Source organism: Lissotriton vulgaris, chromosome 7 (assembly GCF_964263255.1).
Source record: "Lissotriton vulgaris chromosome 7, aLisVul1.2, whole genome shotgun sequence".
Lineage (NCBI taxonomy): Eukaryota > Metazoa > Chordata > Amphibia > Caudata > Salamandridae > Lissotriton > Lissotriton vulgaris.
The window spans coordinates 24,363,239-24,507,417 of record NC_141695.1 but is presented as its reverse complement, the minus strand read 5'-3'; the positions used below and the strand labels follow the sequence as shown (position 1 = coordinate 24,507,417).

Below are 144,179 nucleotides of genomic sequence, written 5' to 3'. Positions count from 1 at the left end.
TGATTTAATATGCCTCATTAATTACTTTGCACTTATATAACCAGGTCAATCCTTCAAATGTCAATCTACTGAATGCTTCATAATTACCTGGTTATTATATGATATGACTGGAGTCTTTCTTTTCGCCTTCCCCTTCGCATAATACGGCGTCACTTCTGATTTTCTACCAAATGGTCAACATATTACCTTTTTCAAGGTCTGTGACTTTATAATTTGTTGGCATTTATGCACCAATGTGCTTCTTCTCTTCTTAAGTCACTGCTGGTCAAACCATTTCTTCTGGAGAATGTTATTACCATGGTTCTCTCGAGACCTGTGCATCGCTTATTCTACTCACTGGTAGATGGCTCTTTATGGGAAAATTGTGCAAACCGACATTTGTTTTTGTTCCATCACATCAAAGACTATTGATAACTCCTCCACCTGTATCAACACCAGACTCTTCTTCTACTACATTGCAGATGGCTGGAGTAACTCCTAATCGTAGCACCTCATCATCACAGGCCGCCTCAAGCAAATCATCTCCTCCTACCTCCACATCTAAACTTGAAAACACGACCCCTCATCTCCTGACAGATCGTTATCCTCCATATATATGGCGCTACTTTTGGAGGAGATACGTGCTTTGCATCCATTTGTGGAGGAAACCAACAATAAGATGCAACATGAAAAATGGGCTGCAATGGAAAACAGAGTGATTTCATTGGAATCCCAACTACCACAGATACAGGATAATTCCCAACGAATCTCTTCCTTAGAGAAAACAGTCCACATCCTTCAACAACACACTGAAGATTTAGAAAATAGAAATAGGAGGAAAAATCTTTGTATTCATGGTTTGCCTGAGTCTCTGAAAGGTGACGACAGTGTATCTTTCTTCTCTACCTTTCTGCCGAAGCTCCTAGATAGGCCTTCTACTACTTCACTTAGCATTCAAAGAGCTCATAGGCTTGGCCCTCGTCGACCTCTCTCAACAGCTCCAGTTAAACCACGTGGTGTCATTATCCTCTTTTTGAAGTTCACTGATCTGCTCTCAGTTCTCTCTGCAGCTAGATCTAAAAAACAAATTTCTTGGCTTGGTCAGAAGGTGTTTTTGTCTCAAGATGTTTCCAACGCCACAGCTTCCAGAAGGAAAGAATTCCTGAATCTACGTCCTCCTCTATGAGCTGTTGGCGCTAGGTGCGGTTTGTTTCATCCCTGTATCTTCAAAGTGACATTCCAAAACCAAACGTGGGCTTTTCAAGATCCTGAAGAACGTAAGAATTTGATTCATATTCACACCACCAAGTTATGGATACTACTAATTCTTCAAATGGTTCTTCAAATGGTTGAATACTTAATTTATTTTCTTGCAGAGTTTCTGTGTATGTCTGTTCATTGGCTCTGTTTCTTCTTGATGGCTCTTCATTGGCTCTGTTAGTTAAGTAGTTGCTTTGTTCTCTGATGTTTTTCTCTTCTATTTTTTTCATGTTTACCATATTTCCGGTTATACGCTAACTAGTTATATATCTATCTCTATACATTATATCACTGTTAATTGTTTTTTTGTTTTATACGTACAGATTTGTTTATGTCTCTTTATTCCGTATGGTCCTCTCCTATTACCCTCAAGTCCTGATGCAGCTGGACTCCCCAGGTTGGGTGGTTCATTTTGTAGTGCATTGTCCCTGCCGCACTGTCTGTTCTTTTCTCCCTTCAGGTATGCTATTTTCAGTCATCCTTTTTGGATATGTACTGTCTCTTTTATCTTTTCTCTCTTTACTTTTCCCTTTTTTCTTCCCTTTTATTTCACCTCTAATTGTTCTATTCTCCTACCTTCTCCTCATGCTTGATTCCCCTTATTCTATGTATGAATCCATCACCTGTTTCTTTGCATATTCCTTCTCTCTTCTTCCTTTTTTCCTCTTCCTTCATTAACCTTCTTCTCGTATATCCATTGTCATTCTCTATGATGTTCCTAGTACTGTAAATGTTGTTCTTGCCAGATTTTTTGCATGTTTTTGCATTCAGAGTTATCTCCTGGAATGTAAATGGTTTTATCAATCCTATTAAAAGACAGAGACTCCTTTCCCACCTCGCTTCTTATAATCCTGATATAGTTCTCTTGCAGGAGACCCATCTTACAGAAACTAAATAACTTAAGTTAAGAAGAAGCTGGGTTGGTCCGGTCTTATTCTCTCTATCTACTAATGAAAAAAGGGGGTTGTCATTCTATGTCACATGAAATTAAAAAGTAAAGTTTTATCGCAAGGAAATGATATTGAAGGTAGATGGATTTTAGCTAATTGTCAATAATTATGTTCCTTTAACTTTTTTTAATATTTATGGTTCTATACATCCTGATTGTTCTTTTTGGCCTTTGATTACTCAAAAATGTATTCAATTTCAAGATGATTTGTTTATTCTGGGTGGAGACTACAACCAAATAGTCGACCCTTTTTCTGATTGTAAATCTACAGTTCGTTTTATTCCAAACAAGACTCACAAACACTTCCTTGACACTATTTCTCAATCACATCTCATTGATTCTTGGCATCTTTCTCATCCTGACACTTTTGACTACTCCATTTTCTCTCCCCCTCATTCATTCCTTTCTCGTCTAGACTACATCTTTCTTCCTCAATCTTTGTCTCAAAACTTACTGTCTTCATCTATTGAACCTATAGTTATCTCGGACCATGCTCCAATTGTAACAGACCTTGGCTTATCCCATCCACATCCAAAATCTTCCCTATGGCGTTATAATAATTCCCTTCCAACTGATCCTCTATTTTCCTCCTCTTTTTGCTCCTTCGCTAATGAATTCTTTCTCCTAAATTGTGTTGCTAGTACTTCCCCCCATATTATCTGGGATTCTTGTAAAGCTACTGCATGAGGTTTCATTATAGACTTTGTTTCTAAGAAAAAGAAATGCTTTCTTCAGAAACGGAAAACTGTATTAGCTTATATTAAACTTTTGGAACATGAATTTTATACATCTTCAAAAACTTCCATCTCACCAGAATTGATACGAGCTAAGCTGGAGCTTAACAAAACTTCTCCTGACAATGCTTTTTCAATACTCCTTCGCAGTAGTGCTCGCTTTTATGGTGGTCGAAATAAAACAGGGACACTTCTAGCAAATTACCTTAAAACACGCACAGCACTTACTTTTCTTGATTCGTTTTATTCCTCTGATAATTCCCTTCTGCATAAAGATCAAGAAATACTTGATGAATTTAAACTTTTTTATTATCAAAACCTCTACACACCAGAATCTCCCCCACCCCTTCTCTCATTCAGACTTATATTGACAAACTCCTTTGTCCTTCTTCATCCCATCTTAATCTTCTTGATCTTGAAAATGACCTTTCCCTTAATGAACTTTCCAAAGCTTTAAATACCCTCACTAAAGGTAAATTACCTGTCCAGACAGTTTCTCAGTTCAATTTTTTTTGCACTTTTCTGATTTGATACTCCCTAAAAGTTTGCCACTTTTAAATTCATTTTAAATTCATTTTACTCAACTAGTAAGACAGAAGGCACTTTTCAAGAGACAACCATCTACCTCATTCCCAAAGAGGGTTGAGATCCTAAATTTTGAAATAAATGATTGCCCGATTTCTTTAGTTAATGTTGATTATGAATTATTTGCTAAACTGCTTGCTTTACGTTTAGATCCTATCATGCCCCATCTTATTGGAAAAGAGCAATGTGGTTTTGTTAAGTGTAGACTAACTTCCGATAATTCTCGTCTTTTTCTCAATGTTTTAATTAAAGTCTCTTCCCGCTCTATTCGTCTAGCTGCTATCTCTGCTGACACAGAGAAAGCTTTCGATAGTCGATTGGTCCTTTTTGTTTGCATCATTGCGTTGGCATGGTTTTGGTCCTAAATTTATATCACTTATTTCCTTATTATACTCTGCTCCCAAAGCCTCGGTTCTAGTAAATAGTCGCGTTTCATCTTCCTTTCCTCCACAACGTGGCGTTCGTCAAGGCTGTCCCTTATTCTCTCTTCTCTTCGTTTTAGCTCTTGAACCCTTTTTGACTTCTATCCGTAACAACGATTCTATTTCCGGTTTTCCTTATGGTGATCAGCAATTTATGCGGGCGATATTCTCTTATTCATCTCTGCTCCCGAGATTTCTATTCCTCCTTTAATACTTTTTTGCAGGTTTCTGGCTACAAGATTAATTCTGACAAGAATGAAATTCTCCCTCTCACGAAATTCTGTCTTCCTCATTTCTTCTCTTCCACCGGTTTTGCCTGGAATAGTTCAAAATTAAGTATCTAGGCATTTGGTTCTCCACTTCTATCACTTCTTCTATTAAACTGAATATGTCTGCTGCCATTTCTCGAATTGAGAAATTATTCATATCTTGGAACCCCCTTTTTAGGTGTCGCCTCTCAATGCGCATGCGCATTGAGCAGAGCGAGACTATAGCGACTCAAACAGACTTTACCCAACTAGTATCCCAACTGGCGATTTGGTGCTGTGCCCGTGCGCTTTTAGGTCGATGCGCAAGCACATTGACCTAAAATGCGCGTGCACATCATCAAATCGCCATCTGTTTCCCAGCAGCACTCCTCCCACACCTTTGAAGTGAAGCTTAGCTTCACTTCAAAGGCCCTTGCTGCTTCACACCCTCATCGCCGCTATCCCCGCTCGGCCCCCTCCCCTGCCCGCCTTGTCGCATTTCTCCTCCCCCCTCCCCTTCTCTGCCTTCCCTCATCGCCGATCTCCCCGCTCGGCCCCCTCCCCTGCCCGCCGTGTCGCATTTCTCCTCCCCCCTCCCCTTCTCTGCCTTCCCTCATCGCCGCTCTCCCCGCTCGGCCCCCTCCCTTTCCCGCCGTGTCGCATTTCTCCTCCCCCCTCCACCCTCCCCTCCTCTGCCTTCCCTCCGTCTTGTTCTGCTGAGCCGCCCGTGTACGAAACCAGCGTCCGGTCTCTCTTGCCAACAAGATGTCACATTCTTTCCCGCCAGTTCCAGTTCCCATTCTCGCATGTCGAGACCGTGGGTCACACCTCACAGTGCAGCGAGCATGGACCTTAGGGAAGACACGTCCGGCTGGACCCAGGGGGCCGCGTTTCTACTAATAGAATGTGTTACCAAGTCAGTTCATCTGGACTTTTCTTGTAGACGTTTCAGTGCCATAACACATTTTGAAGGAAATTTAATTAGTTATTTTTTAATGATGTCATATTTTTGCAGAAAAACCTTTTGGACAAGCCAGAGCAGCTGCACAGCTGTGAGGATGACACAACAGCACATGTTCTAAATAGCTACAGAAATCAGCTTCCTTCCTTTTCGTGACGCTTGGAGGCCAGCCCCTTGTCTGCCTCAGCTGAATGTCTTCAACCCGTGGTCTTTCCATTAATGGCAGAGTGCAGTGCTCATACTGTTATCGGTTACTGGCTAATAGCACAGATTGATTTCTGAACAATGAATGTAAATAGTATTATGGTAGTCCTTGTCCGCGATTTAGTTCCGGTTTATATTTCACTTCTGACTTAATCTTGCACCAAAATACCAGTCGGGTGGCACACTATAGTGATCACGATAGTGTAGTTCATGTATTTAAGCCACACCCCCAAGTACACAGGCCAGGCCCCTTCTACGGACGGCCCACTTTTTGCATTAGACTTAAACCCCTGACAAGCGCTTCCTTTTGCTGGCCGTGTTTAAAGGCATGGCTTTCTATTTGACTTTTCACTTACTTCATAAGCTGAATTTACATCCCTCATTTTAACATCCAGTGTAATATGAGTGCTTAGGGTCGATTCTTGGCTTCGGTGCTCGTCCTTTGTTGCAAGGGCTTCGAAAGCATTTGAGGTTGAGTCAGCCGTGTATGTAAACCTAGATGTTGGCAAAGAGCCCTGAACCCTTCATGATCTTTTTATATTTTGTGAAGAATGGATGATCTCACATATTTTGCTGAAGAAAATTTCTCACATGCGTTCATACTAAATGATGAGCTAATTTTTAGGTTTGGACTACAAACAGCTGTTAGTTGTCTGTTTTCGACATGCTATTGTGGATAATACCAATGCTTACCCATTTCTTGCTATTGGTTGGCTCAATCATTACTCTAATTTGCTTGCTTCTTATTCGTCAGTTTCCATGTTCTTTCATTCATCTTCTAGTGTTTGTCTTTCCCCAGAGCCTGGACTCATTACTTGTGTCCTTCCATTGCTCCCTTTTCAGGCACTACTTTTTTTCTCTTTGAGTACGATCTCTGAAAGTGCATATCCTTTTCAGCTGTCTCCCCCGTGTATCAGGGGTGTGGGGGTGTTAATATTTCACTTCTGTTCTTGGATTTTCGTAACAATAAAATACACTGAACATAATCTTAACTAAAGTTATTTACAAAAGTTTAAGCTATTGTCATTAGAAATTACAATAACTTTTATTTAAGTATTATTTAAAAAAGTTAAAAGCCATTGTTATTTGTAATATCAATATATCTAAGTCACGTAAATACAAAACGTGTTGCATTACAAATGCTATAGGTGTCACATTTGCGAAAGTTAGAACTATTGGCATTGTAAATGACAAAGCTATTAATTTAGCTATTTTAAAAAACAACACATAAATTAAAAAAAATTCATTTATAAGACCAACAGCTCAAACTTTCCTAATGCGAGACCTATTGCATTTCCAATGCTTGTTAGGTCTTGTGCTACGCAACGCGCATGTGTTGCATAGGAGGGGACCTAATGCCGTGGGCAGAACTTTTGCAGCAAAGAAGTGCACGCATTGCATTGCTGGCAATGCAACGTGTGCACATCTTGGCGATTTCCTTTCGGGAAGTTATTGAAACATTTTGAGCGACAGGCAAACCACACCCACTCGATAAACACAAGAAAGACGAACGCATGTGTGTGTGTGATGGAAACGCTAACTATTTTAGATTAAATACGCCCAGTAGATGGCTCACAAGAAGAGGTATAACTGTCATATCACTCTTTGTGCAAGGACAAAAAACTTGAGGGAAATTTAACAAAGCATGAGACATCTGTTGCGTACCACTAAAATTCTGCGCTGAGTGTAGCATCCAAGCACTAATAATAATAATAATAATAAAAGGGATCTTATCTTGCGCAAACATAGCCCAATGGGCGTCAAGGCGCCTAATTCCAAATCCAGCTCATAACAGCGACCTTACAGCTCAACCTGTGTAAGCTCTAGAAAAGCACCACGTTTTTAGGGCCTTTTTAAACAGCGCTAGAGAGGGTAGGGTCTTCATCTCCATCGGCAAGATGTTCCAGAGTTGTGGAGCAACGACTGAGAAAGCCCTGGCTCCCCATCTGGTGAGCTTAAAGCGAGGGACAACAAGTTGGAATAGTCCCGAAGAGCGCAAACACCTTGTGGGGTGGTAACGGGTAAGCAGGGAGCTGATAGCGCCTTTAGGTCCATCCTCGAGTGCTCTATAGGTCAGACACAGAATTTTGAAGTCAATTCTGTGCTGAATAGGCAGCCAATGGAGGTCTCTCCTCGCAGCAGTAGCAGAAGAGGCCCTGGGAAGATCCAGGACAAAACGTGCAGCAGCATTCTGCACGATTTGCAGTCGATGTATGAGGCCCTTGTTGGATTCCATGTAGAGAGAGTTGCAATAGTCCAACCTGGAACCAACAAGGGCGACTGCAATCTGCTTGCGTGCTTGAAGAGACAGATAGCTGCGAATTCTATTGAGCGTCCTGATCACGCCCCAGCAGGTCGAAACAGTCCGATTCACCTGTAAGGACATCGAGAGTGAAGTATCGAACACTACACCCAGGTTTCTGGCAGATTGAGAGGGAGTGGGGCAGGTGCCAAGAGAGGAAGGCCACCATTCACTCGACCAGATATCTTGGTCCTTCCCAAAGATCAAGACCTCAGTCTTGTCGCCATTTAGCTTCAGGGAGTTGGTAACCATCCAATCTGCAACGTGTTGCATACAGGACCTGAAGCTAAAGGCAGATGTTATGACAGAGGACTGAGTGAGTGAGACCATGATCTGGGTGTCATCGGCGTATGATACCACCTCCATCCCCTGCGATCTTACTAGCCTAGCAAGGGGGGCCACGTAGATGTTGAACAGGGTCGGACTTAGCTTATATTTTCCCAGAAACCCCTGCTTCTGCACATATATGAACAACACACGTTTCCACTCACCAGACTTTCAGATGTATTTGCCTTTTAGGACATTATTGGCTGCATCCAGGGCGCTAATTCCCAAAAGTCTCCACGCCCCTCCACAACCACTATGAAATAATGCACTGGAACAGTCTGCCAGTGTAAAAGCCATGTCTTTGCATGAAGACTGACCAGAGCCACAGCTGGCTGGTGTGAAAGTTGAGGGTGAAAGATCTTTACCTTCACACTCTTCTCTCCTATCACAGTCCTAAACTACGAGTGGAAGTACCCATTCCAGATCAAAAGTAAGTGCTGTTACTTTAAAAGTTCTAGATGTTGAAGCTCCACCTCTATGCTGGCAGATAAAAGCGCTTTGATGCCTCGTTAGGTGTAGTGAGCGCTATATAAATGCGATTACAATACAACCCCAACTTCACTTGCACCACACACAGCCTTGAGGGTCTATGGTTAGTAAAGGGTTAAACATGAATTAAGTACAACACAAATAAGTATGTGTTTCCTGAGAAGCCAGTCTGCGCCAATCCGCGTTCAGACGCTTCTCGATGGTCCTGGTCTGGGGTGGTGACCGGCATCATGGTCGGTAATCAAGTTGTCTACAACTCTTTGTGGTTACACTCCTTACGCCCCCCTGTCAGTCCTTCCTGCTGCCATTCCGTCTCTCCAGCTAACACCGACCTTCACTGCAAGCACTGTACATGGAGCACCTCCCGCCCATGTAGCGACTCCCTCCCGTTGGGAGAGTTTTGGAGATTGTTTCTCCTTAATTGCCGGTCGCTACCTAAACACTCCACAGAGTTGCATCTGTTGATTGATGAGCTTAATCCTGATGCCCTATTTTTAACGGAAACTTGGCTTCAGATTGACAACGACCCGTCCTTGATATGGGCCACTCCTCCAGGCTACACCCTTAAGCACCTCGACCGCCAATCGGGGAGAGGCGGGGGCTTAGCTATTATATATAGGGACACCTTTAAGTGTCGGGTCACTTCTAATTCCTTGCTGACCTGTGAGAGCTTACACTTTGCACTTGATCTCTCCCCTACCACCACTTTTTCTGGTATCCTACTCTATCGACCACCAGGCTCCCTCAACAATTTTATCACTCAAATTACTGATCTCACCGCTAACGCAGCCGTGACCTCAACTAACCTCACTCTGCTTGGGGATTTTAATATTCATTCAGATGACCCCCAGGATACGGCAGCTAATAACTTGCGGGCCAACATGCAAGCGTTAGACCTCTGCCAGAGAGGCTATCAGGCGACCCATAAGAAGGGACATCTTCTCGATCACATATACAGTAATATCAACCTTAATGTAGAGTCCCCTGTTCCTCTGCCTTGGACCGATCATTTTTTGATACCGTTCACCTGGCTTTCTAACTCTTGTCCCCCTCCTGAAGCCTCTATAAAGTACATGGGCAGGAAATGGTCCTCACTTCCCCTCACCGATTGGACAACGGCCCTTACTCAAGACCCCCCGAGAAAGGCCTTGAACCCTGCCTCAGCTTCTAGCAACTTTGATCACTGGATCTCCAGCACTTTAGATCAAGTTCTTCCCAAACGCCCTTGTAATCTCATCAGAAGACCTAAAGTTGCACCCTGGTACACACCTGCTCTGAGGTTATTAAAGCTTGACTGCCGCAAACTAGAGAGAGCGTGGAGGAAGGACCATTCTCAGTCTAGGAAAGACGAATACAGGTCCGCAATGAGGCTCTATAAATCAGAGATTAAAATGGCGCAAAACTCCTTCTATGAAGGTAAAATTAGCGCTGCAGCAAATGCGCCTAGAGAAATCTTTAGGATAGCTAAGTCCCTCATTTCAGCTCCGGCTGAGCGTCCTTCTGTTGAAGGGGCACAAGACCGCTGTAATGAGCTAGCTGCTTTTTTTTCCAAGAAAATCTCGACCATATATTCATCTTTTAGTAATCCTACAGTCAATACCCCCTCCGTCCCTCCTAGGCCAGCTGACTCCTCGGTTCCCTGCAAACTGGACACAATTCCGCTTCTTGATGCCGCCAGCCTGGATAGATTAATCTCCAAAGTTTCTTCTGGCTCCCCCAATGACCCGGCACCCCCCCGGATCCTTGTCAAGGCACTGGACGTGATTCGTCCTGTGATCCTGGAAGCTTTAAACACCTCCATTGTGTCCAGGTCGGTCCCACTCGCTTGGAAGTGTGCCATGGTGAGGGCGCTTCTCAAGAAACTCTCCCTGGACCAGAACAACCTGTCCAACTACCGCCCCATTTCGTTGCTTCCCTGGTTGAGTAAACTGCTGGAGAGGCACACCAACAATATCTTAACAGACTATCTGGAGTCCAACTGTCTGTTGCGTGCCTCCCAGACAGGTTTTCGCCCTCAACATGGCACAGAAACTGCCATGTTGGCGGTCACAGAGGAAGCAAGAACGACTTTGGATCGGGGAGGAAAGGTGGCCATTATCCTGTTAGACCTTAGTGCCGCGTTTGACACGGTGAACCATGCCACGCTAGTATACCGACTGGCGGGCATGGGCGTGTCGGGCGCAGCTCTGGACTGGCTCACCTCCTTTTTGAGTGAGCGCTTTTTCCGGGTCTTTGAGGGTGAGACAGTCTCTCCTAAACATCCTCTCAGGTGTGGGGTCCCTCAGGGCTCCTCCCTGAGCCCGACCCTCTTTAACGCCTACATGGAACCTCTGGACAGGATAGTCCATCCCTTTGGTGTGCGTATAGTCACCTACGCGGATGATACGCAGCTGGTGGTCTCGTTAGACCACGCAGATGGATCATCCAACACCTTAGGCCCCTGTCTAGAGGCTGTTGCCAGTTGGATGCAAACTTCCTGTCTCAAGCTTAACGGGGAGAAGACAGACATCATTCTCCTTGGAAATCCCTCCCCGTCTGCTCTTGCACCCATCTGGCCACCATGTCTTGGCGCTCCTCCTGCGCCCAAGTCCCAGATAAAGAGCCTCGGGATCTGGCTTGACACTGCCCTTGATTTCTCTGTCCAGGCTACTAAGACTGCTGCCACTTGCTTCGGACTAATGAGGATGCTCCGGCGGGTGCTCCCTTTGCTCCCTTTCCAGGCGAGGAGGATCATGGTCCAGGCCCTCATTCTCTCTCACCTGGATTACGGGAACGCTCTCTACCTGGGAGCACCGACTTCGGTCCTTCAGAGGCTCCAGGTCACACAAAACAGTGCGGCCCGCCTATTGTTCAATCTGTCCCGTCGGCAGTCGGCGAGGAAGGCCCTGAAGGACCTTCATTGGCTCCCAATGGCTGCCAGAGTGCAGTTCAAACCTCTGTGCATTATGCACAAATCCTTCCACCGTGTAGGCCCAGCGATTCTGCACCCGCTGGTTATGCCTTATGTTCCAACACGCCCCCTTCGGTCTGGTACCCTGCAGCTGGCCACCTCCTCTAAAATTAACAAAGCCCATTGGGGTGGCCGCTCTTTTTCTCATTCGGCGACCAGACTCTGGAATGCCCTCCCCTTTGCCATCCGGGGTAACAGCAACCTCCTCTCGTTCAGAAAGGCCCTAAAAACGCATTTGTTTGCTAAATCTCTCTGATCTGCCCCGAGCCTGGGCTAAAACCATTTTATCTTCAAGCGCTGCGAGGCCCCAGGGCGGTTATGCGCTATACAAATGCAATTTTTCATTTCATTTCATTTCATTTCATTTCATTTCCACACAATGGCTGCCACTTAGATACAGAGCAACTACATGTTTCTTCAAATGTCCACGTTTATGAGCATACTTAATGGAACTATCCATGAGTAAGATTATGTTGTACGAAGGTGGCACATTCCTTTCCTGAAAGCACACATTGCTTTATAATGCTTACAAGGAAATTCAGTGACAAGAAAAAAGCATGGACAAAACAGCAAATGAAAAAATGGCTTCATGGCTTCCCAAACTGGATTGATTTTATAGGTAACGCCAATGGGGTTGTTTGTGCTGCATCCACACAAGCAGCTGTGGCCCATGCAGGCACGAGCAGTGGGGCCGGATTGTGGCAGGGGGGGATTTGACAGACGACCATTAGGGAAAACTAAATAAAGAATTCATTTTTCCTCATCGTCTGTCGAAATCCCCCCCATCCAGCCCCACCGGCCCACCGCTATTACCTGCACGGGCTGCGGCTGCACGCAAGCAGGTGCAGGCCCTTCTGTGGGTGTCTGTATACTTATCTCCCACATTCTCAAAAGTAGTTTGCAGCCATTGTAGTCAATATGATATGCAGAATTGCATTGGTATAGATAGCGCTAACCACACGAAGTCTAAAGCGCTATATACAGCAATGTGGCTCAAAGCTATATTTTTGACCAGCAGTTTTTATTTCAGTCACATTGTGGTAGATAAGCCTCCTGCTGCTCTACAGACAAAAATACATTGTTAACTAAGTAAATAAACCAACAGCAGCACCTTCCTCAGTCCTTAGTTAGGTAAAATGAAGAAAAAACAAACACTGGCATAGCCAATAGGTCTCGCCTTTGGGACCTGCTGCATAACTAAATACTTATATGGTCCCAAAGGCGAGACCTTTTGGCTATGCCCAATGCTTGTTCTTTCCTGGTGGTGCCGGCTGGATTCGAATAAGATGATGATCGCCACAATTTTAATTTATATCCTCTCCATTCTCCCCGTTCATCTCCCCTCTATCTACTTTAAATGTATTGATTTGTGTCTCTCTAGATTCCTCTGGAAGAATAAAAAATCCAAAATCACCCTATCTTCTCTTTGGAAATCAAAATCTAATGGCAGTGTGAATTTCCCAGATTCTCGTCTTTATTATAAATTCTCCTCTTTGCGACAGGCCTCACGATGGCTTACAACGGACCCTTCCTCCTTCTCTCCTCTCTGACTCTACTTTGAACAAACCTTGGGGCATATTACCAAGGGCCATTATCGCCGCCTTAGCAGGACTTTTTCCCGCTAAAGCGGCGATAATTTTATCGCCCTATTACCTAGCTGTCGCTAACACCAGTTAGCGACAGCTAGTGGGAGATAGCGATTATCTTGGGGACCACTTTGCATGTCAGCGATATTTATCGCTAATGACATGCAAAGTGGGCGTGCCAAGATGTTAGCGACTGGAAACAGTCGCTGTTAGAACCGGCTGTCTCTAGTTGGCAGAGGTATGCACTTCTGACAAATAAGGACACACCTTTTCTAGTCAGGGCAAGGGGATCACACCCTTTGATAACCCCTGCTCACCCCCTTGGTAGCTTGGCAGAGCAGACAGGCTTATCTCAGAGGCTGTGTGTTAAGCATTTATGACCACATACAGTAATAAAGTGAATACACTACAAATGGACATGACACAGTAGTATTATAAAAATAAGGATTTTTATATAAGGCTTAGCACAAGACCAAATAACGACATATACCACAATCTTAATAAATACTCTTGGAAGGAAAAATAATAGTTCAAGTGTAGTTTCTTCTTAGCACAAAAGTCTTTAGTATCAAAAGCAACTCTTCTTAGTTAAAACACAGTTCTTGGCAACAATGTAACCCACACTGGAGTCACACGACGTCGAGGCAAAGTTAATCCAAAGGGTTCGGCGTCGACCGCGAGGAGCGCTACGTCGAGCCCGGAGTCGCACAGACCCTCACAACACAGTACCTTGGAAAAGTGAAGCACCCGATGATCATCGGCGTCGAGATGTCCGGCGTCGCGTCTTCGGCGTCGATCCGGCCTCGGAGTCGGGGCGACCTGCAGCGGCGTCGACAGATGTCAGGCAGGAGCAGCGCTCATGAGGTGAAGCAGGATACGGCGGCGTCGTCGATGTCGATGATGATGTTGCAAGAGTGAGCAGCGCTCACGGCGTCGAGAGGGCTCGAAGTCGATGCGATCAGCAGCGGTGCAGACACGAAGTCACTTGGAGCTGGGGCCGAACTCACTACTCACTGGCGTTGCTGCTGGCGTCAATCGGGCCCGGCGGCCGGCGTCGAGGAAGCGGGACACTGGAGCCGTTACTCACGATGTCGAGCTGGATTCGGAGTCGAGATTGCTGGATTCTTTCAGAGGTGCTGGATTCACAAGTTCCAGCAACAAGCACTTTTTAGCAGATGAAGTCCTTTAGCCCTGTGACTTCAAAAGGAGGCTGGCACTCTTCCAGCCCTTGGAGATTTTCTTTAGCAAAGCTTGAGAGTACACACTCAGTTCCTCTCTCCTGGTTCCTTGGCAAAAATAAAGAAGCACATGCAGGATTCCCCCAGCAAACAGCACACTGGCAGAAGAGGTAGGCAAGTCCTTGGATCAGCAGGCTTCTTGTCCTTGGTTCAGGGTTCCTTGTCAGAAGTGATCTAAATTCTTGGTTCAGGGGTCCTTCTCTTATACCCCTTTTTGGCTTTGATCCCTATGTCCATGCAGGGGAATTTCCCCACATCCTGGGTCTGTTGTGGGTGTAGCCAGGCAGAGGCACCTGGCCTATTCACTGAGCAGGGCTGGGTCCTCAGACGCCCAGCAGGAGGTGGAGCCAGCATTGTCACTGGCAGGAGCAGAGCTATCGGCCTCATGGCAGGAGGTGGGGCCAGGATCGTCCATGGCAGGCACAGAGCCATCAGTCACCTGGCAGGAGGTGGAGCCAGCATTGTATCAGGCAGGCCAGGCTATCAGGAGCTACTCTTCCCCTACTCTTAATGCAAATGTCCCACTCATCCCACACTGACTCACTCAGACCTCTGGAGCCACCCAGCTCCTGTCACACACACACCAAACCAGCAGAAACCAGAAATAGTTAGACAAGAAAATAGCCACTTTCTAAAAGTGCTATTTTCAAACCCAGTGTCCAAAAACCATCCACACCAATGGATGCGTGATTAAACCCCGAGTTCAGGGATACCAAACTCGACATTGCACCATGCTCCCCGAGCCAGCTAGGATTATAGCATTAATATTCCTGGCAGCCCATTCTAACTAATGGAGAGCAGGTTACCTTACAATAGTGAAAAACGAATATGGCTGTAATTCACTATTAGGACATGCCAACTTGGTCAGGCTTGTCCTACCTTATGCTTACAATGCACCCTGCCCTCAGGCCTACCATAGGGGTGACTAACATGAAGTTAAGGGAAGGTTTGGGGACTGGCAAGTAGGTGTACTTGCACAGTCAGCGTGACAGTACCAGACTGCACGTAGGTCTAGCAATGGCAGACCTTCAGACATACTTTCACTAGGCCGCTCTTGTGGGTGGCACAACATGTGCTGCAAGCCCACGAGCAGCATTTGTATTTACAAGCCCTGGCACTCCTGGTGCACTAGACTAGGGACTGACAGTAAACCAAATAAGCCAAACATGGAATTCAATCGATACAGCAATTTTACATAGGGAGCACTTGCACTGTGGCACTGATCAGCAGTGGCACAGTGCCCAAAGCAATATACCAGCAAAAACATCGTAAACAGAGGAGGCAAACAGAAAAAAAATGGAGGAGAGACTCAAGCCAATGATGTCAGGTCTAACACGTGTCCCCTCCAGCTGAAATGTGGGGAGAACTACCCTTGACCTAGGGAGTCCTCATCACTAAGGCAGAAAAATCTGGACAGACCATCAGCATTGGCGTGATCTGTACCATGGCGGTGTTCCACCGTGAAGTCCATCCCCTGTAGGGAAATGGACCACCTCAACAGTTTTGGATTCTCACCCCTCATCTGCATCAACCATCTGAGGGGTCTGTGGTCTGTCTGAACCCGGAAGTGAGTCCCAAACAGGTAGGGTCTAAGCTTCTTCAGCGCCCAGACCACAGCAAATGCTTCTCGCTCTATCGCACTCCACCTCTGTTTCCTGGGAAGTAACCTCCTACTGATGAAGGCTACGGGTAAGTCTCGGCCCTCTTCATTCACCTGAGCTAGAACAGTCCCCACGCCATGCTCTGAAGCGTCCGTCTGGACAACAAATTTGTTGGACTTGGCCCTTTTGGCAGGTTCACCCCTGAACTTTTTGCCTAGTGATTTCAGGTCTTTGTGCACTTTGACACTGTGGCGCAGTGTAAAGTGCGTCCTCTCCCTGAGTGCGTGTGTGAGATTGGCCTGCTCTCCCATAGGAATGCATGGGGAATGTCTGTGTCCCTGGTAGTTCCTGATGCGTGAGGCGTGCATGGTCAAGCTTGGTATGTGCGAACTCGTGAGAGTGAATGCTGCGCAATGGTATGTGCGGTGTGTATGTGTCTTGTGCGGAAGCAGCACTTCTAGACATGGCTGTGTATGTGCTGTGAAGGTGCTGGCGTGTGATTGGCTGGAGCTGGCTGGGATGCCAGGCTCCAGAAGTCTGTGTGGGTCTGCCCCGGTGGTGAATGGAGAGATTAGCATGCTGATGTGAGGGAGGGGCTGCGCCTGTGTCCTGAATGGGGCTGGGTTTTCCCCACACAATGCTGGCTCCGCCACCTGTGGTGCGACTGATGACCCTAGCCTGCCTGATGAATGAAAGGGGTGGTTGAGCCATCAACAGTGCTCACAGACCAGCTGCGACTGGTTCTGCCCCCACCCTGCACCTACAGACAAAAGGGAAAAGGTGTATAAAAGAGGGGCTGTGACCCCATGAAGATGTTCTTGTTCTGCAACTTGAATCTGCCAGGGGCGTGCTGCTGCTTGGGCCCAGGGGGAAGGCTTGCCTCCCCTGGGCCCTCCCCAGCCCCTGGACACCTGGAGAGCTTTGCTGGACTTTGCTGGACCTGGGAGCGCTGTTTATTCCCCTCTAGCGCTGTGCTTGGACTTTTGCTGGACTTGTGTTCCCCTGAGGCGCCTGGAGGCCCTTTGTCCTGCTGGTGGCGCTGGGAGCGCTTGACTGGTGGCTTCTGGCGCCTGAAAGCGCTTGTGTGCTGTCCCTGGCGCATTGGAGCGCTTTGTGTCCCGCTAGCGCTGAGAGCGCTTTGTTTTCCGAGGCCGGTGCCCACCCGGCGTTTGTTTGCACGCATTTTGCGTGAGGATCGGCGCGGGAGCCCACTCCGCTGTTTTTGCCGACTTCCGCAATCCACAGCCGGTGCCCACCCGGCGTTGCCAGAGATTGGGGAGCTTGTCCCCGTTATCCTTTCACTTCGAGGGTGCTCACCCCTCTTAAATGCCCCCGAGAATCACCGCCGCGGCCCGAGCGCCGCAAAACAGGAAGCCAGGCACTACGGTGCCTGACGCGGGGCGGGACTTCCGGTTTTGGAGGGAAGTCCCGCCTGCCGCCGCGCACCGATTGGCTGCTCGCTGCCACGGGGGAAAAAGGAAACAAACAGCCGGCCGAGAGATGTCGTCTCGTGGCCCGGGGCTCCAGTGAATTATGGAGAGCCCCGGGGCCGCCAGCAGCGCCGCAGCCAGCGAGAGGAGTCCCCGCCACAGCAGATCCGGTGAGTGAGGGTGCTTGCAAAGGGGAGGAGGGGGGCGTCGGGACACATTGCCGGTGTCCGCCCCCCACCCTCTCAGTAGCACAAAGTCCTGGGCATTTCCAAGAGCCTGAGAGGCTCCAAAAACTGCCGCATTGTATGTTTGAGCCTGGAAGGCTCTGGGGCATATTTATTCCTCGAGTCCCCAGGAGGGGGACTCCACCGATTGCCCCACATTTGCTTCAGAGCCCGGAGAGGCTCCAGAGACGGCCGCAGTTTGTGGTTGAGCCTGAGAGGCTCAAGGGGGCATTTATTCATTCCGAGTCCCCAGAGGGGCGACTCCAACGTTGGTGCCACAATTGTTTAGAGCCCAGAGAGGCTTGTGGGCCCATTTCTTTACTCACACCGCTGAACGTGTGTTGATGCGTCATGTGTTCCTTACACCGCTGAATGTGTTGTTGATACATCATGTGTTTTGCCCCCAGGTCTATACCCCTAAATGTATGTTGATATTTAGTTGGTTGTTCTTGCTAGTGCAGGTGGTGCTAGTAAGGTCCTGGTTCCCTGCGTGACCTGTTCCTAGGGTGGTTAGGATTGCGTAGGGAGTACTTACCTGATTACCAGTAGTTACTTGTATTGAGCTACAGTGATTTTCTGTTATATTCTAAGTGCTATTCCAAGGGCGTGGTACTGAGCTCGCCCCCTGACCAGAGTCCCAGGACCAGTGGACTCTATTGTGCCTGCCCTGACAAATTGCTGGGACTTGTCTGATCTCTCTTGGGCCCCTGGGGCCTCGCTGAAATGTGCCTCGCTCATTCCCCTCGGCAGCTCGTGCACGGCAGCCCGTCCAAGCCTCGAGCAGCACCGCTCTCCCCTGAGCCGCGCCGCTTCGCTGGGTCGCCTGCATCCTGCCTCCCCCTCCTCTTCTGAGCCGCACACATTGGTCGCCCCAGAGAAACGCTTGTACCTTGCCGGTGGCCCGCTCAAGCCTCGAGCCGCACCACTCTCCCCTGAGTCGTGCCGCTTCGCTGGGCCGCCCGCTCAAGTTTACTAAGAAGGTCACTCGCATTATCCTTGCAACCAGGTCGGGAGGTAGGCTCTATGTTTAAGTTCTAGGCCTACAAGTATTGTATTCTAAGTTCTAAAAGTGCTGATTCCTGACAGTGGTCCAGGTGGCCCTGTCTTGTAAATATCCCTTGTAAATTCTGCCCGTGCCTATGGCACATTGTAAAGTGTGTGTTTTATCTAATGTGTTTTGGTGTAATACAAAGGCTATTTTTATATAACCTTGTGTGGAGTTTCCTTTGTGGTGGGCCTTGGGTGTTGTTGCTGGGGTGCGTGCGCAAATACTTAACTCATATCGCCTCCAAGTTTAGCCTTGCTGCTCGCACCACGTTACCTAGAGGGCGAGTAGGGGTTATCTTGGCGTGTAACTCCCTTGCCCTGACCTTAGGAATGGTGATCCCTGACTGACCTCGACGCGAGTCTTGGCCAGCCAGGGTCCCATTTCTAACATTGGACGCAGCGGTGAGGATGAGGATTTGTGTTTGCGCTGTACCACAATGGCGACAGGCCACACTACAAAACTCTGCATTTTAGATGACCACATTTTTGGGGATTATTGTATGGTGCTTTTGCTAAAAATGTCATTTCTGTGGAAATGTGTTTCTTGTGCACTTTGAGTTAGGTGTCCCTAGCTCGGGAGGGTAGATCCTCCCCCTAAGTGCAGTGTGTTTTCTGGATTCACCATGAGGGTGGGATCCAGTGGTGGCAGCATAAGTGTGTTCAGTGCATGTGTCCCCCGTCCCTGCCCAGGAGTTATGGTACCTGTGTCACGTGTGGTCAGGTTGAGAAATCAGGGGTGGTAGAAACTGCCTTACCAGTCTGGGGAGGGGTGTGTGTGTGGACGAATGGTGTGTTGCACTGGACTTGTGTGAGAGTTCTCTGAATTGGGAGCTTGCTGAATGCTTGTGTACTCTTGTTTTGCTCAGATACTTAAAGTTCCGTGTGTTAAACTTTTCCCAAGAACGTCTGCAGACAGTGGAGCTGGCTTTTGATTTCTGTGGTCTATTTAGAGACAGATGGTTGGAGTTGGTAATGTTCTGGGAGGAGAGAGGCATAGGGGATGGAGTGATTCCAAAAGGAGTGGCTGAGGTGTCTTCCAGCCCAGTGTGGTGGAAGAGGTTGTGTAGCCCAGCTAGGTCTCGGTGTAGGGGCTCACGTCCTGTCTCAAGAGGAGAAGGAGTGGGTGGGACTGCATGTCTCCAGTTGCCCGAAACCCAGTGTCAGGGCCTAGAATGTTTCTGAAGGGAACGTCAGGTCGGGGGCCTAGGCTGTACCAATAGGTCATTTGAGGAAGATCTCCCAGAGTGTTTGAAGAATGTAGAACATCAGTGAACATGATTTCATGGGTGGGCCTGAAGCTCATGGGAGTTTCCCCTGCCCCTGTGCCATTGTGTTAATTGTTGGGGAGTGACCCAAGGAAAGGTTCTGGTCTTCCAGCCCAGTGTGGTGGAAGTGGCTCAGAGGAGCACAAGCCTGGTCTTCGTAGTCTGGGTGTTTTTTTTCTTAGGAACACCAGGTGAGGGAGCCTAGCATGTCCGTATGGAGCGTCCTTCTAGGGAGATCTCCCAGTGTGGAGAGAACGTGGAGCGCCTGTAAGCAGGGCTCTAGTAGTTCTGTTATCTGGCAGTACCGCTCCAGTTGGGAGGGTGCAGAAGTCCAGATGGAGGGGTGCGAGGGGGATAGATTCCCCAGTGGAGTAACCAGTGGGTCAGGGGCCAACCAGAAGGGTTGTGTCGCCAAGGAGTGACCAGGGTGATGCCACTTCTGTCCTGAGTGTCAGGAAGACTTGTACACGACACATTAGTTATGTGTCACCCTCAAGGAAGTCCTGGTGCGCCAGGCATCTGACCAAAGGGGTGCGTCCCTCGGTTGGGGAGCCAGTAGCCGGTGTGTCCGGATCTGGACGTAAGGGCAACTGTACGTAGTGTCCTGAAGGAACTCCTGCCTGAAGAGAAGGAACCGGGTAAGCTGTATGGGGGATTGACCTGCAGTGGTTGCCTTGCTGCTGAAGGAGGAGTGAATTCGAATCCAAGGTGGTAGACCAGTTAGGGGAGCTGTGAATCTGTCATGACCAGCCTGGTGTCCTGTAGGCACCGCACTGAGCCGCGTCTGCCTTCGGCCGCGCAGCCTATGCCGCTCACCGTCCCCGTCTCGACGCGGTCCGTGAGCCGCCGCCTGCGCCGCATCTGGCAACCCGCAAAGTGCAACGCCTCACTACACCGATCTTGTGCTGGTCTGACCGTGGTCACTGCTGCTGAGGGAGTAAAGGTCCCGAACTGGTGGGAGAGTTGTGTTCTGGAGGGTGCTTCAGAAGTAGAGGTAGGGTGGGGCATTCTTGCCCGTGACCTCTGGCCAGCCTGAGGGTGCGGACCCTAGGTTGAAGGATCAGTGGTAGTTTGGAACTACACTGAGAAAGGGAGTGGAGAATGGCTATGTAGGCCAGGGGTTACCACCCCCCACTCTGTGGATTGGTAGGGACCAGTGGTATCTGGGTGGCCTAGGGCCTGGTCCTAGCCGTGGACAACTAAGGAGTACCAGTGGGGTAGCCTAGTTGGGCCTGTTTTTTTTTAAGTATGTGCTTGTCTTATGGATCAACGTGGCGTAGAACCGGAGGGTGTCCCTGCAGTGCGGGCCCGCGTCCGTGTTCTATCGCCCCAAGCAGGGAAGTCCATCACGGTGGTGATTGTTCTCCCCTGCGTTTTGGCTGGAAGGGGGTTGTGTTGGACTTGGCCCTTCTGGCAGGTTCACCCCTGAACTTTTTGCCTAGTGATTTCTGGTCTTTGTGCACTTTGACACTGTGGCGCAGTGTAAAGTGCGTCCTCTCCCTGAGTGCGTGTGTGAGATTGGCCTGCTCTCCCATAGGAATGCATGGGGAATGTCTGTGTCCCTGGTAGTTCCTGATGCGTGAGGCGTGCATGGTCAAGCTTGGTATGTGCGAACTCGTGAGAGTGAATGCTGCGCAATGGTATGTGCGGTGTGTATGTGTCTTGTGCGGAAGCAGCACTTCTAGACATGGCTGTGTATGTGCTGTGAAGGTGCTGGCGTGTGATTGGCTGGAGCTGGCTGGGATGCCAGGCTCCAGAAGTCTGTGTGGGTCTGCCCCGGTGGTGAATGGAGAGATTAGCATGCTGATGTGAGGGAGGGGCTGCGCCTGTGTCCTGAATGGGGCTGGGTTTTCCCCACACAATGCTGGCTCCGCCACCTGTGGTGCGACTGATGACCCTAGCCTGCCTGATGAATGAAAGGGGTGGTTGAGCCATCAACAGTGCTCACAGACCAGCTGCGACTGGTTCTGCCCCCACCCTGCACCTACAGACAAAAGGGAAAAGGTGTATAAAAGAGGGGCTGTGACCCCATGAAGATGTTCTTGTTCTGCAACTTGAATCTGCCAGGGGCGTGCTGCTGCTTGGGCCCAGGGGGAAGGCTTGCCTCCCCTGGGCCCTCCCCAGCCCCTGGACACCTGGAGAGCTTTGCTGGACTTTGCTGGACCTGGGAGCGCTGTTTATTCCCCTCTAGCGCTGTGCTTGGACTTTTGCTGGACTTGTGTTCCCCTGAGGCGCCTGGAGGCCCTTTGTCCTGCTGGTGGCGCTGGGAGCGCTTGACTGGTGGCTTCTGGCGCCTGAAAGCGCTTGTGTGCTGTCCCTGGCGCATTGGAGCGCTTTGTGTCCCGCTAGCGCTGAGAGCGCTTTGTTTTCCGAGGCCGGTGCCCACCCGGCGTTTGTTTGCACGCATTTTGCGTGAGGATCGGCGCGGGAGCCCACTCCGCTGTTTTTGCCGACTTCCGCAATCCACAGCCGGTGCCCACCCGGCGTTGCCAGAGATTGGGGAGCTTGTCCCCGTTATCCTTTCACTTCGAGGGTGCTCACCCCTCTTAAATGCCCCCGAGAATCACCGCCGCGGCCCGAGCGCCGCAAAACAGGAAGCCAGGCACTACGGTGCCTGACGCGGGGCGGGACTTCCGGTTTTGGAGGGAAGTCCCGCCTGCCGCCGCGCACCGATTGGCTGCTCGCTGCCACGGGGGAAAAAGGAAACAAACAGCCGGCCGAGAGATGTCGTCTCGTGGCCCGGGGCTCCAGTGAATTATGGAGAGCCCCGGGGCCGCCAGCAGCGCCGCAGCCAGCGAGAGGAGTCCCCGCCACAGCAGATCCGGTGAGTGAGGGTGCTTGCAAAGGGGAGGAGGGGGGCGTCGGGACACATTGCCGGTGTCCGCCCCCCACCCTCTCAGTAGCACAAAGTCCTGGGCATTTCCAAGAGCCTGAGAGGCTCCAAAAACTGCCGCATTGTATGTTTGAGCCTGGAAGGCTCTGGGGCATATTTATTCCTCGAGTCCCCAGGAGGGGGACTCCACCGATTGCCCCACATTTGCTTCAGAGCCCGGAGAGGCTCCAGAGACGGCCGCAGTTTGTGGTTGAGCCTGAGAGGCTCAAGGGGGCATTTATTCATTCCGAGTCCCCAGAGGGGCGACTCCAACGTTGGTGCCACAATTGTTTAGAGCCCAGAGAGGCTTGTGGGCCCATTTCTTTACTCACACCGCTGAACGTGTGTTGATGCGTCATGTGTTCCTTACACCACTGAATGTGTTGTTGATACATCATGTGTTTTGCCCCCAGGTCTATACCCCTAAATGTATGTTGATATTTAGTTGGTTGTTCTTGCTAGTGCAGGTGGTGCTAGTAAGGTCCTGGTTCCCTGCGTGACCTGTTCCTAGGGTGGTTAGGATTGCGTAGGGAGTACTTACCTGATTACCAGTAGTTACTTGTATTGAGCTACAGTGATTTTCTGTTATATTCTAAGTGCTATTCCAAGGGCGTGGTACTGAGCTCGCCCCCTGACCAGAGTCCCAGGACCAGTGGACTCTATTGTGCCTGCCCTGACAAATTGCTGGGACTTGTCTGATCTCTCTTGGGCCCCTGGGGCCTCGCTGAAATGTGCCTCGCTCATTCCCCTTGGCAGCTCGTGCACGGCAGCCCGTCCAAGCCTCGAGCAGCACCGCTCTCCCCTGAGCCGCGCCGCTTCGCTGGGTCGCCTGCATCCTGCCTCCCCCTCCTCTTCTGAGCCGCACACATTGGTCGCCCCAGAGAAACGCTTGTACCTTGCCGGTGGCCCGCTCAAGCCTCGAGCCGCACCACTCTCCCCTGAGTCGTGCCGCTTCGCTGGGCCGCCCGCTCAAGTTTACTAAGAAGGTCACTCGCATTATCCTTGCAACCAGGTCGGGAGGTAGGCTCTATGTTTAAGTTCTAGGCCTACAAGTATTGTATTCTAAGTTCTAAAAGTGCTGATTCCTGACAGTGGTCCAGGTGGCCCTGTCTTGTAAATATCCCTTGTAAATTCTGCCCGTGCCTATGGCACATTGTAAAGTGTGTGTTTTATCTAATGTGTTTTGGTGTAATACAAAGGCTATTTTTATATAACCTTGTGTGGAGTTTCCTTTGTGGTGGGCCTTGGGTGTTGTTGCTGGGGTGCGTGCGCAAATACTTAACTCATATCGCCTCCAAGTTTAGCCTTGCTGCTCGCGCCACGTTACCTAGAGGGCGAGTAGGGGTTATCTTGGCGTGTAACTCCCTTGCCCTGACCTTAGGAATGGTGATCCCTGACTGACCTCGACGCGAGTCTTGGCCAGCCAGGGTCCCATTTCTAACAAAATTCTTTAGAAAAGTCGGGTGCCTGGAGTATAGGTGCTGTGCACATTGCAGTTTTTAGGGTGTCAAAGGCCGTTTGACAGGCGTCAGTCCAGATCACATTTCGTGGCTGCTTCCTGGAAGTCAGCGAAGTCAAGGGGTGCACAATGTTACCATAATCCTTGACAAACCTCCTGTAGTAACCCATGAGACCTAAGAAGGCTCTCACCTGAGTTTGGGTTTTGGGCGGTGCCCAAGCCAGGATAGTATCTATCTTGGGTTGCAGGGGGGGCACCTTGCCGCTCCCTACTTGGTGCCCCAAGTACAACACAGAACCCCGCCCAATCTGGCACTTACTGGCTTTGATTGTGAGGCCTGCTCTGCGCAGGGCCAACAACACTTCTTGGAGGTGGCGCAAGTGTTCCTCCCAGCTGGCGCTGAACACTGCGATGTCGTCCAGGTAGGCGGCACTGAAATCCTCCAGTCCAGCCAAGACCTGGTTGACCAACCTCTGGAAGGTGGCAGGGGCATTCTTCATCCCAAAGGGCATAACCCGGAACTGGTAGAGCCCATCTGGTGTGGAGAATGCTGACCTCTCTTTTGCCCCATCAGTTAAGGTGATCTGCCAGTACCCAGACGTTAGATCAAACGTGCTAAGGTACCGTGCAGCCCCCAACCGATCTATGAGCTCATCAGCTCTGGGGATGGGGTGCGCGTCAGTCTTGGTGACTGAATTGAGTCCTCGGTAATCCACACAGGACCGAAGTTCTGGTGAAGCACCAGGCGCTGCAGCCTTCGGGACCAAGACCACTGGGCTGGCCCAAGGACTGCTAAGGACTCAACCACCCCTAAGGCAAACATTTTGGAGACCTCCTCCTTAATGTATTCTCTGACCTTGTCAGTCACCCTGGAAGCCTTGTGCTTGACAGGAGTACTGTCTCCGGTGTCCACATCATGGACACACCAATGAGTGACACCAGGAATCAAGGAAAACAGATCAGGGAATTGCCCCAACAGTTGGCGACAATCTTGCTGCTGCTCAAGGGTCAGTGTGTCAGAGAGGACAACACCATCCACTGACCCATCTTGCTCTTTTGCATACAGGAGGTCAGGAAGAGGCTCACTCTCCTCCTCCATTCCAGCATCTGTAGCTAGGAACATGCCCACTTCGGACCTTTCTAAGTGGGGCTTCAAACGGTTGACATGCAGGACCCTCAAGGGGTTCCTGGGAGATTTCAAGTCCACCAAGTAGGTGACATCGCTCTTCTTCTCCACAACCTTAAATGGTCCAGTCCACCTGTCCTTGAGCGCACAATGTTCCACAGGGGACATGACCCAAACTTCTTGACCAGGCTGAAGTTCGACTAGAGTGGCATTCCGGTCGTACCACTGCTTCATCTCTTCCTGGCTGGCCTCCAGATTTGCCTGAGCAAGATCTCTGAAGCGCCGAGTCTGGTTCCAAAAGGCCAGCATGTAACTGTATACATCCTGGGGAGGTTTCCTGGGAGATTGCTCCCAGCCTTCTTTGACCAGACTCAGTGGTCGTCTTACCGGGTGACCATACAAAAGCTCAAAGGGGCTGAACCCTAGAGACTTCTGTGGCACCTCATGGTAAGCAAACAGCAGGCATGGCAAGAGGACGTCCCATTTACGCCTTATTGGTTCTTCAAGACCCATGATCATGCCTTTAAGGGTCCGGTTGAATCTCTCAACCAGCCCATTACCTTGAGGGTGGTAAGGAGTGGTGAACTTGTAGGTTACCCCACACTCCACAGAGACATCATATAGTTGGAAATGAAGTTGGTGCCCCGGTCTGACACCACCTCTCTGGGGAACCCCATGCGGGAGAAAACACCCATCAGTGCCCGTCCCACCACGGGGTCATCACTGTTCTGAGAGGGATGGCTTCCGGGTACCGTGTGGCATGGTCCACCGAGACCAGGATGAACCTGTTGCCCAGGGCTGTCTTGGGGTCCAGTGGCCCAACAATGTCAATCCCCACCCGGTCAAAGGGGGTACTGACCACTGGAAAAGGTTGGAGGGGAGTCTTCTGCTTCCTTCCGCTTTTCCCACTTGCCTGGCAAGTGTGACAGGTTTTACAATGGATGTCTACATCCCTTCTCATCTGAGGCCAATAAAAATGGGTGACAAGCCTGTCATAGGTCTTGTCCTGCCCCAGATGTCCAGCTAAAGGAACGTCATGAGCCAAACCCAGTAGGAAGGCTCTGAAGCGCTGGGGTACCACCAGCACACAGGCTGGCCCAGGCTCAGCAGCCTTAGGCTCGCTATACAGGAGGTCGTTCTCCCAGTAAACAAAATGTGACCCTGACTGATCACCTGAGGTTTGGGCTGAGGCCTGCTGCCTCATACTCACAAGAGAAGGGCACACTTTCTGTTCTGCACAAAATTCTTCCCTGGAGGGACCACCATCCTGCTGCCAGTGAGTCAGCTCGGGCAGGTCTCCCAGTTTAGCCACTTGTTCCCCTGTGGGCTCCAGGGCATCCCCTCAGGGTCTACCTCTTCCTGGACCACGGGAACTATGGGGGCCGGTTTCCCGCGCCTCCTGCCTCTTCTCTTCACAGCTGGGTCCTGGGCCATACTTTCAGGCTCCAGGACCCCATCAACACCCTTACTTGCTGTCATGGATCGAGTGGTTACACACACCCACTCTGGCACACCCAACATTTTCAAATGTGTCTCCCTCTCCACCTTAGCCCAAGGGGAGTCTTCCAAATCATTGCCCAGGAGACAATCAACAGGCATGGCGGGCCTCACAGCAACCTGAAGAGTACCTGAAACTCCCCCCCATTCAAAGGGAACCTGAGCTACCTCACACTCTTTCTGGGAGTTGTCAGCAGCTATCACAGGGTAGAATGCGTGGGGAACCACCTGCTCTCTGGACACCAAGTGACACTTGACAGCTGTCACACTCGCTCCGGTGTCTCTGAGAGCTTCCACTCTATGGCCATTAATGGTCACCCACTGCCTATATTTATTAGTGTTACTAGGCAGAGGGGGTGGAGGGACCATTTCCATGTCTCCTAGCGAGACCAGGGACATCTCTGCGGGACCCCTCCCACCAGGGGCAACCATCATCTCCCCTCCCAGGGCTACACTCGCCAACTGACGGGGGGTGCATGTGGTGGTGCACTAGAGTCCCTCATGGGACACTGGGGATCATAAAAACGATGTCCAACCTGCTTACAAACATAGCAGGTCATTGGGCCCCTCTGAACAGGTTTACCTGTCGGGCCCCTGGCTTCTTCACAAGGGGAGGCTGGGAACCTTTCTATTGGTTCCCTTGGAGATTACTTTGGGGCCCTTTCTGGGACTCCTTTTGTTTACCCTTGTCCCCCCCACTCTTCTGCTGGGGACCCTGCCCACATTTGGCTGAGTCTCCCACTGGACCCTTGTGGACCCTGGTACTGACCCAGCGGTCCGCCTCCTCAGCAAGTTTTCTAGGGTTAGATATCTTGCTATCAATAAGGTGCTGGCGCAGCTTTGGAAAACAGATATTAGACAAATGCTCCCAAGCAAGCAAATCATAAAGAGCTTCATAACTTTCCACTTTGCTGCCCTTTACCCAAACATATATGGCTCTGCAAAAAAATGACACATATTCAACCCACGTAGTACCAGGCAATTTCTTACATTCTCTAAAGGCTTGTCTGTACTTTTCTGGGGTTAGGCCATACCTTAACATTAAAGCATCTTTCATGTGAGCATAAGACATCCTATCCTCAACAGGCATGTCTAACAGGGTATCTCTCCGCTCATTCACAAAGCGACCCCACAACCCCGCTCCCCAATCCTTCTCAGGGACCCGGTGGGCCAACAATGCTAACTCATATGCTTTAAACCATTGACCAATATCTTCATTCTTATGATAATCTTTGATCACATCTTTGGGAAAATAAAACCTACTTTCTGCAGGCACAGATGGGATGCTGCCACCAGAGGGATTCAAGTCTAACTCTTTAGCTTTGAGCTCTAGCTCCCTCAACCTTGTGTCACGCTCCAAAGCTAACTTTTCTCTTTCAAACTCCAACCTTTTGATCTCCAAATCAGCTTCTCTCCTAACTCTTGCATTTTCTAACTCCAACTGCCCATTTATCTTAAGTTTTGCCATTTCCATGTTGTATGCTCGCTCCTTCGCCCTTTCTTCTCTTTCTTCAGGGGAAAGACCTTTGGAGGAAACACTGCTACCGGGAGAGGACACAGGCCTATTCACTGGCACCTCCTCATCCCCTTCCCCTGGCGGTACCACCACCGCATCAGAGGGATCTCTGGACTCTAACCAGGCCTCCAAAGCTTTGCGAAAATCCTCTTTAATTTCGAGGCCTGTGGTAGGAACTTTAAACTGCTCGCAAAAGTGTTGCAGCTGCTTTTTCCTGTATTTCTTTATCTTCTTCCTATCAAACTCCTCCACAACAACAACAGGGGTAGTGACTCCGGCATCACTCATGGTCAAAACTGGCAGTATCCAAAAATCAAGCTTCAGAAAAGCGGAGAACAAAAATAGAATCCTACCAAAATAGATTGTGGCTGCGCTATGGTCTGCTTTCACTATGTAGCGCACACTAATCACTGCACATGGGTCATAAATGCAAAGTTCAAATCCTCACCGCTGCGTCCAATGTTAGAACCGGCTGTCTCTAGTTGGCAGAGGTATGCACTTCTGACAAATAGGGACACACCTTTTCTAGTCAGGGCAAGGGGATCACACCCTTTGATAACCCCTGCTCACCCCCTTGGTAGCTTGGCAGAGCAGACAGGCTTATCTCAGAGGCTGTGTGTTAAGCATTTATGACCACATACAGTAATAAAGTGAATACACTACAAATGGACACGACACAGTAGTATTATAAAAATAAGGATTTTTATATAAGGCTTAGCACAAGACCAAATAACGACAAAAATATACCACAATTTTAATAAATACTCTTGGAAGGAAAAATAATAGTTCAAGTGTAGTTTCTTCTTAGCACAAAAGTCTTTAGTATCAAAAGCAACTCTTCTTAGTTAAAACACAGTTCTTGGCAACAATGTAACCCACACGGGAGTCACACGACGTCGAGGCAAAGTTAATCCAAAGGGTTCGGCGTCGACCGCGAGGAGCGCTACGTCGAGCCCGGAGTCGCACAGACCCCCACAACACAGTACCTTGGAAAAGTGAAGAACATGATGATCACCGGCGTCGCGTCTTCGGCGTCGATCCGGCCTCGGAGTCGGGGCGACCTGCAGCGGCGTCGACAGATGTCAGGCAGGAGCAGCGCTCACGAGGTGAAGCAGGATACGGCGTCGTCGTCGATGTCGATGATGATGTTGCAAGAGTGAGCAGCGTTCACGGCGTCGAGAGGGCTCGAAGTCGATGCGATCAGCAGCGGTGCAGACATGAAGTCACTTGGAGCTGGGGCCGAACTCACTACTCACTGGCGTTGCTGCTGGCGTCGATCGGGCCCGGTGGCCGGCGTCGAGGAAGCGGGACACTGGAGCCGTTACTCACGATGTCGAGCTGGATTCGGCGGCGTCCGTCGGCATCGAGATTGCTGGATTCTTTCAGAGGTGCTGGATTCACAAGTTCCAGCAACAAGCACTTTTTAGCAGATGAAGTCCTTTAGCCCTGTGACTTCAACAGGAGGCTGGCACTCTTCCAGCCCTTGGAGATTTTCTTTGGCAAAGCTTGAGAGTACACACTCAGTTCCTCTCTCCTGGTTCCTTGACAAAAATAAAGAAGCACATGCAGGATTTCCCCCAGCAAACAGCACACTGGCAGAAGGGGTAGGCAAGTCCTTGGATCAGCAGGCTTCTTGTCCTTGGTTCAGGGTTTCTTGTCAGAAGTGATCTAAATTCTTGGTTCAGGGGTCCCTCTCTTATACCCCTTTTTGGCTTTGATCCCTTTGTCCATGCAGGGGAATTTCCCCACATCCTGGGTCTGTTGTGGGTGTAGCCAGGCAGAGGCACCTGGCCTATTCACTGAGCAGGGCTGGGTCCTCAGACGCCCAGCAGGAGGTGGAGCCAGCATTGTCACTGGCAGGAGCAGAGCTATCGGCCTCCTGGCAGGAGGTGGGGCCAGGATCGTCCATGGCAGGCACAGAGCGATCAGTCGCCTGGCAGGAGGTCGAGCCAGCATTGTATCAGGCAGGGCAGGCTATCAGGAGCTACTCTTCCCCTACTCTTAATGCAAATGTCCCACTCATCCCACACTGACTCACTCAGACCTCTGGAGCCACCCAGCTCCTGTCACACACACACCAAACCAGCAGAAACCAGAAATAGTGAGACAAGAAAATAGCCACTTTCTAAAAGTGCTATTTTCAAACCCAGAGTCCAAAAACCATCCACACCAATGGATGCGTGATTAAACCCCGAGTTCAGGATACCAAACTCGACATTGCACCATGCTTCCCGAGCCAGCTAGGATTATAGCATTAATAATCCTGGCAGCCCATTCTAACTAATGGAGAGCAGGTTACCTTACAATAGTGAAAAACGAATATGGCTGTAATTCACTATTAGGACATGCCAACTTGGTCAAGCTTGTCCTACCTTATGCTTACAATGCACCCTGCCCTCAGGCCTACCATAGGGGTGACTAACATGAAGTTAAGGGAAGGTTTGGGGACTGGCAAGTAGGTGTACTTGCGCAGTCAGCGTGACAGTACCAGACTGCACGTAGGCCTAGCAATGGCAGACCTTCAGACATACTTTTACTAGGCCGCTCTTGTGGGTGGCACAACATGTGCTGCAAGCCCACGAGCAGCATTTGTATTTACAAGCCCTGGCACTCCTGGTGCACTAGACTAGGGACTGACAGTAAACCAAATAAGCCAAACATGGAATTCAATCGATACAGCAATTTTACATAGGGAGCACTTGCACTGTGGCACTGATCAGCAGTGGCACAGTGCCCAAAACAATATACCAGCAAAAACATCGTAAACAGAGGAGGCAAACGGAAAATAAATGGAGTAGAGAATTTGAATTTTGAATTTAAAAGCATTTGTTTAGCGCACTTATACCCAGCGGTTTCATGGCGCTGAAGGAGCTACTACTAGCAACAGCAACAAGAGGGACAGATTAGGCATCAAAAGCTCTGGAAAAGAGGAAGGTTTTGAGATTCTTCCGGAACTCCAAATAGGAAGTTGCGGATCTGAGGGTCATAGGGAGGGAGTTCCAGAAAACAGGTGCGAGGACCGCAAATTTCGCCCAACCTGCTTTCTTTTTCTTGAAGCGAGGAGTGGCCAGGAGTGCCATGTGGGTAGAGCGGAGTTCTCTGCCCGGCAGGTAAGATTTGATGGCTGAGCATATAAACTCGGGGGCAGTGCCCATCCTAGCCTGGAAGGTGAGGCAACCTAGTTTAAATAAGGCCCGCATCCTCACAGGTAGCCAGTGCAATGATTTCAGCAGTGGGGTTGCTCAATGGAATTTGGGCAGCCCATGGATCAGGCGGGCAGCCTGATTTTGCACTGCCGGGAGGGAAAAGAAACGGGATATCTTCCTAATTATCCAGAGGGAAAAGATGCAGGAGGAGACCACCGAACTCACCTGGGGGTTTACAGATAGTTGGGAATTGAGAAAGATCCCGAGGGTTTTAACTTTAGGGACCGGGAGGGGGGGGACACCAAGTGAAGGGGGCCAGAACGAAGGGGACCAGGGACTGCAACCACCTCCTGTCAAGATCCAACTCTGTCTTGTCAGGGTTGAGTTTGAGGTGGTTGCAGTTCATCCAGTCTTGGATGAATAACATGACGGTTTGAAAGTTCTGAACAGAGGAGGCAGAGTGAGAAAGATTAAAGATAAACTGGAGGTCATCGGCGTAATTAAACACTGTGACCTCAAGCTGCTGTAGTGAAGAAATAAGGGGGTAGATGTATAAATTAAACAAAAGAGGGGATAAGGAGGAGCCCTGAGGGACGCCACACTCCACCTTTCGTGAGGAGGCAGTAAAACCAGTGAGATGAACAGCCTGTGCCCTGTCACACAGGAAGGAATTAAGCCAGGAGAGGGCGGAGCCCTCTATGCACGCCGCCCTGACACGAGTGAGAAGAATGGAGTGATCCACCGTGTCAAAAGCGGCGGACAGGTCCAAAAGAACAAGGGCTTGCGGGAGGTTGATGTCAATACCCTCGCGAAGTCTGTCCATCACTGAGATCACCACCTTCTCTGTGGAGTGTAGAGGTCGGAAGCCCGCCTGGCAAGGGGAGAGGTACTGATTTGCCTCCACATAAGTGCTCAGGGTACTCGTGACGTGGGTTTCTAAGACCTTTCCCAAATAGGGTAGGAGGGAGATGGGGTGGTAATTAGCTGGGGACAGGGGATCAGCGCCATTTTTTTTTTAAATCGGGATGATGACTGCTGATTTGTGAGAGGGAGGAACCACACCATTGCTTAGTGAGTCATTAAGGAACGTAAGGGGAGGGGTGGGACAGGCCGAGAAGATCTCTCTTAAAACATGGGCGGGACCATAATCCAAAGGGGAACCCGACTTCACCCGTCGAAGGAGAGGAAGGAGAGAGTCCTTGGTCAGCAGTGGAATGCTAGCCAGTTTGGAAGTAGAAGGGGGAGGGGACGGGTTAACAAAGGTTAGAGAAGGAGGTGGTATATTGATTTTTATCTGTGCGACCTTCTCAATGAAAAATTCATTCAGCGAATCGCAGAGATGTTGAGAGGGAGGGACTGTTGTCGTAACTCTGTCGGATGCTGCCAGTTCATGGACCGTAGCAAAAATCTCTTTGGATTGGGACTCTGCCGCTAAAATCCTTCCTGAGTAGTATTCTGTTTTAGCCTCAAGAATGCCTTTTTTGTAAATCTGTAAGGCAGAATGGTATGCGGCTTTCAGTGAGGGGCTGTAGGCTCTCCTCCAAGCTCTCTCAGCTCTCCGTGCCGCTATTTTTTTCACCTTAAGGTCAGAGTGGAACCACCTATTTGCTGCATGGGCTCGCTTGACCGTAATCCGCCTCAGGGGAGCGAATTCGTCACCCGATTTAGTCAGCCAATTATTGATGGATTCCAATTGGGCTGAGGCTGCAAGGCCTGAAAGGTCGGGGCTGGACTCGGTCAAGGACGAGCAGAGGGACGGCATGTCTGCTTTGCCCCATTTCCTAATCCAAGTTTTCTTGGGGAGCAGGGGCTTAGCCTCAGGGGATAGTGCAAGGGAAAAGGAAATGAGGGAGTGGTCCGACCAGGGGCAGGGAGAGATGGTGGGGGCGTTGTGGGGACATTTAGGGCCCAGATTTGGTCCAGTGCATGACCATGAGTATGAGTGGGGCTATGAATGTGAGGTACAAAGTTAAGGCTAGTCATAAGGTCAGTGAAATCCTTGGAGTAAGAGGTTTCGGCGGGGTCGTTGGGCCAGTAATTAACGTCCCCTAGGACTAAGACTGATGAATTATTTATCGCCAGTGTCGCCAGGAGATCTTGAAAACTAGGAATAAAGAATGAGGTGGTTTGAGGAGGGCGGTAAACAAGGACGCAGGTCAAAGGGATTTGGTATGAGGTCGAGCGTGCTACCAAGTAGTCAACTTCAGGGATTATAGGAGAGGGAAGGGTCTGAAAGTGCAGGTCAGCACGAGCTATCAAGGCTACTCCTCCGCCCGACTTGCCCTCAGGCCGATCTGCTCGTATGGCAGAATGTGAGGGGGGCAATGCAGCTAGAACATTGGGCAGGGAGTCCGCTCTGAACCAGGTCTCGGTTAAAAACAAGAGATCAGGTTCATGCGTGTCAATGTAGTCAAATAGCTCGTACTGATGTTTAACAGCTGACCGGGTGTTGAGTAGGGCAGCCGAGATGTTAAATACTGGTATTTGAGGATTGGAGGGAGGGGTTGGGGTGGGGGGTAGGGTGGAAGGCGAAAGTGTCAACTGGGTAACGATTTCCGGGGGGGTACGAAGAGGCGGAATAAACAAGCCAAGGGAAGTCACACGATTGAATACAGTGAGAGGAATGGTACCAGGGGTCCAGTAGGAGCAAAGCTGTGATGGAGTGTATTTAGTCAGCTGGGTAGAGTGGCGTGCCCCTAGCCCCGGTCGGCCGCGGACGGGCACAGACGGGCTTGCCTTAAGCACGCCTTCGGCGCACAATCGTCGCGCCCGCTGCGCTCGTCCGCTGCGCTTCCGGTGGGGACACATGCTTTATAGCAGAGAGGAGAGGAGTCCAGAGGGGGCGTGGCTACGGAGGTGGGCGTGTCCTAGCGACAAGCCAATCCCGTCGTTTCAGCAGGGAAGTTGAGCCTACGTCAGCAAGCACTCTGCTGAGTAGGAGGAGGTTCAAATACGGCGCAAAGTAAAAGAAATCAATACAATTTTAACCCAAGTAGTTTAAAAATGAGCTGTCTGTGCCCTGCTACCGGCTGTGCCTCAAGAGCTGTGAGTAGTACAATCAAACGCGGCGCTCGTGATCAGCGCGCGTTTATGTCAGAGGGGGCGTGGCTACGGAGGTGGGCGTGTCCTAGCGACCGGCCAATCCCGTCGTTTCAGCAGGGAAGTTGAGCCTACATCAGCAAGCACTCTGCTGAGTAGGAGGAGGCTCAAGCCAATGATGTCAGGTCTAACACTCACTAATATCGCTATCTCCAATTATCAACAAAGCCTTACTTTTGGAAATATTCGCGCTAAGCGCGAATATCTCCAAAAGCTAACGCCTGCCCAGGGAAGTTCTTAGCCATGTTATCCAATGGAAGGTGGATAACATGGCTAAGAGCATTGTCACGATAATGCATGAATATCGCTGATTTTTCAGCGATATTCATGCATTTCGCAGGATTTTTACCGCTTTTGAGATAAACCTTGATAACATCAAGGTATCTCAGTGGTAAAAATCGTCAGAGCGCGGCAATATAATTTTAGCCGCTAACCATGCATAGCGATAATTATCGCTATTGCTTGGTAATATGCCCCCTTATTATTACCCTTTTCCTTCAAAGAAGTTATTTGTTTTTCTGCAAAAAATTCTCATACTTCCCTCCCCTTGTTTCAACATACTTGTCTCCTTCGGAAACCTTTAATCCATCTCTCTTCCATTTCCTGTGAATCTTCCTTAGGCTCTCCTATTTGGCATAATTTGCTTATCCTACTCAACAACAGACCCATTTTTTGGAACGCTTGGAAGTCAAAAGCTATTTATTGGTTAATCAGCGTTTCACCTTGCTCCTTTCCTCAATTTCAATCCTTGTTTCATTGTCCTCATTCCTTTATACAGAGATTTACTACTCTTATGGCAATTATTCTTGACATATATTACTTCCTTCCTCATTCTTCTTCATCTGATATCCAAAACCCTCTTTTCAAAATACTTCTTACTCTCCCCAAAGGTTCTCTTATATACAAAAAGAAATTCCGATTCTTTAGATCTTCCTCCAGATGACCATGGTATTTTTGACCTCTTGCTTGCTTAGGCCTTTCAACACATTTCCTTTAACTGGAAACATCTTGACAAACTGTCCATACAGCCTTGGTGGAATACTCTCTGTCATTTCCATAGACTTGATGTTGCTTTTGCTTCTTCTTGCAAACCACTCATGAATAGGGGTCTCTTTTGGTTCCCCTTACCACCTATTTGGACCGAATTGTTTTAAATAATACTTTGCATATAACTTCTGAAAATTTCAAACCCCCTTGAGAAGATTTTGTCTCTGTTCTTTATTATCCACCCTGTTATGCTAATATATATACTGATATACACATTAGCAGGCATATGCATCAACATTCGGTAATACACGTCGGTAATAGCGAAAAATAACGAATCGCTATTAAGGACATGCAAACCGCGATGCATCAAACAAATCTGTAAAATTTACCGAATCGGTAAAAATCGCTATTAAATTGCGAAAGTTCACCCGCTTGAGTAGCAAATACCGAGTTAGCTAATACCGAATCGGTATTAGTGAATCCGGTATTAGCGATTTCGGTAATAGCGAAAACGGGCAATTTACGCGACGCATCGGATGCGGCCCGATGACATCACAACCAGGAAGTAGGACAGCCACGCTGCATTCTGTGTTCGGAGTTGCACTGAGGAGGAGGCAGAGCACAGGAGCTGAGGACCAAGAGTGAACCTGTAGCAAGCAGGACAAGGCAAGCAGGAGAAGATGGAGAAGGAGGCCCCCCAGCAGGGAAAGGACACACACCGAAAGCGCAAAAGGAAGTTCTCTGATAAGGAGCTGGAAATCCTCATCGAGTGTGTCACCAGCAACAATGACAGACTGTTTGGCAAATTGTCCCTGAAGGTGCCAGAGGCTGAAAAGCGCAAGATGTGGCTGCGCATCAAGGACAAGGTAAATGCCTGCGGAGTCACCCACCGCAGCATCGACGACCTAAAAAAACGGTGGTATGACCTAAGGAAGAGGGCCAAGGAGAAGATTGCGCAGAGGGTCAAGGATGCTGATGGCACAGGAGGGGGCACATCCAACGTGACGCCAAACACTGTCCTGGAGGATCTAGTGGAGTCCACCATAGAACGGGAAGCTGTTGTGGGGGTCACACATCTGGACACCTCTGGTGCTGCGGAAGGAGGACAAGGTAAGAAGCATGGCAGCGTAACAATGCAGCGTGTAGTAAGTCCCTGCCCAATCCCTCATGCCAGACCCAGTGCCCATGTAGTGTTGCCCTAAACACATACCCTCACCAAAGTGTTGCACCATGGGAGTTCTGGTACATACATGAATGGGTGCATGCCAGAGCACGGAGATTAATACAGCAGCTAAGGGCCAATTGTCAGTCTGAAAATGTAATTTATTGTGAGATGCCACTGCTATTTCCACATAATAGACCATGATTATAACTATGCACTGTTTCACACACAGATGCATCCCCCTACGATTCAGACGACAGTGCCCGCCTCGTCATCTCAGAGACGCCAGTGTTGTCAGAAGCCGAGTGCTCACATAGAGCTGAAGACATGTCCTCCCCTTCACCACCACGGCGGTCGACACCTCCACCATCCCTGCAGTCCAAGGCACCACCACCACCACCAGCACCAACCTTGCAGTCCAAGACACCACCACCACCAACCTTGCAGTCCAAGACACCACCACCACCACCAACTTCGCAGTCCAAGACACCACCACCACCAACACAACCACCACCAGTGCGGGCCACTCCGCAGAGCCGCAGAGCTGTAGTTCCCTCCCTGCCCCTGATGGAATCTGATCACAGTTCAGCACCCCCAAATGTTCCACGCCAGGCTGTCGTCACTCCAACCAGCCAAACTTCATCACGACAGCGCATCAGGCAGAGGGCTGTGACCCCGGCTCGTGGTGCTGCAAGACCAGTCGATCTGTCCGGAGGGTACGGAGTTGTGGAGGCCCGGATGCTGCGTGTCCAACGCCTGCAGGGGAGACACATGGGTGCCATGAAACTCTCCATGACCAAGCTATGCAACAAACTTAGCAAGATGACAGACGCTATGCGTGAGCACACCACTGCCGTAGCTGCCGGCAACAATGACATAAAGCTGTGCCTGCAAGAACTCACACGTGCCGTAGTGGCAGGCCAACAGAGTGAGCGGCGTCGCCACAGGCAGATCATGCTGGCAGTGACTTCAACCAACAAGGCCATCGAAAAGCTCTGCAACAGCACGGCTGTGCTGTCCCGCAGGTCCGTGTCCCTGCAAGTGGACCTAGGTCATTACTGTGGGGATGTGGCAAAGGCCCTTGATAGGGTGACCACCGCAGTGGAGCAAATGCAGCCTGGGTCAGCCAGTGTCAGCATGCTGGGGGCGGAAGAGGGGAGTGAGGCAGCCTCCAGTGTCAGCAGCCTCTCCCTATCAGACACCAGCGGGAGGAGGCGCAGTGGCCGCAATGCAACTGCCACAGACTCCCATCGAGTAGAAGCCGAGGAGTCACAGGACAAGAGACTGGGGGTACGCGGCAAACGCAAGTGAACATGTGACTGAGTTACACTGTCCTTGGTGACGTAACCATGGCCAGACCTAAGTGCCGCACGCATCACCCGTACTGAGGACGTGCTATTTGAGTTTGACTTTTACTGCAGCAGCATGTTTTAGTTTTGTTTCTCTGCACCACTCAGGTGTCCATGCCCATTAAACCCTTGCAAATCGAGCCCTGTTGTCAAGTCTCTCTCTTACCTGTCTCAGAAATGATTCCGTGTGATGTATGTCCGCCTCCTTTGCCCTTCAGCTGTGTTGGGCACATGCGCCTGTCGGTGTTGGGGGGGTGGTTGCTGTGCACGCAGTTCATCCTCTCCGTCCACCTCTATGGGTAACCCCCTGCGTGTGGCGATGTTGTGCAGGATGGCACACACAGCAATGATCTGGCAGCAGGTCACTGGGTCGTACTGCAAGGCACCTCCAGTCTTGTGCAGTATACGGAAGCGGCTCTTGAGGATGCCGAATGTACGCTCAACCACATTCCTTGTGCTGATGTGTGCTCTGTTGTAGCGCTGCTCTTGTGGTGTCGCTGGGTTCAGGTAGGGAGTGAGTAGATATCCACGCAATGCGTATGCGCTGTCACCTGCAGGATGGGGAGAGAATGGACATCAGCATGATTGAACATATACATGTGGGGATGGAGTGGGTGGAGAGTACGATGATGCATCAATATGTACCTAGTAGGTGTCCCTCTCCAAATTCACCGTTGATCAGGCACCTGTGGAGGCCACAGTGACGGAATATATAAGCGTCGTGTGTGCTCCCGGGGAATTGGGCAACAAGGTCCGTAATTATGTACTTGGCATTGCACACCACCTGCACATTTAGAGAGTGATATGACTTCCGGTTGCGGAAAATGTATTCGGTGGCTGATGGAGGACAGATGGGGACATGAGTGCAGTCAACACACCCTATGACATGGGGGAATTGTGCCACCTGGTAGAATTCCCGTTTGGTGCGGGTTAGCTGCTGGGGGGTTGTGGGGAAGGTGATGTGGCGATTAATTAATGTCAGCATGGCCTCTAGGAACCGGTGGAAGAAGCGTGATAAAGCGCTTTGCGACACGCCTCCAGTCTCAGCTATTACCCCCTGGAAGCTTCCAGACGCAAGCAGGTGCAGGCAGCATAGGACCTGCACATGGGCTGGTATGGCGTGGGTCCTATGGGTCTCGTGCTGCAGTAATGGTACCAGGTCTGCTATTAGGCGCATTATCATGGCACGGTTCAGTCTATACTTGTCGTAGACCTGTTCCTCGGTCTGCCCCAGCAAAGTGATGCGCACCCTGAAGATCCTGTCCTGGATCATCCTCCTGCGCTGGCCCTGGCCGTTGATCCTCCTCCTCCTAGCAAGCACGTACAGGGCAGCCATTTTGGAAGACATGTGGGGTTTCCCAGGGCTTTTTTGAAGGGTTACTGATTGTGTGCACCTGCAGTAGGGGGTTGTAATTTTTTTTTCTGTCCTTCCGTTTACTTTACCTCGTGATTGTGATTCCCCTTAATTTGCTCAGGCTAAATAGCGATTTTTGGGTTTTTCGGTATTAGCGATTTTTCATGCATACCATTGCGATTCGTTATTACCGATTCGCTATTTCCGATGGCCGCTTTGGGGGTCGGTAATTCCGATTGTCTGTTTTGCGATTCAGTATTTTACCGCGGGGGTTATTAGCGATTCTTTATTTTTTAGCGATTAATTGTTTGATGCATAGCATTTTCTGGTTTTGCGTTCGGTATCGGCCTGTTTTACCGATTCGCAGTTTTACCGGGAGGTATTTTCGTTGATGCATCTGCCAGTAGATGTATTTATATTTACTTATTCATTTACAGTATTTTATCTAGTATGTTTTTCTCTGTTTTCTTTTTTTTGTATCACAGAATTCGTTTTTCCTTTCCTCCCCCTTCTTTCCCCTCTCCTGCCCTTCCTTCCCTCTTCCCCCACCCTTTTACCTTATATAAACACCAACAAATTGCTTTTACTCTTTCCTTACAGACATCAGCCAATTGTGACAACATTTTTAGCTTGATCACTTGTTCACATCCACCTAAAAAAGGGCACTTTGGTACCAGGGATGGTGGGCCTATGCTCTCCTTTCCTTTTTTATTTCATCCTTGTGTTTTTAAGCTGTGTCTTGAGACTATAGAAATTCGAAGGCAGTAGTACCTTTTCTTTAATGTTAGTTAGAATAAAATTTCCCTGAGAAATACATTATAACATTTTTTAAAGATTTCTGTACCTGCTTGATTGGAAGTAAAAAGTTGTTCTGACCGGGTTTTTGGCTCTATTTCTGAGTGATGGTGACTTTAAGCTTGCTACCATCCTGAATCTCTATTCTTGCCTTGTGTTGGTCCTTTTCAGGCCTTTTGCCAGACCTAGAAGCATAAACTAGAGGATAGCTGCTTTATATGATGATAGATCCCTTATTCTTTACTCTAATCCATCTATTGCCTATTGGCTTTGACATAATTATGTGTCCTTTCATCATCCTACCTATAGTAGAGGGTGGATCCTGTATTCCTGACTTTATATTACATATTAGTATGGTTTGTGTATGTACTCTGATAGAGCTAAGTGTTATTTCATCCTTCTCAGGCCTACAAGGCCCAGAACTAGAGAGACTCCATTTTGCTTTCTGTCCCTGCAGACTGAGATGCTTGCAGGGTAAAGGTAATGTTTTAGTTATAAGATGTTGTTTGCTAGGGGAAAACCAGCCGAGACTGGTTCTTATCGGAAGAATGTGTTTGTCTTCTGGGCCCAGACGTAACATGTGGATGCGCACTGCGGTTGCGCGAGGAGCCCTGGAGCTGGCACAGGAATTCGGTGGGAGGCAGCCCTCTGTTGGAAATTTCCATGAGGGGACAGCATTCCATATTAGTGAAGTGCAGAGGCGGAGTCAGTCAGAAAGAGTTTGAGTTGGAAGGAGTTCAGTCGATGATTGGAGCAAAAAGAGTTGAGTTGGAGCAGAGGAGAGAAGAAGAGACAGTGGATGCTTGGAACAGAGAGAAGACAGACAGACAGTCAGTGAGCTGGAACCAGAGAGAGAAACCAGAAGCAGTTGTGAGCAGATGGTGTTTTGAACAGAGAGAAGTGAGATAATGTTTGGAACTGAAGGAAGCAGTCAGAAGCAGTTACTTATCAGAAGGAGTTGTGATCAGCTGGAGTCTGAAGTGATGCCTTTTGGAAGAGACTGAAGTTATATCGTGGATTAATCTGTGGGAGCAGCTGGAGTGAATTGGACATTGGAACTGAGATAATCAGACAGAGTGAAGAAGCTAGTGGAGCGAACGGTTATCAGAGCGGCAGAAACTATTAGACTAAAGTTGCAATGTGGAGAGAGTTCGTGGGGGAGAGGAATCCAGTGCAGAGTGATCAGCGCAGATGCGTGTCCAAGAGTGCAGGGGAGGATCTAAGACGAGCTAAGGCACAGACGAGAGAGGAACCCCAGATGACAGCTAGAGCAAGACTTCATACTAATCAGGTGATATTGGTCCTTTATCTTTAAACATTAACCTTGTCCCTATTGTGTTGCTAATCCTTTTCCTTTCAGCGGTGTGCAGTATAATCCATTCCCTCCTTAGCTATTTACAGTCGCAGTTAGTTACATGTGGATGTGGTATAGTAATAATGCTTTATAGAGACCCCGCAGATCTGTGTATGTGTCTATTCCCATTTTACTTTTCAGGCTATGTGTTATAGTGCAGTATGTTATTGTTATTGTAATAAAGATACCCCAGTTCTTAGTGAACCAGTGTATGCCTTATTCTTATACAGTGAAGGTAACCTGTTCTTCTAGCCAGGTGTGACTGCACGAACAGATGCTGCCCCTGATCAGGTAAGTAATAACTGAATAATTAGGGAGAGAGGAGCCATTGAGCTAAGAGAATAAGTTATACACTAAGTAATTCGGCCTTTATTCATAATATTGTAGTAGTGATCCTCTAGTGAATAGTGAGAGAAACTTCCCAACAGAGAGAGAGAGAGCTGAAGGTATTCATAGGAAAGTGATCGTCGTTGGGATGCGGCGTTATACCCACAAGATTGTGGCTTGTAATGTAAGTAAGTGAGTACCAGGGGGGACACTGGTGTGGAAATAGTAAGAGCACCAGGGGGGACACTGGTGTGGAAATAGTGAGAGCACCAGGGGGGACACTGGTGTGGAAATAGAGAGAACACCAGGAGGGACACTGGTGCATATACCCACAGGATTGTGGCTTGGGCAAGCACTGGTTGTGGTCAGTGTGTAATGGTAACTAATCAGAACTGCCCTAGGGTAGATTAGTCTGGGCCCATGTGGTCGCGAGACTATGAGGTATGAGTGTGGTGTAGGGCATGGACGTCCTTAGTAATCAGTGAGTATTCCTAGTAATCCCTATAGATTTAGTGGTGTTTCTGATGATATGAGCTTGTATATTGCTAATTCCCCATCCTCAGGTAGGTACCCAGGTGCCTGGATAGATGGGTCCTGAAGAGGGAGGTGGTTACGTTGGTGGTGCTCTGGTGAGCTGGTCCTATCTGGTCTGAGAATCCGGTCATAACATCTGGCGTCACGAATTGTTTACGTAGCCTGTGTGCGCTGTATTGTTTTTATCTTGTTGGTTTGCACTCGGCACAAAATTGACCTATGGGCTTGAACAGTTGCACTGTAAGGAGATTGCAGTACATCATGGCATTTGACTTATGCAGGGTGGAAGAAATGCTTTTCATCTTGGTGTTTGAACTGTCAGGCTTGAAGGGTAACTGTATGTGAGGGAGCCAATTACATCTTGGTGTTGATGCAGTTGTACATATGTGTGTGAAAAATGCTTTTAAATTGCCCATTCAATGGCTTGCTGCATTTGCTTATGCTGTGCAATGTGAAATGTATTCAGTGTAATATGACTTGTGGAGTTCCTTGTAAATAGCTCTTTGTAAATATGGCTTGTGAGGAGCATGTTCTCATTTTGACTTGCTGAGTTCCTTGTGAATTGCGCCTTGTAAGTATGCCTTGTGAAGAGCATGTCATTATTATGACTTGTTGAGTTTCTTGTGAATATGGCTTGTGAATAGCGCCATGTGGTTATGGCTTGTACAGAGCATGTTCTCATTACGTTAGGCAGGAGAGAGCTGGATCTCTTTCAAGTGCTTGGAGAAAATGTTTTGAGGATGTGCGCATGTGTTCTATGATAACGTGGAGAGATGAGTTCTTGAATTTCCCATGTACTGCAGACATTGGGGAATGATTGTGTTTGAGCTGCCAAGGGTTAATATCTTGGATTGAGACGGCAGTATTTATTTTAACATGCTGTTTAACATGCATGGTTACGTGAGCTGACACTAAAAGTCGGTGACTGTTTGGATTAATGATGGTTTGATTTGACTTTTTAATTAGTTGCAGGGTTCGCCTATGTGCTTTGTCAGCTAGCTGACAGAATGCTAACATCTTGCATGGAGAAAAAAAAGCAGTGTTCATTTAGCATTCTGTTTGAAATGCGTCCACGAGTTTGTGTGGGTTTGTTTTTTAACACATGATTTAATGTGTCTGACTCGGAGGTCGGAAAGTTGTAAATCAACAAGTCAGATTGAGATAAAGGTTTTCAGCTGTGGATGGTACAGACAGATACACGACCTAGTGTTTTAGAATTAGTGTTTAATGGTTGAAAAATAAAACAGACCCATCATAGAATGTGCTTTAATTAGTGAAATGCAACCGTGTGCTTTTTAAAAAAAATGCTCTGTAGTGTATTTTGCCAATGATTATTTTCCTAAAACAAGCTGCCCTTTTGTTTAAAGTTCTATATTTTGCACATGATATGTAGCAGACCATCGTGTGAGTAAACCCACTCAGTTAGAAAAAATGGCTATCTGAAAAAATGAATCTGGCCCTTTTAATAATTAGAATGGAAAGGCTTGCACTAAATTATGAATTCTTGGTTATGCAGTGCAAAATTACATGTTTCCCCTTGTTTTAATTGATGGTATTTCACATGTTATTTTAAGAAATGTCTCATGATTTCCTATGTTGTTGCATGAAATGTTGTTCTAATATTTTTCCTTTTCAGCAAGTAGCAGTACATTATGATAGAATTATTTTAAAATGCTAGCATGTGTCTAAGTTACAAAAAATATGTCTTTATTAATTTCTGTTTTTAGGATGCTTTTTACCACGTCTAATTCTGCTTAAATTAGTTAGAAGTAATGGTGCAATGTTTCTAGCTTGGGAACAGCGTATGTTTTAAGTTAGAAAGAATTTGCTTTGACCTTGGCTGATATGAGCCAGGCAGCTGTTCTCGGCTCAGAGTTTCGAAAGGGTGGAGGACCCGTGGGTGACTTCTGAGAGCAGAGAGAGCCAGTTTGTTATTCTTGGCTATGTTACAGTTTCTTTCCGCGGAGAAATGTTTATATAAGGGGGGTCAAGTTGTTCTTCCTTACAGTCGGCCCAGAAAGCTTCATTGACTTCAGATAAGGGATGCTTGCAAATGCAGAATAATTGGCAGACGCTTGGCCCTTGGAGTTAGATAAATACAGTAGGCACAGAAAGCTTCTCTGACTAGAGATTAAAACAGAATAATTGGCAGGAGCTTTGCTCTTGCAATGAGATCAGCATTTGGCAGTGATTCAATATTACATCGCAGTGTAGCCCGGCTCCTGCTTATTATGGTTGGAGCTGATTCAAAACTCTGAGCGTGAACATCTTTCTGGAGGGAGGGGCTGTTTCTCAGAGGAGTGAGGAGTAGCTAGGCCCCAGCCCTTCTGGCTGTATATGACAAAATTAGATTTTGCCCAAACAAATTTAAAGAATATGGTATAGGTAGAATGTTTAAATCATTCCTTGGATTTAGAAGGGTTCTTTTCATGAATTAGGAGGTTTCTTATGGAAATAAAAAGCACTTGGGGTGCTTTTTGAATGGAAAATGTGTTTTTGCAAGATTGATGATGCGTGTTTCTCGTTTCAGATGGCTATTATCGTGTGGGGGCCCTGGATGAGTGTGACTTTCTTATTTTGGAGTGATGAGCTTTCTTATTTTCGGAGTGAGTGTCCCCAACCCCCAAAACCCCCGAGGCAGAATCCAGGATTAGAAGCAGACGTACCAGGATGACCAGCTGGGAGGGTGTGCTTCCTTGGCACCGGATACAGATGAAGATGGAGAATCATGGCCTATAAAAATGAACTGTTTTCCTAAGGAGAAACCAACTACAGAAGAGAACTTTTCAAAGTGACTGAATTTTTCAAATTGGCATGACAATCTACAGTTGGCTGCCTCAGCAGTCAGGTTAAAATTCTTGATCCACTAAAGAAAAAACTATTTTTCCTGATAAAGTATATTTTTGAAAAAAATGTAATTGACCTGAAATGTAATTCCTTGGCCTGCATTCTTGAGTCTTGCATTTTTCCCATGTTTCTATTTCAGATGGACATTATGCCACTTTTGCAGTTACCATATACAGGCCACACTTGAAAAAAAAAAAAATTCTCAGTCCTGTTTATGGTTTTGATTTTCCAGTTTAAAAGATGCAGTGCCACATTAATGCAATGATGCAAATGATATTTTGATATTTAGATTTTAGTATGCTATGCTATTTCATTATTGATACACTTGTTTATCTTTCACCTATTTCATAGTTTTCCTGTTTTCTCTAAAACAGTCTTGCCACTAATATGAAAGCAGTGTTTTAAATGATGGTGCACACATGTGTTCCACAGAATGATACAAAGGGATTAGGTGCAAACTGTTTCCTGAGTTAGAAGACTTATGACCTCTACCTATTGCCTTTGGCATGGTCTACTATTACTCAATTTTCCAAGTTTAAGTTTATGATCTTTTAGAAAAATATATACACCACACTTTTTTTGATTTTATTGCTTGATATGCATAGTGCTACACCAGCTATTTTGTAGGAATGGGGTTATCCTTGTTTTCCTGTTATTACATTTTCACTTTGATCCATCAACTCTTAATTAGAACAGTGGGATTAGTTCCAAGGGTGGTCACCCTAGACTTTAGGTTGTCCTGGGAGGTGTGTCTTTTAGTCAGGTTATGTCCTACATCTATTAGTAATAGTTGCCCAGACTTTGAGGACCCTTTGTCATGTTTATTTGTCAGATTTTACTAAACCCTTTCTTAAGTTGACCGTAGTAGGTAGGCCTCATTTAGGCCCCTTGTTGTTTTCATTTCACAAACATGTCCCTACACCAATAGATTTTATGAGTTATCACTAGAAGTTGAGGCACATTTAGTTCTTAAGTTGACCGAAGTAGGTAGGCCCCATTTAGGCCCTTTGTTGTTTTCCCACTCGGCGCTTTTGAGGATTTGCTGCCCCTGCCTCGCTTTCACCTTTGACCCTCCATTTTGTTGTGGATATCCCCTGGCCCGCCCCTCATCCCCGCTACCGCCTCCCTGCTGCCCCTCCCACGCTCCGCCCCCTCCACTCTCCATTTATGTCGGATGTCCACACGCGCAGCGTCCACGCGCTACAGCCGCGCCGAAGGTGCGCCAAAGGTAAGCCCGTCTACGCCCGTCCGCGCCTGGACCGCCCAGCGCCAGACCCCCTGGTTCTCGTAATGCCCAGCCCACTCGCATCACTTACGATGCCACCACCCTCCTAGCCCTTAACCCCAACCGTTCCCCCAACTGCGTCCAAGCCGCTCCTGGACACACCCATGGACCCTTCTCTTGCAACTCCTGCAAGTTCGACGGCACCAAAACCAACTCCTCATCCACGAACACCAATCAGAGACCTGACACCAACCACCTAAAATGCATCCTGCTCAACACCCGCTCGGCCCACAGACACGCCATCGACCTCTGGAATCTACTAGACACCATCTCACCGGACGTCGCCTTCCTAACAGAAACATGGATGAATGCCTCTTCAGCCCCAGACATCGCCATTGCCATCCCGGAAGGATACAAGATCATCCGTAAGGACCGCATCGAGCAAACAGGAGGAGGCATCGCTATCGTCCATAAGAACTCCATCCGCATCTCAACCAGCTCAGACGTCAACCTTGCCAGCGCCAAACACCTCCACTTCCAGATCCACACCGACCCCAAGACCACACTCAGAGGCACCCTCCTCTACCGGCCTCCAGGACCCCGTGCACAATTCAGTGACGACATCACTGACTTTATCACCCCACACGCCCTCCCCTCCGAGGACTACATCCTATTGGGAGACCTCAATTTTCACCTGGAAAAGAGCAATGACAACAGCGCCACCACCCTTCTGGACAATCTCGCCAACCTCGGACTCAAACAACTTGTTAATACCCCCACCCACATTGCAGGTCACACACTCGACCCCATCTTCACCTCCAGCAAACATGTCTCATTCAGTCACACCACAGCTCTTCATTGGACGGACCATAGCTGCGTTCACTTCACCTACAATAAGACCACAATCCACAACCATCCTCAACCCACCCTGCGAAGAAACTGGAACAAAATCACCATCGACCAGATCTCCTCATCGCTTCTTCTAAACCCCCCTGCCCACTCCTTAAACCCCGGCCAAGCAGCCATCAACCTCACCCAATGGCTATCCAACAGCGCTGACATCCTAGCACCGTTGAAAAAACGTCAAATCAAACTAGGCAGCAAAAATGCCTCCTGGTTCAACGATGATCTTAAGAAATCGAAGAAACTCTGTCGCTCCCTCGAGAAGGCCTGGAAAAAAGACCCTAACACCAGCACCAGGGACGCCTTCAAAAACGCCACCCGCATACACCACCAACTAATCCGGTCTGCCAAGAAAGCCGCATTCAAAGACCGACTAGATAACAACTCCCACAACAGCAAGGAATTATTCAACATCGTCAAAGAATTTACCAACCCATCAGCCAACTCCAACGACATCACCCCCTCCCAAGCCCTCTGCGACTCCCTAGCTTCCTAGTTCCACAACAAAATCGCAGACATCCACAACAGCCTCGACAACCAACCCGGAGACCAACCCACCCAACCTTCTGCAGGACCTTCACCCCCCTTGAACATCCTTAACGACTGGAACTCAATCTCCACTGAGGACACCATCCGCCTGATGAACTCCATCCACTCAGGATCCCCCACAGACCCATGCCCTCACCACATCTTCAACAAAGCAGACTCCATCATAGCACCACACCTCCGAGACGTCATCAACTGCTCTCTCAACTCCGCCACCTTCCTGGAAAGCTGGAAACACGCAGAACTCAGCGCCCTTCTGAAAAAACCCACAGCTGACCCCACCGAACTCAAAAACTACCGCCCCATCTCGCTTCTTCCATTCCCGGCCAAAGTCATCGAGAAAGCTGGCAACAACCAGCTCGCCACCTTCCTCGAAACCAACAAATCCCTCGACCAATCCGGCTTCCGAGCCAAACACAGCACTGAGACCGCACTCATCGCAGCAACAGACGACATTCGAACTCTACTGGACAATGGAGACACAGTCGCCCTCATCCTCCTCGACCTCTCCGCTGCCTTCGACACAGTCTGTCATAGCACCCTTCTACAGCGCCTCAGAAACGTCGGAATCCAAGGAAAAGCACTGGAATGGATCACCTCGTTCCTCACTGGAAGAACCCAGAGAGTCCGCCTCCCACCATTCAAATCAGAGGCCTCTGAAGTCATCTGCGGCGTGCCACAAGGATCGTCACTCAGCCCCACCCTCTTCAACGTATACATGAGCCCCCTTGTGGCCATCGCTCGCCAACACAATCTCAACATCATCTCCTACGCTGACGACACTCAACTGATCCTCTCACTCACCAAAGACCCTAACACCGCCAAAACCAACTTACACGAAGGAATGAAAGAAGTAGCCGAGTGGATGAAGCACAGCCGTCTGAAACTGAACTCAGACAAAACAGAAGTCCTCATCTTAGGCACCTCCCCCTCCGCCTGGGATGACTCTTGGTGGCCAGAGGCCCTTGGAAAAGCACCCATCCCGACGGACCACGCACGAAACCTGGGCGTCATCCTGGACTCCTCACTCTCGATGACCAGACAAGTCAACGCCGTTTCATCATCTTGCTTCAACATTCTTCGCATGCTCAAAAAAACATTTCGCTGGATCCCCACCGAAACTAGAAAAACGGTCACCCACGCACTGGTCACGAGCCGCCTGGACTACGGAAACACCCTATACGCCGGTACCACCGCAAAACTCCAGAAAAAACTCCAACGCATCCAGAACGCTTCAGCCAGGCTCATACTAGACATCCCGCGTAAAGAACACATCTCTGGTCACCTGAAAAACCTCCACTGGCTTCCCGTAAATAAGAGGATTACTTTCCGCCTCCTAACCCACGCACACAAAGCACTTTACGAACTTGGACCCGAATGCCTCAACACACGACTGTCCTTCTACACCCCCTCCCGTCAGCTACGATCCTCCAACCAAGCCCTTGCCACTATACCTCGCATCAACAAAACCACCATGGGAGGTAGATCCTTCTCCTACCTGGCAGCTAAAACCTGGAACTCACTTCCCACTCACCTTCGCCTTACTCAGAACCACCTAGCATTCAGAAAGCAACTTAAAACTTGGATATTCAACAAGTAATTCCCCACCCGTCCTCAAGCGCCTTGAGACCCTATGGGTATGTAGCGCGCTATATAAATCTCTTGACTTGACTTGATTTGACATTCCACAAACATGTCCCTACGCCAATAGATTTTATGAGTTATCACTAGAAGTTGAGGCACATTTAGTTTTTAAGTTGACCGAAGTAAGTAGGCCACATTTAGGCCCTTTGTTGTTTTCATTCCACAAACATGTCCTTTCAAGTTCGTGCGGCGGTGCTCTGGAACTCCCTTCCCCCGGCGACCCGAGCCCTCAGGGATCTGCTTTCCTTTCGCCGTGCGGTGAAAACGTTCTTATTCCCTTAGTTTTAAAAATTGTCTGATTTATTGTTTCGTTGTGTTGTGCTGCTTCCTTGTCGGGCGCCAGGACGCTCCTTTGCTGGAGCATCTGTGCGCCTAATAAAAACGCATAACATAACATAACATAACATACACCAATAGATTTCATCAATTATCACTAGAAGTTGAGGCACATTTAGTTCAAAGGTGCTTTAGTTAGTTTCTGTTGTTATCAGATCAATCTTAGTTACATTTCAACATTCAGGTCAAGGGTGCTTTGATTCGTTTTCAGTTGGTTGTTAGATTTATATTACCTACATCAAGTTTTAGGTGGTATTTCCTTAAGTTGTCATTTATTTTAGGGAGTCTTTTGGTTTTTGGTTTTGTTGATAGATTATGTTGATGTTTGTTTATTTGTTTGTTGTTGTTTACAGATGTTAGCAAGTTAAAGTCAAGGGTGGAATGTTCTGACCGGGTTTTTGGCTCTATTTCTGAGTGATGGTGACTTTAAGCTTGCTACCATCCTGAATCTCTATTCTTGCCTTGTGTTGGTCCTTTTCAGGCCTTTTGCCAGACCTAGAAGCATAAACTAGAGGATAGCTGCTTTATATGATGATAGATCCCTTATTCTTGACTCTAATCCATCTATTGCCTATTGGCTTTGACATAATTATGTGTCCTTTCATCATCCTACCTATAGTGGAGGGTGGATCCTGTATTCCTGACTTTATATTACATATTAGTATGGTTTGTGTATGTACTCTGACAGAGCTAAGTGTTATTTCATCCTTCTCAGGCCTACAAGGCCCAGAACTAGAGAGACTCCATTTTGCTTTCTGTCCCTGCAGACTGAGATGCTTGCAGGGTAAAGGTAATGTTTTAGTTATAAGGTTTTGTTCGCTAGGGGAAAACCAGCCGAGACTGGTTCTTATCGGAAGAATGTGTTTGTCTCCTGGGCCCAGACGTAACATGCGGATGCGCACTGCGGTTGCGCGAGGAGCCCTGGAGCTGGCACAGGAATTCGGTGGGAGGCAGCCCTCTGTTGGAAATTTCCATGAGGGGACAGCATTCCATATTAGTGAAGTGCAGAGGCGGAGTCAGTCAGAAAGAGTTTGAGTTGGAAGGAGTTCAGTAGATGATTGGAGCAGAAAGAGTTGAGTTGGAGCAGAGGAGAGAAGAAGAGACAGTGGATGCTTGGAACAGAGAGAAGACAGACAGACAGTCAGTGAGCTGGAACCAGAGAGAGAAACCAGAAGCAGTTGTGAGCAGATGATGTTTTGAACAGAGAGAAGTTAGATAATGTTTGGAACTGAAGGAAGCAGTCAGAAGCAGTTACTTATCAGAAGGAGTTGTGATCAGCTGGAGTCTGAAGTGATGCCTTTTGGAAGAGACTGAAGTTATATCGTGGATTAATCTGTGGGAGCAGCTGGAGTGAATTGGACATTGGAACTGAGATAATCAGACAGAGTGAAGAAGCTAGTGGAGCGAACGGTTATCAGAGCGGCAGAAACAATTAGACTGAAGTTGGAAGGTGGAGAGAGTTCATGGGGGAGAGGAATCCAGTGCAGAGTGATCAGCGCAGATGCGTGTCCAAGAGTGCAGGGGAGGATCTAAGACGAGCTAAGGCACAGACGAGAGAGGAACCCCAGATGACAGCTAGAGCAAGACTTCATACTAATCAGGTGATATTGGTCCTTTATCTTTAAACATTAACCTTGTCCCTATTGTGTTGCTAATCCTTTTCCTTTCAGCGGTGTGCAGTATAATCCATTCCCTCCTTAGCTATTTACAGTCCCTGTTAGTTACATGTGGATGTGGTATAGTAATAAAGCTTTATAGAGACCCTGCAGATCTGTGTATGTGTCTATTCCCATTTTAATTTTCAGGCTATGTGTTATAGTGCAGTATGTTATTGTTATTGTAATAAAGATACCCCAGTTCTTAGTGAACCAGTGTATGCCTTATTCTTATACAGTGAAGGTAACCTGTTCTTCTAGCCAGGTGTTACTGCACGAACAGATGCTGCCCCTGATCAGGTAAGTAATAACTGAATAATTAGGGAGAGAGGAGCCCTTGAGCTAAGAGAGTAAGTTATACACTAAGTAATTCGGCCTTTATTCATAATATTGTAGTAGTGATCCTCTAGTGAATAGTGAGAGAAACATCCCAACAGAGAGAGAGAGAGCTGAAGGTATTCATAGGAAAGTGATTGTCGTTGGGATGCGGCGTTATACCCACAAGATTGTGGCTTGTAATGTAAGTAAGTGAGTTCCAGGGGGGACACTGGTGTGGAAATAGTGAGAGCACCAGGGGGGACACTGGTGTGGAAATAGTGAGAGCACCAGGGGGGACACTGGTGTGGAAATAGAGAGAACACCAGGAGGGACACTGGTGCATATACCCACAGGATTGTGGCTTGGGCGAGCACTGGCTGTGGTCAGTGTGTAATGATAACTAATCAGAACTGCCCTAGGGTAGATTAGTCTGGGCCCATGTGGTCGCGAGACTATGCGGAATGAGTGTGGTGTAGGGCATGTACGTCCTTAGTAATCAGTGAGTGTTCCTAGTAATCCCTATAGATTTAGTGGTGTTTCTGATGATATGAGCTTGTATATTGCTAATTCCCCATCCTCAGGTAGGTACCCAGGTGCCTGGATAGATGGGTCCTGAGGAGGGAGGTGGTTACGTTTTGGCCGGGTTGGTGGTGCTCTGGTGAGCTGGTCCTATCTGGTCTGAGAATCCGGTCATAACAAAAGTAATGTTCTTTTACAAATTATATGGTATGGTTATTTGTATTACAAGCACAAGGCTGACACGTTTAGTTGGTGGCATGCTTTCTTTTTTCTCATATTTAGTATACATGTTGAAATAAAGCCCTGCCCAAGATTTAGTACTGCGCAGCTTCGCAGGTCAGACGTATTGACTTCGCCAATGTTCGTTTTGATGTTACAATAAAGTATTGTGAAGCATACATGGAGCCATCATGTATGTACGTAAATCACCTATGAATGCAAACATAAAGTGTACAATTAGCTGTAAAGCTACAGAGATCTGTAAAAGAGAAAGGCGGGGTGGGCCACAAGGTATGCCAGGCCTGGTGGCTGAGTGGACTAGTATGTCCACTGTAGGAGCCTGTGTTTGACTTAATAGGTTCAAATCCCTTTGAGTCCACCCAGCCTTTCATCCTTCGGAGGTCAATAAAATTTGTACCATTGAGTTTGGTAACAATACAACTCAACCACAGTTCAAATCCTGGTGGGTCCACTCGGCCTTTCATCCTTCGGAGGTCAATAAAATTTGTACCATTGAGTTTGGTAACAATACAACTCAACCACAGTTCAAATCCTGGTGGGTCCACTCGGCCTTTCATCCTTCTGAGGTTGATAAAAATGAGTACGATTGAGTTGGGGAACAATAAACATCTGTTGTACAGCACCAAGATACCCTTGGGTGAACATGTGCTTTACAAATATTTGCTAGGTGGTATGTGCAGGGCACTAGGGCAGCTTCTGTGGGGACCCTCTTAATTTTATTTATTTATTTATTGAACTTGTATTGCGCACAGCTACCCGTAATGGGTTTCCCGGCGCCAGTGACAGACTGAAGAAGAAAAAAACAAGCAATTGCTGAGAGAAAAGGAACAACAGAACAGAAGAACTTAGAACAGAAAAGTCTTCAATTTTTTACGGAAAGCCAGAAGACTAGTTTCTGTTTTTAGCGCCAACGGGAGAGCATTAAGAAGGTGTTTTGGTATGAACATTACTTTAACGCTTTCCTACACAATATGTACATTGCTGTGTCGCTTCATGTAGAGAAATATCAGAGAACAACAACATCTGTGCTCTTTTTCAGTTGACGTAGAGGGTCAACAGCCATCGAAGACGATGAACACAGTCTACGTGGGGGTGCAGAGGGGGGCTGCGGAAGATGTATGCACCCCACAGCCGGCCCCACAGCAGGACGCAGTCCATGATAAGACCCACAGTACGGTGTTTACATCAGGTGAGGGTACCAGCACTGCACCCAGGGAATGTACAAGGAAGCAGAGATCTCAGCTGGGGCATAGTTTCAGGAGGGGTGTTTGGGGTATTACACCCCCCTAAAAAATGCAATCTGTGGTAAATAGTTGGGTGCAGGAGCTTTCAGTCAGGTATGGTGAGGTGTCTGTCAGATTTCACTCAGGATTTTTACATGCCCAGACTGACAAAAACACACAAGCACACACACACAAGCACACATTCTCTCATCTCTGCCTTATACTTGGTTAGATTGAAAACTATTATGTTTTAAGAACCGCAAACAATCCGTACTTCTCTCTCTTTCCACTGCCTCTTAAGCGCCCCTCGTGTCTTGCTTCTCACAACATATTTTAACAAGATGTGCCAGCGCGATTGTTGGGAAATTTGAAGGTTACATCCCCCAATCTTACTGACCAATCTACCCCCATGGCTCTAAGGTAGGACACCTTTGTGTGACTACTATGGAAGTGTGCTTTGTAAAGTGCGGACACCTAGTAGAAATGTGCAAGCACAAAAAGGCACGTCTGCAGGTGCAATGTGCACACATACATCGGATCACTTTTGACCAGGAGCCACCCGTGGGCTTTGGTCCCATTCCAAAGCAGGTGAATATTGCTCTCTGCACCTACACTGTGCACGAATGTGTGGCAACAATTACTAAAAACTTCCCAAACATAAGTGCCAAATTAGCTATGCCTTTTATTTCTTCCGATCGGTAAGGTGAAATATTCAGATATATTCGAGGTATATTCTTGAATTCTCTGGTCCTCCTTATACATCGTCGTTTTGTTTACAGATTTCGTATGCCGAAGGCCAGGGAACTAACAACATCTTACAGTCGTATTTTTATTTCCCTTTTAGGTCTGGCTCCACAGAGTATCTGTCTGAATACCTATCGCTTAAGACACACATAGAGTCGGCTTTTTGTCTATCCTTTTCAGCTATTGGTTATCTGGGAGCCCTCTGTCAGCCATTGACTATCATGAGCTCCCTCTGTCAGCCATTGGCTATCATGAGCTCCCTCTGTCACTCATTGGCTTGATGCTGAAGGAGCCTCGGCCCACCTGCCCAGTTCAATCCAATGTCGGATCTCCTATGGTTCTTTTTTAGCAGCATGAATGCGTAGAGGGAAGTAAAGGTCATGGGTCACTTGAAATACAGTGTAACACAAACGGCTACGCAAGAACCCAAAACGACAAAAGATTGAAGGTTAGTCAGTTTTATAGAAAATTCAAAAATAGATGGACATCCCCAAATCTTAGCATGAGAATATAGAAGTACAAGGGAAATAGAAATAAGCCGAACCTCCTAAAAAAGTTCACCTAGTGGAGCATGAAAAGAACAATAAGTACAATGGCAATTATGCATGAGAAGGGAAAACAAAAGTTCAATACTCTTTGCATCAGTACTTCTTCTGTATACCACACATAACTATCCGTACTCTAACTCAAAAGTGACATCCCTAAGCTAGGGTATAGGCAAAGGATATTAAAGAGAAAAGCTTTCAGTTAGCAAAACCTTCCGTAGAAGTCACTTCTCCACAGGATGGGTCTGGGGCTTGGAGCCACAAGCTAAGGAAAGAAAGCACATTAGCAAGGAGGTGCTCTCTGTCAGGAGGGCAAGCAGGAATGGGGAGTCTGTCCCTCTCTGCAAAGCATCATATACTCAAAGTCGCATTCAGCAGATATCCCATAATGCTTTTCTCCTCCTAGGCTTCACAATGGGCTCAACCACAAACTTTTCCATGACGTCCACTCCCTTCAAAGTCTTCTCCACACATGCCCCTCTGTTGCAGTTGTGTTATAAAAAAGGGACACCCCACTAACATGGAACCAGGGTGCATTATATTTTAAACAAAAACAGTGGTTCCTGCGGACACTCAAGGATTACTATCACAATATAATTCTCAGCACAATCGCAGTTAACTGGGAGTCTATCACTGTCAGGGAAAGAAGGACATGTAACACAGGAGGTTTAGAGAAACAAGCTTTTTGTATATATGAAAATTCACACATTTGTTACAAATTTATCAATGTTGATTGCCCCAAGTGAAAAAAAGCGTGAAACCGATGAGTATCAATTGTGACATTTGTGACATAAAAACAAGGTTTCAAAGTTGTTACAGAAAACGACCATTCAATGGAAACACAACCAATGTTAACAGTTTCCTAGTTTAATAGGAGGGACTGGGATTGGTTCATTTGCAAATTGTCGACAACGTTTCGACCCAGCTATCAATGTGGGGTCTCATCAGGACCTATCAGTGCAGGGCGACCTGTGGATGACTGACAGTGAGTGAGGGGAACACCTGTGGGAGTGCGGGGTGGTTAAGGATACTCACATAGGGCCCGGCCGGGCACCTATGGAGGGACGGGGATTGGCAGTCACAGATATGCGAGACGGTCACAAACGGAATCCTACATCCAAGAAGGATGTCGGATGAATGGACAAGGATGCCATTCAACAAGCAGAGACAGACGAGAGCAGTTCTCCAGGGAATCCAATGCGGGAATGTTTCCGCTACACAGTGAGTCTGAATTCGACATTGACTTCATGAATACCGGAATCACTACAGAAATGGATTGAGGTTTCTTGAGTAATTCAAGGCCCCCTTTATCCTCGGACCTTGTCCATTCATACAACATCCTTCTTGCATTTGTTAATGACAACATTAATGTTTTGAACTAAAAGAAACACAGAAATTCATCAGTTATAATTAGCAGCACTAACTATAACCTATACCCCTTCCATGCACTGCTTATGACCTCACATATGACATCACTTATGACATGTTCTAAGGCCCCCCTCCCTGAGCCATGTTAGGGCCTGGGTCCTCCCCATGGGGCCTATGGGGTTAGGGTATCTGTACCCTGACCCCATATATCTTTATTCTTTGTATAACTTCAGGACAGGAAACTAAGTCCTCGAGTCCTGTAAAGGCTGCCAGCTACATTTTTCTCTTGTTGCTGGCAGCCAATCATGCCGCTCGCTCTTGCTGGAGTCTGACTCTCGTGGGAGCGAGATGGCCTAAGGGAAATAAAGAACACTTTATTCTTAAATTGACTCTTGTGGACCCAACCGTCCAATTATGCAATAATTTTTTCAACCTTAATTTCTCAAAAACTACTGAGTGGATTACACCAAACCACAAAATGCACAATCTATGGGCCAAGATCCAGCTTCCTGCCAAGTTTGATGCAATTCCAATAATGTAATTTGAGTTGTCATTAGTGATGTTATAAATTATGTCATAGAGCAAGTTATGACTGATGTGATATGTGAGGTCATAAGCAGAGCATGGCAGGGGTGCAAGTCATAGTTAGCTCTGCTAATTATAACTGGTGAATTTCTGTGTTTTTTTCCAGTTCAAAATTTTAATGTTGTCACTAATGTTAATTAAACTTTGTCTTGTTTCAGTGAATTTCTAAGTTGTTTTTTTAAAGAAAAACACATCTTTATATTACACCTAACTATAAAGAAACTTTAACCTTGTTTTTTTTTTTAAAGTGAGTTTTTTTTAAACCTAAAGTTGTAATTTATTACCATACATAAAGCAAACCCACTTCAGGAGTGCGAGGCAGGGGGTGTGCCGCAGGGCCTTACCGTGCACCGGCACAGGCTGCCAACCCCTTGCTGTGCATGGCCTTTCATCATACATGACGTGGCATTGGCTGCAGGCAGCCACCCAGAGGAGGCAAACCCCATTCCGTGCACAGGCTTTGGTTGTTCGTGTATGGTGTGGGTTCAGCTGCTGGTAGCCAACAGCATTCTGCACACAGCCTTTGAGTGTGCACAACAGGGGTTTGGCCACAGGACTCATTATGCCACCAGACCCAGTGGCCAAACCCCTAGCAGGCTGCCAACTCCACACCGTACACAGTCTTTAGCATTATTAGGCCCCAGCGACCCCAATCCCTGAGCCTTCATTGGCCCCATGGAATAGGCCCCAGGGACTGCAAGCCCCAAAGTTAACATAGGACCCGGGGGGGCCTATCCCCCCGGGCTGTTTCTTGTTTAAAAGAAGAGGGGGGCTGTCTTCTCAGCCCCTGTGGTCCCGATCGCTCCCCGCATGGTGCGGAGCCAGCATTGCCCAGAGGGACCAGAGATTTATGCTTAGTCCCTCCGGTGGGAGCAATATGTGCTCTGTTTACACGGGGCCTTTCAAGGCTTGGGGTGGGGTGCCACGCGGCCCCTCTCCCCTTTTTATTTACTGATCGGGGAACAAGGTGGGCCCATAGGAGGTGTAACCTTTGCAAGGGTGCAGTTCAGATGGTTAATTCCATTATATTTGTCAGCCCTCTTTTAAAATCCCCTGGATGGTGCTATTTTAAAACCCCTTTTAATGGAAAATTGTATTAAATCAGCTAGAGCTATCTTACTGTTTATCTCTTTGTAGATCTAAAACTTTAATAAACATCTTGATCTGTTTACTGATCAGCCCTGGGGGATGGGGTCTACCGGGGAGGAGAACCCTAGTCACGCCTCCGCCCATAAATTAAAAAAATAATTGCGCGGACTTTATTTTACTGTTGTGGCCACTATCCAGCTGGATTGCGGCAAAAAGTGTAATTTTAAAAAAAAATTGTTTTGGTCCCGGGGAGGTCCCTCTGGTTTTACCCCACCTCAGAGGGCCAAGAGCAGCAGGGTATCCCTACCCAGCATCTTTATATTATTATTATTTCCTATAACTTCAGGACAGGGGAGTAAGGTACAGAGTCCTCACAGTCAAACAGAGCGTTCGCAGGTTCGAGGAGGCCCAAGGTAATAAAAGCTCCTTAAACCAAGTAGTATGCTCTATTTTTGAACTGGCGCTCCCGACGAGACTCTCCCAGGAGTCCCTCGGATCCAACCATCCAGATATGCAAATATGTTTGCACCTTCATTTCTCAAAAGCTACTGAACAGATTTACACCAAATCCCTTTCAAAATTGTCAGCCTTACTTCCACTCACACACGGATCCCCCTACAGTAAAATAATAACTGCTAGGATCATATTTACACCCCATCATCTAAAGATGTACTCTAGCACCAGCCCAAGGTATAGCCCATTGTGTAAAGTACTCTCAAGTGGCTGAAAGCCGACACGTTTCAGTGCCACATGCACAGCATCAATAATGCAGGTATTCCGGTGTGTTCTAGATTTGTGATATAGTTCCGGTATGTACATAAGTTGACCTTAACTCCTTCCCTACAGTCTCTTCCAGGTCACGGCTGCACTGCCCCCTCTTCAGGCTGCTTCTGGGAGCCCTGGTCTCCACGCTTCTGATTCTGCTAACCGTAGTCATTGTCCTCCGTAAGTCTCTCTATGATCTAAATGATGTTCCTGCATTTGTGACGTAATGATGGGGCATGTACAGGAAACAGGCCATGTTCAGTCAAATATTTCAATGTCATGGGGGCAAAATCAAATTTACAGCCCAGATCTGGGGCTGCTAGGTGATGCCTTCACAGCTAAACCACACTCTCTCTTTAGTCACCTGACAACTAGGAAATCCATCTGCACACAGCAGCACTTGAGACAGCAATGGGGCCAAGGTCAAGTCTGATGTCCCAATACGTAGGGACATGGAGGTCTGTGTATGAGATGCTGTGCCCTGAAGATACTGAGGAAATATCACACAACGACTGGGGAGGGTAGCCTCTCTCATGAGACCACGCTCATCGCTGGGCTGTGAACCAACCTGTAACCTGCTGACAATCACATTTCAGGAAATGATGTATGTGGGAGTCTTGAAACTTTAAAAAAGGTTAGAGAAGACATAATCATATGTCAGGATTCCTTGTTTTCACCTCATCCTGGTGGCTTCCTGGGTACATCTCCATCATCACTGCCATGAGGTGGGTCCTCTTAATACATTTTAAGACTCATCCGGTGATGAGAGAGATCAAAGAGGGGGACACAGTACAGCCCACTTGAGAAGATACATGAAAGCTCCACCAGTGATGGGCAAGCAGCCCCTGAACTCCTAAACCCCAGAGGCAGGCGCTGTGGATTTCCTGGGGTGTAAGGAGGCTTTGTTATATCTCATCACCTGTAGACTGGATCATGGATGTCACATGGAAGTCTGTAGTCATGGATGTAAAGCGTGTGCAGAGTCACTTGACAGGATGTGATAGTCTTTTATTCCCTAGAGCCCTTTCCATCTCAGTGCATGTCCAGGCACCTATGTGTGCTCATGAATACGGCGATGGGTGTCTGTTTTGATACTTTACAATCATGCTCATGTATTATTGTTACCCCAAAACCGGTCCCAGGATGCTTGTTTCTGATCCAGGGATGGCTTGGCTTGGCAGTTCGGGCTGGACTGTTCTCATAATAAACCATCCAGTTAAAAGATGCAAAATGACGGACTATATTTACTGATCCAAGGGAGATATTCTCCTTCAAGAGATGAAAATCACTGACAAAGAAGCCATCACCCTCAAAAATAATTGGATCTCTGAAGTTCACTGCTCTCCTGTAATACATAAAAAACAGGGTTATTATTCCAATCTCTGAGCGCTCTAAAGCCACTCTTGAAACATATTCTATCGATGGATAAGGAAGGTGGATCAGCACTGCTCTACGTAGAGGCGGATCCTTATCCACGTAGTCAATATATATGTATCTACCAATGATGACACCTCCTTCTGGAAGAAAATATCAGACAAGATTGGACATATACCCTCCAATGAATTTATCATTGTAAGTGGTGATTTCACCTCCCACTCGACACGACCCTCGATTGTCAATCCACCTGTATCTACCACCCACCTACAGCCCATAACATTATTCAAAAACATGCTCTCAATACAATCTTAAAGACATCTGGCGGTTACAACATCCTGACACCATAGATTACCCTTTTTATTCTGCACATATAATTCTTATGCGGCTAGATGTTGTTCTGTGCTGTGGCAGCCATTTTGTGGATGCAATAGGGGATCAACACAAAACCTTCTGACTATGGCCTTCAAGGAGGTTGTTGAAGTGTTCAAAGGATCATCTTTAGGGCAGCCGTGAACATACACAGTTTAGAGGATGGGAGGCGAAATGTGAAGGCTTAATTTGAGGCGCGCGGTCTCCTGCCCACCACTTTGATGTCAGGCAAAGCAGGCAATGTCTGCATAGCTTGATGAGTGAGCAGCATTTTAAGAAAGAAAGAAAAAGCTGCTGGCAAATGATATCGAGACGGTACCTGTGTCTCTACCTGACAAAGGTGGTGTCTGATGTGTAAAAAAATGTTGACGCCATTCATCGGGTGATCCAATTTCCATTCGGCGCGGCGCCTGACATTTTGTAGATGCGGTGGGAGATGACACAAAAACCTCCCATTATAGTCTTCAAGGAGGGTGCCGAAGTAATCAAGGCTTCATATCTCTGTTAGGGTGGGTTGTATTATAGAATATTGCAAAATGTGTTGTGAATACATTTTGTGGAAAGGCTATACTGTACTGGTTTTTCTCTTAAACCAGCTTTTTCTTGGAATAAGGAACAGTCTGCCACTCTGAATCCTGTGATTCTCACTCATTTCCCTCTAGCACAAGCACTTTCTTCTCCCTTTCGTTCAAGCAACCTTTCACTGCATATGTGTGGTGATGTCTTTACCGTTGAATTTATGCTTACATTCAACTTTGAGAAACATATATAAAAAATGAATTGACTCAACTAAAGTGTGGGCACAGTTTGTATATACACCTTGTGTATTTTGAGAAACTCTCCTTTCTTTTCTTTTTAGGGTGTGCATTTACAATCAAGAAGTATTGATTGCCAGTGGTTGACCGTTATGGCAACCCCCATATGATAAAGGTTCCCTCATTATTGTTTTTTCTAGGGCCAGGCGAGGACCAATTTTTCATACTTCTTCAGTAGAGAGCAGCAGTAGTTGAAAGCAAAAGAAAAGTTATTTGGGGTTGCTGGAAATGATGCCAAATTCCTGTCAGATCACAGTACCACTCACAGGCACACATGTTCATCTCCAACGCTCGTCAGCTTGCTGGCTCAAGGGAGCCTTTTGAACAGAAAGTGGTACTGTGACCTGAGAGGAACTTGGCAGTATTTCCAGCAACTCCAGGGGGCAGATTTATGAAGGACTTGCGCCGCTGGTGCGTCACTTTTTCCCATGTTAAAAATGACGCACCGGCGGCGCAAGGCCTTCATAAATCTGCCCCCAGATGATTTTACTTTGCTCTCTAATACTGCTGCTCTCTACTGATGAACGGCTCAACCGAAAAACACGTGTCTAGAGATATACAGCAATGTCTGCACAAACTTTGGTGAAAAACTCCAGCTAATGTTCAAGTTAGTGTGAACTGTGTACTGCATTTACCAGGATGCAAAGGGGCGCACTGTGCTGGGACTGTAAGGCAGTGTGCTCCCAACCCCCATTCGGAGTTTCATTATTCTTTTTTTATTGTAACACCATATACAATGCATCAGTATAAACCAAGAAAATTGATTGATTAAATTAGATAATTGGAACGGTTGAAGCTGATTGATCTGTGCTTGATAAGAGAGGGACTGGATTTTTATACATATAAGTGCAATATGTGCATAGACGACACGTTTAATTGGGAGCCTTATGCATTAGGTGGGCTTGAGTTAAGGAACTAAGCAATTTTTGTTTTAGAGATACCTGATAGAGATGTGATATGTGATAAAGGAATATTTTCTTGAGTTAATTGATTATCTTTTTAACTGTTTAACATGCATATGTTGTGATTGGCGTTGATGAAGCAAAAGGGTATTCCCGAAACACGAGTTGTCCATTTGTGATATTCTAAGTGTAAAAATCGGATGAAATAAAGGAACATTGTTGGAATACAAGCTACCCATGAGAGCATGAACCCTCATTTCATGTATGTTATGTGTCTCAGTGCTCTGGGTTGGGCGTCCATAGTCAAAGAAGGTATACATACCGGTCTAACAATTGATAAACTACCCATCAGATAGAGACAGATAAAGTATGTTTATCTGTTACTGTTCCTGTATTCACTGGTCCTTTGACTAACAGGGATAATGTATCTGTTAGTGCTGTGAAACACAAAAGGTGGTATAGCGCTTTATAAATACCAAAATCAAATGAGAATGAGTGTGGGGGAGTGTGTGTGAATGTGTGTGGTTTGTGTGTGTATATTCTGCAAGTGTAAGTATATCTCAGAATGCATTCTGTCACCATGAAGGTCAGCCAGTTGGACAAAGGCAGGGTTGACAATTTCTTCTCTTCTTGAGCCAGCATATATCCCTGTCATTTATACATTTGATCTATATTATTTTCCAATAGGTCTCCATTCATTTCAACAGACCAGCAGGGAGGAAGAGAGGCCCAGCAGCAGTAACCCAGGCAACCATTTGAATTCAACAACTGAACTCAGACACCTGAAAGAGTTTCTGAAACATCTACAAGAGGAAATGTGCAGCCCAGAAGGTGAAGCACGAGTGTCAGGGTTTCTGCAAGAAGCTGAAGGCCTGGCTATTTAGCTAACTACCTGCCCTAGGCAAGGCTGGACACACACACCTGCCCCCTCTGGGATACTCTCCCGGGTGATAGCGCGCTCTACAAATACACATAGCATGACTTAGCTTAGCAGGAAGGATCTTATCCAGATAAGTGTGTTAGACAATAGTGCAAAGTTCTGGGTGATAATGACAAGGCCCATTTTTGCCGGGGTCCAGAACAAAAGTCATGGGTTGCACCATTTCTCCAGAAGTACGGGTGAGACACTTCCAGGGCATGTATGTATTGGAAATGCAAGAGGATCCTAACCCCATTCAGGCCACCGTAAAAGAAAGGTTTCATTTTTAGGGAGAAGGAGGTATTTGACGCCATTATAACTATGTCCAGTGGAAAAGCGCCAGGTCCAGATGGGGTGCCAGCAGATTTGTTTAAGCCAGATCCTTCTTTCTGGGCAAACATATGAGTGCAGGTGTTTAATGCTGCTTGAAATAAAGGTCTAGCAGCATCTTGGTCGAAATCCATTATATCACTGAGATTTAAAAGGGTGTCGAGAGCAGAGCCACAATGTTATCTGCCAATATCTTTAATTGACGCAACTGTGAACATTTTGGGGAAGGTTTTCTTAGAAAGATTGAATAAGTGGCTGAAGTATAACAACGTTTTATCCAACCTCCAATATGGATTTAGGCAACTGCTGATCAATGTATAAATCTCCAACTGATTATTAGTAAATACACAGCGGCCAAAAAGAATAAACTTAATCTAGCGTTTATGGATCTGACGGCAACCTTTGATAGAGTAAATAGAGTCACACTCTGTGGAATACTCATTAAGCTGGGTATAGACAAGAACATACAGCCAGATTCATGAACCTAAATTGCGACCACAATAGCTGCGAAAAAGCTATTGCGATCGCAATTGTCCAAAACGGTATTCAATAAATAAATTAGCGAATTCGCTAAGACAGAATTGCGAAATCGCATTAGAATTCGCAGAATCCCGGTAGTAGCCCAATAGGAAATCTGACATTGCGAGAAACCATGGATTCTGCGAATAAAAATGCGAAATCGCAATACAATCGCAATCGCTATTCAAGAAAAATCGCAAATAGCGAAAAACCCGAAAATCGCTATTTGCGAGGCGCAATTTTAGGACAACCCAAAGCAGGTGGTAACCATCAAAGTAATAAAAAAAAATTTGAAAACCCGTTTCCCAATCAGTAACAGGTGCTGGCCTCACCAAACACACTTAAGGAGAAGCAGCTGCAGCAGTAGGAGTCTCACAATGCCAGGACTATACATGGTGGTCAGGCGGCGAAGGCTACAGCGAGCTGCACGGAACAGACGTAGGATCCAGGAGAGGATATTCCGCCAGCGGGTCACCCTGCTGGGCCAAACCAGAGAGCAAATATACGCTAAGTACCGCCTGAATGGGCCAATTATCATCAAGCTAATTCAGGACCTTGACCCCCTGCTGCAGCACCCAACAAGGCGGACCAATGCCGTGCCCACACATGTCCAGGTATTGTGCAGCCTGCACCTTCTGGCCTCCGGAAGCTTCCAGGGGATAGTTGCCGCTGCTGGGGGGATATCCCAGCCCACCATGTCCCACTGCCTAAGGAGTTTCCTAGATGCAATGCTGACCCAGCTACACCACCACATAAAATTTCCCACCAGCCAACAGGACGTGGATGAGACCAAGCATCAATTCTACAATGTTGCGCAATTTCCACATGTGATAGGATGCATTGACTGTACCCACATCCACATCTGCCCACCAGCAGAAACGGAATACATGTACCGCAACCGCAAGTCCTACCACTCCCTCAACATCCAGATGGTGTACAACGCAAAGAATTACATCGCGGACATAGTGGCACAGTACCCGGGGAGCACACATGACTCCTTCATATTCCGGCACTGCGGCCTCCACACACGACTGGCCAGGGGAGACTTTGGTGAAGGACACCTACTTGGTAAGTACACTTGCCCCACAATGTTACACTGTGATGAAGTAGCTGCGCTGCACAGGCACTCACCCTCTGCTCCTCTCATTCAGGTGACAGTGGCTACGCTCTCCGTGAATACCTCCTCACCCCATACCTCAACCCTGCTACACCACAGCAACGGCGTTACAATGTAGCACACATACGCACAAGGAATTGCATTGAGAGGACATTTGGGCTACTGAAGAGCAGATTCCGCATACTGCACAAGACTGGTGGGGCCATGTACTACAGTCCTGATGTGTGCTGCCGCATTGTGGCTGTGTGTGCAATACTACACAACATTGCTACCAAGCGCCGGATTCCTGTAGAGATCTCTGGCAGTGAGTCGGAAGGGGACGACTGGCCACCTGCACATGCGCGTCATGCACGCGGGGAACATCCTGCTGAAGGACAACCACATCACAATGAACTGTTTCTAGTGCACCCACTCCCCTCACCCAACACTTCACAAATGCATGACAATGGAAATAATGACAGGAGTCCGATGTTCAATGCTTGAATAAATATTATTGTTGATTGCACAATAATAAGGAATAATTGTTATGAATTACATGTGAGGAGTATTGCGCCATACTGCTCAATGTTTTAAACACGACATGCTTATGTCAGCAGCATGTCCCTGCCCATGGATTGAAATGTCATGTGCGCCTCCGGCGCGCGGCACCCAGTCGCCTCTCAGGCTCCTCCTCCGGCAGGGCACGTGATCCCGCACTGGACCTGCTGCTGCGGCGTAGGACACCGACCTGTGAGGCAGACAGGCTGTTGACACTCGAGGTCCCCTCGCTTGTGTCATCCCCACCCCCATTGGCTGGGCCAGTTGGTTGTAGTGCCAGTACAGCACTGGTCACCTGCTCAAGGACACGCGCCACGTCCTCGCAGCATTGCACCATCTGCAGCTGCATTGCCATAGACCGACATGACAGTTGGGAGGTGGCATTTCCTATCACGTAGTTGGAAGGCGTGTAGGCAGAGAGGCGCGTGAGTAGCTGGCGGTGGCGGCGGCGGGCGATGTTGCGCTGGCTGATGATGGCCGCTGTGTTTGCCTCCATGGCAGTTGTCATCCGGTCAATTCGATCGGACACATTGGCAACATTTCTGCCTATGTTGTGCAGCTGAAGTTGAATAGCACCTTGGCGTCGGGCCTGCAATTGGTGCACGCGCAGCATGCGGCGCTCAATACTGAGCCCTGGCACACGCACAGCCTTCGCCCTCCTGCCGGTGCTTGCTGTGCTTTGCTGCGGCTCCCTAACATGCCTGCTGTGCTGGCTGGCCACAGTGGGTGTGCGCTGTGTCGCAGGTCTAGCAGCACCGGATGGTGATGGTGCCGCTGGTGGTGGTCTTGCAGCTGGCAATGGTGCTGTGCCTGATGGAGCTGGCACTGGTGGTGGTGGTCGTGCAGCTGGCAATGGTGCTGTGCCAGATGGAGCTGGAGCTGCTGGTGGTGGTCTTGCAGCTGGTAATGGAGCTGTGCCTGATGGAGCTGGTTGTGTGGTTGTTTGCTCCTCCTCACCCTCAGGCTCCTCTGATGCTTCATCTATCTGCAGCCTCTCGCTGTCACTGCTGTTGTTGTCTGCGCCACCTGTGATGGAAAGTGGACGTAGATTAATTGCATGTATCTATCACATGTGCAGTTGCTACATGCATGCTGGCTAACATTCCCTGACTGCCTGTTGCATTGCGTACATTGGGACATGTCTGGCTGCATTGGAGTTTTTGTACATTGTGGGAAGACTACATGTCCCACAATGCAATTGGGCATGTCCTGATGTGCATGGATTGCATGACTGGGGTTGATTATGGGAGGCTATAGGGTCATGGCCATTGTTAGGGGACAGGGTCGCAGTCGCATGCCACTTACCTTGGCTGTCTTGGGTGGGTCGGGATGAGTCCAGAGGGATGACCCCAACACATGCCTCACGCTGCAGTGTGTCCTCCACACGATCCTCCAGGGGGGTGTTGGGAGGGACTGTTGGATCTCCACCTCCAGTTGCTAGGCTCTCACCCAGCCTCTCTGCCACCCTCTCCTTGGCACGACCTCGGTCGTCGTACCACCTCTTTCTGAGGTCGTCTATGGACCTCTGTGTCACTCCCACTGCGTTGACTCTGGCGCAGATCCGCAGCCACAGTCGCCGTTTCTCGGCCTCAGGCACCCTCCTGGAGTCCTTGCCGAAAAGTTTGGTGTGGTCTTGGCAGACTCCATCTATTAGATGCTCCAGCCCCCCGCTCCGAAAATTTTAGCTTGCGCTTGCGCCCGGTGTCACTGGGCCCTGCTGCTGCATCCTCTGCCATTGCTGCAGTCTCCAATATCCAAAAGTTTCCAAGTCTGGAGGTGTTCTGAGAGGAGCTCTGACTGGTGCTGCTTCGATCTCTGCCTCAGTGTTCTCAATGGGGGAGGGAACTGCCTGCTTCCTGGTTGTGATGTCATTACTGTGCTCGAAATGCGACTTCCCGTTTTTACGATCTCGCTATTAGCGAGATCGCAATTTGCGATCTCGCAAATTGCGAGATCGCTATTCCTACACGGAATTGGACAGATTTAGAGATTTTTCTGCGATTTTGGACAATCGCTATCGCCTTTTGCGGCCGGTTGCGATTCGCTTTATTTTTTCGCAGTTTTTGATGAATCCCATTCTGCGAATTCTAAATTGCGATTCGGTATTAATCGCAATTTAGAATTCGCAGATTTCAGTTTTCATGAATCAGGCTGTTTGTGAATTCTTTATTAGAACTTCCTCTTGATTTAAGAGCAGCAGTTAGGTATAAGATGGATGGAAGCCTTTCTGACCCAGTGAAGGTGGGGTGAGATAAGGGTGCATTCCTACTCTGTTATTATTCACTCTTTATATGAACAATTTGGGAACAGTTTTAAATGTAGCCTGCACAGGCCCCTTCCTTACCAGGTAGTAGACAGCATGTGGCCCTGCCATGAATTCAGTGGAAAACGCAAAATTATGGGGCAACACGTTAGAGTCACTCATATCTCACAGATATTAATTGGCCTTGGACTAAATGGGTCACCTTCAAAGATTGGGGGCCCCCTAAAAGTATTGGGGGGACCCCCCTGAGCCGCAGGGGCAGTACAGGCCTGCGTTACACCCCTGAACGTGACCTACAGTGAATATTTATTTTTATTTATTTTTGGTTTTTCTAGAGCGCGTAGTCACCCAACGGGTATCCCAGCGCTGAACCTCGTGCTCCTAAGGGATGAAGGTCGGGAATGACGACGGCTCAAGGGAAGAGTAGGGTTTTAAGAGACTTCCTGAACCGTAGGAGATTTGGTTCTGCTCTGAGGCTCGAGGGGAGTGCGTTCCCTTTTATTCCAGTATTGACTGAGAAACGGCGGCCACCTGCACGGGCCTTCTTCACCCTGGGGATCATGATGAAGTTTCCATGTTCGGATCGAAGCGCTCTCGTGGGTCTGTAGGGTGTGATCCAGTTGTTGAGGATTGGGGGGCCTGTGTTGTGCAGTACCTTGTGGGCCAGACAAAGGGCCTTGAAAGTTACCCTTTCCCTGATTGGGAGCCAATGCAGCTTCCTCAGTGCAGGCTTGGCTGATGTTCTGGCTGGGGTGTTCGTAAGTAGTCGGGCTGCGGCATTCTGGGCTTTTTGCAAAGTTTGGAGAGTGGATTCCGGAGCTCCCAGATAAATGGCGTTGCTGTAGTCCAGCCTGGACAAAATTAGGCCTTGGATCAATAGTTACACCCCCCTGCTATATTCGCTCTCTGCTTCCCCACCCCTCACAGCCACCGTGTCATTTATATTTTCTTTTTTTAAAGTTATTTTTTTTACTGCCCGGCTGCTGTGCACTGCAATCAATACACTCTTTTCTTTTCTTTTTGCAGTCCAGGCATTTTTTTTTGTGATTTAGTTTACTCCTCAAAAATGGTGGTTGCCATCTTCAAATAGTAAATTGAAAATACAAAATAAGCCAAAATGACTGGTGATGCCCCAGGTCGTGTGCGTGTGCATTGTTGCTTCACAGCACATGTGCCGTTAGCCATCTTGGATGCTCTTAGTTTGGGAAAACCCAGTCCAGGATGCCCGTTTGTGCATCATGATGCATGTGTCAGGATGCACAGGAGGCCATCTTGGAATAGGGTTTTTCATACCAGAACCATTGCAAGAGTGATCCAGTGTGTGGTCTGTGTCATGATGCACCAGTGGTCATTTTGAAATATATTTTTCTGTTTACTTTTCTTGAACAATGTGTTACAAACACGCATTGGCAAAGGCAACAGCTTGACACATTGCAAAGGTGATATATATATATATATAGGCTTTGCCAATGCTTGTTTTTTGCTTACAGGCGAGATGGACTACAAATTAAAACTACACCTGGGACATTGACTACATGCAAAATAAGGAATCGCAAAATTGCGATTCCTTATTTTGCTCTTGCATTTAAGGAATCGCTAATTGCAATTCCTTAAATGCAATGTAAGTAGCACAAAAGAAAGTGCACTTTAGCCTTAAGGAATCGTTAATTACCACCAACTTCAAGTTGGAGTTATTGAGCGATTTCCTTTAAAAAAGCACTTTTTTGCTTTTTTTAAAGTGCGATGTGGCACACATCCATGCCCTTAGGGCATGTATGTGCGCCACATGTGCACACATGCACATTTCAGGGGTGCAACAGGGTGTCCTTTTGACACCCTGGCACCCTTGAAATAGCTCCCGCTATTTGCGATTCTTCAATACCGAATCGCAAATAGTGAATATCTTCCCATTCATCCTATTGGCCTCCTAGCCCATAGGAATTAATGGGTTGGTATTCCTTATTAACTAATCTCAATTTGCGATTCGTTATTAAGGAATATTAAGGAATCGCTAATATTTTAGAGATTACTACCTACATTCAATTTGGCGAGTCCTTAATAGCTAATGGGTAAAATTCGCTATTAAGGACTCGTAAATTATATTTTTCCTACATCTGGCCCTAAATGTTTACCTTAAGTGTACATCCCTGAAGACTACTGCATAGCTAAGAGTAACAACACAGCTCCTACTACACAATTTATAAAGCGCCTCAGCCCAGTAGAATACCTAAAGGGAAAATAATGCTTTTATTTTTATTATTACATATAGATGGTGTATTCTTGCTCAGTATATATACAGCTATTGTGGCTGTGAAAAAACACCTGGTAGAGCTTACCTCTGAATGCACTCTCCTAGCCCCATAGGCTTATGTTAAGGCATCTATCATTTGCTAGCTAAATCTGAATATACTTTGACCTACTGCCTATGAAAGCAGAAACACTAGGTACTCACCCGTTAGGAACTAGGAGATAAGTATATAGATATACACGGTTCTCTGCTTAAATGATATTGTTATGTTGTTTTTACTATACTACTCCCTGTACTTTCACTATTCTTCTCTCACACTTCTTTCTCCCTCATCTGTGTGCTTTACACTTACTCCCCACGAGGGTAGCTCACGAAGGAAGTTAGGCCACGGTCTATTAACCAATAACTGGACTCTGGTTCATGTACTTTTATTAGCAGGACCAATATTTTTACAGCCCTGAGTAAGTCTCAGTCACAACCGGCCTGACGGCTAAACAAGTGTCGCTGAGTCGCAACAATGCTGCACCACATCACACGGAACTCATGCTATTGAGCAAAGGAAAAATAATACAATTAAGCATTTATACCATTCCAGTTTTATCATATTTTATAGCTTCGTAATATATTTAAATGTGTAGGATATCAATTTCACTTTTTCTAACTATTGTAGTTACCACCCTCCCCCTTTAGCCTTAGGAAAGTTACACCGGTGTGAGTTTAGTAACAAACAGCTAGTTTTAAGACATTTACATTTATTTCAACGTGTAAAAGGATCCCCGCCACCGCCAGAGCCAGCCTCCAGGAAGGAGTGAAAGACGTCGCAGAATGGATGAAGCTCAGCCGTCTGAAAGTCAACGCAGACAAGACAGATGTCCTCATCCTGGGACCATCCCCCTCTGCCTTGGACGACTCCTGGTGGCCCCCTGCCCTGGGCACCGCCCCCAAGCCAATGGACAACGCACGCAACCTGGGCTTCCTCCTAGACTCCTCGCTCACGATGACCAAGCAAGTCAACGCCGTCTCATCATCCTGTTTCAACACCCTGCACATGCTCCGAAAGATCTTCCGGTGGATCCCCACCGAAACCAGGAAGACAGTCAGCCAGGCCCTCATCACTAGCCGACTGGACTACAGGAACACACTCTACGCTGGAACCACAGCCAAACTCCAGAAGTGACTCCAGCGCATACAGAACGCCTCTGCACGACTCATCCTGGACATCCCCTGTCACTGCCACATCTCTGCCCATCTGAAAGACCTGCACTGGCTCCTCGTCAGCAAGAGGATCACATTCAGACTCCTTACCCATGTACACAAGGCTCTCCACGACATGGGCCCCATATACCTCAACAGCCGCCTCACAATCTACACACCCACCCGCCAGCTCCGATCCGCCAGCCTCGCCCTCGCCACCGTCCCACGTACTCGCAAAGAAGATCCTTCTCCTACTTGGCGGCCAAGACATGGAACTCCCTCCCCACCCACCTACGGCTGACCCAGGACCATCTCTCCTTCAGGAAACAACTCAAGACCTGGCTGTTCAAGCACTAGCGACTCCCCCTTCCCCCAGCGCCTTGAGACTCTAGCGGGTGAGTAGCGCGCTATGCAAATTTGTTTGATTGATTGATTGATTGATTGTGTTCTGGTTTTGGTACTTGCCGTCATGAATTGGTAATGGGATACACCGGACTACATATACCAAAATGCAAAGGAAATCCTCATTTGGATCCACTGCTTGGGCGTGGCTCTGGGACATTGGGGAGTCCTTGGAGTCCCATATCTGTTACCTCTGTTGCTAGAGTGGTACAAGGACCCCCAAAGAGGGAAAGGGGCTGATCGTGGTGCCACACAGCGATGTCTGGCTCATGGTCAAGAGAATTTAAAAATTGGTAGCATTACTTTTGGGGAAGTTGCTATTGCATACTATAGAACTTCACATTCTACAAAGCTGTTCAAACAGGAGCAGCCCATTTATTTATTTTTATTGACATATCTCAGCGTTTAATTGAGCAGTACACGGCGCAAGGGTATCCGAGCGCTGCACATAGCACAAGTTAATATTACATAGATCCTGAATGTAACATAAGATGTTGCTTAATCACACTATGTACAGGTAACATCAGTGAGAATGAATACATAACCTTTGTCCGTCTTTGGTTGAGCTGGTTGCGGTCGGGCATAACGTCTTAAGTATTTCTCGATCAGAAATGGTTTGCCATTTCTCTTGATGATGACCGGGGAGAGGTTTGTGCATATCTCAGGCAGAAGGAAGTTCCAGATTCTGGGACCATTTCCTGAAAAGGATCGAGCTTGCTGTCTTTCTTTCTTGATTTTGGGTGCATCCAGTAGCATTGAATCAGAACTACGTAGCAAGTACTGCCCTCCCGATTTAGGGCCAGATGTATCAAAAGGTTTTACTCATTCTGTATCTATTGGAAAATGCTTTAGTACATATGGCCCTTCTTTTTTGTGCTAGGTATTTTGGAGATCCATAGAGCAGTGCTTTGTGGGTCATGCATGCAGTCTTGAAGACACCACATGCTTGGAGAGGGAGTCAGCTAAGTGTGGTAAGCGTGGGAGTAATGTGATTGCATCATGGGTTCCTGAGACAGGCCCAGCGCCTGCACTGAGTGTGGCTTTCACAGGGTAAGATGGGTTTTGGAGTCCCGATGATAGTTGTGTTTCCGAAGTCCAATCTGCAAATCATGAGCGCCTGAAACACCTCTATGAGGTCACTTTTAGAAATGGATTGCTTGAAAGTTTTGATCAGTCTTGGGTTGTGTGTTGTTGTTTTGTTTGTAGTGTTGATATGGGCTCTCATGTTGAGCTTCTTGTCTCGTGTTATCCTCGGTGATTTAGTGCTATCATTGGTTTTCGGGGTACAGTTGAGTGCATCCATTTAGGAAACTCACTAATGGTGTTCACCTTCAAAATTGAAGACAATTTGTGAGAAATCCACCTGTGCTCTTGTTGCAGAACAAATGAAATGCAAACTCTGCCCACAGAACTGGGTCTACAATGAGGAGAAGTGTTATTACTTCTCTCAAGAGGAAGTTCCTTGGGATGAAAGCAGAAGGCACTGCACTTCAAGAAGATCTGAACTGGCGGTGATTGAGACGGAGGGTGAAAAGGTAAGTAGTGGAGCAGGAATGTCACATTAATCCTAGGTTTTAATCCAGGATTAATGTAGGAGACACAGTAGGTATTAGAAAGGGAAATGTCCATGGTATATGTGAGAAGCTTGATATGTACGTTGATGGGCCAGATAGGGGAAGCTAAGTGTTAAAGGATGGACAGAGTTCTACAATTCTGTCTGAACACTTTTTCACAGTTCACTAGACAGGTGTAATAATACGCTAGAGATGCCATGGCCAATGCAGGCAGAGCTTTCCAGAAAACCCTTGCACTTGTCAGGTGTCTGTGCCCCCTGTACATAACTCTACATGGTGACCAGCTCCACACAGTTGGATTGGTAGTCAAAAGTGCAGAGCACATTCTTGTTTCTCAAGACACATTTTCCCCCTGGTGAATGCCCTTTGCCTTCACTGCCATGACATCAGATGTGATCCATTCTAATTCCCATCCTAAAAGAGAGTAAACCGAGTCCGCTGCTAGAGAAAATCTCAGATCATTTCCAAGGTGAAAAGGGGTTGGATTTCAGTTTTTGAATGTCCACAAATGTACAAGTTTGTGGGTGCTTACAAACTTACAAGGCTAACCACAACACTTATTCTTTGGCTCACTGCTAATGTCTCTGCACTTAGGCCAGAGAAATGTGCTGTAGTAAAACCTTACTCCTGCCATGAATCCTTGGGTGAATTCCTTGTGAGTACAAGTGGAAGGTCCAATGTTTGACAAAAACCCACTTTGAAAAGGAACTCAGTAACAGTTCTGGTGTCTAACCACAGTTTGCAATAAATATTACAATTATTCTGCAGTTCTGCTGCCAAAAGGAAGCTATTGTCACAAGTTGGCATACCCCTACACCACCTTCAGTCTGATGGTGCTACCATCTTTGGAGTCCTATTTGCCCGTCTAACAAGCGAAACACCTTCTCATACCTCAGCGAGATGGCTTTAAAATATGTAAGAAAGCTGTGAAATAAATCAGCACAAAAAGGTCAAGGCAACTGTTGAGCCTGGCCCTAATATGTTGAGCCAATGCCCCGCCGTGCTTCAACGTTCAGCCCCATTTGACTGCTCTGAGGAGGTGAACGTGCCAGTCCCCTTCCCGTTGCCCATTGTTTCCAAAACGACCTGGAACCTAAGTGGTTGACTTTCCTCTGTGCACCTCTCAGTGTTTCCATCAATATCCTGCAGTCATTGTTAGAGAGGGGGATGAGTCCCTATCTGTTTTTTGTAAAACATCAGGAGTAAAAGGTCTCACCCCCATAGTTAGGCGCAGTAACCCCTGTTTGCCCATTGGCCCTCTGAAACAAGTTCTGACAATTGGCGGCACCTAACAAATAGGAGTCCCAGGTCCAGGTGCTGTGCATTGGCCTATTTGCAGTTTACTCCAGTAGCATAAGAAGTCCGGTTTTTATGCACAAGGGGGCTTATTTACAAGCCCATTGCACCGCCGGGGTGTCACTTTTTTTGACGCATCAGAGAGGCAATGGGCTTGCCCATATTTACAAGGCCATGTAAAGTCACCTCGCATGACTTTTCATGGCATTGTCAGTCAGTCAGTCAGTCAATTATCTTTATTCGATTATTAAAAATCATAAAAGAACGAGCATAAATACATAGCAATAATTCATCAGAGCACAAGTTAATACATAATTAAGACAGATAATCAATGTTTAAAAAGTGCTAAAATCACAATATACAAGCAAAGTATGTAAAAATGTTAAAAATGTTAAAAGAGACCCTTTAAAAAACAAACATTTAGAAATAGGTAAGGTAAAAAGGGAAGTCAATGTTCAGTAAGGTGCCTAACTCTAGTACGGTGCTTATTTGTGCGTGCTCCTGCGACTAAAAAACTAGCAACATGGAAGGCTACTCTTGCATTAGGAAGGAGTTGCAAAAACATCAAAGCTGGTTTAACCTGAATAAAACCTTGATTACGCAGGATTGGGAGCAAATATCTTTTTCTAATCTCATTGTAATGTCCGCAAAACATGATAAAGTGAATCGTATCCTGGGTGGAAAAGTGATCACAGTCACATGGTTCAGCATTGTCAGGTCTATTCCAAATTTTAAAATTGCCCAGGATGAGGTGGATCAAATCAAAACGAAATCTCGTTAAGAGGAAACGATGGTATGGTTTAGTTACCAGGAGAAGGTATGGTTCCATTCCTGGGACAGATGTCAGCATACAATGTTTCCTTACCGTGGTTTTTTTTTAACTCTATGGCTTCCCTCTCCAAGACATATAGATTAGTCAGGGTATTTTTTACTGTTTTAAGGTCTTCCTGTCTTATCAAGTCTGGAGATGAGAAAAGCTCCGGTCGACCGGCTAAAGTCAACTGCGTTTGTACATATTTCACCCACGGGATATGTAGGGCTCTATCCAGGGCTAAACAATCTTTTAAAATAATGTGGTTTAGTGTGAGCTCCTGGTTGAGCCAAGTTTTCATCCATCCGATGACTGGGGCTAATTTTAGGATATCAGTTATATAGCCCAATCCTAGCTCTGTATGTAATGCATAAGTGGGAGTCGATTGGGGGACTGAAAGCAGAGATCTCAAAAATGTATTTTCTACTTTCTGGATTTTATCATGACTAGTATACCCCCAAATAGCAGAACCGTACTGGGCAACGGACACACATTTTGCTTTGTAGACTTTAATAATGCTTTCCATGGGACGGGCACCTAATTTCTTAGCAAAACCAAGCAACCCTGCTGCCGCTCTTGCAACAGCATTGCTTTTAACGGAATGCTGGGGGCCCCAAGTGCCCTTTTCATCAAAGGTCAACCCTAAGTATGGAAAAGATGGGACTCTCCTAACCTCCTTCCCTGTACAGAAAAATGTTTTCGTCTTTCTTTTCCTGCCTGCGGCTCCTGCAATCATTACATGAGATTTCTCTGTATTGGTTTTCATGTCCAACGAGGTCATGAAATCTCCAAAGGATGAGAGGAGTTTATTCAGTGCCACTCCGGAGCGAGCCAGTAAGACTGCATCGTCCGCGTACAGGAGGACAGGTAGCTTTGTCTCGCCTGCACGCGGAATGTCAGTGTGGGATGCTGCCATGACTACCTCCAGATCATTTATATAGAGAGTGAAGAGGAGGGGGGCAAGGATACACCCTTGCCTAACCCCCCTCTCCGAGTTAAAGTGGCAAGTGCATCTTCCTTCCCTAGTCACTCTGACCGAGGTCATAAGGTCCCTATGTAATTCTGCTAGGTATCCAACCAAAGGGGGGTCGATGCCCATGGCCAGAAGGATCCTCCACAGCTTTGCCCTGTTAACCAGGTGAAATGCTGATGAGAGGTCCATTAAGGCCATGTACAGGGAACCCCCCTTGGCGATTACGTATTTATTTAAAATTAGTTCTAGATTTAGGCACTGATCTAAAGTTCCTCTTTTGGCTCTGAAGCCATATTGTGCGTTTGATAGAACGCCCTTCCCTTCTAAGAGCTGGGTCAGTCTTCCTAAAAAGACTCTCCCCAGGATTTTAACGCTTGAATCTATGAGAGAAATTGGCCTATAACAGGCCGGATCTGTCCTCTGTCCTTTTTTAAAGATCGGTACTATCGTGGACTTGGCCCAGCTAATAGGAAAAATGAGGTCCCTAGTAGCATTAAAAATATTTGTGAGAATATTGGTACTAAGTTCGGGAGCACTCTTAAAGAAATCTGCAGGGACCCCATCGGGCTCCGGTGCCTTTTTATGGAGTGTATCGTTAATTGCCTTCTTAACCTCCTCTAGGCTAAAGGGAGAGATGGTGGTTGTTAGTTGTGTGAGTGACATCTCACGGTCTGGGGTGGTATCGGAACAACTATAGATGTTACTAAAATGTGTCACCCACTGATCATCTGGTATAATACAATCTGCTCTCTGATTGTCTTGTCCCGCAAAATATGGGTGGTTTATAATTGCCCAAAATTTGGCGCTATCTCGTTGTGTTTCGGGCAATAATAAATCACTCCAGGCCTCATTTTTTATCTCAAGTTTCCTCACCCTGATAGCGTGATTGTATTGTTTCCTCAGTAACGGTATCTGCTCTTTATCTCTAGGTTTGTTTTTTAGAGCCTTTAGGAGGATTGAGTGAGCCTTAGAACAATCTGAGTCAAACCATCTGGGGCCCCTGGTCCTATTTGGCTTTGTCTTTACGGTCAGGTCTGAGTTGACCTGACGGCAGATGGCGTTGAAAGCCTCAATCATGGTGGCACCAGAGTTCTTATTATCCAGACAAATAGCAACCTCCCCCTCAACTTTAGCCAGAGTTTCCTGCAAAAAGGTGATTGGGGTTACTTGGTCCCATTTCAGTCTCCGATTCTGATCTTTTGGGACTAATTCTGTGGCACATGAGGCATCAATCTTCCTTTTTCCCAAGACTCCCTGAGATATAATCTCTAAAATCACAGGGTTGTGATCACTAAAAACTGTAGTTTCTACCTTATAATTAATAACTTCAGGCAGAATACTAGAAGATAAAAAGATATAATCTATAATTGTGCCTGTGTCATTGCCCACATATGTCGGTAACCTCGGGCCTGTAGGACAACTACATGATTCATAAAGGTTAAAAGTAGCTAAGAGCAATTCCAAGGCCTGTCCACGTGATGTATGTTCGAAATGCGGTGGAGAGGAATGGGGGGAACATTCCTCATATTCCACATGGCAATCCGCATGGCAAGGATGGATGTTAAAGTCTCCCATGAGGATCACCTCGTACCCATAAGCGCTATTCTCACTGTGGGTGGACAGGAATTCCTCTAATGTTACCAAATGCTCGTTTGGGGTTTGACTGACAGGGGAATTTTAAAAGTTAACAAATAATATGGGATAGGAGTTTGATGTAGTTAGTTCAACCTCTAAGCAATTTGTTGAGTTAGATTTAATATGCCTTGGCTTTCCTTGAATATCTAATGAAATGTATATAGCCAAGCCCCCCTTTGCCCTTCCTGCCTTACTAGAGTCTGCAGGTACAAAAAAATGGGAAAAACTGTCCAGAACCAGACTGTCTGACGTTTCCCATGTTTCTTGAAAGGCAAGAACGTCATAGGATTTTATTATATCCAGCCAGTTCTTATCATTAAATTTGGCTCTGAGACCAGCGATGTTCCAGCTCATAATTCTACAGGCCCTAATACCTACAGAGTTCTGAACTAATGGATTGAGAGCAGGCTGAGGGTCCTCACCTTTACTATCTTGTCTTGGGGAGAGTCAATCGTTTTGATCCATGAAGGATAACGGGGCATAGCGGTTGAACAATTGAAGGGGTTGTGCAACGGGATTATACTGTGCTGGATGATAATGGTGAGCTGCTATATTGTGCCTTGGGTCCTGATCCCATCTGAAGTTCAAGTCCCAATTACTATCCCACCCTGGGGCAGGAGTCATTGGATAAGTAACGTTCTGCTGTTCGCCGTAGAAAAACTTTAAAGTTAAGGGAACAACAGTACCCCGTCTGCGTTGGGGGGGGAATAGGTTAGCAAGAATGTTGGGAAGGACATCATTAGTTGAAAAACTCACTGCCACACAATCCCCTTTAAATTTTTTAGGCCGGTTTCCCAACCAGGGGACCCTAGTTACTGACTTAATTACACTTGCCAGATGGTGCTTTCCCCCTGGTGCTAGCCGTGTGTTACTGGTCAACCAGTGTAAGGCCTTGCTACAAAGAGAAGTGGGGCTTTCCACTGTTCCCCCTTCCAGTGGAGGGACATTTGCTAAGACTAAAACCACAGGTGTGGCTTCTACTATAAATTGTAGAGGGTCTGTTGAGTGTGTTTGTACTGGGGGGATATTTACCAAAGAGGTTATGTCTGTTGGAATATTGACTGATAAGGAACCCTCATTGTTAACAGTCAGCGTTGATGGGTGAGATGTTAAATTCTCCTCAGGCAATTGATTTCCTACACTTTCACTTACAACATCTCCAGCAACATTTCCCCCTATGTTGTTACTCAGATGTTTGACTATTGTAGTTATGTTTTCTACCCCGCCAGCAACCAAAGTATGAAGTCCACCCAACTTCTTAACCTCCGCTTGCAGTTTGTCAATTTTTGATATTAGAGGTTTGATGATAGTGTTGATTTTTAACTCAAGGAAATCGCAATTTTTTCAAAAAAGGCATCCTAAAGAGTTGGATTTGATGTGTCCTCAACACTAATCACTTGCTTAAGTTTTGGGGTAATAGCCCTCTTCCGTCTTGCCCCTGAACGTAACCCCACCCGCTTTGGTGGATTTTTAGTGCAAAGTCGTCTTGGCCTGGTGTCATGCCCTGTGGGGGACTGCTCGTCCGCTGAGGCACGAATCTGTTTCTCTTGATCAAGTTCAATGTCAGTGTCTGTGTTACCCTCGGCCTCTTCATTAGATCCCTCAGGGGCCGGGGTAGCGTTAACAGATGTATCAGTAAATCCTTGGGGAATAGGGCCGCTAGTAGTAGCCACACAGTGAGCTTCTTGCAATATAGTGTCATCAATCAAAATAGATGCGGAAGGAGACAGACATCGTAGATCAGGGGATTGGCTCAACCCCAGAGACTCTCTTCTCTGCATGTTTATCTTTTTAACAGTCTGCACCAGATAATTGTTAATGGTGTTTGACTGAACTTCCTCAAGTTTCTTGGGCATGATTAGCAGAATCCACACAAGATCAGTATTGAGCAGACAAAAAGGCAGTTAAAACCGCAAGGCTTACTTGAATATTGGGTCTTGCAGAGTTTTCCTGCAGCGTTTCTGGCCCAGCCCAGCCTCTTCTGGCCGTAGAGGGCCCGCCCTTTGCCCGGGCTTCGCTCCGGGCGTCCCGCAAAGCGGGTTTCTGCGCCGCTTAAGTGCGCCTCCTGGCGCCCTCGCGTTGTCAGAAAGCGCGCCGCCACGTGGGCTGCCGGGAATTGTAGTCCCGGAGCGGGGGCGCGTGTAGTCAGCTGTTGGTTGACTCTTGGCGGTGGCGGCGTGCTTCAAGGTTCCTGGCTGCCTTGAAATGACTCCTGGCGGTGGCGGCGTTTGTCAGGTAAGTGCAGGTTGGTCTCCCCCGCTCCGCCGGTTTCTGCGCCGCTTAAGTGCGCCTCCTGGCGCCCTCGCGTTGTCAGAAAGCGCGCCGCCACGTGGGCTGCCGGGAATTGTAGTCCCGGAGCGGCGGCGCGTGTAGTCAGCAGTTGGTTGACTCTTGGCGGTGGCGGCGTGCTTCAAGGTTCCTGGCTGCCTTGAAATGACTCCTGGCGGTGGCGGCGTGGATAAAACACCTCCCTGCAGCACTTCTGGGCGTTGAGGCTTGAACACCCTCCAAGAGCCTCCACTGAGGAGTGAGATTGTAAATATGGACTCCTTTCACGCATTATTCTGCATGAAACGGGCATTCAGTGTGTGTGGCGGTGGGTGTTCCCACGCAACTTCCATGGAACCTGTCACATTCCCAGATTTACAAAGTGTCCTAAACCTGGGAATGCATCCGAATCCTACGCGTCCAAAGAGTGGGGCAACAAGGAGAAATACTTTTATTTCTCCTCGTTTTTTCTGAGCGTGCTGCATTCTGCAGCATGCATAGAAAGAGGAAAATTCCATTAATGATTGTTTTTGTGCAGGAAGGTACCCAGGATAGTGATCTGTAATGAGAAGTGTCAGGAAGCATTTGAGGAACTGAACAAGGAAGTATGCATATAACAAATGGGGGTGCGCAGCACTCAAAGACCAGTAAGCCAGAGTAGATGAAAAAAGTCACTTCTTTATTAGAAATCAATTCACTTTAAGAACATTCCATTTCATTCATCAGCCAACGCGTTTCGCTCCCATACGGGGAGCTTCCTCAGGGCGATAATAGTATAAATTAGCCAAATGCTAGTCACGTTGTATTTTTATTCAAAATGCCAGAACTCGTTGTTCCACAGTGTCCCTGACGCCGTATCCGTACTGCTCGTAATTATGCGATATGGAACATCCACTTCAATCAATTTAAAGAAATGAGTCCAATGGTAGTCAGATCAGCAGTCCTTAAGTTGCTGCTTTCAGGTTGTCGCCGCCACAAAAATGGATAAACCAAAAAGGTTGAAGAATGGAAAGTGTGTCCAATCAATTCGGCAAGTGTGGGTACAGCTAAAAATAACCCATATCTGTGATCGTCACTCTATCAGTCCGAGGTAGGAGATCAGAGCAGTCCGTACTAGCAATTGCGTTTAAAATGCGCAAAAAGCAAAGAGAACCAATATCTATAACAGGTTCATACAGTCCCTCCCACACGGCTACTGCCAATCAAAGCTGCCACGTGTATTGCATTGTGGCCAGTACATTCTGTAATCTTAAAGTCCGTGAGAATGTAGACTGCCGATTTCCGATGCACTGCACCCAAACAGAACTAGAGCCAGTCTTTCATAGAGAAGATCCAGTGACTTTTATTAGTAGGAGATTACTACCAACAGAACAGAACTGGCCGGCTGTTGAGAAAGGGTGCTTTGCAGTAGAGTGGGCCTTGTGTACCTTTACCTTTGCATGTTTGGCACTAGGTTCTAGTGCAAATGGATCATAAGCCATTGAAGTAGTTGATGGCAATGAAGGAAGAGAATCCCAAATTGTAGAGACTTCGCCAACTTGAAAGGGCTTAAAAAGATCCTGTGGATACTTCCCTTTCCTGCTCACAGAACAGTCATCTAAGCCTTGATATTATCAAGGTTGGATTACTGTAACATCTTGATTTTAGGAACAGATAAGACTGTGATAAAGCGCCTACAGGTGGTTCTGAACTCTGTTGTCTGGCTCTGCAAACACTCCTCTGCTTCCAGTCTCCTTTGCCACCTGATCTGGCTCCCAATCAATAGGCAAATACATTTTAAAGTACTCAGATTTCTGTATAAAATCAGCACACTCTTGGGACCCAGGCACCTGCAAAAATTGAGGGTTCTCTATCACTCTTCCGGCACTTTGCGCTTGAGCAATCGACTGCTTTTCTCATTCCCTATAAATAAACGCATAGGTGCCCGCTCTTTCTCTTTTCTCTGCCCTAGGCTACGGAACTCCATCCACAAGTCTTTTTGTCCACCTGTGGCAAGGAACTGAAGACTTGGCTGTTTTAGATCTCCTCAATAATCTGTTCTTCCTGTCCTCCAAGAGCTGGAAAACCCCCAGGAGTAGCTATGGCCTATACAAGAATGCAATACAAAATAATAATATTAGAAATGGTCGATTTTGTTGCAAGAGTTAGACTTTGTAGTGGAGTGGAGCTAATGGACTCTCCTATTTAGTTTTACTGATCTGATCTGACAACCTGACTTCTCCAGGTTAGCTGTTGGTTTGGGATACCCTGACCTGGGAGAGGCATGATAAGTGACGTGAACTGCTACCCTGAATGCCCAGCTGCAACAATAGCTGGATCCCTGGTGCTGCTTTATGCTCATGGGTGAACGCAAATCATCAGTGTGCAGCATGATCTAGGCCTGTCTCACAGACTGCACTCTTTCTTATACCGCTGGGCTTCCCCATAGCGTGTCTGCGAGTGTGCACTGTGCGTGTGCACTGAGATGTAGGCCTCTCAGGGTGCAGTAGACAGGAACCTGGGTGATTGATTTGCTTGTGAACACAGAGATATGTGCAGTACATGGAAGCCTGTGGGTTCAATATTGGAAGCCCAGGATCTTCTGGAGAGGCATTTTGAGGCATCCCCCCAGATAGATTTGTGGATTGTACACTAATGAGAGCTGGTTGGACACACACTGGAGAAAGAAAGAGCCAGGCTCTTCAGTACACTTCAAAAGGGCTCTTTGATCCTGAAAGAAGTCACTAGTCAGAGGGCCTGGGCACAACTCAAGAAGGTGATGGGGCGGATAAGAGAATCAAAGAGTAGGACTCAGACCCTATGGTAACCTTACGTTAGATGTATACCAGTGATCCTGACATTCAGCACGAGTCCCTCCCATGGCCTGTGTTGTGAGGAATGGTTTGCTACTCCTGTGACAGACTGCTTATTTGGTGAAAGGACATAGGAATGAACACTTCAAAGGATGCAGCCTCCAACCTGAACTCCAAAAACTGAAACACTAAATCTATCTGGAAATAGATTGTAAAAAGTCAGGCTTGGAGCACTCAAGTTCTCAGCCATCAAGGAGCCAGCTGTGGCTGTACCTCGACATAGAGAAACTCAGCAAGAGTTCTGCCAAGTGTGACCAGGTCTGGGGATCAAGGTCCGCCGGTCTCACAGCTGGGTGAATGTTAGACTTAGCATCTTTTGGCGTGTATCCCCAAAGAGCTTTTGCTTTCCGCCTTCCCGGTTTTTACTCTGTTTTTGCTGGCGTATCGTTTCTCTGCACTTTGAGCACTGCTGATCAGTGGTAAAGCGCAAGTGCTCCTGTGGTGTAGTATGTTATGGATTGGTGTTTACATGATTGGCTGTTTGGTTTTCTTGTCAGCCCCTAGTGAAGTGCACGGAGTGTGCCAGGGCCTGGGAACCAAATGCTACGTGTGGGCCTGCAGCACGGATTGTGCCACCCAGTGAGTAGCCTTAAAAAGGTAACTCAGACCTGCCATTGCAGAGTCTGCGCGCAGTTTATAACTGTCATGTCGGCTTGACGCATGCACACACTGGCTAGTTCCTAACCTTCCCTATTCGTACATGTCAGGCACCCCTGAGGTAGGCCCAAAGTACCCCTGAGGGCAGGGTGCGGTGTATGTGAAAGGTAGGACATGCCCTGGTGTGTGTGGCATGTCCTGATAGTGAATTACAGCCCATATTGTTTTTTCACTATTGCAAGGCTACCTGTTCCTCATAGGACAGAATGCGAAGTTTGTTCATAACATCTTAAAAACATAACTAGCCCTGGGAACTAGGTGGTAAAATACAATTTAGTATGCCTGAATTCAGAATCTAACAATGCATCTTTTAGTAAAGGTGATTTTTACATTCTGTGTTTAAAAATACCACTTTTAGGAAGTAGGTATTTTCTTGCTCAGTCATCCCATGTGCCTCTGCTGGATTGCGGAGTGCCTGTCTGGGTTTTGGACGACAGATGGGAAACAAGGGTGGCTCCCGATACTCTAGGTAGGTCAGGAAAGGGCTGAATAGACCTAGGCTACGATGGGGGAAGAGGGAGGAGATTTCCTTGCACCTCAAAGGGCCTGTTCTGCCTCTGACAATGCCGGTTCCACCCCCTGCCTGGAAATCACACCAGAGAAGGCAGAGCTGGTTCTAGCTGGGCATAGACACCCTCTGTCTAGAGAATCAAAGGATTTGTGCATACAAATACTGGGTCCCAGACCCCTGAACTTTAGAACTCTTTTGGATCAAGAAGACTGCGAAGAAGAAGAGCTGGAGAAGCTGTGAGGAGGGACTACCACTTTGCTGTGTGCTTTCCTGTGTTAGCCGACAGTGGCTGCATCTGTCTTGGGCAGTGAAAGGACTGGACTGAACTTTTTGCAATCTACTTTTATGAGTTTCTCCAAGGGCTTGAGGTAGAGCTTGTCCCCTGTTCAAAAAGTCTCAGGAACAGCAATTACTTCAAGCTCTTCTGCCCTCAGCACAGGGGACTGTGTGTTTTGTGCTGTGACAGAAGAAAAGCAACTTGACGATGTCTACGATGCTGCTGCCGACTCCGTGTCCTGAAGGCACCGCAAAGGGCACCACTGCAACGCCGCACTGCGACCCTGCTCTCACTGATGACGCCTGCTGATGCCCACCAAGCCGCTGCTCGCACCACGACCTGTGGGCACTGCACTCTGCACCGCCTCGCTTCACGCTGAAGCCTGGGCATGGCATAGAGCACCGCCGCACTGTGACCCCGGTCTCACCGACGACGCCTTCTGACTCCACCACTGAACCGTTGCTCGCACCGCGACCTGTGGGCAACGCACTCTGCACCGCCTCGCTTCACGACGATCCCTTGGCCACCCCAATGCCGCCGCTCCACGCCAAAATAGAGTCGCTGCTTGCACCATGGTTTGAGGGCACGGCTCTGAAGTTACACGATGCACCGCCCTCATCCCACACCGCAGCCTTGGCCTACCGAGGCCAGCACCATCGACTCCCGTTCATCGGCCGACAACAGCGCTTCAGCAACGACAAAGCTGCTGCTTGCACCGTTACCTGCCAGCATCGTGATGAGCTCCCCCTTCACCTCGCACTGTGACCCTGGTCTTACTGACTATGCCATCTGACGCCGCCACCGGGCCGCTGTTCGCACCGCTGCCTGAGGGAACCACACGCTGCACTTCGCAACGCAACACCCGATGCCAGTGCTACTGATCCCAACGGAAAGGAGCACGACCTGCAACGTGAGTTACTTCAAGAGCCTCGGCGACCTGCATCTCTAACAGGTACTGTTTGCGGGTTTTCCCGACACCGTAGCTGGTCCGCGATGCAGCGACCAGCTGGAACTGTTTGGATTTGTTTTCTCACAATGCCGTTATAGCTCCGGGCGGAGCTATTGACATCAAGTACTGTAGTGTGGATTCTTCTGATTTTTGGTCTTGTATATAAAGATAGTGGCTATTTTTCTAAACTGGTGTGCTGTCCTTTTGTAGTGTTTACACTGTATTACTGTCGGTGATGTGCAAATGCTTACACATTGCCTCTAAGATAAGCCTGACTGCTCGTGCCAAGCTACCAAGTGGGTGAGCAGGGGTTATTTTAGGAGTGTAACTTCCTTATCCTGACTAGGAAGAAGGGTCCTTACTTGGACAAAGGTGCAAGCCCTTGCCAACTAGAGAACCCCATTTCTAACATTGGTTTGCACTTGACTTACAGTGATTGGTGTGAACCACTACCATATCGCAGACCATTAAGTGCCACATACTAGTCCTTTTTCTTTTTGGCCTATTTTTTGATCTTGCCAGTTTGAACTTGCTACTTCGTCATGCCGGAATCAAGAGCATCATCCGTTGCATCCCTGGAAATTGCCTTTGAGGAGGATAGGTTGGAACTCTACAATGTGAGGAAATTGAAATCCATCTGCAAGAGCCTAAAAGTCCAAGTCAGAGGCCTCACAAGGAAGAACGAGCTACAAAAGGCACCGAGAGCCTGGGTAGCAGCTGTGAGAAGTTGGCCCGATATGCAACGTTCGCTATTCTAGCGACCGCTATGTATCATTCCAACGACCCTTATGGTGTTTGGTTGTAAGTCAACCTATAGACCAGCTATCCTAGTAGCGTGGATACGAGCAGTCTAAGGCTAAAGACTCGAGAGGGCGCGTTAAGCCAGCTGTTTACCACACATGTACCCCTTGAACACCAAGTGAAAGGACACCACACAAGTGTTATGAAAATAAACAGGATATTTATTAAGAATCACAACAGCCCTGTACTCTTTATGAGGACAGGGTACTAAGCACAAACCAAATCTCTTAGGAAAATACTTCAAGTGCACAATTAAAACAAGTGTCCGAGGACACGGAAAGTTTAAGGTCTCGGGCGGACCCGATAAGGCAAGTCGGAAGCGAAGGACTCGGGACCCTAGAGTAAAGAGGCTATGCAGGCACCGAAATGCCGAGTTACCTAGCCACGAGGGCTGCGGCTGCACAAGTCTTACAGGCGTCGGGGTCTTCGCTGACGAGCCAGGAGCCGGAAGAAAAGGAGTTGCTGGCCGGCGACCAGTGATGAATAGTTCGTAGAGATCCAAGCCTGGATCAGAGATTGATGATACCTGAAAGCAGAGGGGACCAAGTTCGTACTACTAGCCAGTAGTCAGAGGGTACCAGGAAGGCACCGGTTGGCCGTCACCTCGACCAGGTGAGTGGGCGACGCTAGGCTCTGCAGTCTCACGGACCAGGAGGCGTTGTCGGCGACCACGGTGGAGGTGCGAGCTGTCCCACGAAGGATGATGCTGTCGGCGTCGCTGGGCCCAGGAAGGGGCAACAAGCCTTGGCAAATCTCAGGGCCACGTGGTGGGCCTAAGATGGCGTCTTGAGTGGACCAGGAGGGTCCGGGGTGCTTCTCGCAAGGATGGAAGCAAGGGCCAGTCTGGAGCAACCAGACCAGCAGTGATGATTCTCGGATGTCGTCACAGAAGGGCACAAGCCAGCGGCTAGTGACCAGACAACGTGCTGAGCAGCGAGCAGAAGGGCCCCACGCAGATCGTGGAGATGCTGGGAGACTGCACTTCGGTGCTGGAGCGGCTCAGGGTCGGGGCTTCTCGGACCCCAGAGCACTCACCAGGGAATTGCTTCGATGGTCGTGCTGGTTAAGAGCGTGCAGGTTCTGATGATGGCCGGTCCCTCGAGGTCTCGTCGCACCCACAGATCACAGCTGAGCTGATGACGTGGGTAGAGGTCAGAGGTGCCAGGGAAGCCGGTTCTCGTCGAGCTGGGCCGTCGGATCCTTGAGGAAGGACTTGCAGCAAACCGCAGAGTTCTTAGATGGTGCCCGCTGATGCAGGGTGACTACTCCTTAGTCACAAGGGAGAAATCTTGAGAAGAGTCTCGAAGTCCTTTCGTAGAAAGTATTCTTGATTCAAAGATGATCTAATTTGGAAGGGTCCCCGCTCCGGTCTTTATCCTAAAGAAAGGGGTGGGTACATGACTAGGTCCTGCCCTAAGGGTGGGACCAGGAAGGGGGGTAGTTACACCCCTCTCCCCTGCCGGACTTTCCCCAGGCCAGGGCTGGCGCCCCTGGAACTGGTTCTGACCGGCAGATGCGTAGTGAGCACCGGGGTGCCACTCCACAGTCACCTTCTCGCAAAAGCCCTACCTACCCAGAATACACAAACCCTGTCTGGGACGGTGCGAACACCGCCCTCGACAGGAAACCCTTTGTCCAAGCGCTCCTCGCTGGAAGGACTCCCAGCAGCAGGAGGTCAGACTCGTGTCTGTGGTGGCAGCATCCATTTTGTGGAGCTGAGGCTTTCGTTAACTTTAACCGGGGTTCACAGTTACGTACATGTCGTGTCCCTCTAGAAGGGCGGAATGCTAACCTCGTCACCGGGGTTGGTGAGAGGGCAGCATCCCGATTCGTATGACACCTTACTCGACATGTCTTGATAACGCGACACCGAAGTTACCGATGTGGTACGTGTTATCATGGAACAGCCATTGGGTCCTTTATCCGCAAGCTGCAACCGGGCTCGGCTCGGGCCAGAGCACAGTTCACACGAGCCCACGCACTCTGCCTTCAGGATTGTCAAGGCCTGCCATAGGAGTGACTGATAGGAACTCGGGTGTCCATTGTGTGGTTAGATATAGGGCTACTATATCTAAAGCAAAGGGTGATTACACGACTTCGCCCCAGCTGTCATGCAGCCAGTTGTGTCAAATTTAGGAGGCCAGCCAGGGGTGGCATAATACATGCTGCAGCCCCTGGCGGCCCTGGGTACACCTACGCCCTGAGTTACAGGGTCTGATAAGGTGGCCCAGTACCAATTGGTAAATGCACCTAGGGTACATCTCGTAATTTAGAAAGAGAACAGCCAGGCTGTGGGTCTGATTAGCAGGCCCACAGCCAGAGAAAGTCGTAAACCAGTGAAACAAAAGCAAAAAATCTGGGTGATCATAGGATTGCAGACCCTACTCTCCTACATGACCCCCCCCCAAACGTCGGAACAATAAGCTAACCTTGACCAGGTGAGTCTTCTTGTTCTAAGTGGAAATATCTGGAGAGCCCATCGGCATTGCCATGATCAGTACCAGGTCTATGTTCCACTGTAAAGTCCATCCCCTGTAGGGAAATGGACCACCTAAGCAGTTTGGGGTTTTCACCCTTCATCTGATTTAGCCACAAGAGGGGCTTATGGTCGGTCTGAATCTTGAAGTGAGTGCCAAACAAGTATGGCCTCAGCTTCTTCAGGGCCCAAACCACAGCAAAGGCCTCCCTCTCAATAGCTGACCAATTCTTCTCTCTAGGGGTCAGCCTTCTGCTTATAAAAGCAATGGGCTGGTCTTGACCATCAAAATTCAGTTGAGAAAGTACAGCTCCCACACCCAACTCAGAAGCGTCTGTTTGGACAATGAATGGTTTGGAGTAGTCTGGACTCTTGAGGATAGGCGCCGTGCACATGGCCTGCTTTAGGTCATCGAATGCTTTTTGACAGCTCGCTGTCCACTGAACCTTTTTTGGCATTTTCTTACTTGTCAGTTCATTTAATGGTGTCACGATGGAACCATAGTTCCTGACAAACTTTCGGTAGTATCCAGTCAGGCCCAAGAAAGCTCGAACCTGAGTCTGGGTGGTTGGAGGAGCCCAGTCCCTGATTGACTGTATTTTGCTCTCCAGCGGCTGAACCTGGCCTCCACCTACAAGGTGGCCCAGGTATACAACCTGTGTCTGCCCTATCTGGCACTTGGTGGCCTTGATAGTGAGGCCTGCTGCTTGCAGAGCCTCCAACGCTTTCCGCAGGTGGACCAGGTGATCCTCCCAGGTGGAGCTAAAGACAGCAATATCGTCTAGATACACCGCACAGAAGTCATCCAGCCCAGTAAGGACTTGATTCACCAACCTTTGGAAGGTGGCAGGTGCATTTTTCAGACCAAAGGGCATTACCACAAACTGATAATGCCCACCAGGGGTTGAAAATGCGGTTTTAGGCTTGGCGTCCTCAGCTAACCTGATTTGCCAATACCCAGCTGTCAGGTCAAACGTACTTAAGTAGTTGGCCGAAGCCAATCTATCGATAAGCTCGTCTGCCCTTGGTATTGGGTGGGCGTCAGTCTTAGTGACTGCATTGAGACCCCTGTAGTCTACGCAAAACCTCATCTCTCTCTTACCACCCTGGGTGTGAGGCTTCGGCACTAGAACTACGGGACTAGCCCAAGGGCTATCCGAGGGTTCAATGACTCCCAGCTCCAACATTTTCTGCACTTCATTCTTGATGCAGTCTCTAACGTGATCAGGCTGCCGGTAGATTTTACTCTTTACGGGCAAGCTGTCACCAGTGTCAACCTCATGGGTGCACCAATCGGTCTGACTGGGTGTTAGAGAAAACATATGTCTGAACGACTGAAGAACCTGTTTACAGTCGCTCTGTTGATGTTCGGAGAGGCTGCCGCAAAAGACAACACCATCTACCGATCCATCGTCAGGATTCTGAGTGAGCAGGTCGGGGAGAGGGTCACTCTCCTCCTCCTGTCCCTCATCTAGGGCCATGAGCAAACTCATGTCCTTCCTGTCGACATATGCTTTGAGCCTGTTGACATGAAGCACCCTGTGGGGGCTCCGGGGAGTTCCCAGGTCGACCGGGTAGGTGACCTCTCCCTTTTTCTCCAGGATGGTGTAGGGCCCGGACCATTTGTCCTTGAGTGCTGCTGGGGCCACTGGCTCCAACACCCACACCTTCTGTCCGGGCTGGTAAACAGTCAAGACAGCCTTTTGGTCATGCCAAGCTTTTTGGAGTTCTTGGCTGGCCTTAAGGTTTTCAGATGCCTTCTCCATGTATTCAGCCATCCGCGAGCGGAGGCCAAGCACATAGTCCACTATGTTGGCTGCAGGCTTTTTGAGAGGTCTCTCCCATCCTTCCTTCACCAAACACAGGGGTCCTCTTACAGGATGTCCGTACAAAAGTTCAAAAGGGCTGTAGCCAACCCCCTTCTGTGGGACTTCTCTGTAGGCGAACAAGAGGCAGGGGATCAGGACGTCCCATCTACGCCGAAGCTTTTCCGGTAGTCCATGAATCATCCCTTTTAGGGTCCTGTTGAATCTCTCAACAAGCCCATTGCATTGTGGATGATAGGGTGTAGTGAACTTGTAGTTGACACCACATTCCTTCCACATAGCAGTTAAGTAGCTCGACATAAAGTTTGCACCTCTGTCGGAGACGACCTCCTTAGGGAAACCCACTCTGGAGAATACTCCAACTAGGGCTCTTGCCACAACAGGTGCTGTAGTGGTCCTAAGGGGAATAGCTTCAGGATACCTGGTGGCATGATCCACTACCACCAGTATAAACTTGTGCCCTGATGCTGTTGGTGGTTCCATGGGACCGACGATGTCAATCCCCACCCGTTCAAAGGGCACCCCCACCACAGGCATTGGTATAAGGGGGGCCTTTGTCGTGCCACCTGACTTACCACTGGCTTGGCAAGTGACACAGGAGCGGCAAAACTCCTTGGTATCTTCGTTCATGTGAGGCCAGTGAAAGTGCGAGACAAGCCTGTCCCACGTCTTCGTCTGGCCTAAGTGTCCTGCTAAGGGAATCTCATGGGCCAAGGTAAGTAGGAAACCACGCTGAGACAAGGGTACAACCAGCCTCCTGGTCATGCCAGGCTTGGGGTCTCTTGACTCAGTGTACAGGAGTCCATCTTCCCAGTATACCTTGTGGGTACCTGTGGCGTTCCCAGCAGCCTCAGCAGCAGCCTGCTGTCTGAGGGGTTCAAGAGAAGGGCAGTCTAACTGGTCCTTCCCCAGGTCTTCCCTTGAGGGTCCCCCTGAACCCAAGAATTCAACTTGATCAAGTTCGAACTCTCTAGGCTCAGTTTCCCTCAATTCCTGTAGGTCAGCCTCCTCTGAGACTTGATCCTCGACCTGGGGCAAGGGGGAAGGCGCAGCCTTAACCCTACTGCTCTTTTTCTTGGGAGGTGTCTGGTCCGTTGTTCCAGGATCCAGCACCTGTTCAGTGGGGCATTTCCTGACCTGTGACCTGGTCACAGCGAACACATGTGCTGGCAAACCTAACATTTCCATGTGAGTCCGGTGCTCCACTTCTGACCATTGTGATGACTCCAAATCATTGCCCAACAAACAATCCACTGGGAGGTCTGGACTAACTACAACCTTCTTTTGGCCAGTTACCCCTCCCCAGGAGAAAGCTACAATTGCCATACTGTGATTGGTAGTGACATTGCTTGCATTGGTCACCAGGAATTCTGTACCTGGCATGATCTGTCCAGGGTCCACGAAGTTAGGCGTCACCATGGTGACGCTGGCACAAGTGTCCCTATAGGCCTGAGCCATCTTTCCATTTATGAAAGGCGTCTGTCGGTATTTGCCCAAAGTATTGGGGCTTACGTCAGGGGACACGTCCACGTCCCCTGTACTGACAAGGACAGCCTGAGTGAGTGTGCCAACTAAGTTGTCACGCCCCTCAGAACCCAGGGTTAACCCTACTAAACCCTTGGGAGGCGCACTACCACTGCTGACTGTACTAGGGGGCACAGGTGCCTTAGGGGCTGCAGTGGCAGGAGTCTGCCCTCCTCCTTTCTTGGTGCACTCACTAAACCAGTGAGATTTACTTTTGCAGTACTGGCACCATCTTTTGGATTGGCCTTCTTTCTTCTTTTGGGGAGCCTGACCCCCACCCTCTTTGGGTTGTTGGGGACCTGTCGAAGACTTCTGGTCATTTTGTTCCCCCTTAGAATCTTTACCCTTCTGGTCTTCTTTCTTCTGACCACCTTGATTCTGGCCCTGGTTCTGTTTAACTCTCGTACGAACCCATCTGTCTGCCTTCTTTCCCAATTCTTGGGGAGAGGTCAGATCCGAGTCGACAAGATGCTGATGCAACAACTGGTTCTGACAATTGTTTAAAATTTGTTCTCTCATCATCAAATTATACAATCCTTTGTAATCAGTAACCTTACTGCCCAGCAACCAGCCCTCAAAAGCCTTAGTGGCACAATCGACAAAATCAGACCAATCTTGAGACTGCGTTTTCTGGGTATCCCTGAACAGCACCCTGTACTGCTCAGTGGTTAGGCCGAACCCTTCAACGAGTGTATTTTTCAAGACTTGGTAATCGTTAGCATCCTCCACCCTTGTGGTGAGGAGCTTGTCTCTTCCTTTTCCTTCGAAGGAGAGCCACAAGATAGCTGCCCACTGACTCTGGGGAACACCCTGCACAGTGCAGGCCCTCTCCAACGCAGTAATCCATTTGTGGATGAGGTCCCCTTGTTTAAAGGGGGGCACTATCTTCCCAAGGTGTTTCGTATCGAAACTCTTTTCCCTATTACTAGGTACATTGCTGCCACCAGTGGGGACTACCCCACTTAACTGTTGCTCTCTAGCAAAGGCAAGCCTTTCTTTGGCCAGGGCAAGTTCTTCCCTTTCGATCCTCAGATTAGCTGCCCTTTCCTTAGCTTCGTACACTCTCCTCTGAGGGGACGTCATCCCTCTTTGAGAAGAGTTGTGAGAGCCATTGGTTTGAAGGGATCTGCCAGAGCCTCTTGACAGAGATCTGGCTCGTCCATTCCCAATGTTAAGCGGACCTGACAGTAGTGCCGGGGGTCCCCCAGTACCACTATCATGTTTGCTTAAGTTGGACCGTGTTAGTCTGACGACTTCTACCTGTCCCTTATCTGCCTCATCCCCAGAGGGATCCTCATCCTCATCATCCTCTGCATCTTCGTTCTCAGTTGCGAGGTGGATGAGGTCAGGATCGTCTCTGGTTCCCTCGAGGGGAGGCATGTCTCCTTCTGGATTAGAAGAGCTGGGACGGGTCTCAGCTTTTCTGGCATCATAAGTCTCCAAGAGACCAATCAGAAAGGACGTTGTGGGGTTAGACCCCTGCTTGATCTTCCTGGAGTGACACACTTGTCTTAACTCCTTGAAGCTCAGCACAGTATATCTCGAAGGGATGACCTGTGGAGGGTCAACTGACACAAGGGGAGACTCAGAGTTTCCTCCTTTGTCCGACATACTGTTTCTAGTGTGGTGTAAGTGATGCACCTACCTACACTATGTGTTTACCTACTTTTCCCTTGCTAAGAGTTGCAGCCAAGGTGTGCTAAGCCTTGAGGAGCTGCAACAGCTGGTTCAGTAGAACTCAGAGTATTCTAAGCTTTAGTTATATGTACTAACAGTACTTATGTGATCTTTCAACAAGATATTCTTAGGATACGTGTGGTAAAACAACAGCAAGCTCAAATCCCAACCGCTGCTCACCAATGTGAGAAGTTGGCCCGATATGCAACGTTCGCTATTCTAGCGACCGCTATGTATCGTTCCAACGACCCTTATGGTGTTTGGTTGTAAGTCAACCTATAGACCAGCTATCCTAGTAGCGTGGATACGAGCAGTCTAAGGCTAAAGACTCGAGAGGGCGCGTTAAGCCAGCTGTTTACCACACATGTACCCCTTGAACACCAAGTGAAAGGACACCACACAAGTGTTATGAAAATAAACAGGATATTTATTAAGAATCACAACAGCCCTGTACTCTTTATGAGGACAGGGTACTAAGCACAAACCAAATCTCTTAGGAAAATACTTCAAGTGCACAATTAAAACAAGTGTCCGAGGACACGGAAAGTTTAAGGTCTCGGGCGGACCCGATAAGGCAAGTCGGAAGCGAAGGACTCGGGACCCTAGAGTAAAGAGGCTATGCAGGCACCGAAATGCCGAGTTACCTAGCCACGAGGGCTGCGGCTGCACAAGTCTTACAGGCGTCGGGGTCTTCGCTGACGAGCCAGGAGCCGGAAGAAAAGGAGTTGCTGGCCGGCGACCAGTGATGAATAGTTCGTAGAGATCCAAGCCTGGATCAGAGATTGATGATACCTGAAAGCAGAGGGGACCAAGTTCGTACTACTAGCCAGTAGTCAGAGGGTACCAGGAAGGCACCGGTTGGCCGTCACCTCGACCAGGTGAGTGGGCGACGCTAGGCTCTGCAGTCTCACGGACCAGGAGGCGTTGTCGGCGACCACGGTGGAGGTGCGAGCTGTCCCACGAAGGATGATGCTGTCGGCGTCGCTGGGCCCAGGAAGGGGCAACAAGCCTTGGCAAATCTCAGGGCCACGTGGTGGGCCTAAGATGGCGTCTTGAGTGGACCAGGAGGGTCCGGGGTGCTTCTCGCAAGGATGGAAGCAAGGGCCAGTCTGGAGCAACCAGACCAGCAGTGATGATTCTCGGATGTCGTCACAGAAGGGCACAAGCCAGCGGCTAGTGACCAGACAACGTGCTGAGCAGCGAGCAGAAGGGCCCCACGCAGATCGTGGAGATGCTGGGAGACTGCACTTCGGTGCTGGAGCGGCTCAGGGTCGGGGCTTCTCAGACCCCAGAGCACTCACCAGGGAATTGCTTCGATGGTCGTGCTGGTTAAGAGCGTGCAGGTTCTGATGATGGCCGGTCCCTCGAGGTCTCGTCGCACCCACAGATCACAGCTGAGCTGATGACGTGGGTAGAGGTCAGAGGTGCCAGGGAAGCCGGTTCTCGTCGAGCTGGGCCGTCGGATCCTTGAGGAAGGACTTGCAGCAAACCGCAGAGTTCTTAGATGGTGCCCGCTGATGCAGGGTGACTACTCCTTAGTCACAAGGGAGAAATCTTGAGAAGAGTCTCGAAGTCCTTTCGTAGAAAGTATTCTTGATTCAAAGATGATCTAATTTGGAAGGGTCCCCACTCCGGTCTTTATCCTAAAGAAAGGGGTGGGTACATGACTAGGTCCTGCCCTAAGGGTGGGACCAGGAAGGGGGGTAGTTACACCCCTCTCCCCTGCCGGACTTTCCCCAGGCCAGGGCTGGCGCCCCTGGAACTGGTTCTGACCGGCAGATGCGTAGTGAGCACCGGGGTGCCACTCCGCAGTCACCTTCTCGCAAAAGCCCTACCTACCCAGAATACACAAACCCTGTCTGGGACGGTGCGAACACCGCCCTCGACAGGAAACCCTTTGTCCAAGCGCTCCTCGCTGGAAGGACTCCCAGCAGCAGGAGGTCAGACTCGTGTCTGTGGTGGCAGCATCCATTTTGTGGAGCTGAGGCTTTCGTTAACTTTAACCGGGGTTCACAGTTACGTACATGTCGTGTCCCTCTAGAAGGGCGGAATGCTAACCTCGTCACCGGGGTTGGTGAGAGGGCAGCATCCCGATTCGTATGACACCTTACTCGACATGTCTTGATAACGCGACACCGAAGTTACCGATGTGGTACGCGTTATCATGGAACAGCCATTGGGTCCTTTATCCGCAAGCTGCAACCGGGCTCGGCTCGGGCCAGAGCACAGTTCACACGAGCCCACGCACTCTGCCTTCAGGATTGTCAAGGCCTGCCATAGGAGTGACTGATAGGAACTCGGGTGTCCATTGTGTGGTTAGATATAGGGCTACTATATCTAAAGCAAAGGGTGATTACACGACTTCGCCCCAGCTGTCATGCAGCCAGTTGTGTCAAATTTAGGAGGCCAGCCAGGGGTGGCATAATACATGCTGCAGCCCCTGGCGGCCCTGGGTACACCTACGCCCTGAGTTACAGGGTCTGATAAGGTGGCCCAGTACCAATTGGTAAATGCACCTAGGGTACATCTCGTAATTTAGAAAGAGAACAGCCAGGCTGTGGGTCTGATTAGCAGGCCCACAGCCAGAGAAAGTCGTAAACCAGTGAAACAAAAGCAAAAAATCTGGGTGATCATAGGATTGAGGACCCTACTCTCCTACAGCAGCCTGAGAGGCAAGTGGGCAATCTGGCATTCTCAGTGGAGAGGCGGAGGGGCCTATTCCTAGGGCGGATGTGCTTTTGGCATGGGGGAACCCTTCAGACCAGCCAGCAGTAGCCTGTCTCCAGAGGAGCTGGAGGACAGGTGGGAAGCAATGAAGTTCGAGTTGGAAAAACTCAGGATGAAAAGTGAGAGGAAAAACAAAAGAATAACCATTGAGGAAAGGAAGATGATGTCAGACCATGAGCGAGGTCTGGAAGGGAGGAGTAGGCCCGGCGCAGATGGTGGCAGCAGCTCGTCAAGAGAGGCAGACAGAACTGTGCACCTCCCTAAGAATGTGGGCAACAAATTCAAGAAGGGGGATGACATACAAAGGTGGTTTCAGGGGTACGAGGCAGCAATCCACATGAATGGGGTCCCTGAGGGGAATTGGGGAGCAGGATTGTGGCCTCTGTTCCCTGAAGAAATAGCTTTGAGTAAGGGGTATCACCTCGCCTATCCAGACATGAAGGACGCCCTCCTCACTAAGTATGGTCTTACTTCTGAAAAGTACTGGGATCAGTTCAGGTCCTGTAAGAAGTCTGATGCCAACACTTGGTTGGAATGTGTGGATGTGTTTTGCCAGTCACTGGATGGCTGGGTGAAGGGTAGTAATGTGACAGATTATCAGGGGCTCTACAATGTGATTGCATGGGAGCACTTCTCCAGTCAATGTTTTGTAGATCTGCACCAGCACCTAATTGATAGTAAGCTGACTGACCTTAGGAAGCTTGCTATGGAGGGGGACTGCTGGGTGAGTACAAGGTTCCGCAAGAAAGCATTTGGGGGAGACTCCGCCAAAGGTGGGCAGGGTCCCCAGCAGAAAAGTGGGGGAGACAAGGATAAAGCAAAGGAGTTCTCTAAAGGGCCCCAAACTAAAACCCAGGGTAAAGGTTCCCTACCCCCCGGAGTTAAGAATCAAGGGGTCTCGTCAGGAATTCCTGCTGAGACCGGTCCCCGCAAATGTTTTGCATGTGACCAGGTGGGGCACATGAAGGGGGATACCAGGTGCTCCAACGGGGCACAGCCACCCACTGGTGGGCAGTCCAAGGTGTTGGCTAATGTAGCGCTTAGGGAGGAGGAGGAGGAGTACCCACAGGAGGGTGGGGACCCCACAGAAATGACCCTCGTCTCACTAGGGGACAGTGACATGGACCCAGGTGCCCCCTAACACAAAGAAATACAGCACCTGGGTAGGTGTGTTGATTCTGTAAGATCTATGAAGGGTGTCCAACACCATTGAACATGGTCTCTTCCCACAACAGCTGTGTGACTACTTTATGAAGGACGCAGCGCTCCAGTGGATTAGGAGGTCCACATTAATGTGGTCCTTTGTCAGAATGATTAAACTCTCCTGAGGATATTCAAATGTACCCTAAGATATACTTTAGAAGGGATGTGCAAAATTCTTTAAAAAACTAAGAGACTGTCAGTGGTCCAGAACCTGTGATGACAGACACATAGGCACTCATTATTATATGCATGTGAAAAAACATAGACACCCATGTTGCATTTACATACAATCTCTCTCCTCTCTCTGTTATTTGTATATTTGTTTTAGGAATTCGTGGTTAATCAGCTGGCCACTGCTCCTTTCTGGATTGGTCTGCGAAACGAAAATGGCACCTGGAGATGGACGACTGGAAACAACTTTACAGATAAGTATGTATCAGCTTTCTAAACGTCATTCCTTTACAGTCTGTTATGTAAATTCCTGCTGGTATGACGTGCGTAGTGGTAGTCAGTGATAATATATTTATCTATGCAACACTACTGGTCACTAAACCCCCACTACCCCTTAGCATGGAGGAATCATAAAATTAAGAGTTATTGCAGAGAGGGTTTTTATACATCATTTGTTGTAAATACCTTGGGGCCTATTCACAAAGTGGATTTTGTAGTACATTTAGTAATATGGCAATAGTAACACTAAAGTACTACAAAATGCTAATCACGGCCTGTGAGTGTGAGTCTAGCTCGACCTCATCTGTCGTTTCTATGGAGAGATCCTCAGGCATGTAAGTTTACTATTACTTTCTATTAAACAGGAGGGGCTTAGGGATGAGTAGGGAAGGGTTAGGGGGGGGACATGCACCCAGCCTCAAAAGAGTAAACCCATTGCTATTCACAAGCTGCAATTCTAAAGTTACTGCAGACAAGAAGGGTCCTAAAACAGCAGTAAATTACTCCAGTGCAGAGCTAAAGCAGGTCCAACACCGCACATGGCCAATCACTGGTACTGCAACACCCTCCCATAGAAAGTAATGACAGCAGGGACTTAAAATAAAATCCATGAGGGCCATAGTGGGAAGACTGCTCCTCCAATGGTGCTCATTACTCTTCAAATCCATAGTCCAACATGATGAACGTCTGTGATCTCGAGGCTCGATTAAAGCAATACTGTCCACAAAGAACACAGGAAATTCAATTCACATGTCAGTCTTAGATAAATACATGTCAAGGAGACATGTGACATTATGTGCCCAGACATTTGCACTCCCTTTAAAAGTGTTGATCACTGTGTGTGAAATAAATATGGGCTCAATGAAACAGTATTCCACTTACCTTTAGGGTTGAGTGAGAGCTATTTAAATGGGACTGGTTGTGTGTACAAAGTTTAGAAATCTTGCTGGACAGACCAAGTACATGTAATGCAATATGCAAATTAAGCCAGACCTTTGAGTTAAAGAGTGATGTTAGCCAGAAATGAGGTGATAAAAGATTAGAAATTGTGCTGAAATGCCAGCACCCACCAATTCTTGCCTGGACGCCGCTACCTTGCAGCTTGGTGCAATGACAGCAAGAGGGGGAGTGTGGGGGAGGGAGGTTAATCAATGTCATTGATTACAGAAGAAGCAGTAGGTGCCGTGTAGTAGATGGGTTTCTGGTGGAGCAGGTATTCACCCAAGACAGGCAGCAATTTAACCCATGACATCCAGTCAAATGCTTTTTATGCATTGAGAGTCACCCTAAAGCCTCAGCTTCCCCAACTCACCCACCATTGACATTAAACTGCATGTTTAGGCCATGGCTTGTTCATCCATTCACAATGAAGCTTTCCTAATCACGGTGTACACATCTGGGCATGACAAGCGGAATCCTGGTAAGGACGAATGTTGCAAACTTTTTACAGTACGCTGTGATTAGCAAATAGTACCAACCTTGCCTCAGACTTTCATGAGGTTTGCAAGGACAATGATTCTAGCCTCCATCTTGATAGCCGGGAGGAGACGGGAGTCTAATTATATTGTAGTAACCTAAGGACACCTGAAAACCTTCTACGCCCTCTGTGGCAGGTGATTCTCAGGAGGTAAACTCTCTGATCACCCCCGTTATCTTGTCAACTGGCAAACGCCTGTTCGGATCGGCATCATCCTTAAGACACCCTTTATCATATTCAGTCTGAATAATCATGTTTCTGCTTCTTTGGTGCAGGTTTGTATTCTGCTCTTGTATCCTTCAGTAAACCTCCATGACATGATATGTAACCTCAACAACACCCTGCCTCGCCTGTCTCTGAGTTATTGCATGATTTCCAAAGAAGACAATCTCTCTGCCAGCTGCTAGGTGAAGCTTACTTTTTAGAGTTTTAATGTCACCCAATTTACATTTGTTTTCGGAGTCTTCATAACGGGACCTTTGATGTTTTAGCTCTTCTTGAATCTTTTCTAGATCCCCCCTGCAAGACTTCAGTACACCGCCCTGTACTGATAAATGAATCCCGCAGTGCTTGATGTGGATAAGGTTAAGTGCTGGGCAAAAGGCTTTGCTCAGAAGCCTGCACCCGGTGCTGTTGAATGCCAGGGGGGCTGAACTCCAAAGCTGCTTAGTCTTGATTCCACCTCACGCCTCTTTCATCCACCACCAGAGACTCCCTGTCTCTGTATCTCACTCTTTCAGGTTCTTTTTTATCCCCAATATCATTCTTGGTCTCTTTTTTCCATTCCCCCCACCTGTGTTTTTCTATCTCTCACTTTGGGTCAAAGTCTTATGAGGTTACATAAGTGCCCGGTGCCCCACCTGCAACCACCACCTCACATTAAGCATTGAACGCCAGGAACACAGACTGGAAATGTTAAACACCGTTGATCAGCATGCCAGTGCTGCTAGTGGCCCAGTGAATGCAAATACTTAAAAGTACAAGCAGGGAACACTTTTCACCAGTTCCTTCATTACATACCCCTGGATATCTGATGAAGAATGGCCTAATGGTAATCACTGCAGCTACCCAAAGCTAAGCATCCAGGGGTGAGGGTCCCACTCAATCTTTTCAGCACACTGGTTAATTGTCAACAATGTGATAACTCAGTCAAGAGGCAGCAGCCTAAACAAACCACTGCAGTCTTTCAGGGTGTTACCTTCTCAATTTCTTCAACTTTGCCTATATAAAGGTGAGCTATTACTGTCTCTAGAAAGATGACATCATGTTTTTTTTTTTTTGTCCTCATTGTGCATCACTTATAGTAAGGGTTTATCGGGGTTACCCCTTTTTTCCCTTTAAAAGTAATCTGTACCTATCACCATATGTGGACCTTATGGGAAAAAATTTGGGGGCTCCCTTACTTCCCATTACTATTGTAGAAGGTTTTAATTCTGGGTGGGTTGAGCTAGCCATCATGGCTACTCTAATAGGCCTTCAATCCTATTATGTGTTGCTTGCACTTAATCATAGGACGTACTTATAAGGAAGAGGAGACCAGGAGAAAGAACAGAATAAAAACCATCAGACATTCTTAACTTATATACCTCGAAAGTGATTTTCCCACAGTTCCCAGAAAGTGAATTTTTTTGAAAAAGGTTTCTTTTTTTTATCTAAGTTATAAGTTCTTAGCACTGAAGATAGCCACTCCTCATGAAGCGGAGCTATTGGTATGATCCATTTTACACATATCTCTCTTCTGGCTAATAAGATTAAAAGAAACACCAGACTCTCTTCCCGTTTTGTTAATCTGTTTGCTGATGTAGACCCGGAAACTCCAAAAAAGACCACCTCTATACTCCCTGTTAGCTGTTTTCCCAAAACCTCTTCTATGGTCTTACCCACCGCCTTCCAGAAGTCCTCGAGATGGGGGCACTGCCAAAACATGTGCAGGTCATTGGCCTTTGGTAAGCCGCATTTTGGACAGGATTTCACTGTAGATCCGCTGAATTTTGACAGTTTTTCCGGCGTCCAATAAGCCCTGTGGGTTGTATATAAGTGGTTTCTTTTTAAAGCAGCAGAAGTTACTATTGACCAGCATTTGCTCATAGATATTTGCCATAAGAGGTTTGTATCCAGCGTTGGCAGATCTTTCCCCCAAATTTTCTCCGGAATCCAAAATTCTTCCTCCCCTGATGTTATGAGGGCCCAGTACCAGAATGATATCTCTTTCTTGAAGGGCTTCTCCAACATTTTACTTTCTAGGGTTGTATTGCCTGTTCTGGTTTCTTTCACTGATTTTGCCCAACTTGAGAGTTGATAATATTTAAACTTAGCTAGAGAAAGGTTTGTGATTTCATTTAATGTTTCCCAGTCTAAGATTTTATTCTGGTATAGAATTTGCCCACATACTACTACTCCTGCTGTTTTTAGGGGGAGCGACAAAGAATATTTAAGACACTCCGGAGTACTAGGTGAGTCCCAAATAGGGGTTTTATTGCTATGAAGAGGGATATTCACAGTAGACCTGATGCAATACCATATTTTGCAGCTGCTCTTAGAGTCTTCAGCTTAACTATTTTGAAAAATTTTGGGTGACCGAATTTAAAGAGGAAGTGACTGGTGTTATTTGTCATTATTTGCATATATAATGGATAATTTTCATATGCATCTAACAAGATTCTGTTATTTTTAAATTGAAAAGCTCTACAATATTCTAAAATGTCTGGGGTTGCTAATCCTCCCTGGTTTTTTCTTCTCCTTATTTTAGTCCAAGCTATTCTGGGTTTTTTCGATGACCAAATGAAACTTGATAACTCTCCCTGGATTTTCTTAATAGACTCTCTGTTGAACTCAAGCGGGATAGCTCCGAAGATAAACGTAAACTTCGGTAGGACTGACATTTTAAGGATGTTTGATTTACCCAATATAGACAACGGCAGACTACTCCATACTTGCAGCAATCTTTTTACTTCAACCTGGACTCTATGAAAATTAATCTGTGGAACTTTATCTATATCTTTAACTACGTCTATACCCAGGTATCTAATTTTTTCTTTGTTATATGGGCTCAAGAAGACCTTGTTCCAAGTCATAGTCTCTGTTTTAGATTTGTCGATTTGATAACCCGAGATTTTCCCAAAGTTAATTAGAGTCTATTCTGCTGCTTCAAGAGCTTCTTGAAGATGAGATGTAAATATCATTAGGTCGTCTGCATATAATGCTACTTTTTTATGCCAGCCTTGATGTGAAAAGGGGCAATGGCTAGATGGTTTCTAAGACACACTGCTGCTGGTTCCATATATAAGTTGAATAACAGCGGGGATAGGGGACATCCCTGGCGAGTACCTCTTTGTATTAAGAATTGATCCGTTAGCTCCTCATTAATTAGAATTCTGGCCTTCGGAGTATTGTAGATGTTTTTAACCATATTCAAGATGTTGGTCCCTAGGTCAAATTTTTTTAATACTTCTCTCAGGTAGAACCAATTGACTCTATCAAATGCTTTTGCTGCATCGATAGTGATTATAGAGAGGGGCAGCTTCTCGCAGATAGCAATGTCTATAGCTCCAATGAGCTCGTGAGTTAAATCATGTAAATTTCTACCTGTCACAAAGCCTTTTCGATTAGAGTCAATTAGGGAACCGATCACACAACCAAGTCTTTTTGCCATTATTTGGGTAAAGATTTTGTAGTCGCAATTTAAGATAGATATAGGACGATAGGATTCGCATTTCTTAGAGTCCTTACCCGGTTTTAGGAGGATAGAAATCGTTGCGCCATTCCAAGAGTCAGGAGGATTTTGGTTTTCAAGAAAAACTTTGTTAAAGAGAGTAGTAAGGGGGATGACAAGAGAGTCTTTTAAATTAATATAAATCTCATTTGGAAGGGCGTCCGGACCAGCGGCCTTACCTCTTTTTAGGTTTCTAATAACTTGCTCAACTTCTAGATTTGGGGGCGTGGCCAGGAGCCAGCGAAGATGGCCGCCTAGTCGCCGAGCTCCGCCAGGACGACTGTTGTGCCCGTAAAATCCATTAGCCTGATCCTTGCTGGTGCGCCCGAAATCTAGCGCACCGGCTCCGTCAGGAGTAGCGCTACCGTTCTGGGCTTGGAGCAGAGTCTGAGATCCGAACAGGGCCGAAACGCCGCTGCATCGCCCAAGGCGGCTGCCCCGAGACCGCGCCTGGAGCCTGGAGCCGGCGCCGCCAAAATTGAGACCCCGGCTTGCGGCCTGCCTCGCGGCCTTGCAGGGACCAGTTTCACCACTCCGTGAGAGGGCGGCGCCGGGCTGAATGGACGTGGTGCCCTGTGCCTGCTGGGACTAAGTGGTGGAGGACCCGAGTGGCTGCTCAGCGGATGCGGACCTGTGAAGCGGCCGACGCACCGAGAGCCGAGCCAGTGTGGACCCCCTGATGCCGCGTCGCCTGCGGCCGGCGCCCAGACAGAGATAGGCGTCCCGGCTGCTGCGGGAGCGTGGCGCAGCCCTTAAACGCCGATTGGAGGAGCGAATCATTGCAACCCCTAAGCACCACCGGGGGACATCCTAAGGAGTGCTTGCTTGGGTGCGAGGCCTGTTCCTGTGGCTAGCGGCGCAGGCCCGACTGGTGAGTGGCTGCATACTTGCCGGGGGACCCATCTACACCAAGTAACTGCGCCCCCCCGGCCTGAACTGACTCACTGTACTGAGGGCTGCGAAACCCTGCGGACACGGGACAGTGTGGTGGGACTGCAGGATTTTGGTGCCAACATCAAAGATGAGGCCTAAGTCAGGGCTAGCAACCCAAACCAACAAACTCGACAAATATGCGGTGGCGACTGGCCCTGCACAGTCCGGGGCGCAGGGGGGAGGATACACTGGCGCAGCGGAGCCCTCACTGACCTCAATAATGGCCGCCATTCAAACGCTGGGCACCACGCTCGAATCAAAAATGGATAAAATTACAATTGAGGTGAACCTGCTGCGTACAGACCTTGGAAAGACCACCGACAGGTCTAAGACCAATGAGGCGGACATCGGGGAACTCCGGGCCTCCGCGAAACGATTGGAAGGGCGGGTGAATGACCTTGTCCACCAACACCGCCTAATGGCCATGCGGCTGGAAGACCAAGAAGGGAGGGCCAGACGGAGCAATATACGCGTCGTAGGTGTGCCGGAGGATTCAGAGGCGCACAGTACGGAGCTGTTCCTAGAGGACCTGATTCTTAACCACCTACGGCCCAAGAGACTCTCCAAGTTCTTTACTATCGAACGGGCCCACCAGGCCCTGGTTCCCAAACCCAAGCCTGGTGGCCCGCCGCGAACAATAATCGCCAGGGTCCTAAACTACCGAGACCGCAATGCCATCCTCCAAGCTGCCAGACAGCAGGGAGACCTGCAGTATGAGGGAACCACGGTCCGGTTCTTTCCGGACTTTACAATGCAGGTTCAACAGGATCGGCGCTCATACGCGGGAGTGAAAGCGGCACTTCGTGAGTGTGGTATCAAGTATATGATGTTTTACCCCGCGAAACTCAAGGTTATAGCAGGGGGCAAATCGCGATTCTTCACTTCTCCGGAGGCGGTCCAGGAATGGCTCGACGGGCTGGCACCGGAGGCCCCAGCAACACAGACCCGGGGCACCTGGAGAGAACCGGGAGCACCTTCTCCGGGATCGGCGGCAGAGGAACCAACAGAAGCCGACCGGAGTCAGCAGTCATGGCGCTCCAGATCCAACAGTCCCCGTTGGGACTCCCCTCACGATGACACAGCACGGTGAGGTCTTGTCCTGCGGAATCATGCAGCGTTGAATGGAGCCGTGCAAGCGCCAACAGCGGTAAGACTCTGGGCTCCTGGGGTGAGAGGCGGTCGCATTCCCACATGACTAATGTACTTTTGAACAGATTCATGCAAGGCGACCAACCTGAGGGACTTACACTTTGGGGACACAGGCATGGCGGCTGTAGTTGGGTCTGGCAGACGTGCTCATCAACAGAGTTTTTCCTCGGGGGGGAAGCTGTTTTTTCTCTCCGGGGTGGGGTTGGGGGACAGGTGCTCTGCTTATTGGGGTTGTGGGTTGTTCGAAGCCTACGGAGCAGGGGGCAGGGTGGGGGTTTTCTTCACAGGGTGGGAGTTTCTCCTGGGATGGGATGGGGTCTGTGGGCCACCGCTTTCAGGACTGTGTAAATGTTTGCTTTCAACATGACTGTTGGGGGGGTAGTTGGGGGAGGGGAGCTGGGAAGGTTGTGAGGTCAAATGTAGCTCATGCAGTAAGTCTCTACTTATACACCAGGTCATGGACACAAGTCCCTCCACAAGGCAACGGGTATGGCTAATCGGTGGGACAAAAGCCTCAAAGTTCTAAGCTGGAACGTTAACGGGCTAGGGGACAGACTCAAACGTACTATAGTCTTGCAGTTCATCAGGAGGTACCAACCGGACGCAGTATTATTGCAGGAAACGCATCTCTTGGGGAACTCGTGTCAGGCCCTCAACAGGTATGATATACCCTTGCAGTTCATTCTGGCTTCACTTCAGGTTCCAGGGGGGTGGGGATACTGCTACGTCGCTCACTCCCCATCCACATAGACCATACTGAATCAGACCCACAGTCACCTGTCAGGCAGGTGGGAAGGCCGCCGCCTAAACCTTCTCTCAATCTACATCCCACCGGGTCTCCAAACCCGGGCTTACGCCGACCTGGGTGCCATGCTGCTCTCCCTCCCTGACCGGCACCTGATACTGGGGGGTGACTACAATGCGGTAATATCCGGCGCCCTAGACAGACATCCCCCCAGGGACATACCAGCTGGACAGACGTGGCTGGCCTCTTTTCTAGATGCCTTCAGACTTACAGACGTCTGGAGACTGCTCCACCCGGCAGACAGTCAGTTTACTTTCTTCTCTGGGCCACATAGCACATTTTCCCGCCTCGACTACATTCTCATTCTACTGCAACACGACGTGACGGTCTGTGAAGCCACCCATTTAGCACGCGGCATATCTGACCATTCACCACTTCACATACACTTAACCTTTGGGGCCCGACGGGAGGGTTGCGTTACGCCAATCAGCGCCTGGCACTTGAAGGCCGAGGAGACTAGGAAGGCACTCACCAAATCCATCACTCACTACTTTAATGCCAATGTAGGATCCGTGGATTCCCCGGTCACCCTATGGGAGGCCTTCAAAACGGTACTCAGGGGGGAAGCGCTGTCTACCATAGCGGGTAGGCGGAAAGAAAGAGAACAACAAATCACCACAGTGGAAACAGATCTGGCGTTCCTGGAGCAGGAGGCCAGCAACACTGGGACACCCGACGCGCTTCATAGGCTGCAGCTCAAAACGGCTGAATACAGGGAACTGGTCACACAGGAAGCCCAGACGGCCACTAGGCACAAGATGGGGAGGATATATGATCAGGGGGACAAAGCCGGGAAACTAATAGCCTGGCTCGAAAAGAAGCAGCTGGCTAATAGAGTGGTCCCCGAACTTCTCACGGCCTCCGGAACTGTGGTCACTGAACCCCGGGAAATAGTGGCGGAGTTTGCGCACCACTACCAGCAAGTCTATAGCCGGGAATCTGATCGTCCAGAGAAGGACTCAGTGGCCCGCCTGACGGACATTCGTATGCCCTGCCTATCCGACGAAGACCGGGAGGCCCTTGACAGCCCGCTTGAAGCGTCTGAGCTACAGCGTGCAATTATTGACCTCCGCCCGGGTAAAGCCTTAGGACCTAACGGCCTCCCAATAGAACTCTACAAACTGCAACCAGGCACCCTCAGCAAACATCTTAAGCCCATGTTCGAGGAGAGTAGGCAAAGGGGAATCCTGCCACGAGACCAACGTCTAGCGACAATAGAGGCGATACCGAAAGAAGGGAAACCCAGGGAGTCCTGTGCCTCTTACAGGCCAATATCACTGCTCAACGCAGAGCCAAAAATCTTGGCCAAGACGCTTGCAAATAGACTCCTACCAGTCCTGTCCACCCTCGTCCATCCGGATCAATCTGGATTCATGCCCCGACGTAATACGGCGCTGAACATTCGCCGCCTAAATGGGGTGCTTGGACAGCGGCACAGGCTGCAGGAGGACGCAGTGGTGGTGTCCCTAGACGCCGCCATGGCATTTGACACCCTAGAATGGCCTTACATGTTCGCAGTGCTGCGCAAACTAGGCTTCGGACCTCTCTTTATATCTTGGGTGCGCCTCCTGTACTCGGAGCCATTGGCCCAGGTAGTGGTGAACGGGAAGGCATCGGAAGTCTTCACCCTTGGGAGAGGGACTCGACAGTGCTGTCCTCTCTCCCCCCTCCTCTTTGCGCTCTCCCTTGAGCCCCTTGCGGCCTGGATACGTCAAGACGTCTACCTTAAAGGAATAGCCTGGACTGAAGGATGGGAGGACAAAATCTCCCTCTATGCTGACGACATCCTTCTGTACTTGTCTAGACCTCGTAGATCTATCATGGCGGCGCTTGACAGCCTCACGAGCTGCGGGAGGAACTCCGGGTTTCGGATTAACTGGAATAAATCCCTTCTCTATGTTCTGCATGGCGAACCACCAAGGCTCCCTGAAACCTCCCCTCTGACACTGGCCACAGACGGCTTCCAATATCTGGGTGTCTTTGTCTCAACTGACAAGGCGTTGCGGTACGAACGCAACCTACTCCCACCCCTCAGGCGGCTCCAATGAGACGCTAAATCCTGGCAGAAACTTCCTTTGTCCCTCCTGGGCCGCGCAGCCCTCTTTAAGATTGTGGCGCTACCGAGGTTTCTATACGCGCTGCAGAATTATCCTGATCTCGTACCCAACTCATACCTCGCTGCAGTAGAAGCGGCGCAGCGGGAACTACTATGGGCCGGGATGCCAAGAATCGCACTGCGAAAACTCACGTTGAGGTGGTACGACAGTGGGATTGCCCTCCCTGACATCCGCAAATACTATTGGGCGGCACACTTAGCAGCGATAAACCAGGGGACATACAGTGATGGGGGGGACCCCAGGTACGGTATGGACAGGTGGCTCCTTCCTGGGGGGAGCTACGAGGTTGCACTTTACTCCAAACTGGGTAGACACCAACTCACGGGCCCAACCCAACACTCGGTACAAATCTGGCACATTGCACAGAAACACCTAGGCTGGTCAGACACCCTCACCATGTCGACGCCCCTGTGGACCTCTGAAAAACTCGGTTCTCTGAGACACACTAAAGGGTTTCACAGCTGGGACCTGATAGGCATCTCACACATCAGGGATCTTTGGGGGCCAAAAGGAGTACACGAGTTCACACACCTGCAAGCAATACACGACCTGGCGCGCGCTGAATATTTCCGGTACCTACAGGTGCGACATTCCCTTCTGGCTAACATTCCACCGGGCACTACCTTACCTCAGGCCTCGCCATTAGAGGACAGGCTGCTTGACGGACATATCCCCGAACATGCCATCTCCCTCACATACAAGAAACTGATTAATAACCCTCCTGACACTCTCCTCCCCCTGAAAGAAAAATGGGTGGCGGACAGGCTGGAGATAGACGACGACGAGTGGTCCTATGCTCTTGCATCACCTAGAGAGGTGGCTATCTCAGCCCGCTTCCGGTTGGTCCAGCTGAAAATCCTCCATAGAGTTTACTTCTCATGTACCAGGCTGGCTGCAATAGGGAGGGGAGGTGATGGGCTCTGCAGAAGGGGCTGCAGACAAGTAGGCACCTTCTTCCACATACTATGGGAGTGTCCGCGAGTGCAAAGATACTGGAGGCGGGTGGTGCAGTGTATGCAGGAGGTATGGGAGGTCGAGATTCGCTTGGAGGCCAAGAGATGTCTCCTAAACATCTGGGAACCCACGGACCTGACTTCGAGGGGGAGGACATGGGTCACCTTGGGGCAAATGGTGGCTAAGAGAAACATTGCGAGACTATGGGGGGCCCCCAATCCACCTACTCTGCGGGACTGGCAAAGCGACATAGATTGGTGTATGCTACAATAAAAAACTGTTTACACGACAAGGGGGTGCCCCCGCAAATGGGGAGACATTTGGTCCGGCTGGAATGAATTCAGGGGTCACATATGCGAACCTCCACATGTCCCACAAGCGGGCCCGGAAGACATAGACTGATTTGTTCCCCTTGTGCCGTCGACTTGCCACGATATACATACGATCAAAATATCACTGGTGTTGTGCCCACCACGAGACTGCTGTAACTCACAGACCGCCTTACTACTTGACCTATGCTACTGGGGTAGTTCACTTGTTGGGGATTGTTCTAAAACATAAAAACCTGTTCTTATGCACTGCATCCTGCATTCCATCTCCTTTTCAACCCGCATTCTGGCTGGAGCTCTCAGACAGACACTGATTCCGCCACCGGGCCTCCTGGATGCCGGTAGTATTGACTGTGTTTCATTTCTAATGTTTCATTCACCTGCTACATGATGCTGCCGGCCTCCGGGTTGTAGGCAATGGGAGCTGTGTACCATTAACTATGCAATAAAGCAGTTTGAACACAAAAAAAACCTTCTAGATTTGTAATTTCTGAATTTAATTTTTTTTTCTCTTCTTGAGTTAGTTTTGGAATATTTTTCAAAACCAAGTTTATTGAGCATAGGAGTATCAAGAATGTGGTATCTCCACACACCAAGATCACCACAGCAGTATCAATGTATCAATGACATAGACAGTAAAGGATGAAGTAAATGCCAAAGAAGCTCAGTGTAGAAATGCCCCTGCAGCCCACTCTAACCCCCAACTACGCCCCCCCTGTACCTAACATTCCCCCCCAACCTCCCCACCACACGTGTACAAAAAGGGCAACAGAAAAGGAAATGCACAAAGAATAAGCAGGTATAACGCGACCAGGGCTTGCCGCTACAGGCCAGAAGTGTCACTGTGATCAAATGTCCTCCTCCTGCTCCGCCGGGGGGTCCAAGGACAGGCCACGGTAGTCGGCCCACCGCTTCCAGATCTTGAAATGTTTGCGCGGGCAGCCCCGCGCCTCAAAGACCGGCTTTTCCAGGCCCATGAAGTAATCTAGCCCAGCCTTCCATGCAGACAGGGGGGGGGGGGGGGGGGGCTCACAGATTTCCATGCCCGAGCCAGGTCTCGTTTGGCCACCACCAGCCCCAGGAGCAACAGGTGACGTTTATATATGTTGCCCCCAACCCCTTCCAGAATATGCAGCAGGCCCAGCCGGTGGGTACGAGGAAGATCCCAACCCAGAACCTATGCCAGGCAACTCCACACGCCCCTCCAGAATCCAGTCAGGCGACCACACGACCACACTGTATGCATCAGGGAGCCAGGCACTTCCCCACAGCGCAGGCATTCCGGGGATGCAATCAAGCCAGCCTTCCACAGACGCTCGCGCGTATAATAAGCACGGTGCAAGTATTTGAATTGGATCAGGCGGAGCCAAACCGCGACGGCGGTGCCGCGCGGGGATTCCAGCGCCTCCCTCCAATCGTCCTCATCAAGGGCGCCCACGTCCACCTCCCACGCCTCCCGAAGGGAGTGGAGAGTGGAGGAGCAGTGGATAACAAGCGTCTGATAAATCCTAGAGACCTTCCTGTCTCCCCAGTCTCCCATAAACACTTTAGCCTCAATCGGGCTGAACTCCGGCAGGGAGTCGAGGCCGGCAATACTCGGGGCGAGGGCGTGCGCAGCTGGAGGTAGCGGAAGAACTGGGTCTGAGGCATCTGGAACTCCGCACGGAGTTCCTCGAATGACTTGAGGGTGGTGCCGGACATGACCTGGCCCAGTTGTGTAACTCCAATAGCCTCCCAGCCCTCAAACCCAGCCAGGGCCGCCAGTTCCGGGAGCAGGCCATTGTGCCACAGTGGCGTTTCAGCTGTTAATTTGCCCCACCAACCCATGCGGCGTAGGGACTGCCTCCACACCGCAAATACCACTTTAGTAACCGAAGGCAATCCACGGCGTATGCGAGCCGAATAAAGAATGGTGTGAAGCGTGCGATCACCCATGAGAAGTCGTTCTAGGGCATAGGCCGGATCACCCCTGTCCCCATACCACCATTCATTAAGGACAAGTAAGTGAGACGCTTGGTAATAGGAGAGGAGGTCCGAGGTGGCCAGGCCACCACAGTACGTGGATAGAAAGCACGTTTTCAAGGCCACCCTGGCTGCACCGCCATCCCACAGGAAGCGGCCCAGCACAGAATTAACCTGGCGGAACCACTCCCCGCCAATGGGGTGTGGGAAGTTTTGGAGCTGGTATAGAAGCCTCGGCAGTGCCACCATCTTGAAGATGGCCACCCTCCCAAAGATAGTGAGTGGCATTCTGGACCAAGTTTTAACATCTGTCTGGACCCGTTCCCACACCGGCAAGACACCTCGTGCCCAGGCCACGGCCCGTGAGTCCGAGAGAAAAACGCCCAGATATTTCAGGCCATCTGTCGCCACACGCAACTCGGCGGCCCACGGGTCGGCAACTACTCCGCCACCCAAAATCCATAGGGTCGATTTGTTCAGACTAAGATGGAGACCTGAGACCTCGCCAAACACCCGCATGATCTCCAAAACCCGGGGACCCGAGCGCTGTAGATCAGTAAGGAATAGAAGGACGTCATCTGCATACAATGCAATCCTATCCGCCAGGTCATCGTTCCAGACAAAGCCACGCAGTTGGGCATCTGTCCGTATCCACGACGCCAGGGGCTCCATGGCCAGGGCAAATAGGTAGGGGGATAGCGGGCAACCCTGTCGAGTACCACGACCGATGCGGAAGCGCCCAGAGACAGCGCCGGCCACGCGGACCGAAGCCGTAACATTAGTGTAGAGGAGACGAATATATGACAGGAAGACAGGCCCTAGGTTAAGGCGGGTTAACAAGGTGAACAGATATGCCCAACTCACCGAATCAAAGGCTCGGTCCATGTCCGCGAGAAGGAGTGCTGCCTGCTCATCCCTAGCACCCATGGCGTCAACCGCCGCCTGCGCCCGTCGGATGTTATGCCGGGTGGCCCTGTGCGGCATGAATCCGGCCTGGTCAGGGTGGACCAGGTCAGCAATGTGAGGCAAAAGGCGGTTCGCTAGGGCCTTCGCCAAGATCTTGGCCTCGATGTTGAGAAGGGAAATCGGCCTGTAGGAGTCGTGCCGGTCCGGCACCCTGCCCGGCTTCAGGAATACCACTATTTCGGCATGACGCCAGTCCGGTGGCAACTCGCCCTGAGCACGTGCCGCCTCCAGGGCACTGCGAAAGTGGGGTCCCAGCTGGACGTGGAATTTCTTATAAAATTCACTAGGAAAGCCGCTCGGGCCGGGCGCCTTGCCAGTATTTAATTGACCAAGGGCCTCCCCGAGTTCTTCGGACGTAAGCGGGGCCTCCAAGCGGTTCTGGTCTCGTCAGGGACTGCCTGCGGGAGCAGGTCGTCCAGGTATGAAGCGATCCCGTCCCCCATCAAGGGGTCACGAGGAGCGTATTGCGCCTCGTAATAACGGGCAAAGCTAGCCGCCAGCAAATCTGGATCGGTCATGACCGAGCCGTCGTCCGCCGTGAGACCAGGCAACACTAGGGGCTGGAAAGTCGCTTGGCACAGCCTATGCAGCATGGTGCAGGACTTGTCGCCCCACTGGTATACCCTGCTGCGCGTGGCGAGCCACGCCTGCCGTGCCTCCTCGTACAGGACTGAGGCATACATCTGTTGGGCCTGCAGGAGCTGCCTCACGACGCCCTCATCGCCCCCGAGCCGACCACGCTGCTCTAGTTCCTCAACGCGGGCCGCGGCGGTCACAATGGCCTCCCGGTGTTTTCGCCGAGCTGCCACACACCAAGCTATATCAACGCCCCGGAGCGTAGGCTTCAGCGCCTCCCATACAACCAGTACGTCAACATCCCCCACCAAATTCTCACGCCAGAAGTGGTCAATCGCCTCGCGTAAGTGGCTAACATACTCAGGCCGCTGCAGCTGCCAGGAGGACATACGCCAGCGAAAAGGCTGTCGTTTAGAGGGGAGGGTCATGGTAGCCAGGACAGGGGAATGATCCGAGAGGCCTCTGGGAAGTATCGCGGCGTCCCTAACGCGACTCAGGCAGGCACCCGGCACAAACAGATAATCTATTCTCGAGAAGGACCCATGCACCGCCGACACATACGTGTATGCACGCACCGCAGGGTGAAAGTGCCGCCATACATCAATCCAGCCCAGACCACTCACAGTCGCACACAATCTGGTGGGAGCAGCCGCGGGGGGGGGGGGGTCAGACACAGCGGGTACTCGTCTCAGGCGATCCAGGCCCACATCCATAACCTCGTTCCAATCGCCCCCCACCATGGTCAGAACCTCCGGAATCTCGTCCCACAGCGCGAACAGCCGCTCAGACAAGGCCCACTGCAGGGGGGGAGGGGCGTACACACTACCAAAAACCACTGGCTCGGAACCCAGCAGGCCCTTGATAAAGACATACCGGCTAAGCATGGGCGAATTTTGCGAATCTCGCGTTCGCGAATTTTGCGGATTTGCGAACTCGCAATCCGCAAAATCCGCGAATTCCCGCGAATTTGCGGATTTTTTTTTTTTGTGTTCGCCCGTGTTTCTGCCAGTTCGCGAGGGTTTTTACAATTTCGCAATTTGCGAACTTACCTGTCGGGTCGCAAGTTTTGCGAACTTGTTGTTTCTACGTGTCCAGCCTGTTTGGGACACTCTTCTTCATCACTGCCACTCTCTGTCACCACTGCCACTCTCTGACTACTCATGCCACCCTCTGGCCCACCCATGCCACCCTCTGTTTCATCACCACACCCTCTGGTTGTCCAGTGTACATTATTTTCGGCAAAAGCAAAGCACACCTTCCCTGCCTCAAGTGACCTGAATTAATTTGGGGCTGATTAATGTGTCACAGAATATTTTTTTAGCTGGCACCTGCTTCCTTAGTGCGCCCTGATTAGTGATCTTTTGCACTTGCTAAGTGCTTTCATTGTTGCAAAATTAGTTACAACACCTGCCCTGCCCCAACTGACAATAATGAATTAGGGGCTGATTAATGGATTTTAACTTCCAGCCTGGCTCCTGCTTGTCTCCCTTAGCTGTAATTCAGGACCTTTGTGGCATATGTGTAACTATTCTGAGGTTCAGAGCAGGGTCACATAATAGTTGCAACTGGCAACTGAACTCTGGAGGGGCCCCTCAGGAAGCACTACAGGAAATGGCTACTAATGATGAGCCTGAACTTTTGAACCTGGCAAGTAGTTTCAGTTTTGCTAAGATCGTATTTCTGCAATTTAGCACTTATTCGCGGGGCGCGAAGTTGTACTGGGAAGCCGCGAACTCACGCGAACAGTGCGAGCAGTGCGAGCAAAATCCGCTGCTCGCGGATTTGCGGATTTTGCGGGAGATTCGCAAATCTCGCGGATTGCGGATTTCCCGAAAATCCGCAAAATCCGCGAGCGGAACGGATTTTCCGCCCATACCTAATACCGGCCCTGAGGATCAATCCATTGTTTCTCATGAACATAAGCCACCCTACGGTGTACCAAGATGGCCACCCCCCGCGACCCCCTCGTGAAGCCCGCATGATAAACCTGTTGATATCCAAACCTCTGGAGGCTAAGAGCCTTAGAACCCAGCATGTGAGTCTCCTGGAGCAGGAGCACATCCACCATCTCCCTCTTCCCCCATCGCAGCACAGCCCCACGCTTGATTTTATCCAGGATACCCCTCACATTCCATGTCACGACTCGCAGGGACTTTTGAGGAGACATAGTCACAGTATCAGCCATTATCGTCACAAAGTCTAGAATCCGGCCCTCCGTCCCACCCTGGCGCAACCCGCAAAGCAACAAAAACCAAAGCCTTAGACCCGTGTGGTCCCACCCCCCAAGCCCAGACACTCAGCAACCCCCCCCAACCCAGATCCCCCCCAACATTTGCAACCAAAGAACCTCCCCCCACACCCCACACCCACCACCCCAATACCTCAGAGAACTTTGAAGTATCTGTCGCGGCATGGAGAGACCCGGGTCCAAAACAGAGGACCCAGGGCCCGCCATACCAATGGATCCCAACAACCCAACCATGACACACTCACCACCCCCCCAACAACACTCACATCCGTGAGGGTCTGAGGCCCACAAACGGTACCCCCCGAGCCCCACTGTGTCCCCATGAAAACAACAGGAGTCCTCACATGGGAGCCGACTGGTATACAAAAGACATAATTGAACAGTCTCACCAGCCAACGTAGGGCAACTCAGTGTTCAGCAAAAAAGTCTAGTCCCAGCAATGTTCAGCTGCCAGCATCGGAGTGCTCCGAGTCCCTGGCACCACCCGACTGCGATGCACTGGCGGAGGCCGACCTCTTCTTAGAGCGAGACCTTCGATGGCGGCCCTTCCTGTTCGGGCGATCTGTCCGCTCCGGCGATGATCCCTGGGACCTGCCCGGGTCCAGTCCCGGCTGGGGGTGCGGTCTGAGTCGCACCGCTTCGTCGGTCCAGCGGAACACCTCCTCAGGTGAATCAAAGAAATGGGTCCGGGACTGATACACCACTCGCAGGCGGGCTGGATACAGGAGAGAGTATTGGAGCTTGAGGCCCCGCAGCTTAGCCTTAGCGGCCACGAAGGATTGCCTCTGCTGCTGCACCATCTTCGTGTAGTCTGGGAAAATCATGATGGTATGATTCTCGAAGGCGAGCGAGCCCTTGTTCCTCGCCTCCCGCAGGATAACATCACGGTCATGGTAGTTTAGCAGCCGGGCGATGACTGGCCGCGGGCGCTCACCCTCCGGCGGCCGCTGGGTCAGAGCCCTGTGGGCCCTCTCAATCACGAAGCACGCGGACAGTGTCCCTTCGGGGAGCCAGCTCTCTAGCCACTGGGTCAAGAACCGCTCCATGTCGTCCTTCTCGCACCGCTCCGGAAAGCCAATGAAGCGGAGGTTGTTCCTCCGCGCGCGCCCTTCGGCATCCTCCACGCGGGCCGCCAGTGTCTTTTGAACTCCCTCCACCTCCGCTAATCGTTTCTTTAGGGCGCCAATGTCAGCCTCAGTCACTGTGATGCGGGACTCAGCCCCGGTGATCCGCTCCACCGCGTTGCGGAGGTCCTGGCGCAGTAGCGTGACATCCGCTCCAACCGCCCCAATTTTGGCATCAAGCATGTCCCGGGACTGGGTGATGGCCGCCAATATAGCTGCATTGTCTGGCCCAGGGCCACCGCTGCCACCGGCCGCCCCAGAGCCGCCACTCGGCCCGGTGAATTTGTCGATGGGGCCATGTTTAGGCGGGCCACCTCCTCTATCCCTGGTCATGGCACACGCTGAGCAGGGCGGACACCACCTCCCGACAAGGCCCTGGAACCCCTGGGCACTGTCGCAAGGCCGACTGGAGCGGCAGCAATGAAGTCTCAGATGAGAAGGCGGGTCGGGCGGCACAGATCCGGTGTCGCGAAAATCGAGGTCCCGGCTTCACCCAAGTAGGACAGGCCTCACCCACACTCGTCGCCACGAATGGCCGTCCAATGCTCAGAAAGAAGCTGCGGCACCGCGATCCGTGGGCAGCCGCAGCCAGCAAGCCGAACCAAGAGCGGTGTAGCGGATGCCACCACCGTCCGCCAGTCCGTCACCGGTCGCCTCGGAACTCCAGGACCCCAGTCCCCAGCCGGTCACGATGCCTCGCAATGTTGTCGCCTCTCTCTGGTTACACAGGGGAAGAGTCGTCCTCCCAAGGAGTAAGAGCTAGTGGCGCTGTCCTGACCTCCAGGCGATCGTAGCTGTAAAGTTGAGCCGAGAGCGGCGCAGTGGATGCCACCCGCACCCGCCAGATCGCTACCGCCACCAGGCGTCTCGAAACTCGAGGACCCCGGTCTCCAGCCGGTCACCAGGCCGCACGTCGCCGTCGCCTCCCTCCGATCACAGGAAGGGGAGAAGTGCAGGATCGACACACCAAAGTAGACAGGAGACTTCGCCTGATCGATGCCAACCACTGGGTATCAACAGCGGGCTCGGGGGCCAGGATAAATGATCGGATTAAGTCCGGGCCGGCGGGAGCTCTACAAGGCTGCGACCGCCATCTTCGCCCGCCAAGCCACGCCCCAGTTTTGGAATATTTTGAGCCTCAAGGAATATGTCAATCTCTTCATTAGATGGATTGCAGTCATCAGAGTAAAGATCACCAATGAAGGCTAAGAATTCTTGCTTTATAATATCTTCTTCTGCTCCATTGTGTGTTGGGTTACTTGGGTCTATAAATAGAATTTTGTTTCTAGACCTATCTGTTCTCAGTTTCCAAGCCAGTAATTTTCCGCAGCCCTCCCCATATTCGTAGTGTGCCAGCTTACTACATTCCCATTTTTCTTTCAATTTGTCTTCTAAAATTTCTGAGAGTCTGTTTTTTAGATGAAGTCTCTCTGCTACCAAGAGTGGTTCTTTTGGATCTGTAAATATTTGGTGGTCTAATGATAAGATGTTTTCTTCTATATTTTGTATTTCTTTTTTAAGCTCTCTTGATTTATGGGAGGCTAGGTTTAACAGGGTGCCCCTAATCACCGCTTTATATGTATCCCAAACTATGTGTGTTGGTATCCCTTCCTTATTGAGCTCAAAAAAATATTTAGTTTCTTCCCTGAGTCGGTTGACAATCTCAGAATCTAAAAGAATTGAGCGATCCATTGCCCACCTTAATGGTTTCACTATATCCTCTAATGTGACTATCATTTGTACTGCTGAGTGATCTGAGAGGTGAGCAGGGAGATGGGCTCCTTTTCCAGTTTTTTCCAGTAGGCCCTGATCTATTAAGAAGAAGTCGATCCTAGACTGTATCCCTAACTTCTTGTTCTTAAATGAGAACTTCTCATGATCCTCACCCTTCTTTTTCCAAATATCTATTACATTTAAATCTCTTTTATAAATTTTCAGCCATTCTCTCATTTTCGGGAGATTAGTTTGTTTCCCTTTTGGGTATCTGTCGACCTTGGGGTCTGGTATAATATTGAAATCTCCACCTATAATAATGGGGCCTGATATTGTGATCAAATTGGAATATAATGATTGAAGGGGAGAAGGGTCGTCCAAATTTGGGCCGTAATAGCCAGTCACAGAGAGGGTTTGGTTAAGTAGTCTAATGTTAGCTATTGCCCACCTTCCTTTATGATCTATTTCTGAAGACTCTATCCTTGCCCTCAGAGATTTCTTAAATAATATAGCTACCCCCTTGAAGACACATTCTTGGTCCGTACATATATATGAATCCAACCAGTTCATCTTTTTCACTATTTCCTCCCATTCTTTCTTTAACTAGTGAGTTTCTTGCTGGATAATGATCTCACTATCACATGATTTTAGATATTCAAAAATCTTCCTCCGCCTACTCTTGGTGCGTAGCCCATTCACATTCCAGGTAGTTATCTTTATTTGTCTCATATTCTGTTTCATTTTTTTTCTTATTCTGCCTGCCCCAGAGTTTCTCCCTCTTTCTATATCTATTGCGTTGTAGAGGACATTTTTTTAAAATATTTTCCCTATCTTGCTCCCTTCCCCTGTGCATTTTCGCCGCTTTTTTCCCCTTTCTTTCCTTTTTTTAAGTTTATAGGTTAAAACTAAAGTGAAAATATTGAAAAGAAACAAAACTAAAGTGAGAAGATACACCCACCCTCCATGGGAGAACCTCCCTGATTCTCCTTTGGGCTCTATTCTTGGTCCACTTTGAGCTCCTTGCCTCTGTTTAATTCTACTTTTAGGTGGCTGCCACCTTTTTCCTATTCAAATAGTTGAGTTTGTATGTTTATACTTGTTTATACTTGGGTCAGTGATTTATTTTTTATCTGATCTCGTATTTGTTCAATTAAGGATTCGACTTCTTTTGGATCTATAATGTGCATTTGGTTTTTCCACATTATTCTGAGGGAGGCTGGGAATTTCATTTGGACAGTGGCGCCTAATGTTTTTAATTCCGGCATCAACTGACCCAGTTCCCATTGCCTATCCTGAGTCACTTTTGCGATGTCAGATCTGATTCTAAAGGTCCAATTATCCTTGCTGAGATCCCCTACTTTCAGTGCTTCACTCAGTATTTTCTCCTTGAGTGTGTAGGTCTTGAAATTTATTAAGATTTTCCTAGGGTTTTTTCTTTCCTTTGATTTGCCAAATGGATCCCTATGTACCCTTTGTATATCTTCTGTAAGACCATAGGTTTTACTCCAGGCGAAACACACCTCTAGTAAGGATACTACAAAGTTGTTTTTATGTCTGAGCCCTCTTTTCCTTCAGGAACATTGAGCAGTCTGAGGTTGGACCTTCGAAATTGTTTTTCCAGCACTTCCAGTTTTTCTTCAATACCTTTATCTTTGACTTTCAGAGCCCTTATCTCCTTCTGGGTTACTTCAGCTTTTTTATTTAACTCTTCCACCACCTCTTCCTCTACTTTGACTCTCTCTCCCAGTGCATTCATCCTAACATCCAGCAGCTCGAATCTTTCTTGTATCTTATTTTGGTTGTTTTCCGAGATCTCAAATCTTGATCTAATTTCTTCCATCATCTTATCCAGCAGGATATCTGTACTGCTTTGGAGTCTATCCGGAGCGAGTTTCAGGTCGGAAACTTGATTTTTAGACACAGTTATTGATAAATCAGTGGACGAGTTTCCACGAGGGCTTTGTGCTGAACTATGAGGCAAGGTTTTGTCTGAACTGGGTGGTAAGCTTCGGGATGGACTAGAACTTGTGCTGGAACTTTGATTTTGAGAGGAAGTGGGCATTTGCGTAAGTACGGCCTCCACTTTATCTGTCCCCCCCTCCGCAGCTCCACTAACTTCAACAATTGTGCCGGGAGTTAGGTTATCATCCATTTTCCTTTTAGACAAAGCTGTTTCTCTTTGTTCCTTATTTTTCTCCTTATTACCTTGACTTTGTATTTTAAAATACGATCTTAATGATGGGGTAACTTTTATTTTGGAGGTCTTGCTCTCCTCCCTAGCTTCTAGACTGTCCGCTGTTTTTTTCTTGTTACTGCCTTTAGTCGTATGAAGTTTTAAGGTTTTGCAGGTAACTCTTCTGGTAATCTTAGGGACAACTGGCTGTTTAGTGATGGATGGAAAATTCGCTTTCAGAAACTGTCTATTCCTAAGACAGTAGGAGGACCTACTTTTGTTATCAGGACTTACCAAGGGGGCCCCTTCACCCAGTGTTTGCTCACCTTGTGGTAATTGTGGTAACTTTCTAGGTATAGCTTGTTGAGACTCTTTCTTAGAGCCTTGAGGCTCCCTGGGTAATTTATCAGGGGGGTTTTGCCCTGTATGTAACTCCCACCTTTGGTTATCACCACCCCCCCTTTCAGACCTGCTTCATCTACATAGACTGGGGTTTGGTGTAGTTCCTTCACAAGAATCTGACTTGGCCCCTCCACCTTTGCTGAAGTAACCTCTCTATAGAATTCTTACCTTGTTTAAAACAAGATAGAGGTGTCTGGACTATCAACCTATCTGGTTGTGTAATGAGTATTGGGGCAGGCTCTTTACCCAGTGAGAGTTCAAGAAGTAAATCTGCACCATAAACTAGCGTGAGGCTCTCTACACCAAGGCTCTTTACCAAACCTCCAGCATCCCTGAGTACCTCAAATATCTCTAAGCCTTCACTTCTAACTTCACTTCCACCTTCACCTGTCAATTTCTGTTTACTTGGGGCAGAAATGCTTTGTACGCTCCGTGTAGTTTCCCTGATTTCTCTGACCTCTTTAGCGTTCTTAGCTTTCCCTCTAAAAAAGGTCAACATTCGTCTTACTGCCTTCCTGCAGCAGCGTTGGGCTATACAGGCCACCTCCCACCGAAAGACCAGCAAGCTGCACCCAGAGCTATCGCTGCCGCTATGGGGATCCTGCGAGGCAACACTCTCCTGCCCAGTGTATGCCGCTGTGCTCTGTTTGCATCCCTCAGCGCCAGGAGGCATCCCTTATCGATGGTGAGTTTTTTAAAGTCACGGGGTATAATTCTCTTTAAAAATTATTGACTTTGTTTTACCTCCGTGCTTTTCAGTACTTTCCCCGTCTCACCCGTGTCTGTGTCTGTGTCTCTTCACCAAGCCGATACCGACGCTGCACACAGAGCGCTGCAGGCTCCGCTGGTTTCACGGCCCCCGTAGAGTTGAATATTTATTTAATTATTTGATTGTCTGACTCCGGCATAGTTTTGCTGGTCCTTACGCGGTTCTCTATCTCGTGAAAAAAGGAGCATAGCGGCCCAAACTTGTCTCCGATCACTACGTGAGGCAAGGAGCTCCCGACCAGGTTAGCGTCCGGCCGCCATCTTTGGGAACAGTTCTTGCGCGGACTGCCAGAGCAAGATGGCATCATGTTGCAACAATCTCCTCCTCTTACATCCGTGCATTGCTGGGAGCACATATCACACACCTCCTCAAAAGCAAACCCAATAAATGGATGCGGCAATCAAAGGTTAAGTGTTAGGTGGGTGTGGCCAGTTCTGGATCTTAAAGAAATCCGCATTGTAGCCTTGGTGGAGCTACAGAATAATCATCACCTGCTACTTAAATTCGATTTTGCCGGGAAAGTTTTAAGTAGCTTTGCAAGCCACCTTCTTCCCAAGTGTGGCCGGATGCTGTGCAGTGTAAAGAGGCAGTGAAAAGGCCCAGAAGAACAGTAATGGACATTTCAGTTTTATGTGTGACCCGAGCGATAGAGTGTAGAAGTTATGTGTACAAGTTCCAGACCAGCCCCAAGACTCTCTGGGTCTTTCTGAACAATCAAAGAGCTAAAACGGCCAGTGCAGGCCCTCTATTATTCTGATCAATGAAATATTTGGAATGGGCCCATGACTTTCCACAGCAAAGGAGTAAAGTCCCGCATTTTTACAAATAACTTTCCTGGGGAGGGTAGATGGACAGAGACCAATAGTGGAGCAGACCAGGATCCAGCTGTATTCAGTGAGGTGTGATCTTTGAAGGGAGAGTGGGTTGTACAAGTGCTTAGATGATCCTGCAGAGTGTTGGCTTAAGATGTCCAGTCTTATTGTGCAATATTGGATCACAGGTTGTCCTGACTGTTCAGGCACTAGACTTTGGTTAAGGTAACTTTTGTGAGAATGCAGCCATGCTTATCTGGTTTTGCAAAATGTCCAACATTTTTATATGTTTTTTATGCAACAGCATTTTGATAAGGTGAATCTTAGAGGTCTCAACAATACAGAGTTTATATTACAATTGGGCAATAATGTGCTAGACTTAACAAAGCCTTCTAGAAACAATTTTCTAAAATATTTTGGCTTTCAAAAAGTTGTATTTGAAGGATGTCAAAATGAAACTGATTAGGAAAAAAACATGGGCTAAATATTAGAGCAAAGAAAACATTTGTGGAGACCACAGTAGGTCAGCACTAGTCTCAAAGAATAAACTCAACAGCCAAAAGATCTTGTTCTCTGAGGATGTCCTAGCGTGGGCACAAGATCAAGGTAGGAGTCGCCTCAGGAAGTGGTGCAATGACCTCAAGGGATAGTCACACTTCCAGGAGTTGGTCTAGTTAGAATTTACGTACATGAAATGCATGTATGACATGAGTTATCAAATCTGTCCTCTTTTATCACCTGTAGACAACGTGCAATAGGTTTGCTAAATCGGTCATTGTTTATTCTTGTCTGTCAATGAACAGTGCTTACAGGTATGGACCCGAATGGTCATGAAGCAAAATTCATAACATATCCAGCTCTCCTCATTTATAGATATTGAATATCTCCTGAATTACATTTTTCTTATTGTAGAATCAATGGTGGTGCAGATGACCAGGCAAGCTGTGGCACCATGAATGGTGGTAGAGTTGGCAGTGATCCTTGCAAAAATCCAAACAAGTGGATATGTGTGAAGAATGCCACGGTTTTCCCACCCGCCTCGGAACTCTACAATTAAGGGAATTGTTGCATCGTTTCCCTCGGCCTGTTATAGGTTATTGTTAAAATATAAGGAATTGTGTTTACTTTAAAAATATGATTTTGTTATTTTTGAGATTTCTGTCTAATTACAATAGACTGTGTCTTCACTACCAGATAAAAGCCAATGTGTGTTCTTGTCTCAATCATTAAGTGTATTGCATTGTTAACGACCATAGTCCCTCATCGCTGCTGTTGACCCCTACTGTTCTTGTAAGCGGAGCAGTTTCAGGTTGTAATAGACGGGGAGGATCAAGTGTGAAATTTGAGGATGGTTTTAACCATGGCTGTGAAGCTCAGGTCCAGGAGGGGGGATCCGGGGCAGATTTCAAGGACAACCAACATCTGTCTAAATAGATTTCATTTAGGGTAATTGTTTGTGGTTGTTTCTCTTGTGAAGGTCCTGCAATCCTGGCCTACCTTGTGCACCCCTGCTCCAAACCTCTGTATTATTCCTGCACCCCTTCTTGTATCTTGCTTTCAATAGGATAGTGTCTGGCTCTGGGGTGCTTCCACCAACCTTTTAAAAATCACCTTCATGTCTGGAATGTAAGCGCTCAGGCGACAGACGAAAGGGAATGACCACCATATTCTGGGCATCATGGCTGGTGCATCACTCTTTATGGATTAGTTTCAGTGATTGCTCGTGTGCAGACAAAGTGAAGAGTAACATTTTGGAAATGGCTTTATTACTACTAATTGTTTTTAAATCACTGTAGCTGGCTTTCTTCGCACAACGTTTTGAATACACAACTATGAAGTACGTTACCGTGCTTAAATAAACCTTGTTTTGCACAAATGGGCTTCCATGCTTGCAGTCCGCACAGCTGGCCATCTCCGATACTAGCTACAATATTTGAAGGCCTGGTTAATGAAACGTGTGACATGTCAGCATCTATGCGCCAGTGGTGTAGCATCCTCCTCGCCGGCCCGTTCCACAGGATGCTGAAAGAATGGCGTTCTAAAGCCCTAGCTAGCAAACACGAAGTGTTGTTTTAAATTTGGCAGATACCCGTCAGGTGCCAAAATCTGGCAATGTCTGGTCTGCCCTTTTTAGAGTGTATAGACATATTTATTAGCCAGGTGGGTCTACTGCCAATTTGTGCCGCATGACTGGTATCAATCAATCTCTAAATAAGCCCCACTGACTTGCAACATGTTTCACTAAACCCGCCCCCTCAGAAGTGTTAGATCCTGAATATTTTTTATTTAATCAGTCTGATACTTTGCCTTTTCATGTGGTATGGGATGCTTTCAAAGCAGCAGCCAGAGATGTTATTATTGGCTATGTCTCTAAAAAACATAAAAAAGCCAAAGAATTCACAAAAACCCTCCTAGACAAGATAACGAGATTGGAGCATTCCTATTACTCTTCTAAGTCTAAAACATGTTTATCTGAACTCATAAAAGTCAAATTTCAGTTTAATAAGATATCAACAGACAATGCTTCAACGTATTTAATAAAATCCAATGCGAAGTTTTATGGGGGTCAGAATAAAGCAGAGAAAGTACTAGATAACTATTTCAAAGTTACCTTATTTTCCGGCGTATAAGACGACTTTTTAACCCTTGAAAATCATCTTGAAAGTCGGGGTCGTCTTATACGTCAGATGTCGTAATTGCCAGTGTCCCAGTGTCAAGTGAAATGAGCGTGTGTTGATCTGTAAATTGTGTCCTTCGAGTAATGTGCAACGTTACAATGCACAGCATTAGTACAGTGTACAATTGAATTCTTTTTTCCTTACAGATTGGATAAATTCACTCCCTGAATAGAGCAGCTGAGATTATTAATTGATTTTAAAGAACCAAGGGACCTACAAGGCCTTTGTTCGCATATTGGGTGAGTGAATCACAACACAATAGAGGTTGGATAGGCCTTTTGAACATATTTGAGGTTGGATGGGTCATTAATTTCAATACCCATAGACCCATTGAAGAGGGATAGTCTTATACGGCGAGTATAGCCTAAACCCTATATTTTAACAAGAAAAGTAGGGGGGTCGTCTTATATGCCCAGTCGTCTTATACGCCAGAAAATACAGTAAACATAAACTCAATATAGAGTCCATTATGGATGAACATCAAACATTGAAATTTAAAGACACTGATATTATAAATGAATTTCTCCAATTGTATAAGACCTTATACACATCAGAAATCCCTCCCTCATAACATCACATTTCTCAATGTTTTTCTGATATTCAACAACATTCTGTCACTCGACCAGATTTCACCCTCTTGGAATCCGACTTATCACAAAAGGAACGACTCATCGCATTAAAGACACTTAAGAAAGACAAAGCCCCAGGACCAGATTGTTTCACTGTTGAGTTCTTTTCACATTTTGCTCATTTGCTAATCCCCAAATTGCATAATCTTTTAGACTCTTTTTTTTACTTTCAGATAAATCCCTAGGTTCTTTTTCAGATTCCCTAATTTGTCTTATTCCTAAGGAAGGCAAAGACTTAAAATATTATAAAAATCATTGGCCTATTTCTCTAGTTAATATTGATTATAAAAAAAATCAAAAGCTTTGGCCATGCGCCTTGAACCTTATCTGCCTGATTTGTTAGGAAGGGAACAATCTGGTTTTATTAAAGGTAGTCTTCTTACCGATGATACCCGTTTATTTTTCGACATGTTATCCAAACCCTCCCATGTCCCACATTTCTTGGCAGCAATAGCCCTAGATGCTTAAATGGTTTGGTTTTAGCCCTAAAATTATTTATTTAATATCAATTCTATGTTCTAACCCACGAGCAGCTGTATGTGCGAACTGTAGTACATCTTCTTATTTTAATTTAGGTAGAGGTGTCCGACAGGGAAGTACGCTTTCGTCTTTCCTTTTCAATTTAGCCCTAGAACCTTTTCTTTCAAGAATCCGTCAAAATAAGGATATCCATGGATTTGACTTTATGACACTCAAATTAAATTTGCAGTTTATGCTGATGATGTTTTATTATTTATTTCACAACCTCAAACATCTCTCCCGCATTCTTACAAGAAGTTGATTCCTTTGCAGTTGTTTCTGGATATAAATGAAATAAAGATAAATGTGAAATTTTGCCTTTAACAAAATATACTTTTAAGGAGGATTTCCTTATTTCAAATTTTGCATGGAGCCCCCAGCAGATTAAATATTTAGATTTGCAGTTTACTTCCTCTATTTCAGGTAGAGTTTCCTGTTGTATGGAAAATTGAATACAGAGATTATGTTCCTTGACCACCAGATGGCACCCTCTTTATTTATCCTAGTGGGGCCGTCTGGATACCATAAAGATGATGATAACTCTTATAGTTCTTTACACTATTTCTAACATCCCAATATCTATCTACCTAAATATTTACACAAAAATTAATTATTCTATATTATCTTCTTTTTTATGGAGCAACAAAAAGTCATGTATATCTTTATCAAAATGAATTTGTCCAAAGTCTGAGGGTGGTGTCAATTTTCCAGATTTCCCTACACATCACAAATCTTTTTTACTTCGCCAAGCGTCAAGATGTGGAATTTTAGTTTGTGAGCTAAACATTATCTGCGCCAGCTTGTCACCCACGTACAGCATGCATAACAACCATTTTAGGCATCATGGTCTCCCTGTCCACGATCGATCACCAGCGCGCCCCTCTGACCCAGCAAGCATCCTCCGCGCACCTTGGCTCCCCCTCCCTCCCCCTCATGAGCATAACCCTCCTGCATGGCCCTGTCCTTGGGAGTCACGCCTGCGCCTGACCAGCATCTCCTCTCCTCCCATGAATACCCTTCTGTTGATAAACCTTCCCTCCGCACTCAATTGTCCACGCGGCATGAATACCACTCCTTTGATGACCTCTTCCCCCGTGTCCAGCTGTCCACACAGGTCCGAGGCCATCGCCTAAGCCGGGAGATATCATTTACTGCCCCTTATTGTATGAGGTCGCTCTCCTTCAAAGGACCCTCTATTGATCCAGGCCTCCCCACCCCCTGTGACATGATCAGGCGCACACATCCGAAGACCCGACGGAACACTCAGCTGCGTGATGACCCCCTCCTCTTATCAGCAGGTTGAGGACCTCTATTGTGGAAGTATATGGGGGGTGGGATTGACACGAGGATTACGGGGATGCCTTTTCCTTGCTTTACAAAGTTCTGATTGTATTAACGAAAGGTCACATGCCATAAACCAGTGTATAAGAGGCCAGGCCTCGGAGAGGCTGTTAGAGCACCTCGAGACGATACCTTGTTGTCTGATCTGATGTGTTCTGCTCCGTCGGAATAAACTTCTGTTTCCTGCCTTCTGGTCTCCGGCGCCTGCCTCATTGCTTGGTAATTTGAATGGTACAAGGGCGGTTAGCGCCGGGCAAATCTTGAGAAAGGTCCTAGCCTTACCTTTTTCTACAATTGGCGTCCCAAAGCGTGGGGCCCATCAGCGACACGTGGATCCAGTGGGAGAGGTCCCGACGACAGAGTGAACGACTGCAACGATCGGGAGAGCTCGTGTCCGATAGACCCTCGTCTGACAGCCGATCATCCGACCTTCACTAGTTCTGAACAGACCTCTCTCGAGTGATCTACGGTCCTGACTGGGAACCATCAGGAGTGCCACGGGCATCACGAAGGAGAGAGGACGATCGGGCGCTGGATCCAGAGGACAGGAAACCGTCCATGCGGTCCGGGTAAGGTCGTGTAAACACGACGAATTGAGAAAAGATTGTTTTGTTTGGATAATACTAGTATTACGCTTTGTTGAAACCTCTGGAGATTCACTGTCTGCAAACGGGGAAAAACAAACAGGCTCTCTCTTTGCAAGCAGTGAAGGATAGGTAACGCAGACTTTTGTCCCCGTTGTAATCCGTCGTGCCTATCTTCCTCCCCCACTTTTTCCCGAACTGTCGTTCGTGGATTATTGACTGGAGATTCTTTGTCTGCAAACAGGGAAGAACAAGGTCTCTCTTTGCAGGTAGAGAAAGAGTGGGTAGCGATAACTTTTCGTGCCCACTTATTCTCCCCACTGAATTGTTTGATTGGCCGATTATTCGGTATTGGTTCGTTTGAGGTATTCACCGCCGGCAAACAACGGAGAATAGAAATATTCTGTCTAGTCTTTGCCCGCCGTGATAAGATAGGTAGTGCAGACTTTTGTCCCCGTTGTAATCCGTCATGCCTGTCTTCTCCCCACTGGTTGGTAGCCTGTTTAGCCCGGACCGCTTATTAGAGATGAACCATCCAGCTCCACTGGAGGGCACCCCTAATAAGGACATGTTCACTAAGCATGGACTAGTCGCTATAGCTTATACTAAGTTATGGCATAAATATACAAAAAAGAACCCTGAAAGTCAGTGGCCACTGATAGGTTCCTTTAATGAAAATAAAATAAAAACATTAGAAATAGCGCTCCAGAAGAATAAGACCACGCCCACTATGCTCGACAGTATCGGCATGTGGCGCAAAGAAACGGAACAACGAAAGAAAAGAGAAGAAGCAAAAATAGGGAAAGAATTACGAAAGGCAGCCCACCTAGCCGCAAAGCAACTGGAAGAGGAAATAAAAGAAAGAAAGGAAGCTACGCAAAACCAAGAATTAGGGTCGACAGGCCAATGTCCTGTTAGGACCCCCTCTGCACTCTACCCTGAATTGCCCTCCAAACAACGGGCGAACGATGAGTTACTGCTAGGTCCCCCAATCATCTACATGCCCCCTCCATATGCTCCCAGCCAACAAAGCTTGCAAGCCCCGAGTGCGAGTGAAAGTGACCCTAGCGCTAGTGCACCAGCCCTCGCGGCCTCTGCACCAGCCACATTAACAACTTCGTCAGACGACCCCGAGGCTAGCAAACAACCACCAGCCAGACCAAATAGGTTGAGCAAAGATGAGCGGGATGGGATCGACAAAATAGCAAAGACATTAGTAGAACGAAGGGAGAGCGAAGATTACACAATGAGCGTATATAATTCACATGCCGACAGCCACAGGCGGCATTTCATTTTGCGATTCAGCTACCACACCCTGAACGCATATGAAGATAGGTATCAAAGTAAGGGTCCTGCTAAACTAACAACGCTGTATAGGAAGATCGATGTTGGAGATGGGACTGAATGTGAGGCGACGGAACTCTTCATGCAGATACTTGAGGTCCTCCGCCATCTCACGGAACAAAAACCAGAAGCCAAGGTTACAGTCCCTGAAACGACCTCGGTAGCAGTAGCCAATACTATGATGCCCATCAGAGAAGCAGCCCCTTACTGGATCCCGCCACGGGGCCAGGGAACAAGCGATGATATTAATAATGAAAATGCAAAAGGGAGGGTTGTGTACAATTGGGTTTACCAACCATGGGACCGACAAGATATCCTAACCTTTAAGCAAACCCTGCCCGATTTAAGAAAGAACCCGACAGCATTTTATACCGAATTAGGCACCGCCTTGGGTTCGACAATAATGACTTTAGCAGACATTGACTTGTTCTTTGGGTTATGCCTGCCAGCTGATGTGTGGAAGCAAATCCGGAAGGCTGACCACACGGATCTGTTTGGACATACCTGGGACCAACTCGGTAAATTAGATAGACAACGAGAACCTGGAAGGAAACCAGTAAAAGACATACTGGAACTCCCAGACAAAATAGTTCAGAAATTAAAGACACTGATCCCAGAAAGAAAGGTAGACTGGTCGATAGTCACGGCCTGTCGACAGAAACCCCAGGAAGATGTGTCAGAATACTTCTCCCGGTTTGAGACAGTGTTCTCCGACTACAGTGGCCAAGACATGACCACTGCAACCGGACAGCACCTGTTTGTACAAAATTACATAAAGGGCCTAACACAAGAGGTCTCCCAAAAGCTGCAGACGAGTGAGAGTAGTTGGGGGGCCTCCAAACCCGCAGCTATCCTTCAGATGGCTCAGTATTACGAGCACCAAAAGAATGAGAATGATAGGGCGTCCGAGAAAAAGAAGAAAGATTTAAAAGAAAGGGTAATGATAGCCCAGATACAAGGCATAACGGTAGGACGGGAACATCAAAGGGGGAACTACCAATCAGCCACCCCCAGAGATCTACCTCCTAAAGATCACACTCCCACGCCCCACACTGGACGTAGAGACATTAGCAATGACCAATGCGCCTTCTGCAAAGGGTTCGGCCATTGGAAATACCAGTGTCCGGTTATGCTAGAGATGAATAGAAATAGGGACTCCAGGGATGTGGCAAGTGGTCCGAGAAATGGGGTACAAGGACGAGGGCACACCAACGGCACCAACAATGACAGATCAGGGAGACTGAACACATTTGACCGTCCCCGACAGAACCAATATCAGCTGTCCGAAGGTGAAAGTGCCCCCGACTTTGCATAGGACTGCCAGGGGCAAGGGAGGGATCCAGTCGAGCTCTGTGTTGACCAGCAAGGTCCTTATGTCACCGCTAAGGTCCTGGGTACAGAGTCTCCATTCTTGGTAGACACTGGGGCGACACGTAGTGTGTTATCAAAACGACTGATTCCAAGGGCACCCTTGTCTGGCTCACACATAACGTCGATAGGTTTCGATGGAACGCCCTCCACTAACCCCCTGTCTGTACCTATTACCTTTGACCTAGAAAACAACACCACTGACGCAACATTCCTGCTTTCCTCCAACTCCCCTGACGCCATTATGGGCATTGACTTACTGAAACATTTTCGAGCTAACATTAGGTGTTCCCCAGATGGAATACGAGTCATCCTGTACGACAACCCAGACATGCCCAGATCCCGTCCCCCACGACACATGTGCTCCATAACTGACGCTGACCTGTCCTTGCTTGACACCCTGCCTCCGTACCTATGGGCCAAAAATGACTCTGATGTGGGGCGAATGATGATTGATCCTATTCACATAACTGTACGACAGGACGCCATGCTCCCGAAACTCCCACAATATCGGATATCCCCAGAGGGTGAGAAGGCACTGGTAGCGATCATTCAGTCTCTGGTAGATGCAGGAGTGGTTGAAGAGGTGGTTAGCAACGTCTGCAACAGCCCAATCCTACCCATTGTTAAGAAGCAAGGCGAAGGAGATGAAAAAGCATACCGCTTCATCATCGACTTGCGAGAAATTAACAAAGTGGTTGTACCCCAATATCCTGTAGTCTCCGATATCACCACCATTCTGACCCTCATCCCGTCCACTGCCACCACCTTCTCTGTTATCGACCTCAAGAACGCATTTTTCTCAATCCCCATTCACCCAGACAGCCGTTATCTCTTCGGCTTCACTTTAAAATCCCGCTCGTATCGATTTTGTAGAGCTCCCCAGGGGTACACTGAAAGTCCCAGCATTTACAGCCAGGCCCTCAAAAGACAGCTGGACGCCTTCCAGCTACCAGAGGGAGTGGTGTTGATCCAATATGTCGATGATATCCTTTTGGCGGCCGACACCACCCCGCTCGCAACAGCAGCACCCGTCCAACTCCTACACTTTCTTGCAGAAAATGGCCATAAAGTCTCCAAAAAGAAGTTACAGTTCTGCCAGCCACAAGTGACTTACCTAGGCCATCTTCTGTCCAAAGAAGGGAGGAAACTTACACCCGACCGAATCCAAACCATCCTAGACACCCCCATCCCAAAAACACACAAGCAGGTCCGCTCTTTGGTTGGCCTAACCTCTTTTTGCAGACAGTGGTTGCCTAATTACAGCCTCATTGTGAAACCATTACTTGCCCTGCTGACCAAAGATGTCCCCTCCCCGCTTCCTTGGACCGCTGAGTGTCAAGCCTCCTTTAAGGAATTACGGGATGCACTCTGCTCAGCGCCCGTCCTCGGAACGCCGGATTACTCCAAACCCTTCTCCCTCTTCACCCACGAAAGGGAGGGATGCGCATTGTCTGTCCTAACTCAATCGATTGGTCCTAAGCAGCGCCCTTGTGCCTACTTCTCCGCCACTCTTGATCCTGTAGCCAGAGCCTTGCCTGCCTGCCTTCGAGCAGTAGCTGCCGCTGCTGTCTCTATCCGTCAGAGCGAGGGAATAGTACTTTCCAACTCCCTCACCGTGCTAGTACCCCATGCTGTTGACAACCTCCTGAACCAAACCAAGACTCAACACCTGACTAGCGCACGACTGACAGGGTACGAACTGACGCTACTTGCCCCCCACATCACACTAAAGAGATGCACAACTTTGAATCCTGCCACCTTGTTGCCCCTGCCTGAAAATGACCCCGACGTCCCTCCCATACACGACTGTGTGACCCTCACGGACGAACAAACTAGGAGTAGGATTGACCTCCGAGACACTGCTTTTACTGACCCCGATGGAGAGCTATGGGTAGACGGCTCGTGCATCAAACTCCCAGATGGCACCACTTCAGCTGCCTATGCAGTCACCACAGCCCGAACAGTAGTTGAAACAGCCCGCATCGCACAACGATCTGCCCAAGCAGCAGAACTGATAGCCCTCACCCGAGCGTGCATCATAGCCGCAGGGACCACCGCGAACGTATATACGGACAGCCAGTATGCCTTCGGAGTGGTCCACCATTTTGGACTCCTGTGGAGGGAGAGGGGATTCCTGACGTCCCACGGCACCCCTATCCTCCACGGAGATCTAGTCTCCGCCCTGATTGAAGCAGTTCTCCTCCCCAAACGGTTAGCGGTGATCAAATGTCAGGCACACAAAAGGGTAACAGACTTAGTCGGACAAGGGAATGCATTGGCCGACATCACTGCACGAACCACAGCTGAGAATAGGACGGTGACACGCATGTATGTGACCAGGTCACAAGCAGAGGAATGGAGCGACGCAAGGGTAATGATCAGAGACATTCAGTCGGCCAGCACCCCTCACGAACTGACTAAGTGGGCAAGGGTGGGTTTGAAGGACGAAGAGGGCTGCTGGCGAACGAAGGATGCAAACAAATGGTTGCTACCCGACTCATACCTGATCCCCATACTGACAATGGCTCATTCCCCCGCACACATAGGATCTGCACCCATGATCGAACTCGTTTCCAAAGTCTGGCACAACGACAAAATCCCCGACTCAGCCAGACGTCTAGTTCAGCAGTGCCTTATCTGTTTGCAACACAACCCCGGGAAAGGAACTGTGGTACCCCGGGGAGGTTTTGGGACCCCCAATCACCCCTTTGAGGTCCTTCAGATGGACTACATCCAACTAGAGAGATGCCAGGGCTTGAAGTATGTACTAGTCATTGTATGTGCCTTCAGCAAATGGGTAGAGGCTTATCCGACCCGTGACAACACTGCCATGACTACTGCCAAAGTACTACTGAAAGAATTCTTCCCTCGCTATGGCCTTTGTCGAATTTTATGGAGCGACAATGGCCCCCACTTCATAGCTGAGGTTATCCAACTAACCCTAAAGGGGTTGGGGGTAAAGCAAAGGTTCCATGCGGTCTTCCACCCCCAATCCGCCGGTCTGGTGGAACGCCATAATGCCACACTGAAGCTGAAATTGTCAAAAATAGTGGCCACCACTGGACTTAACTGGCCGGATGCCCTCCCACTGGCCTTGTTATCAATGCGCTCCACTCCCACCAAGCACCATTTGACCCCCTACGAGGTCGTGTTTGGGCGACCGATGAATCTCTGGACTGCTCCCAAACCGACCTCCATTCATGACGTCCCAGACGTCCTACTATCTGATTATTTGTGCAAGTTAACTAAAACGTTGTCTGTCATTCATCAACAGGTGCAGCAGGCCATCCCCGATGCTTCCAGGGGCCCCGGCCATGACATCCAACCGGGAGATTTCGTGTTGATACGAAATTTACAGCGGACCAAGAGTCTGGAACCACGGTGGACGGGCCCCTGGCAAGTGCTGATTACTACCCGAACGGCGCTTCGAGTGGAGGGGAAGAAGCACTGGCTGCACGCACATCATTGCCGGAAGGTCTCTGCGAACCTGGCCACGACAGAAAATGTCAGCACCCAAGAAGAGCTCCTGAGCAAAGACCGACCGATATTGGACTGTTATCCCGATACTGAGGCACTCGAACTTGCAAAATTCTCTGATCCCACTGTGCCATCCAGAGAAGGGTATTTCCTGCGTCGAAAGGAGGGAGTTTCGGCTAAGTAGGCCACGGACTAAGTTAAATCTCAGAACGGTGACCTAAGCACAATCAAGGGTTACCGGGAGAGAAGCTAAACGAAGTCTGTGGTTCTGCCCACTACCGAGCCCCCTTGAAGGTGATGGAAGCGCCAGATAAGAAGATGATGGAAGCGCCAGAAAAGAAGATGATGGAAGCAACAGGAAATACCCAGTATAGAAATCCAAAGACTGATAACTTGCACAAATCAAAGACAATCGCACTCTTCATTGTCTTCCTCTTCTGCCTCCTCCTCATGACCTCCTTCTGGATTCTGGAGGAAAGCACACCGGCCCATGAGGCCCTGCTACCTACTGCACAACCGACACCCCTGAAAGAGCATCACCTAATCTCTCTGTCGCCTCAGCTCCGAGAAAGGCGCAAGGAGTTTTGGAACAATTCCTTCGTACAACTGTTGCACCAACACAACCTTGCTGCAAATGCTACGAACTGCTGGATCTGCGGGTTGCTCCCGCATGCTACAGGACACTCCATCCCCTTCATCCCTTCTCCCTTCTCAGTTCACGGCTCTTGTCTCGCCTGGTTGATCCTCATGCAAGAGAGCCACAAGGACAACGCCACTTCCAGCCGGACGGTGTCGCACTTCTACTCTGGGTTCTGGCTGAACAAAACCGAAAAGACCTCTGCTGCTCTGTGTCCTGCGCTCACGGGCGCCACCTTCCTTAAAGACATTCCAGCCAAAGAACGAGTCGAAGTACAGGTGCTCCACAATCCAGCCAGGACCACCTTCTCTCATCTGCAAAAACAAACTACCGCTACACTGACTGTGGCCCTGTCTGTCATCAATGTCACAGGTCTCGTGTGTCTCGAAGGCCATGGAACGCAGTTGGTGGGTCACAGCGCCTGCCGAATCACCAGAACATTGGACTCAGCTGACCCCCCTTCCTTTGTTGCTTCTCCGAATATGTACTTTGTGTGTGGCACCAAAGCTTACACCTGGCTTCCGAAAGGTTGGAAGGGCGCCTGTTACATTGCCTTTGTTCTTCCACCCACATATGTAGCCCCTGCCAACCACCACCGGCAGAGGCGTGCAGACGACATTGGACAAGCCGACTCCTCCGGAGCACAGTTCCTGGATGCAGCAAAGGGACTTGTTCCCCTGTGGGGCCCAATGGCAAACAGCCGTGCTATCCGACACCTGACCCAGGCAGTAGAAACAACGATCAACATCACGGCTGGCATCCTCGCCAACAACACGGCGGAGCTTCAAGCGGTCCGCCTTGTGACCCTCCAAAATCGTCTTGTCCTAGACATGGTCCTAGCCGACCGAGGAGGAGCATGCCGTATCATCGGATCCAGCTGCTGCACCTACGTGCCAGACAACTCGCCTTCAGTCTACAAAGCTATTGAACACCTCCACAGACTTTCCTCAGAGGTTCACCAAGAACAGGACGGATGGTCGCTTGGGAGCTGGTTTTGGGACACTTTGAAGAACTGGGGTTGGAGGTTGTTTTCCTTCGTGCTGATACCTGTTGTGATCTTATGTGGGTGTTGCTTAGGTATCCAATGTCTGCCATCTTTGTGCGGCCTTGTTTCCAACTGTATGTGCCCAAAGACTTTGGACTTCCGAAATGAGCACATGAGTCCCCTCTATGAAGTAGAAATACGTGGCCTTATGGGGATAAATCCAAACTGACAAGTTGGCGAGATATGTTAAAAGGGAGGACTGTGGAATTTTAGTTTGTGAGCTAAACATTATCTGCGCCAGCTTGTCACCCACGTACAGCATGCATAACAACCATTTTAGGCATCATGGTCTCCCTGTCCACGATCGATCACCAGCGCGCCCCTCTGACCCAGCAAGCATCCTCCGCGCACCTTGGCTCCCCCTCCCTCCCCCTCATGAGCATAACCCTCCTGCATGGCCCTGTCCTTGGGAGTCACGCCTGCGCCTGACCAGCATCTCCTCTCCTCCCATGAATACCCCTCTGTTGATAAACCTTCCCTCTGCGCTCAATTGTCCACGCGGCATGAATACCACTCCTTTGATGACCTCTTCCCCCGTGTCCAGCTGTCCACACAGGTCCGAGGCCATCGCCTAAGCCGGGAGATATCATTTACTGCCCCTTATTGTATGAGGTCGCTCTCCTTCAAAGGACCCTCTATTGATCCAGGCCTCCCCACCCCCTGTGATATGATCAGGCACACACATCCTAAGACCCGACGGAACACTCAGCTGCGTGATGACCCCCTCCTCTTATCAGCAGGTTGAGGACCTCTATTGTGGAAGTATATGGGGGGTGGGATTGACACAAGGATTACGGGGATGCCTTTTCCTTGCTTTACAAAGTTCTGATTGTATTAACGAAGGGTCACATGCCATAAACCAGTGTATAAGAGGCCAGGCCTCGGAGAGGCTGTTAGAGCACCTCGAGACGATACCTTGTTGTCTGATCTGATGTGTTCTGCTCCGTCGGAATAAACTTCTGTTTCCTGCCTTCTGGTCTCCGGCGCCTGCCTCATTGCTTGGTAATTTGAATGGTACAAGGGCGGTTAGCGCCGGGCAAATCTTGAGAAAGGTCCTAGCCTTACCTTTTTCTACAAAGATGGCTAACCGATTCCATCGTGGATTGTCCCCATGGGCTGGACATGAACGCTCTTTTATTTCCCCTTTTTCATTTTAACAATATTTATCTTTTTCCCACAAGCCACAATCTCTATCTACTCTGAAACTTAAACAAACATCAACAAATTTAAATCCCAGCTTTTTTTTAGATCCTATGGATTGGACTTCCTTCTCTGGATCCACAATATGGCACAATAACATGATCTTGATTCCCGACAAGCCTTTGTATTGGAAATCCTAGAAGCAAAAAGGTATAATATGGATACACCAACTATATTTTCAAGATGAGATTATGTCTTTCTCACAAGCTAATAGACTTTTTGGCTTACTTGCATCTTACCTCCCTAAGTATCTCCTTCTGACACATGCCATCTTAAACGCTCATGCCAAATACACACTCCCATACTCTTTCAATGCTCATACACCTTCCTCAAATAATAACAACCTACATACTCTTCTGCGTGTTAGTCCCAAAGCCTCTGTTATTTATAATTATTTACACATTTCAGGTAAACCACGAGAAAAAACTAAGGTGGAGTTATCATGGGAACATGATTTAGAAGTTTGCTGGGCCAGGACATTATGGAATAAAATATGGACTAAAATTAGGAAATCCACTAGAGCAGCAAACACCACACAGACACTTTTCTTTATATACAATATACTTTTATTATCCTTGGTTACTCTAAATGCAAGACAGGTTTCCGTGCACATCACAGCACCGAGTTAGTCATGCTCTCGGTGCTGGACGAGCTCCGAGGGATGGCTGACAGGAAAAAACCGAGCGCCCTGATATTATTAGATCTTTCAGCGGCGTTCGATACTGTCAGCCATACCCTACTTTTGGACAGGTTGTCCGGTTTTGTGGTCCGAGACTCAGCTCACCGATGGTTGGAATCTTTTCTAACCGGGAGAACACAGAGGATTCAGCTGGGAGAGAGGATATCAGGAGTCGGAGACCTGACATGTGGAGTCCCCCTAGGCTCAGCATTGTCCCCACTCCTGTTCAACCTATATCTCCAACCTCTGATAAATACACTAGCTGAGATGGGCTGCCGTGTGTTCAATTATGCCGACGATACACAGCTGTTGTTGAGCATAGACAACACTATACAGGCTAAGCTACACGCACAGGAGGTGCTTAGATACACAGTCCATTGGATGTCTACGAACCTCCTAAAAATAAACCCCGAAAAAACGGAGGTGCTGATAGTTTCTTCAAATTGCTCGCCCTGGAGTGACTTGTACTGGCCTCAGGAATTGGGCCCGACCCCTAAGCCAGCTGACGCGGTCAAAAGTCTAGGAATTAAGATAGACAGTGCCCTCTCAATTGTCAGACAGATCTCCACTGTGGTTGGAACCTGCACTGGTCTCCTAAGACAGCTGCGCAAATTAGTTCAACTCCTCTCCCAGTCAATGCTTCGCACGGTAGTTTCTGCCACCATACTATCGAGGCTTGATTACGGAAATACGCTCTACCTGGGCCTACCTAAAACTCTAATCAACAGACTGCAGGTGGTCTTAAATGATGCGGCTAGACTCGTCTTCAAACTCCCAAGAAGAGCACATGCCTCCCCGTTACTACGGAACCTTCATTGACTGCCAGTTGGGCAAAGGTCAGTCTTCAAAAGCCTCTGTATAGCCCACAAATCCATTTATGGACAAGCCCCGGCGTGTATCAAGGAACGGCTAGAGATTTACAGACCGGAAAGAAGTCTCAGGTCTTCCGACGCCCAATTGCTGGTATGTCCCCGGTTTAGACTGTCCACAAAGGGCGGGAGATCCTTCTCCGTCCTACTACCTAAGCTCTTCAACGATTTGCCTGAGGCCCTCCGTAAGGATGGCAATTTACTCCGCTTCAGGAAAGCCCTAAAAACAATTCTATTCAGAGCAACGCTCAGCCCAGTATAGTCTTACCCAGTTCCTTCACTCCCTTTCGGCTAACTCGGTTGTTGTGTTTTGCGGTCAAAGCGCCCTGAGACCTGCAGGTGAATTGGCGCTATACAAAATGACAATAACAATAACACCTCAAGGCTCATCTGTTCACGAAGTCCTTTAATTAACCCTCCTGCAGTTTGCTCTTATTTTCCTGCTCCGGTCCTTTGTTAGTTGTAGCGCCAAGAAACCGCTTGTGTATGTGCGCTTTAAAAATAATTTAAATTCAAATTCAAATTTAATAACAATAACAACATTATGTAATAAAATATGGACTAAAATTAGGAAATCCTCTTGAGCAGCAAACACCACACAGACACTTTTCTTTATATACAATAGACTTTTATTGTTCCTGGTTACTCTAAATGCAAGACACACTGAGCTCTCAGAAAACTGCTGGACGGGTCTCTGTCCTCACACAGATTTATACCACTTACTTTTTAAATGTCCGCTTGTCCATAGTTTTTGGGGAAAAGTTTGGCTCCAGTTGTCCTTTCTCTTCTTATATATTTTTGGGAAGCGTATCCCCTATCTGGACGGAGTCTAATTCTATTACAAACATAATAGACTTATTGTTAGCAGTTGCTCTACAACAAATCACCAAAAATTATCATATCAAGCATGGTGGTATGCTGTTTGCTACAATCATAGATTTGATACAACTTCTGTTTACCCCATTCACATGACAACGAAACGTTCAAATGTATGGTTACCTATCACATTATTTATTGATGATAGTGCTAAATGCTCCCTCTCCCCGAATCCAGCACAACAAGAAGTCTCTAAACCACCTTGACTTTCCTCATGTTGATATTATATTAATTGGTTATTCTACATTTTATATTAAGATTTATATATGAATTGTAACCTCCTTTTATCTACACCGATTACCTTGCATACCCCATCATCTTTTCTCTATCTTAAGATATGTTAACCTGACTCATACATCTAACAATTTTGATTCTGAACTTTAGTTTAATTTATGAAATTATTCGCTGTTTTATTGTCCTTTGTATTGTTATTTTGAGTTCTCTCAATAAACTTCTTTTTTTAACTTTAAAGAAAAAAGTGTTAGATCCTCTTTGGAAAGCAGGAGCCAAATTTACAGAGACTTTGGCTGTCGTTAAGTGATGCAAAACATTATTTACCTTCCACCGCAAAAGGTTTTAGTGATGGCAAGAGGCCCTTGTCCCAGCACATAAAGCAATTCGTTTAGCAGAGATGTTACTGGGGCGTTACTTGGGTTTATTACCGCAAACACCCATATGTTTTGGTGCAAAGCTCGATCTGCTAAGATAGCCGTACAGACTTTTCATCAAAAAGTAACACCTCCTCGAAGCAGGCGTAACAAGGGGAAATGTTTTAATTTCTCAATCTAGCCCACGCATTGCTGCATATGTGCTGCAGTGCACAGTGCACTTCCAATGCATGGGACCCTTCTGATTTTGTCTAGACATAGGGACGTGTACTGGAATGCTATAATTCCTGTATAATCCTTTGTTAGACAGTGCACACTCCCCTCTGCACCATGCGGCGAGGCTCTGTGTAACGCACTCACGCAAGGCTCCTGGTTAGTGCACAAGCACAGGGTGCGCCAGCAGCACCAGGACAGTCTTAGATATGTCTCTGCACTGCTTTCTTCCCCTTGCGTAATGCAGCACAGCAAAGTGAGTGACTCGCAGCCTGGACCAATGAGCAAATCTGTCTCCTCTGGACCTTCTGATAAGAGTATGTGGCATGGGTGATGGATGGCTAACATGCCTAAAGAATGCATACATGTTTTTTGTTGTGGTGCTTGGATATTACTCCTGGGTTAAATTCAGGACATTTTGAGATCCGTGATGGATTCATGTAAATGTAAATGTAAGTGTCTTATAAAGCGCACTGCTACCCGGAGGCGTCCTGGCGCTATAGACCGCAGGGGAACCCGTCCTGGCTTTCCCTGTGAGATGTTCCCTCCTGGGTATCTCCAAGGTGAAACCAGGCATCCCCGGCGTTTGTGGGGGGCCGTTGTGGAGATGAGGCAAGCTAATTCCCAGAGTTGCCGAGTGTAATCCCTGGTTAGAGTAGGCACCGAGGCGAGAATTATCCAGTCCGCTGACCCTGGGTCACAACTCTGCCGCGTCAGGAATTGAACCCTGGTCCCGGGCCGTCATCTGCTTCCGGGTCTGCCGCCTCTAACCAGTGAGCCACACCACTCCACATGAATTGCTTCTCAGAGGGCCCTGAAATGTATCACTCAAAAGCCACAGAACTTGGAACAATTAGCTTTGAATATCTTTTATAATCTATAAAAGTGTTTGAAGTAGGTGTGGCGTGGCCAAGATCTGACTCAAGAGTATGTACTGTCTGAAATCTCCAATACATTAAGACAATACATTGATGGTCAGAGCTTGAACATCTAGAGGCAGAACAGAAGAGGCAACTCCCCACTCCCTGAAACAACAATGTAATGAGAATAAATGAGGTAACACATGACCTGATGTAGCCTGGTGGAGGGGAGTGGAGATGCAGAGTAGAGCGCTCCTTTGTGAGGGCAAAAGAGGAGTTGATGCACCTTGATGGAGACTCAACAGAGTACCAGCGCTTAGGAGCAGAGGACCATTCCCAGTGTTGGCTAGAGGCAGGTCAGGTTATAAATAGAGAGGGGCGTGTTCTCTCCCTGCTGGGATTTAATGGGACCAGAGGTCTCAGAGTGATGTAATATATTCATATATTTTCTATTTAGGTATCCTCTTTTGCCTTGTACACGTTCATTTATTTATGTATACATTTTAAATATAACTGTACAATTGCCAATGTTGTTGGAATATTTGTTTCAGTGAAATGAGATTCTTCAGCTTATTTGAAGATAGTGTTTAGATGCTTGTTTCAGCATGGCCTGATATTTAGATTTTCTGGTTATTTCTAAATAGTTTTCATAGGATCAGACATCTTGATTTCTTAGTCATTAGTTCTAAACAATATTTCACAGGACATAAGTAGGTGAAGGACAAGAGGGTCTTTCATATTGATTATTTATTTTGAAAATATTCAACAGTCTTCAGACATGTATAAGCTGCACAGAATCATTTTTAAATAGAGAGGAACTTCGATCCAGGGATTGCTGGCGGAGGGTTTCACAGCCGAACACTTTAGCTGTGAACATCTTTCCTTGCTAAAGGTGACAGACAAAACCTAGACCGGCACATCTGCCTGCCTGAAGACAACACAGCAGCTGTGGCACAGAGATAGAAAGAACAGCTGCCTTCCTAATAAACTCTGCATCAGTTGTTCTAAAAAGGTATGTGGGTGAGAGCAAGACCATCTAAGAAACTCGCCCCCTCAGGAGCCTTTTACTGCTGAGATCAGCCTAATTAAACGAGGAAAGGGATGGGTAGAGGATACTCATTGTAAGAAATTGGATTCATATTTGAGGGGGGGACTACTGAATTCAAGGTCTCAAGAATAATCACAGCCCTTGTCTGGGTGAACCACTAAAGTAATTAAATTAACCCTAGTTTAACCTACTGGTAGCTGTGGCGCATAGCAGACAGGCTCAACTTAGGCCAATGTATAAAGTGTGTATGCAGCACTGTAGGAAGCTGGCTCTGTATATACTCTACCAATGTAAGGTCTAGTGTGCACAGAGTCCAGTGGAGTAGATAATACCAAAAGCTCTATTTGTGGTAGGGTGGTCGAGCAGTTAAGACTTAACAGAGGGGGGTGTTAATCATTTGTTGTACACAATCAGGCAAGAAATTAAGTCACACACTCAAAGACTGAATCCAGACCAATTGGTAACTATAACAAGCCTTTCCAATGCAATCGGTCTCGCCTTTGGGACCTTATAAGTATTTAGTGTTATAGCAGATCGCACATTCGTGCAACGTTGATTTCCGTGGCTATGAATGTATCACTGAGTAAGCACTCCGTCAAATAACCAGGTGCAGCCCCCTCTAAAACTCTACACCGTGGGGTAGTTTGGCGGCTAATTTATAGTAAAATTGTACACCTCTGGGGGGAATAAATGAAATGCAGAGGAGCTGTTGCCTTCCTTGAGAATCGTGAGGCGGGTTCAGCCTCCAGCATTATGCTTCTTACACCCACCTGTAGCTATGGAGATCTGTTCAACACAGAGAGAGAGAAGCGGGCCACCTGAGTAGAGGGGAACACAGAAATGCAACTCACTAAACACAGGAGTTGGCCTGCCTGCAGCACAGCACCCCCTAGTGACAGAAACAAGCCTGAGCCTGCTTGTGAGTCTGGAGAGGATATTGAATAAATCCCTCTTGATTTTCAAAGAAATATTACCATAATGCCTCCTACCACTCATTCAATGTTTGAGGACAAAGGAACCCTAATTATTATTAGAGGATTTACCTCTCATACTCAACTTCAAATAGCACAGAGACCAGTGACTGGAACGGCGTCAAGTCCCAACACCAGATGGGCGAAAACAAAACTCACTGCTGCCTCATGTCTTCCCTGAACTAGAAGCCATATGAGTTCCTCATTAAACATACCAAGCACTCAGGCAGTTCCTGATTATGCAGTTTACAGGTGGTCAATGAATCGGTGAAAACGCTTATAATAATATCTCAAAAAATGAGTGAGTGGACGGCTGAGTGAGGGTTGATGCATTGCACGGTGATGGATAGATAGGATAATGAGAAGATGAGTTAGTGGGTCACTGAGGGACTAGTTCAAGAAGGTTTGCAAGCACACAGGTCTCTAGCTAGATACGTGGGTGCATGATGAGTGAGTGAATAGGCGCATCTCAAACATAGAGTTGATAGATGCATGAGGTATAAATGGATGAATGAGTGAGCACATGAATGAGTGAGCACATGAATGAATGTGCACATTTGCGAAGAGACTGGTGGAAGGAGTCGTCGTTGATCGAAGTGT

At 48.2% G+C, this 144,179-nt stretch overlaps 1 protein-coding gene across 1 annotated transcript; it reads left to right on the top strand.

The window, feature by feature from the left end:
* Positions 1-53,656: 53,656 nt before the first annotated feature.
* Positions 53,657-123,833, top strand: LOC147700554 (C-type lectin domain family 12 member A-like). Its single transcript, XM_086928450.1, has 6 exons — positions 53,657-53,800; positions 59,012-59,110; positions 63,081-63,224; positions 73,303-73,457; positions 98,288-98,388; positions 123,543-123,833. The coding sequence occupies exons 1-6, from the start codon at positions 53,683-53,685 to the stop codon at positions 123,685-123,687; spliced, it is 762 nt and encodes a 253-aa protein (XP_086784576.1). The 5' UTR covers positions 53,657-53,682; the 3' UTR covers positions 123,688-123,833.
* The last annotated feature ends 20,346 nt before the right edge of the window (positions 123,834-144,179 follow it).

Bases quoted from the DNA above. Each gene is read 5' to 3' on its own strand.
- LOC147700554 (XM_086928450.1), top strand. From the start codon at position 53,683: ATGAACACAGTCTACGTGGGGGTGCAGAGGGGGGCTGCGGAAGATGTA. The intron at 53,801-59,011 runs GTGAGGGTACCA...CCTTCCCTACAG, and splicing joins CAGTACGGTGTTTACATCAG to TCTCTTCCAGGTCACGGCTG. The intron at 73,458-98,287 runs GTAAGTAGTGGA...TATTTGTTTTAG, and splicing joins TTGAGACGGAGGGTGAAAAG to GAATTCGTGGTTAATCAGCT.